Raw genomic sequence first — 144,179 nt, 5'->3', positions numbered from 1 at the left:
TTATATTATAAACATAAAATAAATAAAAGTTGAATAGCATGCAATCCACTACTAAAGCCCCACAACAATGCTCTCTTTGTGAAGCTTGTGGTGTTGCATCTGTTTATGTGCAATGGATGAAATGAAACATTATCATGTTTTAAACTAAACCATAGGATGCTGGCAGGCTTGTCACATTGATAATCCAGTCCAGTGAACTTTTCCTCCAATATTACAAGACAGGTCAGTGATCTGTTCGCAAGTGACTGGCAGACACATGGTTTTACCTGTAAGGACTTGAGGTCTTGGAAAGCTCTGTCTTCAACACTGTGGATAATGTTGCTATGTAACATCAACATCTCTAAGTTCTCAAGTCCTGGAAGATCATTCTCCCTCAGGACAGTTATACTGTTGTACCTAAAAGCAGAGAAATGAAAATGATACTTGAGCAAGAGTTTGGAAGACTTCAATTTGGCAAGGTCTGTGCATACCCTTACTGTCATGAGTCTTATCAGACTTATTGAAAACACCTGTGCGGGGGGATGGTAGATGTGTATTGCCTTTAATATTGACATATTGGGTATCAGTGCTGGGCTTAATACTTAATATTCATTCCAGTTAAGGAGTTTGATACTTTAATCACTGCTCCACTTGACAGGAAACTCTAAAATATGAACTGTTTTTAATACTCAATACTACCAGTAACCAATCAGAAATTATAATAGTATGCCCTATAATTATGATTTTTATCACTGTCAATGGTTGGATAATCTCCTACTACTTAGACAATGCACTAGTGGCAGCTATGTGTTGGGGAGTGTAGAACATATATCTTTTCTTGAAAGACACAGTAAACATGACAGATTTTTTTCCATCATCCAAGAGGATTTGGTTTGAAGTATACTGCAATTAAAGGTCCTGCACAACCACACAGGTGTTTTGAGTTGAACTGGCCGATTAGACCTCAGTTTTAACATGGGTGGGGTTATGTTGGGAATTGGCAATGATAGCCTACTGCAGTTAATATACAAAGAAAAAATGGTAAAGGTCAATGTCTTCCCTTCAGAACAGGTAACGAGACAGGAATCAGGCACAGACTTGATTAATAGCAGCTTCTTGGAAGTGTCACTCCTAAATGGAAAGCTGCCATTATGAACCTTATTAATCACACCTGTGGTAATCCTGCCATGACAGGTCAAAATCCTGCAGTGAAAATCTTAATCAGGCACGAAAACTGAAAACAGGTGTGGACGTGTGGCAGCAACAGAGCAAGCTTAAGGGCACATCTCCTTTATCACCATCAGGCACGGTACAGTAAGGTAATTTGTCAAAATGTTAACCTCAGAGTATTTATGTTTGTGTGTATGTATGTAAAGTTACATTCACACATTCGAGGAAGAGACACAAAGCTGGACACCCAACTCCTCCACCATGTTCGTATATTTCTGAGAGGCTAATAGCACAACAGTTAGCTAGCTAACTAGCTAGCAGCTAGCAGCTAACACCGGGTGGGAGTTTAGCTCCTCCTTTTGGCCACTGGGGGCCATTTTACTTTTACTACTTAGTTTTCAGAAGCTGAGAAGCTGCAACTGATGAGTTAGCTGGTAGTTATTGTAAAAAATGCATGGAAGCTAAAACATATCAAGGTTAGTATGTCAAGTTAAACTAGTACCTAGCTAAACATTAGAGTTGACTTTGGCTAATGCTCCAAAATGCCTTGTTAACCACATGCTACCCTCCAAAACTGCAAATTTAAGGTTTGCTAGCTACTAACAAAAACGGCCTCTATTTATACAGAGTTTTTGTTGGTGTAAGAAGTACGCTGCTATATCTTGGTTTAAACTCTGAAAAAAGCAGCTAACATTAGTTTCTTTGTACTGCTACTCTGCTCCAACAGTCTGTGGTTTAAATCAATCAATAATTACCCCCCCTTTCTTGGAAAGAAAGTGAAAGCTCACCCGAGGTTAATTCTTTCCACAGCTGGCTGGATGTGGTCAGGTACTGCGGTCAGGTATCTGAAGGTGCAGTGCACTTCAGTGGGAACATAGCAGGCGCATGATCCGGGGCAGCCACCGCTCGTCTGCAGCACTGCAGCCAAGAACAACAGAGCCTCCAGAAGCCACCTCCGCAGGTATGAAGCGCTGCGGACACACGCACTCATTGTGCAGGGAGTGGAGCTACACTTTGCCCTATAGCATTAATGAAACCCACCTGGAGAGAGAGAGAGGCAAAAAGTTGCGATATCGCATGATGATTAGGGCAACATTTTTCTCTCAATCTTTAACATATCGTTTACATTATTATAGTAGGAGATCAAACTATTTTTGGTAAGAGCAGACATAATTAGAGTGATAATAATGTTGCGTGCAAACTCATGCATGCGCATATGATGCATATTCTCCCTATGTAAAACTGTGATGATTAGCTGGTAAAATCAAAGATTTCTCTCACCGCACTGCAACAGATGTAGAAAACGCAACTTCTGCACACGTGGGAATGTAAAACTTTTGACCAAAGGGTAAAAAAAAAAAGTCCACATTCAGTTTGAGTGGTTGCCCAGTCTGATTCCTCACATGAGTCCACTGCGTCTGAGGCGCAGAGGGATGGGAGTCATTTCTGTGTGAGCGCACACTTTGGTCCCCTCCGCCCCCCTGTAATCTGCTGCCATGTACTCACAGAGTAACTGTGAAGTACTCTGGGAAGCGGTCTGCTGGAAATACCACGCATCTGACTGACTGTTAAACGCCATCAAAAATAAAATTAAGTCCTACCTCAACTGGATCTACTGGGGACAAGAATGGAATTGCTCATTGCTGCCAAGACAATCATAGTTGATTTATGTGATTAAGAAGTAGGTCAGTAAATTGTTTTGCACAGAAGCACATCATAGAAGCATCTAAATGCTTCCCTGATGTGATTCATTTGATAAAGCTCCCCAGTAATTTTCTGAATTCTGCTTGATCTTGGATGATGATGATAATAATAAATAGTGCATGATTACATTTGGACATCCCATGACAAGATTACCAAGCTTTTCTCAACCATACATTCTTTGGTAAACTCCTTGCATTGGCTGAAAGTGTCATTCAGTCTCAATGGTCAAGGACAAATTTGTCACACTTAAGTTAAATTTTTGTCTTTTGCTCATGATGACCACAAACCAACCATCATTCCAGGCATGCAGGGGTCAGCTTATTTTCGTCTTTTCTTCAATGCAACTATTTTACTGGTTTCTTGAAATTCAGGAGTCCCTCTGAGCCCACGAATCAGCATATTTGGGGGCTCAGACTTTTCAGTCACCCTCTGCTGTCTGTAGTATGTAGCGTAACTGCATCAGATGTGTTAAAGTCTCTTTGTACAAAACGTAAGTTGAATTGTATACACAATGGGGCGTTCAAAGCTGAAACTCAAACTTTAAAGGTACATTTTCTTGATGTGGTGTCGTATAGCACCCCAACTCCCTAAATGTTTGTCCCTTGGCACAATCAGTGTGTGAATTAGATCTATCTTTCTGAGCTCTTTCACATAAAATGCCTTTTCTGACTACATGGTAAACTAACATCCCGCTTAAAGTAGTGTGTTGTGTATTTGTAAGTGACTCACTGTGATTGTTGCCATCAACATTTCTGAGACATTTACTTGTTGTTGTAAACAGTATTCAAGAAACGGTACCTGTCAAACCACAGCTGCTACAGACTGTCTTTAAATCATATAATGTGTGTTTTGGGCTCTCAAATGTATGTTCCATCTCTCAAAGCTGCTGGTTTACTACATCCCGCTTCCACACTGTTAAATCAACAAACATACACATGCTTTGAACACTAATGCATGAACACACAGAAACTCACAGACACAGTTGCACATGAGGGCATATTTGCAGAGGGGTATTCTTAGTGTGCACTGTCTTTAATAACACAGAAGACTGTCAATGACTACAGTATAACCTCTCAGTCATATTCTGACCACAAAGGAATAAGCAAAGATCAGATAGCTATGTTTTAACTAGTAATTTGCATGGAATGAAGTTTTATGAGGATCAATTTCTTCAGGTCACAGGCGAGGTTGGCATGTTCCATTGCTTGTCATCAATGTTGTTTACTTGAACATCTGGACAACACACCAACACATGTGAACAACACCTTCTCTTCACTGACTGAAATCAGATTTTTTTGTAATGGTATGTTGTATTTCTAACAGAGAAAACAAGAAGTGTAACTGGTTTGCTCCAGCTGTCATGTTTTAGATTAAGAGTAATGCAACAGTTTCTATGCGAGTAAGATTCTTGTAAGTGTGTGTGTGTTTCGCTTGATTTACCAGCAATGATGAGGGAGGACTAGTGGTCCTATTGTGAGAGGCTTCTCCCAGTCTTGTCTCCCTGCCACACACCTGGTTCACGTACCAACTTTCATAATTGGTGTTAGTGATCATCTGTTCTCCTCTCACCAATCTTATCGTGATACGAACAAGAATTAATTGACTTATGCAGGATTTCATGCCTATTTCTTAACTCCAGAGTAGATTTAGTCTCCTAACAGAGCAGACTTTTTCTTCTAGGAAGGCATATAGTAGAGTTAATCATGTCTTGATCCAAGTCATTTTAACTGAAGAGTTAAACCTCTTCTTAAAGGTGTGCGTGTTTGCCTGTGCATAGCTCTATGGCCAGTACAATATGCTTTGTTTATTTGTGATTCTGCTGATCACAAAGTTGAGTGTGTTCCATTCTTTTTCCTTTTTCTTGCCAAGGGAACTGTTTCCCTTTGGCGTTAATTTAGTCCAGATTGAGTACTACAAGGGCAGCTCCATTATTCTTCAAGCGACAATATTACTGCTACTTTTTTAGCTTGTATGTTGCTTGGGGTAAAATTGGGATTCGTGATGGGTTTTGAATCACTTTGATTCTGTAGCATGTTGTTTGACTTAAGGAAATTCCTCATGTTTGCATACACAGTATATCCCCTCACTGACAGCAGGAAGTGATAGACTGATAGTTCCCTCTTCCTTCTACTGTCAGTGTGGGCTAAAGGGAGTGTGTGGAGGAGCGGGTCGGCTGTTAAAAGTCACAGCTTGCTGGTAGGCTCTGAGGAATCTGTAGACACATACAACATTGGCCTCAGCTCCTCACACTCACTGCTCGGTTATGACTGGGGGCCCACCTCTGTGGGAAGTGAATGATAGGAATAGTGTGGTTTGGAAAAAATATCGCCTTACATGAGACGCTCTTTCAACATACTTAACATGTTTTTCCTCGTGTGCAATTCTCTCTTAATAATTTTGCACATTTCATGTTCTAATGTTTTTTGTGTTGCAGTAATAGCTTTCACATTTCTTAATGTTTTAGTTTAGACAAATGCCTGTATTTTTAATTTACACTAAAAACAAATGTTCCTGTTTGTTAGGAACATGGTTAAAGTTTAATTCAAAGTGGTGCTGTGACTGTCCTGGCATAAAAACATGATCAGCTCTGGCTGTTGCAATTTGGTTTCTCAACTCTTCAGTCGACAATGCCAGACGTGGATGGACTGGGAGTTTTTCTCTGTTTGTTTGCTTTTTCTTCACAAATTGCAGCAAAAATTAGCAAGGTAAACAGTTTTCAATGGATGTCATACTGTTTCAAGCTATTCCATGTTTGTGATTCTCCAAGTTGCCCAGCAAAGTGACTCATCCCTGTCTACCTGTCATCCAATGTGTTGTCGTCTTTGTTTGAGTTATTCAATGGGTGGTCCCCTCTAGCTGTCAAAATTTAAATAAAATGGGTGTCTGTTGATGGAAATGGTCTTTAAATGTGGGATGTCTGGTCTTTTCAATGATCTCAAACTGTTTACATCGGATTCCTCTGATCTTTTGACTTATTTGACATCTCAGTAACCTGAGCTGTAGTTATAGACTAGGATAACACTAGTTTTGTGTTTGTAGCCATGTGCGACAAATGTGGTTGCAGAGCCTCATTGTTCTGAGAAATGGCATGAAGTCTTAAGTTGATTCAGTGACTCTTGATGATAAAATACTGTGTTTATGTTTGTAAGGAAATTGAATATGGTCTGTCTGTGTTTATATAAGTTGTGTGAGTGGGGGGGGGGGTTAGGGCAATCTAATTCCTGGAATCACAGTTTGGCTGCTTCACTCCTGCACACGCACTGACTGTCAGACTCTCAACAATACTCAGGAAAAGGAGCGCTGTCAAAGTAACATTGGTCATGAATGTCAACAGCCGTCTGTCATGAATCTGATGTGACCTCTGGCCTTTTAGGGTCGTGACATGGCAACTAGTATGTGAGACAGGGAGGCCACAGCAGCACAGAGTATATCTGGCTCAGTCAAACGTGTGTGTTTTTTTTTTTTTCTCTCAACCTATAATTTTGGTTTTGTAAAATGTTAACGCTTTTAATGCAGTTTATCCTGATAGACCACGTGCCAATATTGATGATGATGATGATGATAAGTCTTGCCACATTAACTATGTTAACTGGACTTTTGTTCAGTAGCTTGATTAAAGGTACCTCAGCAGTTGAAGTGCACTCATTGCAATGAAAGGATAATTCTTTTCGTATTACTCCTTCTATAAACACATGCCCCATATTATTTCTTGACAAAATCTTAATATTGTTTCATTACAGATCCCAAACATTTGATTTCATCCTTGTATCAGACAATGATTAAGAACTTATTATACAACAAATGACTGAGTTTTGTGAAAAGTTAAATTATTTTAAACTACCCACACACAATTGCATTTTAAAACAATAGTCCAGTTATTTGCAAGCTTCTCTAACTCTTGGACGGCCTGCCCCCCACCAGACCTTCATCTGTAGGACACTGACCTTAGAGAGCTTAAGCCTCTGCTCTTAGTCGGCTTCAGATGCTATGATTAGAACCATGTGTGATGTTCTTGGACAGGGCCTCCTGTTGGTGTGCGAGTGGGTCTATTTAATGCCTCACTTGTTTTGTTTGAATTGGTTCCACCTCTACATCAAACTGAGATATTCACCAGTTGCTCCCGACAGACCAACAGAATAACGGCTTCTCATTGAATCTTGTAAGGTTTATTAAAGCTTCACTTATTGTTACCAACTGGGTTGCTTTGGATCCTTTGCAGGAATTAAGTAGCCTCACTCATAGTTGATGTACTGTATAATAGCCTCAATACTATTAGTAAGCGGGTACATCTACATACAGCGCAATTACAGTAAGAATCTAGATATATTATCTAGTGCTGTGTCAAAACCCTTGTCAATCAATGTAGAAGTTATTGTAGTTTTCCAACTGTTTAACATTCAGGGCTACAGTTTTGTTTACCGTTTGAATCAAATGTTATGCATTTAGTAAACTGTATTACAATTTCACCTTCAATTTATCAAGACATCAGAGGTGTTTGTGCATGGACGTGCTTTGACACCACCTCCCATAGTGTTGACACACATGACCTCTACTGACATTCATAGTCTGGAACAGTTAACAGAATCTTATTCCTCTTGTGAATTTGTGTGTGTGTGAGAGATCATGTGTTAAGTGGACATACATGTGAGGATATACAATAGTGATGTATGTGTTGCATATGTAGCATGTTGTGTGTGTCTTTTGAGCCTCTGACTGTACTGTAGGCCAGAGATGTTCAAGTGAAGTTGTCTCAAATGCATTCCAGCACTTTAGGAAGCTGTTCGCTCTATTTATTTTTTTGGGGTATGTGAGAACAAGCTATGCATCTTTTTGCCAAAAGAACTTTCTCATATGAATTTCACTCATCTATTGTAGTAATTCTTTGATTCAATGATCTGTTAATCAACTAGTATCCTGTGTGTGTGTGGTGTGTTTTTTTTTTTTTTTTTTTTGTATCATGTACTGACATATTGGGGTTTTATGGAACTGGGCCATGGCAACACCGATTGTTATGCAGTGTATGGATACAGCTTTATAGAGTTTGTCAAACTGATGGCTGTCTGCTGAGTCATAGGTAGAGTTTGGAGTTTGTTTATTTGTACGCAGAAATGCTATTGAAGCCCTTAAAATCCACATGGTTGTTTAGCATTGAGCTAGTCATGGCTGACACATGAATATGTCACCGGCTGTCATCTGTGTCAATGAGCATTTGAATCTCAGTGATGGTGAAAGAGTTTTGGCTACATGGAGCTCGTGATGGCAAACATCCTGGAGATTCTGAGCAAGCTGCTTGTTGAGGTTATGATGGATTTTTGTTTTCCAGCTCTGAGATCAGCTGCATGTTCTCTTTATAATGACAGTGAATGTGATGTGATTAAGGACCACAGAGTGTTTTAGTCTTTAAAACAAAACCAGATGGTTGATTTGGTCTTATGAATGCACACAAGAACAGAGATTAGAAAAACCTAGAGTGAGACCGACAAAATTAATAGATTTCCACTCTTTTCCCTCATGTTCTATATGGCCTTGGCCATAGTTCGCCACAGTTCAACAAGCTTTTGCTACACACGTGTGGGGTTGAATTAAGTGATTTGCTCTTTGAGGCGAGTACTCTACTGAAGTCTGCTGAACTTTGTCATGTTTCTGATACCCCTCACCCAACCCCTCCTGCAGTGCTGACTGGAAACAGCAGTCAGTGGACTAATTAGAGTTTGCATGTGTGTGTACTTGTGTCTATGAATTTGTACAGGCATGTGTTATGCCTGCTGTGTCTGCACACGTACATGGAGGAAATGAACAGTACTGTTAAAGCAACAGGGAATATAACTGGAAAATACAGTTTAAATTGGGCAGAAATGTATTGTATTGAGAGATGTGTTGATTCATTATCACTGTTTACTACTTGTATTGACTGGTGAATCTTCATAACTGAAAATGCACTAATTTGAGGTGTCTTGTGTGAAGCTATGATGATCATTTATATCAGTAACTTGCATGGCTGGTTGTTATTATTCTGGCTTTACAATACCACAGCCTGTCAACTGTTTGCACCCAAGATGATGTTTACCTCTATTGAAGTCAAACTAGAGGCCTTCTCACAAATTCACTACTCTAAACAGACGTAAACAATGTCTTTTTCCTGGTATGCATTTGAAATTATCTATTTACCTTTCAAAGGTGTCTGTTGTTGTTGTTTCCTGCCGTAAACCTGAGAAATATAGTGTTTTACATTGGACTGTAACTGCTGTTTTTGTGAACTTTATACTCTTGTTGGAATAATGGGGGAAAAAAACTGCTTGCTATTTCTTTAATGGGTCCATATGTTTTGGTTCAGTGCAGATCAATTGGAGATGGTTGTCAAATTAAATTGTAGTCAAATTACCTCCAGCCTTTTAATGGTTGGGCAACATCACACAACCCCTCAGAATGCATAAATGTATTCAGTTCACTTTCCAAACCAGATCTATTCCAAGAACAGCAGCTCTCTGAAGAGGCTCTGAATTTGAACTGTGACCTTGCTATGAGAAATCATTCATGGTTACTGACCATGATTAAAAACTTCTGTAACTCTGATATATTAGTTATAGGTATTGAATGCTTCTCTGACTTCACACTTACTACCATTTTCTCTGAGCCAGGTTCATCCTTAAGTCTGCATCAGGTTTTCTAAAATAGACAAGATAATTCTGCAGGAAAATAGAGACTTTCAGAGGGTGAAGGTTTAGATTATTAATGATTTTGTGAGACGTGCATCATTTCTCATGTGTAGCGGGATAATGAGGAAAAAACACGTATCTCTAAGATTTATCTGTGTTTATGTGCACAAATAACTTGTAAGAGTGTACAACATGGTTTAACATATGCCACCACTTAAGCTGTCAGCTGTGATGCACCCACTGTTCTGTATGTATTATCGGTTCATTCATGCAGATGTGTGCATGTCGTCTTTAGATTCAGCACCTAACAAATGCTCCAGCTTTCTCTCTCTTCTAACACAGTGGGTGAAAAAGTGAAAGGATGAAACTCCTTGAGCTGCTCACTTAGTAAATCATTTGATTCCCCCTCTTTTCTCTTTTCACCCTGCCTTTTTTTTCATGCACCCCCCACCACCTCCCCACCCCCCCTGCTGCCTGGAACTTCTGAGTCAGTCCCTGATCAACTCGAAGTTATTTTTACTGCAGGGGGAAGAAAACAGATCAGCAACTGCTCAACTTTCATATTTTCCATTCACATTTTTCACTTTATCTCTGTTGTGACAATTGTTTTTGCCCTTTGGTCAAAATGTCCCCCTCTGTAACACCATCACTTTTGAATCTTTATGATGTTGTTGTTTGAGACTTGTGAAAAAGGCCTGTTAAATTTGTGTATGAGGCCATTAGTTGACGTGTAGTTGTATGTACTAGCGTGTCAGCACATGTGAATGTGTCTGATCTCATTCTGGTATTTATAAACATGCCAGGAATACATGGTGTCATTCTAGAGAGTTGTAAACTCGTGTTTACTGCTTTGTTTATACCTCTGGTTGCAGTGATCAGGTTACAGTGGTAACCCTATTCAACAGTGTCATGAACATTATCTTTGGAGTAACAGACTTGTTGAAACCATGGTGCAGTGTGCCAGTTTTTAGCTTGGGTGTAAGTGTGCATGGTGACACTCTGAAAAGACATGCAGTGAAACAACTTGCAATTGTACTGACAAAAATATAATTGTCAAATCTAAAGTTTTGTCCATAAAAGTAGATTGTCTTACACCTTTTGTCATTTATCAGTATTATCTAGTATTTTGAGGCAAGAATTGATCAATTAATTGCACTGGTATCAAAAACTGCATAAAAAACCTAATTTATGTGAATACATGGAACAAATTTTAGTCACATGTTTAGGTTTTTATTTTTCAGTGCAAAGATTCTCAGCTTACCTTTCTGCAGTCAGTGTAAGGTAAGAAAATGGGTCACATATTTGGGAAGTAGAGCACGTAATACACAGGGACTGAGGATGTCACAAGCTTGTGATCTGGCTGGTGTAGCAGGACCCAGCGGTGCACATTACTCTTTGTTAGGGCTGAGTGATTCTGACATACAGAAGCACCAAGCCCACCGCTGTGCTCTTGCTATGCTTCCTGTCATGTTTAGCTGCTGTGATTCCAGAGGCTGCAGCTAAAGGCCTCATTGACTGAGCATGAAGAAAACATGACGACATACGTTTCTGGTCTAATGCTCCAGAACATGAGCTCGGTAACCCAGGACCGGGAAAACGAAAGTGTCTCCTACCTTCTTTTTTTTTTTTTTTGTATCAACCTATCTCCATGCCTAGTGGTCCTTTCAGCCCTAATGGTCCCTATAAAAAATGGTTGCTGCATTCCATTAGAGGATATCAGGGCCCTGGTGGTATTCCTGCATCTGCACATAAACACCACATTGAACACATATGTGAGTTAATTCATTGAGGGGGATTACTATTTATGAAAAACAGCTCTCACTCTGTTACATAAACTTAAGACCATGACTAAAATGTTTTTTACAAACATGTAATAAGTTTAGAGTGAAACGGGGTGCATATCAAGTTGAAAAAATGCTTTGGAACAATTATATGGCCATAATCATTTAATTGCTAACAGAATAACAAAAGATGTGCACTTCCTGACCAGCATAAATTGTAGACTTTAATGACAGAAGTTCTCTCTTAGCACTAAACCTAGAATGCAATCCACTCCATTTTTGCAGTGCATATGCAAACATGATTTGCGTGTAAAATGCTGCAGCAGGTGAAGGTGACACAGGGCAATGAGTGGTATTGTGGGGACATATGTATATAGATATATACTGTATATAAAAAAAGCATGCTTGGAAAGCAATAGACATGAACTAGTTGTAACCTCAAATTCAAGAGAACAATTTAGATCAGTTCTTCCTGTTAGCTGCAAAATTTTTGCATAATATGCCCGTTCATCAACTCATTAACTAGTCGACAACTCATTTTGCATCCCGTGTGTGTGTGTATATATTATATATACGGGGGTGTGTATATATGTATATATATATATATATATTGTCAGGTCATCTAACCTCGCATCCTTGCTGCTATTGTTACTTGTTTGCTTTCCTGTTTCTGCAGATTACACTGGTTATTCCTTGTCTGAATACTGTACACATTCTCCCTCAACGATCACAATTTCTTGGGTCCCCGCTTTAAAAAGTCAAACCTGGAAGTATGTGGACATTCAGGCTTTCATTGGTTGGACAGTAATAACCAATTCCATGATTGTACTGTAAGACAATACACTAAACTCATCAGAAATTGTAATTGAAACATTGGGCAAGTCTCTCAGGCAGCTGAAATATTGTCATGTCATTTAACATTTATATTTTTTCATTGACTTCTTGAATTACTTAAATCCCATCCTTTTAAACACTTACTGAAATAATTTAAAGTACATTTTAACAGCAACATGACATTTAGTTCATATCACACAATATTGTGATTAATAGATTTAATCGATCAATAGCTCAATGACAGAGTTCCCATCAGCGTGATTAGAGCTTTTTTACAGTTCATTGCTCCTACCAAATAAAGCTGTAATCTTAAGAGCTCAAGTGCAACATTCCCAACTGCTAAAATATCGTCTGTATGAGGGAACTGTAAACTAAATAATTCTTCTGCAGTCAATGTAACGAGCTCGCAGTGTCTCAGATGATGCTAAAAGGCCATAAGAATCAAACATGTGGCTCCGTGATCTCAGGCAGTCCCAGCAGTTCCTCCAGTTTCTGTGTCCTTGGCACTCCAAGTTTTCTGTTACAGCAACAAATCTGAATGCTTTACAAGTCTTACTATCGCTCATCCAGAAACTCTTAAATTCACAAGGTACAAGTCTAAAGCAGGAAGAGTTGAGTCAGCCCGTTGTCCTCTGTGACCTTATTTCTGAACATTAAAAACAGTATCTGTCTGTCCAGGTTTTCAGTTGATGTGTTGATGAGTGAAGTCACAGTGCTACATTATTCAACTTGGAGCATGATACAAAAGACAGCAATAAACACACCTCAATGTTTCTACCCTCATGTTAAAAAAAAAAAAAAAAAAAAAAAACAACAAAAAAAAAGATTCCACTTTGTTAACTTATCAGTTTGGGGACCATTTCAGATAATAGAAACTGTCATGTAATACTGCACTCAACCGTCTACAAGACAAGTAGATCAAAGAAAACAGTCTGTGTTTGAGAGCAGCAACGTGTTGTCCCATCCGAGCAGCCTCACTGATCAGTAAAACCTGCATGGAGGTTGTATCATGCTTTGGCTTGAAATACTGGACATCTTAACTCCTGGGTATTAAACTGCAAGGAACCTGCGTGTTGCAAAAGCAGCCAGATGGTCTAAAAAGCACTGTAAGGAACATTTTTAATATAACATGACTGAGTGGGTTTTGGTTTACTTGCTCAACAGCTCAAACCTTGTCTGTTGGGGACTGGAAATTCAGTGGTGAAGTGGAGAGCCGTAGCAACGCTGAACTAAACATTCTTCATTTTGTGTGCATGTAATTCATTATTAAAACCTGGTGAGTAAAGAACCGAGATTAGGACAGGATGGAAAAAGTTATGGGGTTAAATCTTTCAATGCACAATTCGGAGCAGAATGGTAGCTTGTCTCAAAGTAGTGATCACCCTGATTCACCTCCACTGCTACTGCTTGGATGAGCTGGAAAGCTCTTGGTGGCCCTGGGGCATTGCTGTAGCACACTTTAAGTGTACTCACTTGGGCTGGAAATCCTGGGTCTATCAAATAACATTAGTTTTGTTTTTGTACAGTATATAAATTATATAGCACTCTGCTCATACTCTACCATGTTATCAATCCTGTCAAATGTTTTATTAAAATAAATAGATAAAATGACATCAAAATGAACTAGCTAAGGAGTGACTACACCATTGATGGCTGCAGCTGTGTTACAGAGGCAGGTCTGATCTGATTAGTCTCAGCTCTCCGGTATCATGACTGGTTTTTCCATCTGCTCAACTCAGAAGCAGACTGTGGAAGTCCCACCTCTGAGTAGGAAGAAACTTTCAAGTTTTGTTCATAGTACATTTCTGAGAGCTTTGTTTGCGTTTTGTTGTGTGCTGACTGATTCAAATGTGAGCCACAGTGTTTGAGGGTGATCTATACATCTTTGAACTTTCACCTCTAGATGTCAGCATTGCAACATGCCATGCAACTCTACAGACCGTGAAAGGTTGTTGTAACAGAGGGAAGCCACCGATCAGGCAGTCTGAATGAACAGAGGTTATAAGGGAGTACATGTTCAGCTGTAGAGTTGGTTTACACATTCAGTTTACATGGGCTTAAAACAGATACTGAGATTTTAACACACCCCAAGAATATTCCTTTTTATATTTTATTAATCTTGTTGTACTGGAAAGAAATTAAATTCTCACGGATGCATTTTACAGTTTTGGTTGCCTTAGACTCCAGTTGAATGCAGCAGTATTGTGAACATAACTGGAACCTTGGTGTGTAGTTTCTGGACATGTTTCATGCCAATGTAAGAGGTTAAATAATGCACTCTGTGGGCAAGAACAGTAAACATGCCCCATGCAGTAGACATGGCTTAAGTACCAATGAGTTGTCTATCTTCAGACAGGTTGACCTTTACAAAGAAACAGAGAAAAGCTTTAACAATCTACAAGCATATTGTCAGCAATGTTAATGTGTTGAGGCTTATATTCCAGCTGTGGACAGTTGTGAAAAAATCATCCAGCTAAAACATGGTTACTGTTGCTGGTTCCTAAATAGTTAACATTATAGAAATCACCTCCATGCTTTTGACCTAACAGTATTCTATTGTGGAGTAGATGCATTGAGGTCTTGTAGCAGTTGTTCTAGGTTACAGCACCATCTGCTGGAAAGTAGAGTTGAACAACTACAGATGGACTGATTCACATGTATCATAAATCATGTTTTGTACTTTAACATGCTTTATACTTCAAAGTTGGCAGGAATGCCACATAACTGTTAGTAATTTTCATTTTACATAACAAATGGTGTGTTAAACTTCAACATCTGGCCAACTTGTCCTGACCAGGAATATAAACATTCATCCATTGTGCTAGCCTGTAGCAATCAGTGGACTCCTCTTAAAGACTAACTTTACAATTTTTATTATGTAAAAATGTAATGTTTTTTGCCCAACGTGTTCTTAGGAGAGAATTGATAAATGATAGAGGACTGATTAGTTTTAAAATCATTAAAACAATAATGTAACATGACACCAAATAGATGTACATAAAGAATACATTAACAGAGTCGCCAAACCAGCAATATCGCAATCAATTCATGCTACATGCTGAAGATTAAAGGGAGTAATGAAAGTGTCTCATGGTTAAGTAACAGAAGGCTTTTATTTAGAATTCTTGTAAAAATGGGTTTTAAGGCAAGATCAAAAAACAGACAATTGCTGGCAGAATAAAAACAAAGGAAAGCAGAGGCGCCAGTAAAAAAAAAAAGGAGCCTGAGGACTCCTGATGTGCTGTGTTAAAACACTTCTCTTGGTTATCAGGATCTACTTTTTACACAATTGAAAGCTAACTTTTTAGGCAGGTTTTAAAGGGTTTTCAGGGATTGATAACAAGCAATTACTAAATGTGTGAATTGCTCACCGCCATCAAATTTCTGGGGCATTTTAGCTACATTAACTATTAGCAGTGTGTCCACCACTGTGGTCCTGGCCTGCTGACTTCCTTCAGTGCCACAGTTTGATTTTAAGCTAAATATCTTTGCAACTGTTGGCTAAATTTCCCTGAAAGCACTGGTGCACATAATAGGGCTGGAACAACACATGGACATAATCGATTACATTAATTACGTGAGTGTTGATTTGCATGAAATGTATTGATGCGTTGCACTGATTATTGTTCATGTGCAATTATGGCTCCCACTCCCGGGCATGCTGAAAATGAGACTTTAAGCCTGTACCCAATTACCAAAAGTTTAGGAATTCTTTAAAGGGAGAACTAATTAAAATGGAGCAGTGCGGTCTTTGTAAAACTGAAATGGCCTACCACAATAGCACAACTGTTATGCTGAAGCTTCTAAAAAGAAAAAACCTCTTGAGAGTGGAAGTGTCTCTCAGAGGTTAAGAGGTAAAAACAAAAATCACTCTCTCCACAGACTCACGGACATGTGGTGTTACTGAGGTATACTGAATGATATTCAGCTGAAAATATTGCATCTTGGGTGGAAAAAACAGCTGAGAAATTTGGTATATCCATGACTAAAGTAATGACTTGTACATAATGCTGCTAATGCTGTTGCTGCTCTAAGGAAGTGAAGGCATGGGTTGACTTCTCCCAGGTCTGCTGGCTTACACTACTCAATCAGCAAGGCTCTCAGAGCTGCAAGATGCCTTAAAGAACATGTTAAGAAGAGTGAGCTGGCCAGCACCAAGCTGAAAACAAAGTAGAAAGGAATGGGTACTCCTGTACTTAAACTTATGCAAGATATAATGCTAAGATGGAATAGTTCGTTCTACATGATCAGCCACCTGCTGGAACACAGGTGGCCCATGACAGCAAGTCTTTCAGACCCTGAAGTTGCACAGCGAGGGACTAACTTCCTGCATCTGAACAATGATTAGTGAAGCCTACTTTAAGAACTGGAAGAAGTCCTAAAACACGTCTTCCTGAATGGAAAGGCTTATGTCACTTGTTTTGCTCTACCTTCGCTTTTGAAGGGTCTCCAAAAGTCCTCACAGAGCACATAATTTGAGACCATGCCTGCCAAGACTTTCCACACTGCTTCAGCACAGGAGATCATTTTAAGATTGGAGCTGGAGACATCTTTCAGCGATTGTGCCCAAAACGTATGCATTATTGCAGCTGCCCTTGACCCAAGATTCCACAAATAAGAGTTCCTGCCAGCATAGTGGAGCCTAAAAGTGCAAGTCAAACTTCCAGCTCTTGCACTGCAAGCAAAAAGAAGGGGGAGAGAGGAAACTCAGCAACATCAGTGTGGAACAGGATGACTCAGCAAGTGCCCCAAACCACCAGCTTCTGAGAGGAGGCCAGGGTCTCTGCAGGACCCTTTGCTCGGTTCAGATTCAGATGAGCACAGTAACAGTGAGGCAATGGACATGTTCAGGATGATCAGTAACATGGTGAGGAATGTGCTACTGTTAGACCTTGGACAAACCCCCTCAAAATGTGACAGGAAAATGAAACAATGTTTCACTCCTTCAAGTCACACTTGTCTGTCTGTTGCAACCCCATCCGCTCTATTTAAGTTGACTGACTTTATGTTGGACTCTTGGGCATTCTTTAAAGTGAATAATGCTCCAAAAGGTTTAGCAATGTTTGTGTTGGGCTGAATTGTGACATTTGACATATGCAGTGCAAATCGTATATTTGTAAAATTATTTTAATGCGCAAATCCTTGAGTAAAAGGTTGAAAGATTAATGTTAAAGTTAGGGTTATCATTTACTGGGAAGTTAACAAAGGGAATCTACTAATCGGAAGATAACCAATAAAAGAAAATATTATTTGATAAAACAATGTTTAGTTGCAGCCTTAAAGGTGCAACATGTAGGATTGGCCATCTTTGACTGATTGTTTGTTTGACTGAGGGCAGACTAAGTACTTCAGTGTTGCCCCTCAATTACAAAGTGGTATTTTGTGAAGGCATGGGCTGGGGCTAGCTTATTAGCAGGCTAACATAAGTAGATATCTCTGCTACACAGTACTTGGTTGGACATAATGTGGATACTGATATTTTTACACATTCTGGCGAAGTTTTGAATGTTAAGCTAAACTCTGACTTTATCTTACACATCGTCCCTTTTTTATCAGTCTTACAGAGCTGCTAGTGTGGACTGATGTAAAAAAGTCTTAGTTTAAGCCATGCCAAAATATAGCACCATAAATTCTTAGACACTGCGAGATAAGTTTACTTTACTAACACTTTTAATGTGAATGAGTTGTCTTGTTGATGTGTTACTGAATGCAAATACCCTCTGGTATCCTTGTGTCTGGTGATAACAGAAGAAATTCACGTGGAATGGGGTGAGAGGCCAACATTCCTTATGACAGAAGTGTTACATAGGCGACTACTGATAAAGAGCTTATCCACTGGTGTTTCTTACATCCAGTCTCATGATCATGAGGCACAGTGTGGAAATAATAAACCTTAAAATCCTTACTGCGGCTTTGGTTACTAGATATGTACAGTAAGTAGGATCTGATGAAAACTGAAGTTAAACACACTAATGAAGAGCATACTTTTACAGTACATGCACAGTAAAATTTCCAAACTACATTGCTCAAAAAAATAAAGGAAACACTAAAATAACACATCCTAGATCTCAATGAATGAAATATTCCAGTTGAAAATCTTTATTCATTACATAGTGGAATGCGTTGAGAACAAAATAACATAAAAATGATGAATGTAAATCAAAATTATCCCATGGAGGTCTGGATTTGGAGTCATACTCAAAATAAAAGTGGAAAATCACATTACAGGCTGATCCAACTTCTGTGGAAATTCCTCAAGACAAGTCAAAATGAGGCTCAGTAGTGTGTGTGTGTATGACCTCCCTACAACGCCTGGGCATGCTCCTGATGAGGTGGAGGATGTTCTCCTGAGGGATCTCCTCCCAGACCTGGATTAAAGCATCAGTCAACTCCTGGACAGTCTGTGGTGCAACGTGGCGTTGGTGGATGGAACGAGACATGTCCATAGCATTAATGCCTTCATCATGCAAGAACTGCTGACACACTTCAGCCACATGAGGCCGATCATTGTCATGCATCAGAAGGAACCCAGGGCCCACTGCACCAGCATATGGTCTCACAATGGGTCTGAGGATCTCATCCCGATACCTAATGGCAGTCAAGGTACCTCTGGCTAGCACATGGAGGGCTGTGCGGCCCTCCAAAGAAATGCCTCCCCACACCATTACTGACCCACCCAAGAACGTTCTCCACGGTGTCTCCAGACTCTGTCACGTCTGTCACATGCGCTCGGTGTGAACCTGCTCGCATCTGTGAAGAGCACAGGGCGCCAATGGCGAATCTGCCAATCTTGGTGTTCTCTGGCAAATGCCAATCGCCCTGCACGGTGTTGGGCTGTAAGCACAAACTCCACTTGTGGACGTCGGGCCCTCATCCCACCCTCATGGAGTCTGTTTCTGACAATTTGAGCAGAAACATGCATATTAGTGGCCTGCTGGAGGTCATTTTGCAGGGCTCTGGCAGTGCTCCTCCTGTTCCTCCTTGCACAAAGGAGGAGGTAGCGGTCCTGCTGCTGGGTTGTTGCCCTCCTACGGCCCCCTCCACGTCTCCTGGTGTACTGGTCTGTCTCCTGGTATCTCCTCCATGCTCTGGACACTGTGCTGAGAGACACAGCAAACCTTCTTGCCACAGCTCGCATTGATGTGCCATCCTGGATGAGCTGCACTACCTGAGCAACTTCTGTGGGTTGTAGACACTGCCTCATGCTACCTCTAAGGGTGAGAGCACTGACAAAATGCAAAAGTGACCAAAACATCAGCCAGAAAGGATTAGAACAGAGAAATGGTCTGTGGTCACCACCTGCAGAACCACTCCTTTATAGGGGTTGTCTTGCTAATTGCCTCTCATTTCCACCTGTTGTCTGTTCCATTTGCACAACAGCAGGTGAAAGTGATTCACAATCAGTGTTGCTTCCTAACTGGACAGTTGAGCAGTGTATATGAAAGTACAAGGCAGGTCTATAATATTCCAGACAAATTTTCCTTAATGGTTCAGCAGTTAAGAATGCTGCAAGTCATAGGGAGATAAAAAAAAAAACAATCATGCACATCTTTATTGTTTCGGTTCTCTTTTCTGTTCCAAGTATTGAAACAAGATATTTAATCCTCTTCTGGCAAAGTCTGTAAACATTTCCACTAGGTGATGCAATGTGTTGAGTACTTTTTACATGCGTTAAGTTATGTACATAATTGCCTTATATATCAAATACAGTACTTTACATATTTTTTGATATATAATTTATATAAGTATGTCAAATGGTGGTTGCGGTGGTTTGGTGATCTATTGGCACCTTTTAAGAATAAGGCTTGCATTATTCTATGTTTTTGTTATCGTCAACAAATCCCATGAAAAGACAAATGTTTGTCCATCTCTACTTCATTGCATTAATTCCTTTCTCAATCCTAAACCTTTAACAACCATACATAGAAAAAGGGTTTAACATCTTCCTAAAAACAACTGGGACTTGTAGTTTTCACTTACTCAAAGCAAACAAAAGCAAAATTTGTTGAGCACTATTTTCAGCAGTAAAATAATACATGTGTAGTTTACTAGTGAGTATTTGCAGCATATGTGGGATTGACTTCAAAAAAGGAATGTTACATGTAATGTAACATGTCACGCATTGCAACATTATGACACACTCATGTATGAGGCCCACCTGTAGGATAAAAGCATTGTTGGTTTGTGATTGGTTGTGGTTTTTTTTTATTCATTTATTTTTTTTTAATTTCTTTACAATGACAAAATATAGAATATTGCCATGCTTTTTGGGATGACTGTGGCTCAGAGGTAGAACGGGTCATCCATCCATTGGAAGATCAGAGGTTTGAAAGAATAACTAACTTAAATTCCTCGAGTATGAAGAGTGGCGCTTTGGGTGGTTGAAATGACTAGACAGACGCTGTACAAGTACAGACCATTTACGTTTTGATGTGAGGACTTGCAAGTAAATAAATGTGAGGCTAGTTCGTGTGCTGCTTCAAAAGAAGGCTAGTTCAACTATCAAACTATATAATCTGCTCCCTTTGGTATTGAAGCTGAAACCTTTTACTCTCTCTGAATCTGAAGCAGAATAGCTTGGCTTTTCACTATCTTTGGCAGAATATGCTGTTCATGTCACTAACACTGCCTCATTCACTTAGCTCCAGCACTGAAAAGGTTGATTGCTGATTAAATATCTTATTGCATTCCTTTGCCAAATAAATCTGTCCTAAATTCTATTAGGTAAGATATACAAACACTCCTTTTCTCAGGCTAATCTTTGTTGGAATACCAGCTCAAAGAATAGATCACTCATCTTTCAGTCATGGACATGATTAAAGAATTTATCCTCAAGGGAAACTATGTAACCAGATAACTAGGTAAGATAAATCAAATGCAGTGGTTAACACTACCCAGATACAATATAATACAATGCAACATAACTTTGTTTGCTGTGTGATGGAGCTTTGTCTTGAAGAAAGAAACCTATACAAAATCAATAAATACTATTACAGAATGACCATTGTCGCATATTTAACCTTCAAATTTTCAGCTTTATTACCGAAAACATGTATTATGTACATCAGAAACACACTCAGGAATTGGAATTGATACATTGGACTTGGTTTAGGGCAGTGGACCTGACAATCACTGGCCATGGGCATCTCACAACCAGTGATTGGTGCGACAACCCAAGAGGAGAGGGAGGCTTAGGCTTGGACTTAAGGCTGCTCCTGGTTTAAGTCCGGTCACAGGAAGGTGGAGTGGCAAAATGGTACTCAGGCTAGCCAAGTAACAGAAATCAGACTGCTGGGCCCATCTTTAGAGACCTGGCTTCATGTTAATCCCGAATCAAGTTACTACACTCAAAGGACCAGGACACTGCAATGATGCTCCGTGCTCAAACACGGTCCAAGTCAACAGAAGAAGTTTGTATAGGTCTGAGTATAGAGTAAGAGTATAGTTTTGCTGGGCAATTTTGCAGTGCTGTTTTGAATCGTGTTCATAAGAAGATGCTCTTGAACATTTCGGCCAGTGATCTGTGCTGGCAGGTAGTCGGCTTGGTAGTGGGGTTTTAACAATGCAACCGTTACACACAGCTTTTTAGATGAAAAGATATGTAGTGTTTGCTTGTGTCATAGCTATGCTAGCAAGGCACATTCTGCACAAAATCTGAGTCTGTCGAGCATCTCCTTGGGTCCAGACATCTGATTCAGTGTTCCTCTTTAACACTAAGGTCATCTCTCGCTCTTTGAAGCAGTCAGAAATCAGGCAAACAATCCAGTGAAGGTAAGGCAGAGATGAAGTCAGACAACAAGCAGGGATCAAACTAACTAGCAACACCATACACAAGGGAAAAACTTATCACTAGGAATGAAGATAAACTGGCTGTATTAGGAATGGCATACTAACAACCTATTAAGTATGATGTCAGATTTACTATGTAGTGCATTTCAGCTGGATTTTGTTTAGGGGAGAAATAGAAATTCTTGCTAATCTAGTATATGAGTATATGCCGTGAACTCACTCAACATTCTCAACCACCCCAAAATGCGTTGCAGACTGTCAGACTTCTAGGCCTGCCATTGGACAGTTTAGATATAAACTTGACAGGAAAGAGGAAACTGCAGGCACAGAATTAAACTTATTTTTTGAAATAAAAAGCTTTTGACAGCTATGTACTTCATTGTATGAACCTGGACTGTGTGTGTAAACTTTTGGATGTGCATAAGAACACAGAACATTGATTAACATTAGATCCTGACTGATCCTGTCTGCATGTCTGGAAATTTGAATAATTGATCATGGTGAGGTGCTTCCTGCATAAGTGTGCACAGTGGCTCTCTTAATGGGAGATGTGTTTATTGCTTCTAATGTAGGGGAGATCACTGCATGTAATTGATACTTTTCCTTATTAATGATGTACCATTTTACCCACCTACAACCCATCCGCTGTTAATTTTTGACTCAACCCACTAGATGGATGCTGGGTGCCTGCAAATATAAGCCTGCAGGACATTAAGGTACAGTTAAGAGGAAAAACTCACACATATAATGCACTGTCGAGAACATGGGCAGAGTCAGCAAGCACCATTGCACAGTATTTTGGCTGGAGGAGTGACGGGGGATGGACTAATGGCACGAGGCAACCTGCCAGGCTTCTAATTGTAAATGGACCGGTTGTGGCTCTGTTTCTGGCTTGCAGCTTGAAATTAAAGCCAGTTGTTTACCCTGTTTAGCTACACATGATTACTGTAAATAATACGATCCATGAAAAGGTAATTGTGATCTGTTCAGCCGAATAGACCACATGGAACATTTTCTATTCCATCTCTCCAATGTAGCTTGCATAATCTGGCAAAGACATTGTAAAGGATATTCAAGGAAATGGCTCAAACTTGAGGTATTTGACTCCACTGCATTTCTTGTTCAGCACGGATTCTGTTTTTTGACATGAAAATATGTTGTATATTTATGCATAATTTGCCCTTTTACTGAGACTGACTTGTCATGCACCTGGACTTGTGAGATGTTCAAATGAAAGTTTCACAGGAAAATACTAGTTCATTTAAAACTGCTGGACATGAACTTCTAAATTTTGAGATTATAGTTGGTGCCATATGCTGCAATATTGTTGCAGTCAAAATGTGTCTTATCATAAAGAAGTCCTAGTATTACTACTATCAAATAATTGCCTTCAATTGTCTAACTGCCTCCAAATTTGAATTTACGTAGGCTTTTGCTGTGTGCAGGGTTTGGTTGTTTGCAATACAGAATTAATATTAAACTACTTAAGGATTGCTTTGGAAATGGTGGTTCTTTTTTTAATGCCGTTATCTTGAGATCATTCTATCTTGAGATTATTTTATCTCGAGAAAACGAGCGCTGTTATCTCGAGATAATGAGATAATCAATAATAATATAACATTATCACAAAACAAAATATTCTTATTACTTATAATGTTGTTAAGAAATCAGGAGTTCCTTGCCAGCATGCATAGTGTCCTTTTTAACAGAAGAAAGGATAAGAGGGAAGCATTTGTTACTGTTCAGTTTGCTGTAGGCAGAATGACGAAAAGCTTGCGTCGGAAAAGGCACACTCTACTGCTGCCCTGCACAGGAACACTGATCCATTAACAATGGACAAACAGAATATTACTCCCCAAAACAGCTGATTTTCATACGCAAATGAAAGTGTGACTTCATTCTGTGAGTCACAGATAGAAAGCTATGCATGCTGGCATGGCACTCCTGATCTCTGATAAGTTATAATTAATGAAAAGATGATTATCTTAATTTGAACTCACAAAGCTTGCGTTCTTGAGATGAAAAATAACTAACTTGAAATCTCAATAATATGGCATTAAAAAAAGAATTGTAAGCATGGGTTTTCCTCAGCTTCTGTGCTGCCATATATGGAAGAAAGCCTGTGAAGTGGTTTAGACAGACAATATGGTGTGCTATTGCTTTGCCTGCTGCTGCTGCTGCACTGCTCACCATAAAACCTCAGCATCCACCTGTAGGCTCTAAACACACTATCAACACTCCAGTCTCTGTGTGGCGAGGTCAAAGCTTAGATGCCAAATATTGATACTCAAATAATAATCCATTGACTGCCTGACAGAAAATAAGTTGTATTTGATTCTTCATGGGATTTATATGACAGATAATCATTTAATGATATTGAAAGTGTCATGTTTCAAATGCATTTTAATATGGTATCAATCACATGCGGCAAGTTTCAAACTGACACATTCACATTTTTCAGAATTTGAAAACACAGTAGAGAATACTGTTTTTTTTCTTATCGATGTTGCTGCCTTTATGTAATTTGTAGAAATTACATAGTAAAAGATTTATAAACTAATCTCCAACTATTGCATGCAATGATCCTGAACTAGCATACTGCATCCATCCTTGAATCAGGGCTGCTATACTGCTTTCCTTCATCAGTTTCTTTTTTTTTTTTTTTTTTTTTTTAGGAGAATCAAGGTAAAGTTTAAAAGAAACTCTGATAAGGAAGACAGTTTTCTCTGAAAAACAACTCTTGAAGATCACAAGAATTGTTGAAGTATTTATGCATATGTATTTCTATGTTGAGCTTTTTTTCTGCTGAAGAGAAGAAAATTTCATAAATCTAATTAAATTAAAACAAGCTGTGCACAAATGCACATGCATCCACATGAGTTCAATAGTTATCATAGACTTTTCTCATTATACAGGAATGAACCCACTGGTAACAGCTTGCATAAGGGTTACAGGAAAAACAGTGGGATTCAAACACATGTAGCGGAAACAATTTTTCTTGAATAGTTTGGCATGCAAATGTGGATCCAGCCAGTGTATATTCCAAATATATTTGCAAATGTCAAGTTCATGAGATAGTTTGCCCATTTACTGAAATTCTTGGTTTATTGAGAAATAAATTAAAAATATGGCTCATCGTCTTTGCCCCAGCAGGAGCTGTGTATCAAAAAGTTTTGTTAGTCACTCACACTAGCAGTGGGTGTCTTCATAGAGTTCCTTCATTATGAGAATTTGATGTGCCTCTGTTGATGAGTCACGAATGTGCATGCACAAAGGAATGAAACATGGCCCATCTATATGCACACACGCATTCACGTGCATATACGCGAACGCACACAGGCAAGCACATACACTTTAACCCATGAGCACACTTTATAAATGTATTCATAGACATTCAAACTTCAGTACTCAAACTCCTTGAGTCTTCAGACTCTTTCACATCTGCTTAAGCTACCCCCACATGCAGCAGGCTTGGGCAGCCACGTGGCAGAGCACTGCACAGCTTGGCTCTAGGTAGATGAAGACAACATCCCCACCCACGCACCCTCTGACACCCATCCTCCCCACTGATAAGATGCAGAAAGTGAAGAGAGCTCCATGAAAGATTTACTAACCAACTTAGGTGGTCTCCCTTAGAAGCTGAGTGGAGGGTGGTGGTTGGAGGCGAAAAGGAGGGAGGGAATTCCAGGGAGAATCCCGGAATGTCTGAAGTGCGATTTTGTATTCAGAGAAGAGATTTAGTATTCTACTGCTCAGCAGTGATCAGTCTCACAGAGGCTCTCACCAAGCCGCCGTCACACCCTGGATCCTGCAGATTGCATCTCAATAGAGTTTGATGTGTGATGGAGGGAGACACTTGCCAGCCCTAAACACCAGCCAATTACTAATTCCAACTTGACTGAGAGAAAGTTTGAAAAGATCACAACACCGAGGTCAACACAAAGTCACATGGAGGCATGTGGTTCAGGTTTGTGAAATGAAGCCTGCAAGTAAATCTAACTACTGTATAACACATGCTGTTACACTAACTCACTTTCAAAGCAGAGAATGTGGAATGGCACTAAAAGATCCTTCACCTTGACCAAGCCTTTTTGTTATATCTGCTTTGTTTCTCCATCTAAAACCGCGAGTGCCTGAAGTTTGCTGTGGAGATTGTTGGCGCCTCCTTTCTTTAAGAGCACCATGTATAGGTGCAGCTTAATGCATGCCCTTTATGCTGTTAGACATTGTGAATTGGCTCTGAGGGAAAGTTTAGAATAAAATAGTCTGCATCAAACAGAATGTCTGTGAATACATTGACCTGTCATATGAGAATACTGCACATATTTGTACTAAAAAGCTTTTCCTCTTTAAAACTCTGACATGGATATTGTTCGTCACTGATTACTGACCTACCCCTGTGAGACTATGTTCTCATGGGTGTTGTATCTCTTGCATGAGGATGTGGATATGAAACTGGCATTAAACTAAACAAAATCAACATAACAGCTTGTACTGGCAGGAAAAACTCAGCTGGACTCACATCGTCTTTGTTAAATCATGGGGAATGAAATTAGTTCCTTATGCACAGTCTTTACAAAACTTCAGTGTATGAGAGTCATATTGGAGGATAGTGCTGGTGAGACAACATGCATCTTATGATGTGGAAACAATTACCATGAACTCACTGTTTTCCCACTTCTTGTAGATCCAACACTGCCTAGTGTGAACCTCCAGCATCATGATCAGAACAACGGGAGTGAGCTGTGTGGAAGGAGGAAACACTGAGAGAAGGGGCCGGAGCACGAAACACTCGTCCACCTCTGCCCAGCATTCTGCTTGCCGCTGCTCATGCTGCACCTACTATCTTTCTAGAGAGTTGTCCGCTGTTATGATCTGTTATCTGTATTCCATCACAGGTGAATGCGGAAATCACTATTAAAACCCACGGACACAGCCCTCATCGTGGTTGGGAACTGTAAGAAAAAGAGGGTCATGCCAAACCCTCATTAGCATATTTCATTTCCCACCAGGAAGAAGAACACACTGGCCTATTGTGACATTAAATTTGATCAGGGCTTCTAACTCTCATCTCTCCCAGCTCTTGGCAAGCTGGACCATGCTGCCACCTTCCTCACATCGCTGTAAAAACAGAAACCAAAGCAGAAAGCTCAAAATCTGGTCTATTAAAACAGAAGCCACACTGAAAGAGGCACTCGCTGACGTCAACTGGGACATGTTACGAGTGAGTTCAGATGATGTTAACAAATTTATGGAAGTGGTAATTGGCTATATTGGCATGCTAACAGACTGTAATCCCCGTGGTCATCATCAGATCCTGCCCAAATCAGAAACCATGGGTCGACCAATCCAGCAGGTCACCCCTGAATGCCTTCACAGTTGCATATGAGGCAGAGTTCATATCGGGGGATATGATTGAGTATAAGGAGGGGTTTTATGACATAAGAGGTGTTGTTAAGGATGCTGAAAGTCATTACAAAGATAGAAGAGTCCCATTTCCAACTGGGGGACTTCAGACTCCTGTGGACTACAGAGGCAGAGCACACTCTACAGGGAGTGCTGCCCTCTCACTAGCAGATGAACGGACCACTTTTTATGCACGCTTTGAGGTCAGCAAAGCTAACATTAGCCAGCTGATGATTGGAGAGGAGGAGGGCAACCCAAGGGGAGAGGAGTAGCTGGTGCTCTCACTATCAGGGCATGACGTGAGAAAAGCTCTAAAGCAGGTAAACAGCAGGAGGTTTTTAACCTGTTCCTCACATGTTGTTCCTACATGCTTAAAAAAAATCCATCATAAAAACACCCATTGGCATGGGAACTATGCAAGATTGTTGTTCACTGACTAAGTCTGGTGTTGAACATAATAATGGCCAGCAAGTTCAGGGACGTGGGGATAGCTTTCTCTGTAACTGAGTCCTATGATGAGAGATGGTGGGTGCACCTCTAGCAGCATCATAGTCAGCCCTGGAGATCCCCAAGACTCTGTCCTGAGCCAACTGATCTACTCCACAGCCACACGCACCACCAATTACATCATAAAGTTTGCAAATGACACAGCAGTGGTGGTCCTGATCACTGACAACAACCTACCTTTTATGCAGGTGTTGGGGCAACCATCTCTCCCTCAATGTCTGCAAAAAAAGACAGCCCTACAGAGATCATCCAACTGAATGCACCACTAGGATGACATATGCACCAAATGCTGCAGAAACAAAGCAAAAGAAATAATGAAGAACCTCACACCCTGACAATGACATGTTCACGCTGCTGCGGTCGGGAGGATGCCTCTGTAGCCTAAAGACAGTGACAGAGATGCTGAGAAGAAGCTTTCTTCCCCATGCTGTCAGACTACTGATCAGCAGTAACTGAATCAATCACTGCACCTTGAACTTGAAAAATACTGACAATCATGCTGCTGATCCCTTGTGTGTTTTTACACGATCCATTCATCTATTCACTTCCACTTACATCTATTTACATTATCTGTTTGCATTTAAATATTACTGTTGTCATTTTTTACTTTTTCTGATATGATCAGTATTAATATTTATGTATTTGTTCATTGTGTGAGTGAGAGAGAGAGAGAGAGAGAGAGAGATACTGTGTATGTATCTCTGTCTTTGTCTTGATTTCCTTCTCAATTCTTAGTCTTTAACTATTTTTAACTCTCATTCTTGAATCCAACCAGCCATGAGCTAATCTGGGAAAGTGCGTAAAGTGCGTTTCACTGCTCGGTGCATTGTGCGCTTCGTAAATGAGACCAATAAAGAATCTTGAACCTTGAGTCTTGACAGCCAGCCCTGCCAAGACAGAAGACATCTCATCTGGCTCTGTCACCAATAATATAATTAGCTTAGGCTGCCTCGCAACCATAGCTGTTTGGCTGAGTAACAGAGTCATTTCTATCTGCTGCAAGCTACGAGGTTATGTCTCACACCGATACCGAGGGTCTGTCTCGCCTTAAAGCGACCAAGACATACTGAACTTAAACCCGAGAATGGCATCAGCACAAGACGAGTATCTCAAAACCTTATATCAGTCAATGCAAACCTTTGTGCATCAGCTGCAGGAACCTCGCATTGCAAGAGAAAATCACTCTAGGCCAAGTATTTCTAATCTCTTAAATGCATTTTACGTTGAATCTCTGGAGGAAAAAAAAACTCTACGGAATGCATGCACCAGCCACTGTGTTTATTTATTTATTTACTAGCGATGATATTTGTGCTTCAATTGCATCTTGGCACAAAGTTTTGTCGCGCGTCCTGTCTAAGCTGTGCACGCTTAGGAGGCACCTGAGGAATTTGCGGTGCTGGCCAAGGTGGGACGGTTCTGCCTCGTGAGTACACGGGGTGCGCGCTCCTGTCTCCATATCACTGACCCTTAAATAAATTCAGCGGCTCCACGAGACAGACATGCACTATGGAACGCGCGCGAGCGGCGAAGAAAAGCTCCGAACATGCACGCCGATAACCATCAAATGACACCAAACACGTGCGGTCATATTTAGCTGGTCCGGATCCAAAATTAATTCCGAGCGTACGCTTTGTCGCGCACCGGAGTGACTTGTTAACAAGCGCAGTTAACAGCCTGTTCGTGTTTGTACCCCACAGCCAGCTGCTGGGAACGCACGCTGTAAAATGAGGTTTGGAAGCATCATTTTATTCGTCGCTCTCTGCTCTTTTACCGCTTATTATATTTATGAGCCCATTCCCGAGGAGATAGAGGAGAGATGGAAACTCATGCTGACCAACTCTTTCTTCAGAAGTCTCAGCCACCTGGTAAGGACAACATTTGTATTCTTGCAGGCTCTCTTGACACTGGGTCTAGTTGTACTGGTAATTACTTTAAGAATAAATCCCTATAGAATAGGCTCTCCAGCACTGCGGCTGAATACACTCGTATTTTTTATAATACAGGTGAATTATCCATATATTAGATACGAATATACGCAAAATTGCCTCCCTTTTGTTTATTCTCTCAGAGTAAAGTGGAAGGTTAAACGTTTACTGTATTTTGCTGATGTGGATATACATGGTTGTTACACCAGATTATGTCAGATGCTAATCCATGTGTTGTATAGTCCTGCTCACCTATTCTAATAATAGACCCTATTAAGGATACACGACTCTGTTAATGGGAGTTAGACGCTTGTGGTTTACTGTAGCCCATAGTGGTGAGGCTAATATGACTCCTCAGAGGTTTATGAAGACACAATCAGGCAATACATAGCCTACATGGTTGTAAAATTAGTATAAGAGTGAGCAGTGGCTATATTTTGCCACACCTTTGTCCCTATCAAAAGCTCAACATTCTTAGTCCATTCAACAATTAGAGGTGGTGCAGTAGTTTGAGTCTTACATGTACTGCATGTAGCATGAAAGTGCAGGCTACTGCTACAACACTACAGGACATTGTTATTTGGGCAGTAGGGAGAATAGTGTTCAGTCAGTGTCAAGACTCCTTTTCTTTGTGAGGGCATCATTATATTTTCAGCATTATTTTTTATTTTTTTTATTTTTTAAGTATTTTATTAAGACGTTCTGTTTCTCCTACTATATAACATCACAGGAAGCAAACATTTTATTTGAGCCATGGTTATTGATTTATATAGCCAAATTTATGTCCCCCGATCAGACACACACGTCATTCCTTTAAATGACTTATCATGGTGTAATTACAGTAAGTGTTTTGGATTTTAATCAGTTTCTCTGGGAGGATGACACTGAGAGGAAGTAAATAGTCAATATTTTTAACAGCCAATTTCTAAATGGCATGTATTATTAGTGTAATCTGTTCTATTAGTCTTTTTCTAGTTTCACTTCAGCAAATGAAACAGGAACAGAATGCTCCAATGTTTTTCTTTGTTTGTTTGTTTTTTCCCACTGATATGAATGCTTGATGGTACGTAGAGTTTGGAGTGGATGACTCTTTATTGAGTTTGTTGTGGTCACTGTAAAAGTGTGTCAGCTGATTAGCCTCATGCCAGCTACTGACTGCCTACTTCATCAAACATAATGGAGTATGCGTCATGCTTTTATAACTTATCATTTTGTCATGGCCTCTCAAAACAAATAACTGTAGGGGTTATCAGACCACTTTCACATGACTATAGTCTGTCTGTCTCTCTCTCTCTCTCTCTCTCTCCCTCTCTCTCTCTAATTCTGTAATATGGTCACATAGTTTAGCATCTTAGCCCTTTTTGTTTAGAATATTGTTACCTTTGGTGTTGATTGTTTACATATGATGAAGAGACTCGCTGTATGTAAAAGATTAATGGCTCAGGTTGGATGAACAATGATGATGAATCTGTCTCTTGCTCTATGACTTATGCCGTCTCCGTCTCCTTTTCCAGGCAGACCTCAGTGAGTTACTGGGGCTGAAGGACTACATGGGGGTAATGTACTTCATTACTCTGGCTGAAAAGATAGTGCCTGTCTCTGACGAGCATGTCACGGTGACAGAGGAGAAGTTTGATGGAGTGGAGGTGGTGCTGTACCAGCCAAAACAACGGGGCGGTGACATTGAGCTCAGGAGAGCTGTCATATACCTGCACGGTGGAGGATGGTGTCTTGGGAGTTCCCGTAAGTTGATGGGTCGACCTGTTTTCTCCTTTATCACACAGATTTATGACTGTCTGACCTTTATGTATAGACAAATGGGTGGATGAATGAATGGGTAATACATATTGCATGATATGTTCATCACACAGTAATTCTACCATTACTCTGAGAAAGATTTGATTGATGTGACAAATAACGTAACAATATAGACTCCCTATGACAGCTGTTATGACAGGACCATAAAAAATGAACACACTGTCAAAAAAACATGCCATAAAGCTTTCACAGTTTCGTGAGGAAATAACACACCGTCTGCTGAACCGGTTGGAACCTCAGAGGGTGGTTACCCTTGCTAATCCAAAATGTGAAGACATGACATGCAGTTTGACACATCCCATGCTGGTCTTGCAATCTGTTGAATGGCTTCAACAATTACAGCAACGCAAATCTTTCCAGGACGTATGTGAAATGGCAGGCTCATCTCTGTTCCTTCAGTTACCTTCATGTAAGGTGACGTGATGTCAGAAATGGGTGGATGTCAAATGGGTGGATGTCAATGTCTGTGGTGGCTTGTGTTACTTCTGAATATCTGTTCTGATCTGCATTTGTCCTTTCCATCTTTGTAGGGATGAGTCCATATGATCTCCTGGCCAGAAAAATTGTCACTGAGCTCGATTCAGTGGTTCTGTCTGTAGAGTAAGTATTTCATGTTTTAAAGCCAGTTATATGCAGCTACTGTAATAAACTGCACAAACTGCTGTTAATGAGAAGTTTCCCATAAAGGTTTATAAGGCCAGACACATTTGATATATAACAGTCTTTATTTAGCTCCAAATTCCCTGTATTATTTCCCTTATTGATAATTAAGTTTCACTGTTTGCCCCACTCTTTCTCTCCGTCTCTCACGCACAATATCCTGTTGTTAAATGTGCCTGTCCTCCTTCATTAGTCACAGGCCTTATATAAGCAAAGATGCAGTAGAGTGAAGCTAACAGGTTTTCATTTGGGTCTCGCCAGGCCTTTCCCTGTCACAGCTACACTCACTGTTGTTCTTTGGCACGTCCGGCTTCAACTCTGCCTTTCAGTACTGTAACTTTCTTTTGCAATACTCTCCCTACCCTCCAATTCACCACTCACAGTTTCAGCTTTATCAATCAACAGTTAGGTTCAAGCCTAGTATTTCTAGTATTGTGTGAAAAAAACTTGGTTCTGCATGTTGATATGCAGCATTTGACAGTGGGAGGAAGAGTGGATCAGTGCATGTCTGTGGTGTGTGGGGATATTGCCTTATCTGCTTAGTCTGAATTCCTGTCTGCAATTTGTTAAAGGTTCAATGAGTAACTCCAGAATTTCACAATCCCAGAGTTAGCCATGTGTAACATCTGGCTGATAGATTGATAGGTCAGTGCAAAAGACTTACAGCTTTAAGTGATTGGATCTTATTCGAATAATGTAGGTGCAACTTGTAACAGTTGGTGCAACACTCTGTCAGCAAGATTTTGAGGGATTTGTTTGGATTGTGAATTCAAATGACAATTATTATTTTAAAATGGCTTTGAAAGACGCCCCGAAAAAAAAGGTTTTCATCGGTTGTTTTTCTTTATTGAATATAACAAACGACGTGTGTGTGTGTGTGTGTGTATATATATATATGTTTTTTTTTTTTATGAATAGTAATATTACATTTTGGGCCCTGTTTGGGGGAAATATATATATATATATATATTTCCCCCAAACAGGGCCCAAAATGTATTCCCTAATGTATTGAGAAAACTGTTTGTAGTTGTGTTAACAAACTCATTTAAGTAAGTAAGTAAGCTAGTAAGAAAACATCATGCAAAATTTTCCATAAATCTGAATAAGATTTTGTAAAAACAATCTTCCCAATGTTTTTATGCTTTTGTCAACCACCTGTTATCCCCTTGAAAATGTCATCATGCTTATTTTCTATGGCTCAAAGTGTTGTCTGTACACATGGCCTTCAAAGCTCATGTTTATTTATGCCGTAGCTTTAATCTGCACCTCTCTGCTATTTCAGGTACCGTCTTGCCCCTGCTCATCACTTCCCTGTGCCATATGAGGATGTATACCGTGTGGTCAAACACTTCCTCCAGAAGGGGGTGCTGGCCCAGTACTCTGTGAACCCAGGGCGCATTGCTGTGTCTGGGGATAGTGCTGGGGGGAACCTGGCAGCTGCTGTCTCACAGCAGGTACTCTATGTTTTCTTTTTTAGTGTCAGCTCCATTTTTCTGGTTCACATATGGTGAACTAACTGTATAAAGCTGTGGCATGAGATGAGTTAATGATGCAGTTTATGATAAATGGTATTATGCAGTTTTACAATGAACCACAAGAATATTCTGTGCTGTGTCTGAGGTGACTTATAGTGATGTAATATTTCATCATGTATATCTTATGTGACAGCAAGTAACTATGATCATTTTAAGCAAATTTGTCTGATACAAATTCATTTACAATAAGTAGAACAGGCAAGTGACCTTCCTTGAGGAATTGACAGTACTTGAGTTTGAAATAAAAACTTGATTAGGATTATAGAATTAGTAGGGAGTGCTGTCTAGACATTTGAGGACGAATGAATTCATTGTTTTTCAAAGTATTCATGATGTGGGAATCTGAGGTCAAATCTGTTCTTGTCATTAAGGTGAATGCCAAGTTTGTTGTAATATGATAAAGCAGATGTGAATATAGTAACTCTTCACATTAAACTGTTAGAGGAGCAACAGAGCCTTCACATTTGTAGCAACATGGTGGAAAAACATTAGAAAAATTTAAAAAGATAAAGCTGCTAAAACTGCATTAATAGAGTGAATCTCTGCGTGTATTAAATCATCCTGGTGCTGATACATGACTGTCTACACCCATAGTAAAAAACCCATAGTAAATAAACAAAACGATCATGCCAAACTATAAAGCTGAATTGCGCTTTTATGATTTTTTTATACTGTATGAGACAAAACATGTAGACGACCACTTAGCATTACTGGAAGGGTAATTGGCCATTCAAAATTACACTAGAGGATGTGTACTACCTTTATGGCCCATATAATACCATGGAGAACTTCTAATGTTGAGTAGCTTATTCCTCAAAGCGCTTCACCTTCCAGGTTTACAAGATTTGGAGCAGATATCATGTCCCTGGGCACTCTATTAGTAGATGTTTGGTGACAGCACTAACATCATGAATCACACACCAGGCTGGCAGATAGGGATGTGTTTATTGAAAAGACCCATCATGTCATCACAGTAGCCCCATGACAATCCACAGTGATGGGACATGGGACATCAGACAATATGCTTAATGCGAGGTTCAGACTACACAATATCGGCCCGATTGTAGCCCATCACGACAGACGTGAGGACTCAGTTTGGGACTGGCAATGGTCATGCGATGACCAGTGTCACTCTATGTCTTATCCCATGTAGTGTGGCATGGTGGATGACAACCAATGCCACACTTACAGAAGGACGAGCATGTCAGAATTGTTTTGCATTCAAGGACAAATTCCACAATGTGTTCCCAATGTTGACCAGTGAGAGCACAGAGCGTTCTTCTGTGCACAACTGTAAAGTATGCAAACCGAAGAATAATTCAATAATAATAAGAAGAAGTAATTTTTCCCCCTTTTTTAGGCCTTTCCCAACTCGAGACAACGATATACACAAAGTTTCAGATGTCATCACTTGTTTGCATTCTTCTTCCTGGAAGTGGGTTCTTGGCACCTTATTCACAATGACATCAGGCACATCATTAAAAACAGCAGTGATTTGTCATGTAATGTGTAATCTCTTCTTTCAGTAAAGTCACGGCAAAAATTTGTGATCTTATAATGACCTAACCTGTCACAGTGACCATTGTGTTGTAATATATATATATATATTTTTTTGGCAAATGTTTCGGTGGACAGCTGTACTAGCCAAGTTCTCTTGTGCTAAGTCTATTTTGGGTCTTATGGGTTGATAGAAACACATGATTTCTGGCTTTGATTTTACAGACTTATTCTCAGTGGCTCAGTGAAGAGAAACAAATACAGAACAGGGTGACGTAATTCTTCCTGTAAACAACTATGACTAGTACATATCAGGTGATGCTGGTGTTTTGACTGAAAACTTGCAGCACATTTTTCAACTGATTGAGAAATACTCTGTTCCTTTAATGCTATTTTTTTCAATGTTCTTTTAATACATGACAGTCTCTTTCTCTCTTTTCACAGTTACTAAAAGAGCCTGGACAGCAGGTTCAGTTGAAGGCCCAAGCACTCATCTACCCTGTGCTGCAGGCTCTGGACCTTAACACGCCTTCTTATCAGCAGAATCAGGACATGCCCATTTTACCCCGCACCCTCATGGTGCGTTTCTGGAGTGAGTACTTCACCAGCGACAAGGCCCTTTTCAGAGCCATGATGGCCAACACCCACAACAACCCTGAGTCTTCCAGTCTGCTAAAGTTTGTCAACTGGAGTGCTTTTCTGCCAGAAACATATCATAGAAAATACAACTACAGTGCTCCTGCTGTGGTGCAGGGAGTCAGAGGGGAGGCAGTTAGGATGGATGGACCATCTCAATCTTTTGCTGATCCGAGGGCATCACCCCTGCTGGTTCCAGATAAGGCCTTACGCTCCCTGCCCAAGGCCTATATTCTGACATGTGAGTATGATGTTCTCCGAGATGATGGGATCATGTATGTTACACGGCTCCGGGCTGCTGGAGTTGAGGTGACACATGAACACTATGATACAGGATTTCATGGAGGGCTGATGTTCACTGTGTGGCCAACCGACTTCCTGATTGCACGTCGCATGACAGACAACTATATCAAATGGCTTAAGGAAAACTTGTAAAGACTCTTGACTATCAATATTCATTCCAGCTTTTCCACACAATGCACCAGTGTTTGTTTGGGTGCATTTTTCCCATCTGGTGTTCAACTATTTGTTGTTCATTTCTTTTTCTTTGGTTATGCTATTTTGCTGTTAATATATTAAGAAAAAATATTAACTTCTTCCTTTTCCACTCACACATTTTACAACACTAGGTACCAGTAGGAAGTAGAATAGATTCACATGAGTTGGTTTGAGTACAACACAATACACGTGACACTGTCACTCAAGTACAATAACAGTACTGTGGTCATTGTCCAACAAACGCAATCCTGCTGAGAGATCTGTGGGGAAAAAATCAAACTGTGGAATATCACAAAAGTTGTGATGTGGATGGTGATAAGTAGCCCTGTGTGGTGCATTCTTGTTTTCCACCAAAGGTCCATCTCCCAGATCTTATGTCCATTGCGTCAGTATCAGTACTATAAGTGAATAATAATCCACACCACAAAAAAAAACTCTGAACTATCCCACTTGGGGTTTTAAGAGTTTCGGAAAAGTTGTAATGGATTTTCACAACTGCAAAAAGTCTATTGAGTTTGGCCAAAGTTAACATTTTTCACACAGTGCAGCTTACTGAAACCCAAGATTGTTTTGATGTATTTGCAAAACCACAACTCCTGGGTTGCTGACATTGCATCAAAGATTGGCAAATGGTATTCTGTTGAATACAGCAACAGCTACACTGTTTTTCCACTTGGAAAGAACTAACCCTTAGTGGCACTCAGTGAATGGTATCTTCATCAGCACAACATCTTTGTGAATCTGGTCTAATTTCCTTATACTTTCAGAGGTATAACACAAAAAGTCTTTCTTGCTACAGTAATGAGTGCACATCAGAGCTGCACACGTTGACAACTAACAAGCCACATTCCACACAGAATACTGGTATTTATAGGTGAAGACCATCCTGTAACAATGTGCATACCATGCAAACAGTTTTTGTGATCAAGCATTGCTGAGTGTGATGTAGTAAGGGAGGGAATTTGGGCGACATTTTATTTTAGCCTTAATTTTTCCAACACACCAAGTCTCAGCATCGTAACAGTTCCCTATAATAAGATTTATAGGGCTGCGTATGTCTGCTACTTCCTTCTTTGCTAAAGCATGATTTTACTGTAGTGTGAGTAAACGGCTTTACATGTTACCCATTACGTGGAGTCATTTGGAAAAAAGAGTGTCCATTGAATGATTAATATGACCTTCTGTGTTACCAATAAACAAGCTAGTATACCTCCTCATATAGACCTGCTTTTGTGCAAAGAATATAGACAATAACACAAAGGCTGCTTTACTGCTGTTTACTGATAAAGTTGCCAGTGCAAGTAAAGTGCCAGTTTCATGATGAAACTTGTAAAATGTGAACAGTGTGAAGACAGGAGCGTATATGGCCATATACTGTATGCATATCTTTAAGCTTTAACGGCATCCAGAAGAAATAAGGTTGCATTTAATGTTCCCTAAAACCCAACAATCTCATGAGGTGAGGCCATTCACTTGTCTTTCCATATTATCTCCGGGGTCACCAAAAAAAAAAGTTTTTAATTTTTACAAAGAAAATACACGATTATATGAAATATGTAACTTTGTCCACAAGTGACAGCTGTATAGCTTTTTTGGTCAGAGAAATCTGGCTAATTTGTTTAAACACTGCTATGTTCTGAACTGTAAATATGACTACTTTTATTTTGGTTTTGGACTCACTCTTGGAGAACTTATGATTTGCATCATTTCTAATTTTAATGTTATGTGTTAATAAATTCACTTGACCTTTAACTACTGATCAATTGTACTTGTGAGTGTGCAATCATATACCATGTAAAGAGAAAAAGACATAGAGTAGATTAACTTATCAAAAATATTTAACATGAAACATAATGTTGACAAGTACATTACATAGTGAAAGAGAAAAGGGCCACTTGGCAGCACTTTGATGAAGCATTCCCCTTTGGATCTGCTGAGGGTTCATGTGAGAGTACAGTTGATCTGCTAACATACTGCAGACTGTGTTGACAAATCTACCACTAAACACCTACACATGTGTAAAAAACAAGCTGTTTTTTCCTCTGGATAGCAAAGAGAATGATGCATGAGTGCTAACAAACAATCTATACAAAAGGATGATTCAAATAGGTCAACCTTGTTCATCGGGACACATTAAACAAAACAATCCACACCTCCTGGGTGTAGAGTGGACTATTTATGTGCTACACTGCTGGTCATATTCTTCTGTATGCTGCTTTGTGTGCAGGTGGGTATCCAGCTATTTTATGTGTATATGCACATATTTATTCCTTTGTAGAAGAAATGGTGGAACTGTTCCCAAATTCCTTCTCTGCTATGGAGGAATAATAACAGTAACGTGAAATGGATTATGGCAGATGATGCCTTGAAACTGTAATGTATAGTGGCAGGGATTATACTTACATACTGTATAGAAAGTGCACAAATACTTACTGTGTTCACACACAGGAATGTTAGTAAGCATGAGTAAGCATGCACACAATGCTCCTACAAATACGCACTTTGTGTGAACACGATTTTCAGGTTTGGCGCAAATCTGTTCATAAGGCTCGAACATAACTAACGCCGTTTTCAAAGGTCAAATACTGAAAGATTTAAAGCCAAAGCCAGTCATGGTAGATTTTTTTTTCCTTAATTAATTTTGAGTTCCAGAATAATATATGAATAATATGTTGATAACCAACTCCATTGTTCACATATTCATTTTATATCCACATTATAATTGCTTAAAATATGTGTGTTTCTTAAAAAATTTTTTTTTAAAGAAACCATCCAGCAACCTTTCTTAACCTGTAAAAAACATATATCCCACAATACCCTTCTTACCTCAAGTGGCCACAGTTGTTTGAATTACAATACTGAAGTATTATTATAGTGGGGTATGATATTAAATGTAATATAGAGTTTCACGTTTTGTGTTTGTCCTCACATGTACTTTTCTGCAGCTTTTTCCTCAGGCACTGTCTTAATACCACCCCTCTGACTCTTGTTTTGAAAACTGAAACACACAGACACAAAACAAGGTCCATTATCTCATTCTTGCTGCTTTTCTTTGCACATTCCTGGAAGATGCCAATGAAAATGAATGACGAATGTGATTAATCATGACTGAAACAAAGCAGCTGTTGTATTAAAGCAGATGAAGTTTTTTTTCAAGATGGGCTTTGAATGGGTTTGTAATTACAGGTCTTGAGTTATGGATGTGATCCAGGAAAGAGAAAGAAATGGAAAAAAGTAGCTTTTTATTCAGAGAATCTTTAATGAGATTTTCTTTTAGTGTTAGTTAGACCTGTAAATGTTAATTATTTGCTTTCTTTTGTAAAGGTGACAGGGTTTGTGTTTGTGTGAGAACTCAAAGTAAACATCTCCAGGCTGTAATTAAAACGCATGTATGTGAAAATACTGACATTCACTCAAATAAGACACACTGCTTTAGCGACAGGATAAGTGTGTATTTTAAGTGTCTGTCACTAGTACAATTTTTGTTGAAATCCTTGACACTACTCAAGAAATAGAATAATAAACCCTTGGAAGACAATGCGGAGGTTCTCAAAATGAAAAAGTGCTGATTATGGAGTTGAAAAGGTCACAATGTAAGGTGCTACAGAACTCAGCAAGCTGGAATCGGTTAAATCCATGAAAAACAAAGACTACAGAAATCGAATCATGACACTGTTTTTTTTGAGAGATTTTCAGGACAGTCAGAATCCTCTTTATTATGTGTGAAGGATAACAAATACGCTTTTTTCAGTGTTTGGGTAGTAGACTATCCCATCTCAAAAAATGCAAATAGGAAAGAAAGAGTGCTGAGAAAAAACAAAGCAGCAAAAGTTCTCAGAAGTACTCGGCTACACACGTTTCACACTACACAGGAGAAAATCAAAAAAGATCAACCAAAGCCAAAGCATCACCCAGCCGAGTTGAGTGTAAGGGTTTTATCAACGCGGGTATTGATACTGATGCTTGTACTGATTAAGTAAATGAAGCCAGTCAACTACAAATAGTGGATTATTATGTGGAATAATGTGCTAAATGTGTTCGGTCAAATTCAGACTGGACATATCAGTGTTATATCATCATAGGCCAGTAGGATGGTCACGATACAAGAAACTGTCCTTACCATTAATATTCATGACAACTATGTTTAACTGAGACTAAAGACGTCATGCAATACTATTAATTAGTGTGACAATATTTTAATGCATGTATTAAGTAAAATATAAAACAAAATAAAGCAAAAGTAAAGGAAAATATAACTTTAGCAAAACTTTTAATGAAATTCATTATGTAAAGATGGAGCTGATGAACATGTGGGTGTACTGTATTGTGCAGATTTTGTACATATGCAGGGATCTTCTTCAGGGATATTTTGTCAGGCTGGTTCTCTTAGAAGACGGGGTTGATGACACTGTGCAAGAAGGCAAGAACGATCCGGTCAAAATATACAGGCCCTCTATGTACCTTCTCGTACAAATCTGCAGCCCTGCCCACACCTGCCGAGATGCTATTCTGACATTTCTCAGCACATGATAGGGAGTGTAGAGGACCAGAAACATAGCTGCAGCTGATGCAACAACCCTGAGAGGCTGCTTGTATGATGTTGTCCTGCACTGTAGAGCCCTTGTATGGACACGGAGCAGATGTGCAGTTTGGCAGGAAAAAACACAAAGTCCAAGTAGAAGGAGGACGTAGCCAGTCATGGTTAGCCCTAGTCTAATGCACTGTCTGCATTTACGCTGGCATTTAGGCTTGCAGTTTCCAGTTTCTGTTTTGCAGGTCCTGAAGCATCAGTGCTGTCATTGGAGCAACATTCACATTGACGGCTAACCAGCTCAGCCCTGTCGTGATCAGGACTTTTCGTGGCCTCAGCGTGGAGTGGTTACAGGTTGGATATTTTATGATTGATTACACAGGCGTGGGGACTGGTCTCTGATTGGTGATTTGCATAAAGGTACGAGAGGCGTGGCAGTGCACAGAGGAAAATAAGGTCAGAGATTGCCAGGCTGAATATGTAAATATTGCAGCTCTGCCACTCTTGCAAACAAAATATGTAATCTAGAACAACCAAAAGGTTGCCAGGGAAACCAGTGCAGAACTCTATGCCATAAAACGGTGATAGGTAGTACATCTCCAACAAATCATCTATCTCTGTACAACTGAGCACCTAGAGAGAAGAGTGGAGGAGTGGAGAAGAGAGGAGTCAAGAAAATAGAAGATAAAGAAGAGAAGGAAGGGGAAGGGAGGGAAGTAGGGGGAAGGAGAAGACAAACGGATGAGTAATGATAGAAATAAAATCTTATGACTTGGAGCTGAACATTAAGGACAATCTTCAGCAGATTCAGTAGAGACAAATTGTAGGTTCAGAGCTAAATACTATATACATGAATATTATATATTATATGTGTTAGGATAAGACTTACCATGCTGTAGTGGTTCTAGTACAGTAGTTGGTAGCCTGAATGGGGTGTGCAAGCGTGACCAGCTTCAGCCACTATCTATCTGTACACTAGAAACAGTAAACACTAAGAATACCTGTGCCTCTAATATGAAATCGGTGGACCACAATAGTCATTCTGTCATTTGCATATTCAGCATAGAAAAATGATACAAACCAAACACAATCTCATAGGGTACTTACTTTATAGTAGCTGTGTTTCGTAACAGTTTCCAGCAGAGTTATCAAGTCCACATGACTGTAGTAAAATATTGCTTGATTTATAGTATCAACTGCTTTACTTAAGTCAACAAATTCAACAGCACATTATTCTTTAGCATGCGTGATCTCATCCATATGTAGAGAGTAGTATTGAAATGTCCAACAAAAATTGAGACCAGGTCTAAATACAAAAATATTTCAAATGAAACTATATCATAAAATGTTTGCTATTCATACAATAGATGTTCCAACATTATTTAGACTATGTGTAATAGATCCCCATCTCAGTGCAAGTTGCATTTTCCGTGCATGTACGACTTTTTCTTTCTGAAGGAATTAGGGCTAGATTAAACTGTTTACCACACAATTCCTGGCTTATTAGACGAATCTGTTAATATGTTAATGGCAGTCGAGGATGTGGCTTTCTCAGCTTATCTCATGCAATTGTTACAAACCTGTTTGGGAGTCATGTAACACAAACCTGATCCTCATCTTGAATGCTTGTAGACAGAAGGCGTCTTTAATTCTGGTCCTTTGAAACCGCACATGCCGGTTTGACATGCTCATTAAAAACATCTGAGAAACGTTCAAATCCTCTCTCCACATCAGAAAAGAGTAAACGGCTTAACTCACTTATAATGATAATCATTAGCAAAAAATGCATGAAAATATCCCCGCTTATATTTGAGAGGCTTTAGTAATGTGAACACGATGCGAAGTACAACTATAAATCGTTCCCTTTGCTTCAGAACATATGCAGATAACAAAACAATACCACAGTGTTGAATTTTCAATCTATGGTGTCAAGTGCTTTTCCTGTGGTTGCATAACACACCCTGATCTTGGTGATGTTGATTCTGATAGGGAGCCTACAGTATATTTTGGCAACAAAGCTTACAATGTTGGTAAGCCTTTAGAAAGCACATGATCTACTGCTGAGAGACATGTGAGACATAGTCAGGGCAGATTTTTTTTACCTTTACCCTGCAGAGAAAGTAAGCTAGGTATAATAGAATGGGCATGCCCTTAAGAAACCCAGCCCGGGACTGACAGTGGTTTGTTTGGTTATATTACTATGGGATCAAGAGTAATCTTTCAGCATTCCTGTGCTTCAGTACTATAGTGTTAAGATTTCCTCTAGTGAAGGCCAACAGTGGGACAGTGACATGAGCTTTATTTTTATTACGGACTTGGGGTAACTTGTGCTAAAGTAGCCTTTGGTTCATATAATTTATCAATCATAATCGTAACACAGAATCCTATTTTATATCTGATGATTCCTCAATATCTTTTAATATTGTATCATGAAAGTGTTTTTATTGCCATTTCATATGATGAGAGTTCCCTCTGGTGGCAGATCAGGCAAACAGAGTATTGCAGTCTTCAGAGGAGCAAATACTGCTAAAAGGTTGTTGTCATTTCTGAAGTCCTTCCTTACTAACTGTTGTCTTTGTGTGGCACACCCTCTGGAGGTTTCTCAGGTTTGAACATGTCAAAGTGACTGTCTGCCCTTGAAAATGGAAGAACTCATCACTGTAGGTCAAATCTAACTGCATGCTGTGTGCATGTTTACAGCATTTGGCAGTTGAAAATGATCGAAAGTGACTTGCAGTAAAGCTCAATTCAGTATTAATGTTAGAGGTAGAAGAGAAAAAACATAAAGAGCCTGAGCCAGTGCTAGACTCCCAGTCACCACACCATGTTATTCTCTTGTATTTTTTATGAACTTTCTATGACCTCTGATAATTTCGAGCCCTGCAGAGGGAATCTGGATACTGGCCAATATATCACCCCTACTGGTGCCATATTTCTTCATATCTCTGTTTCAGACAAATAGGACATGACTTCAGCAGGTGGATTAACGGAAAATGAAAGGACCATAAGACGTGTATAGTTGTGCGGGTTAGAGCCATTCTCAAGAATTACAAGCACAACTACAATACAAGCAGTGTGACCCCCTGTGAGCCCCGAGGAGTGAAATTAGCTTGTAATTTGCAAGACAAAAAGCCAGAATATATAAACATGACTTTTTGCGTAGCAGAAATGTGTTTTTTCTCTCTTTTATTCATCTCACAACCACTCAGATCTGTCTTGGGACCCCGTGTGCCAGCCCCACTTCCAGATTGGCAACCACTGCACTAAACTACCTTCCAAGTGTACCAGCTTATTTAAATTTGAATGCAGCTACTGAAAAAAACAACAGTCTCCTGCCCATCTGTATCTGTAAGTGTTTGTGGAGTTGTGAGAGGGATACAAAAGGAGCCTATAAATCTATTACTGTGAGAAGTCATTGTGGTTTATCTGTGTTTGCTACAAGAAACCAACAGACCAAAACTATCCAAATTCCAGTCCTCCAAGACCCACCAGAAAAGGAAAATGTATTCAAATTGGTGGGAATAGTGTATAAATCATAAGTAGGGCATTTATGTACATTCATGACAGACATCCTGTGACACAAATTGAATCCAGCAGAGGGCAGTATTAGTTTAATGCTCTGCTAGTGAGCCAGAAATCCACAAGTGTCTTGGCTTATGTTTGTGGAAAATTACACTGATGGAATTATGTAGCAACAACACAAAAACAAAAAAAAAGGACACAAATGAAAAACCTTAGTTGGGTAAGAACAGAATAATATATGGAAGTTATGAATCAGTCAGATGATTTTGAATACGTCCAAGTTGTTGTCTGTTAAATGGAAAAAAAGCTGAAAGACTGAGACAGAATAAGGAACAGTGAGGCAGAAGAGAAATAGTTAATGGAACTTGTGATGGATCTGTTAGTAGAGGGTAGAGCTGTGCCAATCTTCATGTCACAGTGTCCTCTTAACTTGTGATCATGCGTGTGTGTGTGCAATAAAGAAATGAAGAGGTGATGAGCTGTATCTGCTAGTTTCACTTCTGCTTATTCCTCCCTTGTACCTTTAGATGGATGATTTATCCCCCCCCCCCCACACACACATACAAACAGAAAGAGAGCGAGAGAGAAACGACAGAGTGACCTTAGAGAAACAACAAAAAACGAATCCTGCTTGTAAAATATGAATAAATTAGGTGGCCTGACAACAGTGTGTGGGTGTTATTTTAAGTAAATTGTCATGTGAATGATGAGTGTGTGAGTGTGTGCCTCATGCTGGCCCATTGTGAGTGAGTGTTCCCATTAGCCCCTGTAGCTTAAACTGTCCCAGTTCTGGAAGGTGACACACTTAGAGCTTTATCACCACAACTCCACACTAATTATCAACATGGTTCACATTTGACAGTGAGTTAATTGGATTAAAACCAGATGTAGCGTGTGGGCTTATGAGTGTTTTAGTGTGTATCACATGAGTGCAGCATAAAGTCCTCTACCTGTCTGCTCTCTCTTTGCACTCCACATGACCCGCCTCATCTGCTCTTTTTGAGCTCGTGGTTTTGTCTTTTTAGAATTTCCTCTCCCCCATAATCTTCCTTTATCATTATTTTAATCTCCTCTCTGAGTCTTTTTCAATCCTGTCTCCTTTATTTTCTTCCAAACTTAAAATTCAAATATGTTCTCAGACTTGAGTCAGAGGGTGTTTCAATAATTCATCCAGTGTTTGTTTGAGCAGCAGTCAAACTGGCATGCTCAGACAGGGGTGAGATCGAGGGCTTCACCTGCTCTCGTCCCTTTGTTGGGGGTCACAGTTGTGGCCAATTATGCAAACTGCATTTGAAATGCCCTCAAAAGCATCCAAACTGGCCTTGTTTTCCTGTTTTATATGTGCATGTTCATTGAGTCCATGTCACCCATTTTTTGGCCAATTGAGAGAGAACCAGTTAAGCTTGAGCACTGTCACATTTAGTTCCCCAGCCACTTCCTCATTGTCAGCCTGTAACATAAAGTAACATTTTAAGGATATTGCTTTATTCAAAATCGCAGGCCACCCGTTGGACTGTTTAAAACCTTTTCGAGGAAAAAATGTACTTTGAAACCCTGATGAAAACTGACAAAGTGAGAACTCAGCTGAGGGCACCTATTTTGAAAAAGAAAGTGTAATGAAATAGTCAGGACCCCCCATATTCTACTAATTTAAGTCTTACAGGTGGTCTGTGGGACCTGCAGCCCCCCTCAGCTTGAACCCTGTGCCTCCCACACATCTTTTTGTATTCTTTGCTCTCGTGTGGATCTATTTCATTTTCAGTCACGGCAGCTCCAGAGGCTTGTTTTACACACGCTGATGGTGTATGCTGTGTCAGGCTTTCTCGGTGTTACTGATATGACTGCCTCTGCCGTCTACTGGGACGTATAAATTCAAAACCACCGTCGGGTCAGCTAACCGTCAGCTAATCGCTACGCTAGTCACTGGACACGTTGCAGAGCTAAGACTTCCTGGCCTCAGCACGGGCTAATATCTAACCCTGCCATGTTTTCACTTCAGCCTCTGATAGTCAGCTCTCTGGGTCAGTCAAGCACAGCTAATTTCAAGCCGTAGCTGTGTCCAGATGCTTTACATCTGTGTGTGCAGCTCGTGCTCTATTTCTGCTTTAACACAGCCCCGACGTGTTTGTTCCCCAAAGCATATTGTAAGATAATGCATGATTAGTGTATGCATATGTTGTCATATAATGAGCAGTCAGTCAGCCTGCTTTTAGTCTTCCTAAACGGTAGCTTGAGTGAGCCTTTGTGGATCATTCACAAGCTACGAGACTTGTTTCCTGCATTAAACTGGCAGCTGTGTGACACACAGGGGTGCGCTCCGAGCAGCAACATCTGCATGTGATTTGCCTGTTGTCGTCATGCGAAGTTCACGTGAATAGTTATCATTCATTTCGGCAGGTGGCAGTGGTACGTTTTCTTTACAGGAGTTGTTTTCCAAGCTCATACACACATACACACACACACACACACACACACACACCTCAAGGCCTTTTCAGTCCTCCACTGTTTCATTAACAGCATCACCAGGTTTTACAGATGTGAACATTACGGCACTGAACAGAAAATAATGGCGCTCCTGTTCTGTGTCTTGACTTGATGACATCATACCGCTACTGTGGGGGAACCTGGGAGCTGTGAAACACGTTATATTTTGTAAAACACATTGTAATGGTTTAGCAAGATTAGTAGCAACAATGAGCGTGTTCTAAGCCTCTGAGCCTCTGTGGTTTTTGTAAAATATTGTACATCACTCTAAACAGCAAGGGGGAAAGTACACTTTATAGCTCCAAGTACTTCAACGGCACATCAGCTCACTTGTCACTCCATTTCTCTGAGGCCTGAATCGGCAGCTCTGTCAGCTGACAGTCAAGTGTGGGCTGATGACAGAAAACTTCCCTTTGCATCATCAGCCGTTCTTTACTCCCTTTCAGCTTCAACTCAGTTCCCCCTCTTCCTCTTTTTTTTTTCTCCCTTTTCCGCTCCTCTGAGGATCCCCCCCCCTCATCATTGTAATTCTCTTGACTTGCCTCCGTTTTGCTTCCTCACTTCTCACTATAATATCAGACACAAAGAAACACCGCTAGAGAGGGTTTTTTTTGTCAGTTACAGCGTTTGGACCAATAGCTTGTCATATCCGCAGCTGCCTAATTGGTGTCACACAGTGTCAGGGGACTGGGAAATCTCAGCACCACAGAGGACGTCGCTGAAATTTGGCCCCACACTCAAGAAAAGAGTTTGCAATAGGCGCCTGGAGGAAAGCAATACATTGAGCACTGACATAATTTGGATGTATTTCACTGTAAATTTGGTGAGATCAATTTCAAGATGGTGAACTAAGTGTAGTTGACAAAAATAACCCCTGACAGCTTAGATATGAAATACCTCCCCATATCAGGTGTCAGTGTCGGAGGTGGAGAATGATGAATTTTCCTTATGGGGTCTTTATTTGACTCCCTGGCTTGTATGTGTTGGCACCAAAGGACAGGACTCACTTGGCCAGCTGCTGCCGAATCGGTCAACAGTTCTCCTAAATAACACACCCACAGGAATTCGCCTCAGTCTGGTTGGTTTTAAGAAAATAAAGAGAGGAAATAAGGAGAGATCATGTTTTGAGGTGTTCATAGAACAATAGTTTAGATGTTTGTTCTGTGGTCAAGAGGGTTTATCGTGTTTGTTTTTTCATATGGAGAGATCTGTAACAAAAATACAGTGAGAAGTCAGATACAGTAAATAATGCATTCATGCATGTCTGTGTGTGTTTGTTTGTGGTTGCGCATATGATTGCGGCCTTCACTGGCAAAGCATCTGATCCAGTGTGTCCTCATCCTCTTTTCTCCATCTCTGTTTTCTAACCTCGTCCTCCGTGGTCAGTTGCTCTGCCTTCTTCAGCCCTCACTCCTCCCCAGGTGGTGATTATGAGTGGCATGATACTAATATCTCAACGTTGTGCTCTGCTGCGCACAGACAAGAAAAAAAAAACAAAAAAACCTGTCACTGTTACAAGGAAGGAAGCAGTCTTTCCCTTCTCCCACCTCTCATTGCCTCCCCTCCTCTCCCTCTCATTGCCTCTCTCAGCAGGTAGACGGGTTGGAGGTCTCGCCCTGTGACATCACAGCTCTCTGCTTGTTTCATGGCAGCTCAGGTTTCAGCACCATGGATTAGATTAGCCTCATATTGACTGGCTGACTCACTGTCCTTGAGTTATGTTGCACCATGAAGGGGAGCCTGCATGGGTATGTGGTCAAGGAGGGGTGGATCTAAATTGGATTTTTGCTCAGTTGGAGATAAATCTAAAATGAACCTGCATAGATTGTCTACTCTTTCTGTGCTGCAGTTCCTCATTTGCTTTGTTATCCAAACCACTGCTATGTCTTGTCTTTTCATACGAGTCAGACCAATTTAATGTCTCTCCTCTTAATTCTCATATTTCCACATTTTGCTAGTGGCATGGCTTTAGGCATGGTAATATCGGTTAGTCCACTGCTCTGGTCTGAACTGACATATCTCAACAACATGCACAGACTCTCATGGTGCTCAGAGGACAAATCCTATGGATGATGGTGATGTGATTTATGACAAAATACCTGAAAAGCTAATGACATTCCCATCAACCTCAGCTGTATTATGTATTTAGTGCTGATCGCCAAATGTTAACATGCTAACATGTTAAATCAAGATGATGAACATAGTAAACATTATGCCTGTGCAACCTCGTCAAGTTAGCATTGTAGCAACATTAGTGTTTGGCTCAAAGCCGTGCCTACACACAGCCTCACATAGCCACTAGCTCAGCGCTAGACTTATTCTTGTTTACTAGAGATCGTCTGTATTGCCTCCGCTAGAACACAATAGTTCTTGCACCACTTACACTGCATTCTCTAGCAACTACATGCTGTCACATTACCTATATTTCTATTAACACCACATCATGATTATATTACGCCTCCTTTCTGACTCCTGAGTTAACCTCCATGACATCTATTCCATATATATCTGGTGTCCTTAAACCTGTAAATATCAACTGAGTTGCCATGATTTGATATTAATTTGCCAATAATTCAAAGGTTAAACTAAAAAAAAAAACAATCAGACCCTTTTGTTTTATTGGTATGTATGATGTAGTATTTAATTGGACTGTGTTTGGATACCGTCTTATTTTCACAGCGTTATTTGTTTCACTCCCTCTGCATTTGTTTAATGTATAACTTTGGTTCTATAGAGGGACACCTGGCTGGTAGATGGCTCTAGAAATGTGCTCAGGAACTGCTGATATACAGCATGAAACAAAAAGGATGAATGCATTCTGCAGAGGAGATGGAAATGGTAGAAATGGCGCAGTAGGGCAGGAAGGGCTTTGATTCAATTCTATTGAGAGCTTTCCAGATTTCATTAACCTGAGACTGCATTCTTATGGTGAGCGTAAAACTCCCCTCAATGGACAAACACGCCTGAGACTTCTCTTTATGGATCCTATTCTTTTCTTTTATTCCTGTTCTTTCTTTCTTTTCTTCATTTTTCCCATCACTGCCTTGGCAAATCTCCAATACCTAAGCTTTTTCATTGGCCTGCTGACTCTACAAACAGCTTTACAGCATTCCTGGGCAAGAATCATGCCTCCTCCTCACCTCTGTGTACACATTACACCTTGCGCCTCAAAATCTCTGATACCCTTTACAAAGACCTCCCTGGAACATCGTCTCCTCTGTGTTGCTTCATTCTTGTTCTGTATTTAACCACAACCCCGCAGACTGCAACCCTACCTCCTGCTCTGGTTATATTTCTTTATCTGCTCTCTGTAAACACTGTGCACACATACAAGTGTGCACATGGTCAGCCACATTCTGTGTTTATATGAGCGAGGATAGAGGCATGCCGGTGGTTTAAGCACTCTAAACATGTCTTAAACGGATGTCTGCTGCACAGTGTGGGTGATGTCAGCTCCTGTGCGACCTGAGCCAAGTTCAACATTCTACACATGCAAGCGACGAAGAGGGTCACAGGAAAGCGTATGACCAAAAAAAGGCAACCCAGCACTGGCTGTGGCATCAGTAGTCTGGAGCAAACATCATTAAGCTAAGAACTGTGACTAGCAGAGCAAAGAATTGAGTTAGCTCAGACAGTCAGCTTTCATCTAGACTCATTAGGTTACAGCTCATTCTTAGGCCTGACACACAACTGCTTCGCTTTTTTTTTCCTTCTTCCTTTTCCCTTCATTCCTTTGAAGCTTCCGTCTTTCCTCTCTGTGTCTACACAGTTGTCCCTGTCTCTCCCTCTCTCACACACACAGAAAAAAAAAAACAGAACAATATTGACTCTGCATAGTAGAATGATTACTTTTAAGCTGATGCTGTGGCAGACTGCAGCCTGTTTTCAAGTCAATGACTCACTGTGAGCAGTGGGTAACGCCTAAGAGATGGGGATGGAGCCATGAAGCAGTGTGGTTGGCAGGCTGGCTAACAAGGGACTGGGAGGAAGGAGGACAAGTCATCTGCTGGTTGGCTTGGTGGTTGCTCTGCCTTAGAAGGCTGTGTTTGAGAACAAGGTTTGTTTGCACTGTGGGGCTAATGGACCATTGGGAGATGGACCACCGTCCATCTGTCTGTCTATCTATGTTTTCTCTTCTCTCTTTTCCTTTCTTTCGCATGCATGTACATACGACACGCATGTAGACACAGACAAACACATTTACATACAAATGCTTGTCTGCTCTGTGTGTGAATGAATAATTCAGAAACAATGCGCTGAGTTCCAAACGCACCACGACGCTGTTATGCTGAACCCCAATGCAAAATGTCATGTTAACATCGTTCCATGTTGTTTACTAATCCAAAACACATGAACATGCATGCATGAATTCATTTTTTCATAATTTGTACAGTTATGAATACATATGTACACACGAGCTAGCCCACAGTAAATGGCATTTTGCTTCATTGGACTATTTCTGCGCATTGCATTTCTCCACTATACTATTCACACTGAATGAGGCATTGTGCAGAACTAATTAGCTTAGGTAGATTGCTGTAGGCCTATCAATAAAATATCAATACAGTGATCACGTTGTTGTTGCCCACAGTGGGGGGTAATTATCTGCTGTGCTTTGTACATGAAGTGACAGTCTTTCTGATGACACTGTATATTTAAATCCCTCTGCCTCCACAGAGACAGCGTTTGCTCATGTTTTCCATGGCATGTTTTCGCGATCTTTCAAACTCCCTACAAATCTCTCCCTGTCACTTTGCGCTTACCTTGTTCTCTAGATAACCCTCTTCATCCTGTCTGTTGCTGTCTTTTCTCACAGTACTCCACACCACCCACCCTCCAGAAAAGCACTTTGCTGAACTGCGTCCCAGTGTCTACTGCACGCCTTTCTACTCTTCATTTAATCTTTGTTTTAGTTTACTTTAATCAATAATGAGCTGAGTAATGTGCATGGATTTCCTAAGGCAGTATGGGTAGTGTAGTCCCCCAGAGTGTCTGTCTCAGTGTAGGAGCTCTGTGCTCCCTGTCAGGGTACTAAGGGGATTGGATATGCTCTGCTAATGCTATTAGTGCTGCAGCTGGGGATTACTGTCTCAAAAGGAAAGGGGAAAAGGGCGTGAAAAGTGAAAAATCATTGCGTTGGGGAGTCTGTGTGGGACAGAGATTTGCATGTTTGTACATGTATTATAGAGAAAAAGAGAGATTAGAAAAGGGATATTCATGCAGACTATTGGGCACCACCAGAAATACTAAGTCACTGGCTCTAATGCAAAGTGTTGTGTGAGCTGTTTTTTAATTTCATTTGGCTGTTACAGTACCCCTGGGATTTGAGTTAATTAGTCTATTAAGCTGGCCAGAACCTCTTAGAAACAGAATTATTTTTAGCTAAAGGAGAGATAGATGTCATGATTATTATTTTTTCAAGAAGGCCAAAGTTGAAATCAGATACAGAAGCAGTCTGATCTGTTTGGCCTGTTTTGTGTCATAAAAGCCTGCTAAAGCAGCGTGTGACATGTTGACAAAGCAAACTTTAAGTAAAGACAAAATAAATTATGAAGTTACATGAAAGTCTTATTTTGAATACCCAGAACTGCTGAGAGCATTGCTGTTGGAACACTGTATCTCCATTTTGTCCATTTCCACCTGTGTGACACCTTCCAGTGGTCAGTGTGAGATAACTGAGCTCCGAGATCATTGTGTTGGGTAGCAGGCACACTGTACAGTGTGTACATTGCTTGTGATCATTACAGAAGGAAAGAGGAGAATCGCCTTTACTTAAAATAAGGTACACTGTCACTCGATCATCCAACCCAACCGAGGCAGCGGGGCTCAGTTTCAGAGGGTCAGCATCTTGTTTTCTCACAGAAACAATTAAATAGGGTCTTTCTCAAAAAGCTGAGATGAGGTAGCTTTATGTATCACCCCTGTAAAAGAACACATGGAAGACAAGAGAGGATTACAGATTCTTTGGTGCAAATAGTGGACACGATCTGCTGTGCCCACGGGGATTTCCCTTGCCTTCTGGGTTGATCTGCTTTGTGAACTGTGCATCTAAAACTAGCTCCCAAGGAGGAGTGTGCACGGGGAAATCCTCGGGGAAATTCTGACTTCGAATTCCGAAATGAAAAGTGTACCATAGTATACCATAAACAACATCATCTGGAGAAATGCATGGCCTTATGATTATGTAGTATGTGTGTTGAGGACTCACAATGACCACATGAGGCATTTGTTTGTCCAGTCAAACAGAAATTCTTGATGTCATATTGCCTGAGGGCTGCTGTAGGTGATTTATTTTTTTTTGGTTGTCCCACTGCAACAAAAGTAGCAGTTTGATATTCCCAGTCAAATCCAGTCCAAACTGTAGACATTGGGAATGCACACTGAGAATCTCTTCCAACACGTTATTATCATCTGGGCTCAAAATTCAACCCTATTAGCTCAGAAAGTCAGTGATTCAGTTATGTTGCATAATGTTCTCTGATACTTTTGTTCATGCATCTCTAATCAGCTATTAATCTCCACATAAACAAACTGAAGTTTACTTTTATTTATGCATTACTAAGCTACCATAATTGCCAATTAATTTCAAAATGCATGTGCATCTCCTAGACCAAAGCATTTCACTACTTCCTAACTGCGTCTAAACTACTAAAACTAATAATAAAGCCAGTGTTTCTGTTTTTCCACTGTTATTCTTCGCCCCTCTGTCTCTGTGCCTTAGCATCTGTTCTCTTTCTCCAACACGCTCTCCAATAATCATTATCTCCCCGTATCTTTCCCCCTCCGTCTCACACATTTTTACATCTTTTTGCTGGTTGCGATGAGTCTAGAGATTGTCCTTATGAATATTTACCAACAGTTAGTTACCAAGGGCAATCTGGTGAGAATGGTTCACTCTCACCCTGTTTCATGTGTATGCATGCGTATGTCTGTGGGCTTTAGACTACATGCGTACAGCATTGTTTTTCAGTACTCTGACTCTCCTCCAGGCAGGGTCAGGTGTTTGGATCAAACCCCAGAGTGATCTATATTATCAGAAAAGTCAACACCTCCGGACCTACTGTAGATTCAGATGGAAAATGTTTTAGCATACACATTATTCATTTTCATCGGTTTTTGAACGAGACATGAAGATGAGATGGTATTCCTCATGTCCATATTCTTTGCACAGTACAAGTTGTTTTCTCTGCATTGTTAGGTAACTGACTGCAGTTACAACACATTGTCTGTACATTGTACTCTGGTTTAGCTGTAAGCACTTAGGCTTTTTTCTTTATTGATCTTAATTGATCCCCCATAGGGGGAAATTCACGTTACAAATATTTACACTATGAACACAAAATGTACAAGTATGGACAGGAGTATGAAATGAATTGAATGATATGAATGAAAAACAGTGCCAATTTGCAACTATGTAGTAACTATGGACTGTTCCTCAGTGTGTTAACATCAGCCAGTGATGCTGATGTTTAAGAGTCTGATGGCTGATGGGAGGAATCACCTGCAGTAGCGTTCCTTCTTGCAGCACACACTGTATGTTGCATTCTGCACCACAGCAAGACACTGCTACAAACAGACAAGGTTGCAGCTACATTGCACCATTCTGCCTGGGTGTCATTAACAAGGAGTTTTGTTCTATCCAACACTTTTCCACAGTTCACATCACTGTTCCAAAGATGGAGTCAGGGGCGGCAGTGCTGAACTGGTTGTCAAGCTGACAGCAAGAGGATGGTAAGCATATTTGATTGAGTGTTTTTTAATTGAAACAAATAGGGGTTATGTGATGTGAGCTGAATGTGTAGCTAAACAATTAGTATACTTATAGCCTTTTAGTTACGGTTTTGTTTGGTGGTCTTGTTCAACGGTATTCATTCCTGCCCTCATAGTTGTGGAATGACCACTGAAGAAAGAACAACACAGTCACTGTTCATCGAGGCTGGAAAACCTCCTTTTTAGATTACATATATTTTAGTGTTATAGTTTATCTGGTCTCACATTGAGAGCTGTCTTGTATGTGTTGTTTATTAAGAAGGGCTTTCTGGTTTATGGCTTGTTCATCACTCTATTCTGACTATTGCCAAACTCTTGAGAGTTGTTGCTGTTTGCTTCCATGACTTACAGAAGCTGAACTTGGCATTTATTGGTGTAGTGCGGTGAAAGTGTCTAAGCCTCAAACGCCTTTAACTTTTGATTTACGGGTGATGACAACATTTAGGCATTCTGTTTAGTTTCAAGCCTTAGCAGGAAACAGATTACTGGATGCTGTTTATGCAGGCCTCTCTTTAAAATGATATGGCAGTTGTTTTTTGTATGCTGCACAGATTGGGTATCTTGTTAATGTTTTTTCCACTTGCCATGAGCAAAGAGGTGATGTAACCTTGTTCAGGGGAAAGCACGATGTATAACTAATATTACTCTACAGCAGCCTATTGGGATGATATTGAGGGGACTGTTGATAATGTTGATCTATGTGAAGGAATACTAAAAATAATCAAACACTTTGAAGCCCATTCTGTTTGGTGTGAGTTTCTCTCAGCAGGAACAGACTGATTATAACAGAGACAGACATCGAACCCCTCACCCATCCCCACCCTGTCTCTCAGATAGATATGAGGGAAGATGTGTTTAAAAATAAATGGGTAAATATTATCTTAATGCACAATTTTAAAAGCCTGTTCAACCTCACACCAGCAGCTGGAACTCAAGCCTTTAATACAGTAGTTCTGCTGTTTATGGATTACACGCACAGTCATGCTCTTTTAAAAGACGTTTGAAATGCGATGCTGTTTAGATAATGATGATAATAAACTTTAGTTGTATAACACCTTTCATACACAAAAGGCAGGACAAAGTGCTTTACAACAACGAAATTCGATGCATCAAGGCCTTTACATGAAACAGACATAAAATGAACATAACAAATTAGAATCATTGAATAAAATATAATACACAGAGTGCATTATATAGAACGGAAGATAAACTTATCAACAATAAATATAATGAAATAAATAAAAACAAGTCAAAATAAATAGCATAGAAGCAGTACTTTGCTCTGTGCTATGCAGAGTGAAGTGCCAATGGTATTTCAGGCCTGTACATTGCAGACCTAGTTAAAGGCTAAAATGAAAAAATTAATTTTTAGCTTTGTTATGAAAATAATTTGTTAGCTGGCCTCCCTGATGTGTGTAAGTAGTGTGCTCCATAGTTTGAAGGCATGTTGTTGACAAAAGCTGCATCCCTGATTTTCTTTTGGCTGTTGCTGGCAACCTCCAGTAAACCAGCAGCAGACGATTGCATGTTATTGATGGCTCTTAATGTTGCAAGAAGCCAGTGCAGTGCAGCTAGAACTGGACACATGAGCTGTCTCCTCTTAGTTCCGATTAACAGCCAAGCTACAGAGTTTTGAGTGAGTTGAAACCTCTCAATAGCTTTTTTTTTTTTGGCAGGCCAGAAAAAGTGCTTTACAGTTATCAAGTGAATCCTTTTGATTTATAAATGGCCGTATTTTCGTCACCTTCTTATTGTTGGACTTGAATCTTACGTCAAGACAACATCTGGGGACATCAAGACGTGTAACCTCAGATTTAATCCAGGGAGTTAAGAGTGTTCCCAGATTATTAAACATCTTTTCTCTTTTTATTTTTATATTTTTAACTTTAAGAAATTATTACTCATCTATTTATTTATTGCCAGGAGCCAGCTAGTTAGTTAATAAATGAAGCATAATTTGGTTCAGTAGAAATGTACAGTTGCGTGTCATCTGCATAACTATGGAAACTCTGATTGTGCTCTCTGGTGACGTCACCAAATAGCAGCCACACCAACCAGCTAATCAAATTCAAATAATTCAACTGCTATTGCCACTACACTGTAGTGTAGTGACTACAGCCTCTGATAGCTGAGAAAGGATAAACAAATATTCTAAAGACATATTCAAATTATTCCGAAAAACAACTTTTGTGTGGGCTATCTCTATAACTGTGAATGTAGTGTATTTTTTCTTTCTGGAGATAGTCATCTGGTAGTTTATTCAGACACACACTGTGCCCAAAGTTCAAATGTATTGAACTTTGACCCCCATGCTGCTTTGACCTTTCCAAGCATGGCTTAAGGCTACTCGTTGTGCTAGGAATAAAAATGGAGGATAAAATATTAAAGAATGGCTCTGAAAGTATCTATGCAGTATATACAATAACAAAAATATGGGCAAAACCAACAGTCTTAAGGTCTCTATAGTGATGAAACTACTATTATCACTACTAATTGTGTGACATATAACCATAAGAGATTGTGATATGAACAGAACAGCACATGCAGCTAAAGAGCCTTGTTTTTCCTGCTATAATGTGAATGGCTCAATGTAATCCACTAATACTGTATGTAGGACTACTACTAATATACAGCATAAGAAGGAGACACAGTGCCTACAGTACACAGGTGCTATGAAAAATTAAAACCCAGGTGAACAAAAGTCTGAGGTTAATAATAATTACGCCAGCAGTTCCACCACCATCATTATGCATAAGTCTAATCAATGGTCATTGCGCTTAAGGGGAGCTGCGATGTTGTTAATGAATAGTTCCAATGAGCAGTGAGCTCTGAGTGTGCGTGTGTGTGTGTGTTTGTGTGTGTGTACGTGGTTAGTGTTAATGTCTCTAATGAATAGATGTGGCACACGGAGCCTGTGGACACCTGCTGTTGCCATCAGTCCTAAAGAGCAGACTAATCACCCCGGCTTTCAAATTTGAGCAGGTTATTCAGTGTCCCTCAAACTCAAGGACCCTTCATTACAAGAAGCACATGAGTGTTCAAGTGATAATGCCAGCATATTCAGATATATGCTTCTTCCAGAGGCAAAACACACCATGGAAAAGCAGAGCGCTGAAAGACTGGCAGAGAAACTGTACCTTAGTGGCACATTCCTAAAAGACCTAAAGAATAAAGTAGAGCAGCGAGTATGAATTGGCAGCCTGCATGGACAAGCATGTATCCTCGCACATTCACACTTACAACCATCTGTTGCCTCCCACCTTGTCTATACCTTAATATGCTCCCTTTCCCTTCCTTTGCCAAGCCCGCTGATTAAATCGTCCTCACAAGGATTTCAACAATCTATGCTCAGTGAATCCCAGTTCCTACCTGTTCCCATGACTACTAGAAAGACAGAGAACAGAACTGTGGGAAATGTAGTTTTATCTTAACTGGTCTGACTACTCAGAATCTTCCCAGCTCTGATGGCATTATAGCATCACTTATCGTGATCTAAATATGAACATCTAATGTGTATGTTTTGGTGGCAGACCGGATTCTCGTAGGGTCGTGTGGGGTTGAGAGCACAATGGGCAGGTGGTGGGGGTGGAAGGGGTGCAAGAGTGAGAAGACAGAAGGGAAGAGCGATGACAGCTGTGGGAGAGAAAACAGGAAGGCTAGATGTTGAAAGATTGAGCACAAGGGGTTACCAGTGCGACGGCTGCGCCGCAGGACTCAGCTGTGAACTGCTGATTTACAGGGCCTGAAGGACAGCCACGGCCTTCCACCCACTCTGTCGCCATGGGAGACCATGGAGAGGAGTTCTCGCCTCCTTCTCTTCCTCACCCTCATTCTCTCTCCTTTACAGCACTTATCCCTCTATCTCTTCCTCCCTCCCTCTGTCTCTCTGCTCCTCTGTCTGTCTGTCAACCCTCCCTTTCCTGATAACCCATTGAGCTCCTATTATCATTCTGAATCAATCCACTAAATGACAGTTAAACCCAACCCCCAGGAAGGTGAATAATGATGAAAATTGAAATAATAACGCCAGTGGGCACGCTCAGTCTTTCTGTGCGTCTGTCTGTCTGCGTGCATGTGTGCACACAGCCCGTTCATTTCACCGGTCAGTCCGGTACTTCCCTTGTTGGTAATGTGACTGAAATGTGTGTTATCAAGCGGCTGCAGGCCTCAGTGCACTGGCAGTAGCAATAGAGAAAAGGAAAGAAACCACAAACAGGAACTGTAGCCTCCTTCCAGGAACCACCACATCAACCCACACACTCAAACACACTCAGAGACACACACGCACGGCATGAGCAAACACATAAACACTCAGTATCTGTGTCTGTCTCTATTCCCTTTCACTACACACTACCCTCTCTTTATCTCAGAAGGCAGAAGCAACAGTTAGTGATCACATGACCAGAGGAGTCTCTCCTCATTTCTGTGTTACCTGGTTAGCTCAGGCTCAGAGCAGAGGAAGTAGAGCCAAGCAGAATGTGTCCAGTTTGTGAAACCTCCTTTTTCCCCCCACTCTATTTTACTATTTAAACAAAATAGCAGACACTGAGAGAGAGCCCGAAAAGCTACAAGAGCGAGAAAAGAGGGAGGTGGTGATGGGAGGGGGGGTGATGCTGTTGCCACGGCAACCAGAGCCGCGGCAGTTGTCATCATGAGGTTTCTTCTGCATTGTGTACGTGTGTGTGTGTGTGTGTGTGTGTGTGTGTGTGTGCGCGGACACAGCGCGTGTGAGTTCACCCTCCTCTCTCCAGACAGCAGGCGAGGACATCCCCCTCTAACACCGTGCCAACAGAGAGAGGAAGAGAGAGAGAGAGACACACACAGCAGAGAGAGGGAGGGAGAGAGAGAGAGAGAGAGACTGAAGCCCCATAATGCACTGCACGCTGCAGGGCTGAAGTCGTGCAGATTCATCAGTTCCTGTTCGGAGGGATTGTGTGTGAGTGCACACACGCTCATACACCCAGACCAAGTGGAGAGAGAAACACACAGACAGCCAGCCAGGTAAGACAGCTTTTCTGTGACCGTGCGGATGGCTACTGGGCTTACAAGATGATCTGTTTATCTGTCTGTTACTGCCTCTTGAGAGGAGGAGAGGGGAGAATTGCTCTATAGACACGACAGGGTGTCATTAATATTTGACATGTTATGATTCCGACAACTTCCCTGCCTGTTGCTGGTGATTACTGCTGTATTTTTTTCTTACTTGTAGTTTGGGGATTATTTCAGAAGCGAGGATATATCTGAGAGAGATTTGAAATAGCTGATAAGCGTGTGGAATATCAGTGTTGATTTTTGCCTGTCTCTGGGTTTTTTTTTTTTTTTGCATATATGTTTTTTTCCTTCTTCCAGCTTGCAGATACTGCTTAACTGTAGCTGATTTGAATATGCTGGGAAGGTTTTGCATGCACTTGTGTGTTGCTGGTGAACATAGTGTAACTTTTTAGGAAAGGATAACTTCTGTCATGGAATTGCACAGTATTCACTTTGCCATAAACACAGAGTACAGTCCAGCAAATGTATGATTATGTTATAGTTAAAATCAATGAAAGTTTTTATTCAACAAAAGCAATAGGAGTTCTGCAATAGTGTAAAAAGTTTGGTCTTAAAGGTTTAATGGCAAAACATCCAGATCATGTTGCACAAATTTGTCTGATATGCTTCATGTCACACTAAAGGAAGAGAAATGTTATTTGAAATATAAGTCTTATATAAAGCAACTTGACCCAATGGTACACTTCCATGACTGTGATCACTAATGAGGCATTTTCGTTTCAAAAGCACTAAAATTACATATACAGTAGTTTGTCCATTAACACTACAAATTCTTAATAAACTTGAGAAATGTACATTTTGCACCAAGTGGCACTGTTGTAAGCTGACTGGTGGGTAAAACCGTGGCTTCCTGATTACGGGTCATTTTGTGGTTTAACAGTCACTGAGGCTTGCGACTGTATTTGTTGCGACAGAGACACAGACAGGCGACAGAAAGCATGATTGCAGCAGTGTGAGGCCGTGACCCTGGGACTCAAATAGGAAATTTCAGTCCTCCACCCTGGGACCCCATTATGAAATCATGTTTTAACACTGTCATGTGAAGACACAACAAAAGGTCAAAATGAGGGCTTAGGGTTAGAAATAGGTTGGAAATACAACAATATGATCTGTAAATTAAAACATTAATTCCAAATGTACATAATTAACATTTCAGTCATACATAGAGATCCATGCAGAAAATAGGAAAAAAAAAAAGCTGAATTATCTCAAAATCCAGACACATCTCAAGGTAGTTTTATTTATATTACCCTTTATCACTCAAAAGTTTCAAAGGTGCTGTGAGACTTGTGTTACTTGTGTATCTTGCACCGTTTGACAGTGTGTATAATGTGACGTGGGAAGCTGTTTGTGCTGAACGCTGTAACGGACTATGCAAAGAGCTTTTGCAGCCTGGGATATGAAATGCAAAAAAACAAAGATCATAATGCAGATCAGACAAAAAAATCTTTTGAATATTCAGTTTGTCTCCATTTAGCTTTGAAAGAGCACTGCTTCTGTACGCTCTTCCCCTGCAGAAATCCACCTGTCAAACTCAAAATGGAGAGGCTCCTCTTTTTCATTATGGCTCCTTTCATTAAGAGCCCCCTTCACTATCTCTGTTGTTGCCTGATAAAACTGTCCACCAGACACCTACGTGACAGTAGCATCTACAGTATATCTCTGCCTCTGCTCTCTAATAATTCAGCACTGATGTGCAGGAGACTCAAAGCTGCCTAATAAAAGTATAAACTATACATGTACTGTATGTGTTTGCATGCTGTAGTCCTCTGGGTATATAAGGTATTCTTGAAAGTGTGTGTGTTAGTGAGCTCAATATAAAGCCCAGATACATTATAAGTAAAAAAAAAAAAAAGAAAAGCAGAAGAATGTCTGTCTTTAGTTACAAGTTGAAAAATAATGGTGGTTCTACCAAAGCTATTTTCAGTGGTGAGTTTCAGAGTTTATGAGGTTTTTGAACAATGGTCATTCACATATCCCACTACTGGTATGTCATAGCGCTCTGTGTTGACAGATTCACACATTTTCCACTGTGGTCACATCTTGGGCCACAGATTATGTTGGTACGAGAACACAGAGCTGTTCAGACTAAGGGGAAAGATGCAGACACTCTGCAAGGTCACGAACATAGTGAAATAGCTTCAGTTCTAAGATCATCTGTTTAATGATTTGACCTTAGATGCTCAACAATAGAGCAGAGGTCTGTTACGAATGTTGAAAACCTCTCTGAATCACACCGGGTCACCCTGCTGGATTTTCCATTCGGTAAGATCCTTAAGGTTCTCCAGTAGATATTCCTTTGCTCTCAGTCCAGCTCTGGATTTGCTTAGCAGCTTGGATCAAAGATGATATATGGATCCAAATCTCCTTGTCCAACTCCTTCTATCTTTGTTCTCTTTTCTCAATTCCTTTCCTCATTGCTGTTTTTAATGATCTGGAACACAAGGGACACATGTTTATGGATCCATGGCCTTGCTGTGATGATCAGAATGAGCGAGGATGTGAGGGACACTGGCTTGCACAAGACAGCAGTGCCTCAAAAATTCCTTTTCGGTCTCTCCTCGGTACACAGACATCAGCAGAGCAGTGAGCAGGAACCTTAGTGTGCATTAAATTATCTGCAATTGCAGCAATCATCTGTGCGTCCAAAACCTTTTACTGTGCCTTGTTTCTTCATCACTGCATGTCTCTCTTTAGACTAGAAGCCTACTGGTTGAAGGGACATAATGGTCAAACACTGTGCTTCGGTATAATTCTGAAATACTTGTGTGTTGTTATTTCCATTTTATACTTTGCATTTGTGCTTCACTATGTCTCAAAGGGAACAAGTCCTTTATATCTAAAACCTTGTATTTTAAATATAATACATTGTTATACACTGAATCAAAACAGTAGTAGTCAGTTAATTCAATTTTGATCAGATAACATTGAAAAGTTGTTTGCATGTTAACACACAAATAATACTCCAATAATTTAACATGGAATAATACACACTAACAGAAGCTATTCTACCTCCACAGTGAATACTTTTACTTTTGATAGTAAGTGCGTTAAACTTTTTTGACAATTTTTAAAGTTGCTCTAATCAGTGTCTTTATATCAATGAATCAAATGACTATACATTATATTAGTTTGTGTCATGTAATGTAATGTGTCATTCTTAGTAATGAACCCACAAAAAAATGATCACCTGACTTTACATTTCCCCTCATCTCTACGGGGCGTTTTAGCAACTTTAAGCTAATTGTTTTGACATTCTGGCCTGCAATTTTTTAGTTCGCTCTCACTGCTCTCATCAGAGTTTTTGAGCTTCAGATGGCGGCATTTTTTGTGAAAAAACTTGAAAAATTGACTGCACACTACCTGCTTTGCAAGTGCAAACAGACAGAATTGGCAACTAGCTGGTGAATATAGCAGAGCAATTAGTAGGTAAAGAGCTAAATCCAAGAGGAGTTGGTGGAGACCAAAACAGAGCCTTAAAGAGAGTTAATATTGTACTTACATTTGCCAGATCCTCTGGAACATGGCTCCTAATGAATGAGTAATGCTGCTCTGCATCTGCTGGATATGTAAATTGACAACAGTTTTCTGACAAATTCAAAATATCAACTTTATACAGTGACATTGTGGCACTGTTGCGTTTGTTTGCAGCTTGTTTCCGAGTATCCAAAAATCTGTAAATGCAGGTTTAAGTACATTTTGCTTAAAGTGCTTTTATTTTTCGCAAAATTAAATTGTAATTTTTTTTAAATATTTTGACTTGTAAAAGAGTATTACCTTGAACTTACTGCTACTGCTACTTTTTGTAGTGTGAGACGATATTGTGTGGAGAACGTTTGAAAACAGTTGACCTACTCAAGTGTGCATGAGCAAGACACTAAATATGTAGCTGACATCTGTGCTCTGAGTGAAAATAAATATTGCCTTACAGAGCATAACTCAAACACTTCACAGACAAAGCTTTTCCAGGGAAAAATGCTATCACATCCTGTAGTTTTTGAGTCAGTTTGTAGTGTAGACAATCACAATACAACATGCACTCACATGGAGACACTGCATCCCATTTCCAATTCAGTGTCATCCTGGAAGACAACCACAGGGCCTTTTTTGGGCACAAGTCAGTGACTTGCCAGCTCTAAAATTGAAATTCCATATTACCGGCGTCTGTAGCGCATTGGTTTGACTCTATGAATGAATTGATAAATATTTATAGAAGCTGAAGCTAAACATTAACACTCAGACTAGCGCAGATCCATCATAGGTGCTTTTGAGGGCCGGCTGCAGGCTGCTGTTCAATCAACACCTTTCCCCTTCGCTCTCTCACACACACAAACACAAACACACACACACACACACACATGGACACATGGACACATGGACACACAAGCCAATACAGTGATGAATTCCAAACAACCTAATATATTGCAGCCACAAGTCAGTGATGTGGCTCTGAGTCACTTGGTAACACCCACCTGACACATACACACACACCTCCGCAAACACACACAACACCACGCACTCACACATGCTCCCATAGACACACACGCACCTGACGTAGTGTTTGATGGAGTTAGACACCATGGCAACAGAGCTGTGACTCTTGCTGTCCTGTGAGTGGACTGAAGCTGTGGAGGAGGGAGGAGAAAGCTACCAGCTAGCACTGCTACTCAAGTGCAGCTATTATTATTCCCAATCTCTCAATCTCTCTATACTCTGCTTTTCCTTTTTCTCGGTCTTCACCACAACTCCTATCTGTGTGCCATATTTTTTTTTCAAGTGCAATCGAAGGACTGTAACTTGGAAAAAAAACAACTCAACCAGAGGAGGGAGAGGAGGCAGAAGAGAGGTCAGCAGGAATGTATCTTTAAAGCCATCGATTGTGAAAAACCTGACACACCATCAGAGTGAATCGTGCTGATTCTCATGGCTGATACTAGACAGCACTCCGTGCCATGGCGTCTTCTTTGTTGACATATTATTTTTTATCTCACTCCCCTTGCACTCTCACTCACTGCATCACCCTGTTTCAATCACAAAACAAAATGATTTAACTCCTCCTCTCTTTTTCTGCCTCTGTTTAACCTTTTATTATTTTTATTTTTTTTTCTTTGCAGTTTGATTTGTCCCTCTTCTGTTCCCGTCAGTCATGTTTTATAAAGGTAGTAGCATAGATAAGGAGTGCAGAGGGAGATAGAGAAGGGGGGGGGGGCGTGCAGGTGGACAGGTCTCACAAACATCATCTGTATGAGATTTACTGCCTGCAGATACAGATGGTGGAGAGACTGCGAGGAGGAAAAGAGGAAGAGGGAGGTGTTGGATAGTGCAGGTGAATTGTATTTTGGTCTCCAGTAGCATTTTCACGGTCTGATTGCCAGCATTTGTTAACATACACACATGCATGCAGACGCACACACACTCTCACGCAGTGTGAAATTGTGGGAACGTGGCTGTTGACAGTAGAAGTTTGTCTGAGTTAAGTTCCGCTGCGTTGCCCTCCCTCCTCTCCTCTCCTCTCCTCCCTCTTTTGCATATGATCCAAGCGCGAGCTGTGAAAGGTGAACTCGCAGCCTGCTGTGGATAAATTATGTGTGACATGTTTAGCTGTGCCGCCTTATATGGAGACTGGTGTATCTGAATACAGTAGGGCTCTGCCAAGAGGAAAGGAGGGAGAGAGAAGGAGCGAGAGAGTGAAGGACAGGGAGGGAAGGAGGAAGAGAAGGAGGAGGAGGAGGAGGAGGAGGAAGGAAAAGAGGCAGGGGAGGGAGAGAGCGAAGGAAAAAGGAAGGAGGAGGGGGCAGTGACGGAGGGAGTGAAAGAGAGGAGTGCCGCGAAGCAAGCATGAGGTTTTCACTTTCCATTCTCCCCTCAGCAGCAGTCAGATGAGTCCTTGCAGAGATACAGTAAGTCTTTGCTGTTTACTCTGTGTATATGTGTGTGTGTGGGGTGTGTGTTAATTTGTTTGTTTGGACACAAGACTAAGTTGTCCCTGCTTGCATTTTCTGCTCTGCTCCGCTTTTGGAATTTTAATTCACCATCTGGATGTTAAGTGGGATGTGTTGATGTGTGTTTAAGCGAGTTATATGTACTTATACATTTGTAAGTACGTGTGTGCGTGTGTGTACATATGCAGATGGCCACCGTGCTTCACTGCTAATGCGTGGGCGTATGAGGTGGGACAGTTTTAATGTGGAAAAGAGCTGAGCGGACAAAAGAATGGGTAACGTTAGTGTTTAATGTTCCGCAGAGTAGTTAGCACACACACACACGCACACACAGACACAGACACATACACTGACACACATTCCCCTTTCTGGCAGACTACACTCGGTCTCTCTCTTCCTCTCTTGGATTACACTGAAATCCCTGTTGTGTGACTCCCACTGTTAATAAAGCTAGATACAAGCTCACGTTTATGGATGAATGAATGAAAACACACACACCGACTCTCCCTCAGAAATACACTGACACATATGAACCGCCCTACACTCCTCCTGTATAATGACTGGACTACTGGTGTTTACACTACGGCTGCCCTCAGGAAATTATTAAACTCCTGCTTTGCCCGGGCAGCCTGTACCAGTCTAATACACACACGTATTAACACACATGTGTACGCACACAGTCATCAGAAATCTGCATGTTGTTGAAATGCCAAAAGCAGTCAACATAATAAAGATATAATGATTTACTTTTTTTTTCTCACTTTTTATTTTGTAGTAAAGTTTGCATCCATTGATAAAGTAAACGGATGAAAGCCGTTTCTATAGATACTGCTGATATTTCTGTCAGAGCTTCTTTATAAATATCTGAATATAAGTGATATTTGCTGTTGACGGGGAGCAACTATATAATGGATTTATGAATAGCTATGCTTAAACATGTGTGCCATTTTTGGAGAGAAAATGAAAGAATAAACAGAGTATATATATGTATATATATATATATATAACCTGTATTTACAAAATTCAGTCTATGGAATACAATTTTATCTAGAACATGTGCTTGTTTTTGCATTAAAAGCTCACTTACTGAAATATGCTGAAAGTGTCTGAAATGCATTTGCTTTGGGGTCCAAACACTTTCAATCAATCTTCCCAACATGCACAACTCTCCTTTCCTTGCGGTTTAGAAACCTGCACTATGCCGTGCTTTGAGCAGAGCTTATGATGGTAATTCTCCATACTTCACGCAGGAAGTAAAATAGGAAAAGGTGCCACTTCTCTGATGACATGTTGGACGTTCATCTAATAAAATGCATGTAGCTTCATCTTCTCTTGCCCTTTCACATTTGTGACATTCAAAAACCACTGACAAAGAGAAAAATCAATTTCTTAATATAGACCTTGATTTTTAAACACATGACTAACCTTCATGACTGAGGCTTCTCTTTCTGTAGCTACATTCTTCACTTAAAAAAAACATTGTGTGGTTTGCTGGTAATACTTTAATTTTGAAGCTGTGACAGGGAGTGTTGCATTAATAGTACCTTAAGTTGCAAACTTAAATGCAGCTCCAACATCATGGCAAACCTTAGAAGCTCAGAAAACTGAAAGTAATAAAATTAAAGTAAGAAACTACATTTTAGAGTAGGGGATGTCTGTGTCCATCTATATTTTCCCCGTTTTTGCCCTCTTCTCACCCACTAATCTCAGCACCTCCATCTCTCTTTCACAGTTTCACTTCCTCACCCTCTCTCGTTCTCTGCAGTTGTTTGTCTTTCTGCTTTTTTATGGCTCACTTTGTATTTCTCTTTCGGTGTCTGACTCTCAGTGGGTTGAAAAAGCTTCTCTGCAGATCAGAGCAGGCAGTTCTACAAGGTCATTAGAGTATAGAACAGTGAGAGCACAGAGGCACTCAGATACATACTGAATTACGCAGCACACACGGTCCTGACTAAACAACTGCGTGTGAGAAGAAAGAGCGAGAGGGAAAGGATGCAAGCTCACCTGCTTTTGACTGTTCTGGTTTTTTTTTTTAAAAAACAAGGGGAGATGAGATTTCTCCATGAATTTGTCCCCTTTTCCTCCCCCCCACCTTCCTGTTTCATCCCTCAACTAATCTGTCCTTTAGAAGTGATGTCATCTCCCTGCTGTCCTCAGCAGGCACGGGGCAGTCTGTTGAATGCAGATGAGCAGTGTGTTTGTGTGTGTCAGAGAAAATCTGTGTGTATGTGTATAGCGACATGAGCGCCCTGATCCCCTAATTTACATTATTCAATTATCAAGGTAGAAGAAAGTAGGGCGGATGCTCTGATCAAGGTGACAGCGGAGAATGTGTCCGGAGATGCCTTTGAGTCTCAAGCTTCAGACATTCAACACAGAGCATCTAACTGACAGATAGACAGTCAGTCACTCAGGCAAATGGTTGGGAGAGTCCTGCAAGGCCATTTGGCAAGTGGCAAAATCACAGTGAGTCAGTCAATGGTGTATGATTGCTGTTTTCCCTGCAGTCTGCAAAGCTGTCACTAGACTAATGCACACTAGTGGGAGATGTAATCTATAGTAAATACAGCTGGCTCCACGGAGGAGCCCTCTGTGATTTCCACAGATTAAGGTGTCAAACTGAATCACTGGTCATAGACAGCTGAGGAGTACAGATTATCCCCTGTTTGGCCAAATGCTGCTTTGATGACAAGTCAGGGATTCTGCACTTCATGTGTGTGTGGCTGCGACTTGAAGAGCTGATTGTAGATATTTCCTTTTGGGGAGCATCCACTCCTTTGGTATTTCCTGATTTGATGAAAAATACCAGACTGTGGAATGTGAAAAATTCACAGAGGGCCAAATCATTAGTGTTAATCATCTTCATCTATTGAGCTTCATAATCTTTACAACAATTCTGAGCTTTTCAACCATTCAGCTTCTAATCAGTGATCATCTCGTTGTTACTGAACCGTCTCCTGTCAAGGATTTTCCACTGTCATAAATTATTCTTATCTTGCTGTACGTATTGTATCTCTCTCTGTCTGAATTCTCTCTCTCATTCTGCTCCTATACCTCTCCTCTTTCTACCTGTCTGTCCATCTGTATGTGTTTCTCATTTTTTTTTTTTTTTGCTTTTATCATTCGCTAAGTCACCTCTCTCGGCGTCTGTCCAGGTTGGAATGTATCTGAGTGTGAGACCAAGAGAGACACAGTGAAAATATTAAGGAAAGACTGTATGTGTGAGTGTGTGCGTGTGTGTGTTTACCTGTTTACATGACTGACAAAGGCCCCCGTGCTCAAAATGCCACATGTGGAGGTGGTAAATTTACACAAGAGAGTATTTTTCTTTGGAATATGTCTCCCTCATTTCTACCTACAACATCTATATATCTTGGAAACCTCCTCTCTGCTTCTTACCCTGTCTGTCTGTCTGTCTGTCTCTCTGACTGTTCCTCTAATTCTCACTTTTTTCCAATCTGTCTCGATCAACGCTTCCACCCACACACACACACACACACACACACACACACAGATACCCATACACACACCTCCTCTATTGCTATTCCTGAGAGGAGCAGACTGGTCTGGCAGTGGGTTGGTTTATGTCCATGAACTCAATGACACCCTTGCTACCGCTGCATTACACCATACTGGCGCTACCAAAGCCAGGTAGCCAGACTGCAGTGAAGCTCGGGGTAAAAAGCAGATGTGTGCGTGAACAAAATGAGTGCATTCATGCACAATACATGTAACTGCCCCCACCCCCTAACACACAGAGACGAATGCATAACCATGGATCTAGAAGTGTATTATCTCACATCCCTATTCATGTGGGTGTCGACTATAACTGCCTCACCCCCTGTCTCTATGTGCACGTCAGGCTGTTTAAACACTTGCGCTGATATCACAGTGCAGACGACAGCTTGCACACGTGCCACTTGACTGCCCTCGTCGTCTCCCCTCCCCTCTGTTTGTCTTACAGCTGAAGGAGGGAGTCATAGATTGTGTGTCTTTATGTGTGTGTATGTGTGAGAGAGAGATAGTGAGCTCACACAAGAGAGATGGTTGATGTTGTGCATATGCATACATATTACTCATGTAGCTGTGTCCTGAATATCAATGCACTGACTGACCTTCCATTCATCTGTGTAGTTGTGTATCCTCCGTTGATGATGCAGATCTGCTGTCTCATGGTTTGTGGTCAATACTAATGTGTGTGTGAGTGTGTGTGTGTTACAGCTAGGGAATGGAATAAAGTCTAAGATTACCCTGATGGTACAATCTGTGGAAACATCATCATAATGGAGTACCATTTCAGAATGGCCAGCACTCAGCCAAAAACTGTTGGGTCAAATCCCAAGCTTGCATGAGGTGGGACTGAGCATTTGCTTGACAGGGACCACGTGTGAGCATTATTAATACTGTTGTCCCCTCAGCAAGGTATTTGAGCTCATTAATCTTGTCAAGATGTCCATCACTCAGCGTCCCTCAAGCAATTTAAACAGGAAGAAAAATAAGCAACATTTCAATTGTGACTGAGTTATACCGTAAATGTATCCAGACCAAATGCAATATCTTAATCTAAAGTAAAAGATGAGGCTCATCCAGCATCCATTATTCACTGTCATATAACTTAATGCGTTCTTAATGAGCCATGCCTCCATCATGAATGAAAAATTATATAAATCTTGAATATTACTTGTATTTAAAGAAAAAATCCAGAGATGTCGCCATTCTATGATTCCTGCCAGCTATGTACCGCAAGGTAGCACAACAACCATGCGTGTAGGAGCCAAGGTTTTTAGCGTGCTAACTCAACATTTATGCTGAGTTAGAAATATGACTACAGCAAGTATTTCTGTGTAAAATGAATAAATGTGGTATAGGAATGTGGTACTCTGCTGCAAAACACGTCAACTTTTGTGAACACTTGGGTCTGTCGATGAACATCACATTAGCTCGGCTAAATATCTGCAGTTGGCAGATGTTACACTAGTTTAACATACAGTAAAGTTCAGTGGCTTGCTTTAAAGCACTCAGTAGTTACCTGTTGTCAGGTTAAGAATTTAAAATCCTCAACAGTGAGCTAACACTGTGTTTTCATACAAGCAGCAAATACTGTCATCTTCTGTCTTCATAGAGGTTGAAAGTCCTGCTCTCTCTGCTAGTAGGTCGCCACTGTTCCCTTCGCTGTTATAAATCAATCCATACTCCCATGCACAGCAAATGGCTATCTACCAATATACCAGATAGCACAATTTCAGCATCATATCATTTGAAGAGTGACAAATGTAAGACTCCCAGAGCAATTTGGGACGTTTATCTGATTGCAGACTTCTGGGTCAGAGTAAGCTGCGGTAAAAAGAGAATTGGGCTTTTTGCCAGTCAGTTTCTTGCCTACTGTGACATTTCTTTGCATTACTCTGTACTGCCGGCCTTTTTTCCTTTCAGGAAGGAAATGGTGACTGAAATTATTGGCAGTCAAAACATTACTGAAATGAAATGCTGCTTACGAGCAGTGCAACAGGTCAACCAGCTAATAACTTCTGAGATCAGTCTGGGCAGCTCAGGATACACTTCACCAATCAGGAGCACACAATGTGTGACTCTGCAGGTCATGGCATAAGACTGCATTTCAATAGTAGCTCATTTACGCTTTTGTCCTTTTGTCATTTTTGGTTTGGTTGCAAAAGCTGTATTGCATTTTGACCTAGTTTTCGTTTTCAAAGGTATCTTGTGTTTCACAAATGTATTAACTCTGGATTTCATCGTCGTCAAGAAAGTTGCTGATCTTTCCATTGCTGTCGCACCTTATCAGTGTTCAGACCTTGGTTTGACTGTTGTACTAGGCAGAGCTGATTAGATTTTGTGATAATAAAGTGTTGTTTTATACGTCATTGTGAGAAAAATTGTTACATTGGTTAGATTAAAGTATTACAAACCATCAGTTTTGGAGTAAGTGGCTGCTCTCGCCTCATTCATGCACAGTCAAGAGGTCTAGTACTGTTCAGAGGTCATACGTTTCATTTGAAAACTTGTTGTCTTTCATATGAGTTCCCCCATACTGCCATGAAATCAGGCTGGAGATGACACCATTAACCACTTTGCCCTTGCCTTAAACATGGTCTCTCCAGTTGCCGTGGCGATGATGACCTTGCAGCACGCCACAGTCGTACTGCAGACTAAGGTGTTGTGCGAACAAGGAATGAGGGGGAGAGACAGTGGGCGCACAAAACGAGGACAGCAACTATTAAAAGACGAGCCATGTTGACAAAGTTGTTTTGTGTCACATGATACACGGAGTGCAACTTAGCAGGAGGCGAGCAGGTTTCTAAGAAGAAGAAGAAGAAGAGATTCGGGGAGAGGAAAAGAGGAAAACGCTGAAGCATAAGGGTGAAGAGAAATAGAAAAGGCGAACAGGTGGGGATCAGAGAAAGATAAATGAAGAGAGATGAGAAATGTCAAGATGATATCACAGCGGAGATCCAGCAGTGCTTTGAAATGGAACAAAATTCAGCTTTTTGCCCTCCCTACTTCTCCCTCTGATTCCTCCTCTTTTATGCCAGCCAGTACTCACCTTGCTCCCCCCCCCGCCCCCCTCACTACAAGACACCGACCTCTGTCTCTCACCAACTTGTACTAATTGCTCCTGTTTGCTTCCCGTCACTCTTCCTCTAGCCTCTATCCTTCCCCTGTCACCACCTCTGGTCTCCCTTACTCTATTTGTCTCTCATTGCCCCTCCCCCTCCCTTACTCCTGATGCTCCTATCAGTATAAAGGGCAGCTCGGGTCACATATAGATGATATCCTGGTCAGCCAGTGATGCGGTGTAATACGAAGCGTCCAGCATCTGCTTTTCGCTGCTGCAGTCAGCACCCTTTAACCTCTTGCATTTCTGAATTATCCCTCCCTCCCTCCGTCTTTCCCTCTGTTTCTCTCTTTTGCTTTCGAGAAGGTGCCATAATTACACTACCAATCAACCAACATCATCGGGGACAAAGCGTAAAAATCTGAATCTGAGCCCTTTGCCGAAGTTGTAACACTTACAGGATGTCTCAACCGTCAACTTGCTGTCCAAACAAACAAGACCTTTTGACTGCCAGACAGCCACTCAAAGGGCACTTTAACAGATCAGAGTTTACACTGTGACTCTCTTGGGGAACTTGTTTTGAAGCAAATAGTTTCCTCTTGCTTTGCAGCAAGATTTGACCACTGCTCTTTTTGTTTCCCTGTCTATTGTGTTTCAAAGGTCAGCCACAGGAAATCAAACATGGAGGAACCTGCTCTCTGGCTTTCTTCTCTTCACCTCCCCTCATTTTTTTCTATTCTGGAAGTCATTCAAGGTGGATAAATGACTCCCATCTCTGGCCCCTGTTCACTCCATTTTTCCTCATTCTTTCTCTCTCGGCATTGCTCTCAAATGCTGGGCTGAATGTGGCTTGTATTAACAGTGCGAGAGGCCTCACTATATAACAAAATTCAATTCCATGTGGCTTACACTGAGCAATGAACATTAATATCACTGTTCAGTGTCAATCTTTACCACAGAAATAAAACTTATGTGTTGACATCCTTTCCAACAAAAACATTACTAAAACAAAATAGAATATGCATTATTTTTGTTAATTCATAAAAGCTAAATAATAATGTGAAACAAAGGGACAACTACTGTCTTATCCAATGACCTACACACATCTGTAGAGTAAAATGTCCAGTAGCAGTAGTTCTGATTAGTTAAACATTATCTCTAAGCTGCCCAAAACTATCTCTGCTTCACATGTTCATTGTACTACTTGACATTAACATTAATAAGCAAAATAATGCTTTTACTAGCGTCTCTGTCGGTAATGTTTAATTTTGTTGATTAAGACTGAACTAAAAAACATATTGATTTTTGTCAAAACACTTAAGACTAAGATTCTAAATTGATGAAGGCAAAAAAAACGTGGTGTTGGCTTTGGATTTTACACAAACTCGTGCACAATGATTGCTTTTTTGTAGTCAATGATGAAAAGAGTCCAATTTTTTTGCTGTGAACACCACAGTTAAGCATTCCCTTTCATGTAGCCTAAAACATAATAATATATAATAAAACACATTAACTGTGTATGTAATTGGGTCCTAACAGTCAGTAATTCAGCAGCAGTGGTGTCACTGCAGGCTAAATCACTGTTTTTATTGGAGAGTTGTCATAGCCATGAAATAATCCAGAGTTCGGCCAAATGGATTAGCACAGGATCAGGCGGCTCTCCTTAAACGAGGAGTTACATGAGCACCTGTGACACACACGGTATGACACCCTGCGTTGTGCGGACCACATGTCAGCAGCTGATGTCTTGGGTGAGACAAAATGTTTAGCTAAGATTTTACTCTCTATACTTTAATGAAGTGTGTGTATATGTTTGTGTGTGTGTGTGTGTGTCTTTTGGGAGAGTTCGGGCATGGGTGGGGTGGGGTGGGGTGGGGAGTGCGTAATATCCCCAGCCGTCTCTACCTCTTTCTCCTTTCCAATTTATTACCTTGGCTAGTTGATCTGATGGTGTAATAATATCTCCTGCCTCTGGCTACGGGAAATGGCCACATGCATTATTCACACATGCTAAGATGCTTATTGATGACTCCTTTATTTATATATTTCCTCAATGCCAGAGTAATTTCTCATATTTTTAACCCCTTAGTTTTAATCTTCTATTTTGACGTGTGCCTCGTCTTATGAGCCTCACTCACTCTCAGTTTTCAAATGGGTTGTGCTTGTTTAATGGGAATTTAGTTCAAGCTTTTGGCACAAAACGAGAGCTGATAATACATGTAGGTGGAGCCCCATATGTTAAATCTACTTTATTAGGCGTTAAGGCTCATGGCTGCTCATTTTGTCATAGCTGTTTCCACCTGGGTATCACACAAGTGCTGTATGAAAATCCACAGAAAACATAACTCCTTTGAGAAAACTAGCGAGACATTGCCTTAGGACTGCAGGGTAAGTTTGTCTAATCTAATATGTGTACATTCTCCAGCTATTTGTTCCCTTTTCATTCATGCAGTCATTGTAAATGGGGCATATTCTCTTTTATGTCAGGGCATGCCAGAGTTCAGCGCTACTGTGTATTCAGTGGCTTTTCTCTCTGAATTCACATTTCCTCTCTGCTCAGACCTGTTACCCCTGAAACAGCAGTGGGAAAACTATGGTGAGCAAATGTTTCTAGCCAAAAACTGGTGCTTTAAATGTGCAAGTATGCGTGTGTTGTTTTTTTCCAAGGAGAAGCAGCTTGATTTTTAAAACTCAAAAAACAGACCTTACTATTGATACTGTCCACTGCTGGGTTTTGTGTTCAGTTATAAAATGCGTTCATGATCTGTCTTTTTTAGAATGAGCAGTACAGTAGAAAGCTACAGCTTTGTTAGCAATAAAGATGATTTAATGATTTCCGTAAAATTGAGTTGTTTATTTTGGAGCCTTTGGGAGGCTCATGCTGCTTTCCCCAAAATATGCTCTTATGAGTAGCGTTTCCTCGTTGTCTACAATGCAGGTGGTGAGAGCACAGTTGCACCATAGTGAACGCTACTCTGTACCCTGCAAAGTGAAAGTAGCATTTTATTGAAAAAAATGTAAGAGGTAGTGCATATAATTCATTTTATAATGACGGCAACAAAACAAAAACTGTACTTAATGGTGTATAGGTTAGGACTGGCCAATACCCAATCTGCTTAATAATATCAACCTTTGCCTAGATACCAATTAGACAGATTTGATTGATGGGTCCCTAATTAAAATAGAAGTACATCTGTTCCCTCAGACACAAATGAGACAGAAAGGCAGCTGAAACACCTTCTGTGTAGACGAGCCTTTAGCTCGGCCCACAGTCAGGCCAGAAATGTGAACATAAAAACCACCTTGAAAAATGACCAAGATTTCCCCATAAATAAATAAACCCAAAATTCTTGTGGTTATTTGCGTTTCATTCGTAGGCCTTCCTGATCTCATTTGCATGCAAGAAATGCCACCTACCCTCCTAACATCTGGGATTTAGTGGTGCAATAGAGAGAAAGGTACAGGAGAGGTCAGGAAGTGAGTAAGAATAGGCGATGCAGAAGACTAACTTTGTCACTCCATATTTAATGCACTGGTAATGGTAGCCCTGTCCGTGTTCTCTCTCCTTACCACAGTCTTCCTTCCAGATACAGTGGGCTGTCCTGGCCTCTTGCTCTTGTCCGCACACACACACACTCGCACTGCTCGAAATATCAGCTTTGGCCTGAAAAAGTAGTTCACCACAGATGTGAACGGCCCAAATAAGAGAAGAGAGCATGACACATAAGCAGTCAATGTTTGACCAAGGGAGTATTTTTACCTTGGTCTTTTTTTATTTACACTTTTTTAACTTTTCCTCCTTTTTTGTGCTAATTTTTCTTCAAACCACCATTTCTATGTCCGTATTAATGATTGAAGGTGTTAACTATCTGGGATTTTCAGTGTGCTTAGGGTTAGGCTATTTTGTGATAAATAGCTGCAAATCATTTTCACCCTGACTCATCGTCTGCTTCAGTTTATGATCTCTTTCAGTTCCCAGAATGTGCTGTAACTGTCCTGAGCGAAAAATGCCTGACTTTGTTGCATGTAGTTAGAAAACCTTAGCTAATAGCCTAATAATAGTAGGGAATGCAAGAAAGGGAAAGTTTTCCCAGTCAAGTACAGGACTTTATTTCTATCCCTTGTCAGATGTTGATGAGTTCACTTACTGGTAGGAAACTTTGGCAACCAATGATACTAAACAGTAACCATTTAAGATGCTATCACATGCAACTTTTTCACATCATTCACTATTGTTGCTGTTCGTCTTTGTGGCTGACAAAAGTGTGTGGAAGCTAATTTTACGGTCTTAGATGTTAGTGTTTCCCACATGAGTGCAAAAAACTAAGGCAGCACCGGCCTAGCTGACACAAAGAAGGGTGTTGTGTTTTTGTCTCAGACCAAAATCATGACCACTAGTAGACTTCTTAAGTCAGATCTGACCCTAACAATGACGCACAGTAGTCAGCTCAGTAAAGAAGAGTTACATATTCCTAAGCCTGCATATCTAGGGACAGGGCTACATCATGAATAACAGGGCTACCTGAGTAACACAGGGGTTATTCTTAGTAAAGTCCTTCTAAAGTTGCCCACAAACTTCTGGGCATCATATCAGTGCAGCATGTGAGCATATTCATTAGAATATTACGTAATGACTGTGGCGAAGTGATATATCAACATGTGGGATGTAGGTTTAAGGGCACTTACTGTGAGTGTATCTGCTGTAGGAGTTTGGGGGTGAAGTCTGTTCTTCAGGGGCATGCAGGAATGTGTGTGACAAAAGAAAAGTAGAAAAATCCCTCCCTCTCTCTCTCTCTCTCTCTCTCATCTAGTCCTTATCTCTCTTGTCTTACCCAGCTACCTGCCAGCTGATGCATCTATCCAGTCTCACCAGGGATGAGCAGATTGATGACTCACTAATCAATACTCTCAAACACAAGCTTATTTGTCATTGATGCCTACAAATTAGGTACAGTGTTCTTTTTTTTTTTTTTTTACAATGCAGGCTTTTCTGGTTCTTTTTCAATCAATCACAGTTGTTCTGTGAAATGAATCACAGAGATTAAGACTTATAAAAGTGTACATGTCAGTAATAGTTTTATTTTATTATTTTTCAGTCACATTATTTGTAATTTTCTTTTTTGTTTAGATTCATTTCATATTAACGTAAAGCCTGATTTGTGCAAATTGCAATGATTATTTTGAAGGCATTACAGTATTAGTAGATGTTAAAAATCATATTCTAACATAAACTACAGTCAGAGTCAACACTATTAGTATTGTTGAATAACATACTACTTATATATTGGTGTTAAAACTTCTTGTAGAACACATGCCTTTGGACACAAACACAGATGCATACACAGAACTTTTCTCACTATCTTTCTTTTTTATTTTTTCTTTCCTGTCTCTTGATCTCTCTCTCTTCTTCACTGTCTTCCTTTGAAATAAATTGTCTGCGCCTGAATGCGTGAGCCTTACTGTTAGCGATATGCTGTTTGATTTGATTTTCCAGCTGAGAGCCCGGCAGTCTCTGTGAGGGCTACCGTGAGAGAGGATGTGCAAGAGAATGGCTGGGAAACGTGTTCGAATGAAGCTGTGTGTGTGTGTGTGTGTGTGTGTGTGTGTGTGTGTGTGTGTGTGTGTGTGTGTGTGTGTGTGTGTGTGTGTGTGTGTGTGTGTGTGTGTGAATGCAAATGTGTGCCGAAGTGTATAAGCCTCAGTGTATGTGTACGCATGTGTGTGTGAGTGCGTTAAGCCCTGCTCCGCTGACACTCTTCCCTCCTTCTCCGCAGAGAGAAGTGCCTTCTTTCGCTGACCCCTGTGGCTGTTTGGCTCCACTGAAGCCGCCTCTGCCTCTGTGCCTGTCCATGTCTGCCGGAGTTGCCAGCCACACAAGGAGCCCCAGGACTGCCAGGACTGCCAAACCCATCCACTGAGCCAGTCCCCACACCACTGACACCTCCCTCCATCTCCTGCTCTGTCTGCCAGCCAGACCTTTCTCCATCCACGCCACTCAGCCCTCCTCTGTGGAAGTCAACCACTCCTCCCTGCTCTGCAGACAGAGCCTGACACTGAAGACAGACAACTTTTATCAGCTCCTGTGAGCGGAAGGATATTGTTCTTTGCTTTCCCCTCCACCACAGCCTTATCCTCCTCATCCTCCTCCTTCCATTCCTCTTTCTTCTCCTTCCTCCTCTCCTCCAGCCCTGCGTCTTTTCATCATGGGCCAGCTCGATCGATAATGTGTTTTGCCGTTCGCCTCATCTGACAGTTCAGTTGAGGAGCGAGGCGATAGAGAGAACTGGTTTGTGTGTGTGTTTGAGAGAGAGCACGAAAGAGAGAGATTACAAAGCAAACCTCTGTGCCTGTCACCAGCCAAAGGCCTGGGTGACAGGCAGTGAAGGATCCCTATTACAGCCACAAACAGACTCTTAGGATGGGCCGCAGGTGGTAGGCGAGTCCCAGGCCTCACAGGCGGCTTTTCCTCAGAATCAGACCCTGGGGACAAAACCTCTTAAAAACGGACTTTTTCCCATGCCCTTTAACTATCCCTTTGACCATTTGTCCCAGTGTCATTACAAACATACAGACTCACACATAATTGCATTTGCCGGATATCTATTCCTCTTAATCGACCCCTCCTACCTGGTTCAAAATGGCGGTGAATGTGACACCGATCCGGGACACAAAGTGGCTGACGTTGGAGGTTTGTCGGGAATTCCAGAGAGGAACTTGTTCACGGCCGGACAGTGAGTGCAAGTTTGCCCACCCTGCCAAGAGCTGTCAAGTGGAAAACGGCAGAGTCATTGCCTGTTTTGACTCACTCAAGGTGAGTATGACAAACACCTGGGATGATCATTCATCACAGCCCTGTCTTCTCTTTTTTCAACCTGCAGTGTTGACAAGTGTCATCTTTAGGATGTTTGAAGTTTTATTTTGGGGTTACAGGGATGCCAGAAGTTGTGAGACCTAAAAAGAAGGTATAGTTGTCAATTCAGGCCTTGATGCAGTGATGCGGGGGCTGCTTTTTGGAGAACAATGTGTAGTAAGTTGCAAGGAAACAGCAGTGATTTTGCTGCAAAGATATTGTTTTTTGAGGTTTAGCCAGTGCAAGGAGATAAATACATATCCGTATAAATACTTCAGTGTGTGTGTGTGTGCGTGTCCTTGTAAGCTGAGATGAGGCCGTAATCACATTAACATCTGTGAATCAGACTCAGAGTTTCCTTCACTGGCACATAACTTTAGCACAGGACTGTCGGTTGGCACATTGTGAAAGTTTCTGTGTGATCGTCACTTCAACAGGCTAAATGGGAAATATAGAAGTAGGGCAGCACACTTTATTTCATGTTTGTATGTGAGTCTGTGAGTGTGTTATTTTGAGGTCATACAGCACAGTGGGGTGTTCTCAGAAGGCTCTGTAATTTACTGTCTATTTTTGCCCTGGCACTGGGACAGCACACTCCCACTATGCAGCTCCTCTCTCTCTCTCTCTCAGAGACGAGGGGAAGAAAATTCAAGCAGGAGAGAAGATGGAAAGAGGTGGGAAAATAGAATGGACTGGGTCGAGAAGTTGTGAAAGGAAAGTATATGTCATGGCTCTCAGTCATGAAGTGAGGCCTAATGAATGGCAACAGGCACTTGATTTCAACACGCTTCTGTAACATCCCCAATATATACATCAATTACTTGTTGAGAGTGGAATTAATTAGAGCAGGATGAATGCGTGAGTGAATGAGCAGGAGTGCCAACGAGCGTCCAGAGCTCTACCCTAGAAACAAAAAAACTATACATATATGAAAAAAGTTTGATACACAATCAAACATTATGAGGATTCAAAGTATCCCAAAGTAGAATAGTGCACACAGTAGAGTGCAGATATCCACCAGGTGATCTCTGCTACACCTATCCATAAACCTAACTTAAACTTGACTCTAAGTGCGGAGGGCACCGCTACAGGAAACAATATCTGATGGGTGGAGTAATGGCATCCTAAACAGAGAATGGAGTCACACTCCCTCTGCATGTGTTGCAATCTGAGCTTAACTGTTCTTTATTTTGGTAGCCAGTCTGCCCACGTGTGCATGTGACTCCATAAGTTGTTAAGTGAACTAACCCAGCAACAGGACTAGGCTATACAACCACTTAGTTGAAGAATGAATGAGAGCCGCTGCTCAGCGACAGACTGTTGTTCAGAGAGCTAACTGTTGCTCTAGTGTGTCATCTAGTGGTCCTGAAACTCAATGCTTTGTAGTTCTTTAACAAAAACTAAAAAGGCTCCTGCAGCACATGTGCATTACATGTTCACTGAGTTTAGTTCAGGTATAAACTTCAGTAACAACCTACAGTGAGTTAGATTCTAGTGTCTCCAGTCATTTTGTCATGGTATGTGGCAACAAACCAAATTCTTAGAAATTCAGTTTATTTACTCCTATAAAGAATGTAGGCACTTCCTGGACAAAACATTGCCAGTGATTATAATCTTATAATGAGTGCCAAAAGAGAAAGACTTTGAATCAGTGCCCCGAGTCACATGTGTGATACGTTTTAGGGAACAGTAAAAAAAGAAAAAAAAACGAGATTTTGAACAAGACAAAGATTCTGCAGCCACACGAGCAGCTTGTCCTGTTTGTTATGTCAGTTATTATGTTCATCTTTGTTTCAAATGGACTCAAAGTAAAGCTGATGTAAATGTCAATAGTTTTGCAGATACTTAGTCATAAACCAAAGTATGGAAAAATTCAAATTTTGACCAATGATGGTGATTAATGTAAAGATAATGGATCACCAAAGTTATTACAATTCACCCTGAGGTGTACTTGAATGTGAGTGCCAAATTTTGTGGCCGTCAGTCCAATAGTTGCCGAGATATTTGATGTTGAGCCAAGCAAAAACAACGACCTTCTGTGATACATTGTATGGTATATGAAGACAAGTGCATGTGCGTGTACATATGCACAAATCTCACACTGTTGCATTTCAGCATGCTGTCTCATTATTCCAGATGCTGGAAATGCATTGGATTCAGCGATATCAGTCAAGTCAATCTGGGTATTTTGGCTCAAGTGAGCACAGTGATTCTGTTCAGTCTACCATGTTGTGCACATGTCCTGTAATTTGTCTCCTATCTGATTGGCAAGCAGGGTGTTATTCTGTGTAACTGGAGACCAGAGCTGGGAGTCAGTCAAGCTGGTCCAGGCCACAGCTTACTTTGGTTTATAACAGGGAGTAGGGGTTCATGTTAAGCCACACACTTTTTTTTTTTATCACAGTTCTGGGCTGTTTGGTTGGAGCTCCAATGGCTAGCATGGGTTTTGTAGGTACAGGTAAGACAGGAATGGGTAAGGTGGGCTGCTGGGGCATTGCATGGATCATGAAAACAGACAGGGAGACTGAGGCTGAGAGGGCGAGAGCGGGCGCAGCAGGGAATGTGCGGGGAAGCGTAGCACTATGCTCAGAGCCCTTCCCTGCTCTCAGTGCCAGGGCATTCCACAGTCTACCTCCCTTCCCTGCCTCAATGACAGAATGATAGATCTGCTTTATCTGCAGATGAATTCATAACACACAGCTAGGCATGGAGGGAAAGCCAAGGGGATAGGGAAGGACAGGCAGGAGGATGTGCAGAGAAAGAGGGGAGAAAAGTGATGGGTGGTGGTACACATGGCTTCGCACTCCTGGTCAATTTGGCATAGTACGCTCCTTTCATTCCTTTCGAAATGCAGGCTGGCAAAGGAAAGGAGGACCTGGAGCTGGAGAGGTAGAAAGGCATGAGGGTAGCTCTCCTAAGCTTTTTCCATCTCACTCTTTGTATTCAAATAGAATTTTTTCTTCTCAGATTCAATAAATGCACTTTGCTCTATATCTTTATAATTCTTAAAATATTGTCATGCCAGTTGCCAGGCTGTATATGCAGATGTCTTTATTTGTCACTATCTCTCCTAAACTTCATTCAGTCATTCAGTGCTATCTCAAAAAATGTGTTTGTCAGCTGTGAATGTAGTGGAAAAACTATTTGATGGGTGGCATAAGAGAGGATAGACTGATAGAGGCGAACAGGAAATGAGTCAGGGCCAGAGAGACTGACCCTCTCACTCTGGAATTACTGGGGACAAGGAAAAGTAATCTGACAAAGATGTGTGGAAACTGTCGGGGTGCAAAGTGTATAGTGTATATATACACATTTACTATTTGAAGAACTACCTGTATAAAATGTATATTCACATACTTGGTGTGGTCCGACAAAATTCAAAGTAGATTTTCCCCTCCTTTTATTTTGTGTGAAAACCTTAACAAGAGACGTGCCAGATCAGAAAACACTCCTGTGACGAAACTGTCATATTTTTTGAAGGCACAGACAAACAGTCAGTTTTGGACCTGTTAGACAACTGTCTATAATTAGAGATAAAAAGGGGGGTATTTGCTTGTCCTTTTGGCTCCCGCTACAGGAATTCAGAGGCTTGTTGCTATTAGCAGCTGGAGACAAAGCTGGTTTCATTGTAAGAGAATAAAAAGCAAATCTGGGGGTATTTAGGCTGACTAAATACAATAAACTCACCATTGGGCTGTGATGGGAAACAGGTGAGAATGAGCCAAAGGACCACAGGAGCTCCGCTACAGTATGATGGACTAGCTACCGAAGACCATGCAGAAATTGTGTCAGTGAATTTCCAAGTAATTTCTTCTCATTAAGATTTTCGTCCTTTCCACTGACATTCAGATGTGTTTTCTCTATCGTAACATTTCATTATTATAGGAATCCCCAGTAAACGTCCAAAACAACCCTTTATTCCATGAAAAGTATGAATAAGAGTGTTTAATACTAGTGAGATTTCAGCTGGACTATTGGGTGGGTAAAAAATACTACACAAACCTCTAAACTACCAAAATGGTACATTGTTAAAGTTTACACATAGTTATTCATCTGTTCATTGATTTTTGCTATTTGGAATAACAAATATCAGAAGTACATAGGAAGAGATTTCATTTTAATTTCAGAGAGGTTGTTGTAAGTTAAGTTTTCTCATCTACGAAGACTTTTTTATTTTTGTGCTGACTATATTTTATCCGTAAATAGAGATTGTTACTCAGCGTTAACATGTAGTCCAACAAGCCCAATCAGAATTTACCAATCTACTAAATTGCTTGTTTCAAAGAAAACAGTAAACACTATGAAATTATAAGTGGTCATGGATATAGATTAGCAGTGATTACTTTATGCTCTTAAGGGAACTGCTCTGTGATCAGTCAGACATTAAAAGCTCACTTTCCTCTTTTTGGAGACTTGAGAGGAAATGTGTTGCATGGACTCAGTTTGACTATTTATTTGGATTTTACACATGCAAGGATAGGAAGGGCAATTTGTTAACTTTACGAGTATTCAATGTCTGTAACCTCAAGCACATAATCATGACCACGCTCTGCCAAAAAAAATTGATTAAACCAGAGCAATGTTTTAAATTGCAAATATAAAGTTATAAAAAAGTTATTAAGAGGAAACATTGCCTAAACGAATAACAATAGATCTTCAAAATGTTGTTGAAAGGATTTGCATTCTGGGTGGGGTGCCTTTTCTTATTTACTATCTAACAAAGCCTCACCACTAACTTTAACCTCCACCTAATTCTTTTTCGGAGCCGCGTTGCCTAGATCTGTAACGTTGACATAACTTATCCTGTAGTTCATCATACTGTCATTTCATTTGTGGTGTCGATTGCAGTCGAGGAATGTAATATTCCCACAGTCTCTCAGTTTATTGTGTATCTTTCATTGAATTTATGAGTTTGTCCGGGCCTATACTCCACCTGATCATCTGATGTGTGATAATACAAAATCCCATGTTTCTTTTACATTAGAACTCACAGAGAATGTTCACACACATTCATCTTACGGAAGAGAAAGAAATGAGGAAGAGACAAAAAGCTGAAAATGCATATAAATTGCTCCAACTTTTATTGAACTAACTGCAATAAATATGAACTATACCTTTTTGGTTTTGCAACTTCCCAATGTAATGTGGTTCTAAGTGTATAAAACATGTGAGAAGGTGTATCCCTTCGCTTAACCATTGAACGTTTGGTGACCCCTAAACATGTGACTTCAAGAAGTGAACCAGACTGTGGGTTTCGGTGGCTACGGTTGTGAGGTCAATGTCAATTCATGATGCATTACATTATCCTAAGTGTGAAGATCATGCTAGAGATGCCTTATCCTTGAGAACTGGTGAACTTATCATTGCAATAACACAGGGCGTGCGCTGCCGTCATTATGGTGATGCTGCTGTGTGTAATGTACCCATAATCACTTTAAACGATCTGTTCATTTGTGTAATGGCTGTTTAAACTGGAGCTTGTGCCTGTAGATTTTTGAAATATTTTCCTAAAGTATAGGAAGCATGATCTAGCTAGATAGCAAAAAAACATAGAAACCAATTTAAATTTATTTACAAAAGTTATCATTAAGGCTGAAGAGTGGTCTACACTAAGGTCTGGTCTCCATAGAGTACCTTTTCTGTAATGACTCATCAAACACACACGCAAACACAGGCATGTATACACAAATTATGAAAATACTTTGACACAGCTACCAGCTGGGACATTATTACAGAAGCAAACTCCGATAAAAAAGGTCTTTTCTATTTGTTCAAAATTCCCCTAAGTGCCTAAATAATTCATGTAAGATTCAAATGATTCCACGAAAAAAAAAAACTACAGCTTTTGTAAACTCCATAATTTATCATCTGAAGCAATAACATCGAACCACATTAATGTACAGTAAGTGCTGTAAAACCACGCCGTTTGAATCAATGCAGTATATTCAGAATTATGTTTGTATATGCATTAATGTTTACCACTGGTCACTGAATGTGAGTTATGAGTAGCACTCTTTTGTTGCTGTCGGAGTGATCAATGAACATAGGCTGATTTTCAGAGTACAACTCACATGCATACACCCAGAACCAGAAATACATTTTCATATTGCACAAAAAAAGCCACTCAAACACAAGCTAGGCATCACTTGGAACGTATGGTGACCTACATATATGGAATACTCCAGAGTCCTTGAAAAGACACAAAAAATGTAAAGGGTGAGTGCAAGAGAGAGAGGGGAAAGGAAAGAGGAAAGATAACAAGAGAATAGGCAAGGCAATATGTATTGAGATGAGAGCCCAGTGGAAAACAGAGGTAGAGGTTTGTGTGTGTGTGTGTGTGCAGTGCACAGAGGGATGCAGTATATTGGATAAGAACTCTTTGAAAGGGAGACGTACTCCACCAGTGTTAATCTGGCCTGTATCTGTATTCTACTGTCATGCTCTCCGCTCTCATCCTCTCCTCTCATTACCTCTGTTAATCTGTCTCTACTCAACCCATCCTACACCCCCCCTCCTCTCTCCTGTTCTTTTTTCTCTCCCAGGCATCCCAGACACTTTCATTTCCATTTCACACTCAGTGATTTTTATCTTTTTGTCTTTATCTGTTTTTCATCATATTTTGGGGAGACATTTGTCTGTCTCTGGCTTTGTTTTTTCTTTTTTTTATGTGGCCAACCAATCAGGGAAAGATGAATCATTCAATGGTTGATGGGGCTTGCTTGTCTTTGTTGTGCGTCATCATTCGTTGGGGTCACAAAGAGCGTCAGTGTTTTTGATTATTTCTACATCAAGCTGGTTAAATCTGAAAAATGTGTCTGCGTGTGAGAGAGGTATGTGGCTGCCCTCTGGGTTTAGGTTGTTGTGCCTGAGCACTCTTAACTTCTCCAAAACCTCAGTCTTTCCTGGTCCACACAACAATGTGAGACCAGTGTTTCTGAATGTTTCCACTTTGGGGACCGCTTACTACAGGTTTGGTTTTTGCGTGTAAACAGTGCTGGCTCAGGGTTGACAGAAGTCCCAAAGCCAAGTGTGATTGAGATCTTAAATGTGCAGTGTGTAGGATTTAGGGGGATCCTTTGGCAGAAATGGAATATAGTATTCAGAATTACATTTTCAGAAGTGTATAATCACCGGAAATTAAGAATCATTGTGTTTTCATTGGTTTAGAATGAGCCCTTTATACCTACATAGGAAGCACACCATTTTCCATGTTACTACAGTAACCCAGACTGGACAAACTTAGCCTTTTACATTTTTACGTTGAAATGGCAGCTTGAATTTGACGCCATGAATGCACCGGTTGGAAGACAATGAAATTAGAAGAAGACCTGTTGTGAGAGAGGTTTGAGAACCCAAGCTTAGACAAATGGAGGATCATACTTATTATTTAGTACAAGGAAAAGCACAAGAGCGTGAATGCTCATTAGCCATCGTAGTGTGTCCCACGCACATGGAAAGGGAGGGGTGAGCTGAGGCTGAAAATGCAAACTCATCCATTTGATGCCACTAGATCCCACAAACTGCACCTTTAAGGGCATCTCCCACAAATACTGATTGTACTGTCCAGTACTTTAATTTTCTTTTCCCCAAATTTCAAAATCTGTAAATGAATGGTGGCGAAAACAGTTTTAAAGTTAACTGCTCACATCAATTAGCGTTAGCACGGATTCGCCTTATCTTTGCTGAGTCTCAATGCAGTAAACACTTACTTGAAGGCTACAGTCACTGCAAAATCAATAAATGAAAATTAAAAATCAATGCAAAAATCAATGCAAACCTCATGGATATTTACTGATGTTCTTGCAAAACTATTGTATGTTGAATTGTACCCTTGAAGTGCATGTGTGTTCACATGTATTAGAGTATCCTCTTAGTTGTTTTTGCCAAGTGGCGTTATTGGTGTAAGAGATGCTCAAAAACATTAGTGTTAGCAAGTGGGTGTACTCCTTCTAACTGTTATGATCTAGCGCTCTGCAGATCCATTTATAGAATATATTTTGGGCCTAACTAAACAAGATATACCATATCTGATTTCTCACATAGCCCAGCCTACACAGGACATTATGAAAGGAGGCTTTTATTAGCACATTGCCATGAAGAAGTAAGCAGGGAACACACAGCCAGCAGCTATTAACTTTGTCGGGCTCTATTCATGAGCAAGTCCTCCCTTGAAACGTCTCCTCTAAATGTCTCTCTGTCCTCAGAGAGGCCACCATTTCTACATCCATCTGTGGATACGCTGCCTCAGCATAGACACACTCACACAAACACACACACATCCATCTTTAAACACGCTGCATCAGCACGGAGACATGACACAACAACATCAGAGCCAAAATACATACAAGGGCATTCAGGAATAGCCTCCGACCACATGCAATCATCTCTGTTTCACCGTTTGGCACCCTTCATTCTTTCACTTCTAATCCTCCACTTAACAAACCATTGACGTTGCCTCAAACTAGAACTCTTTACATGCAAATCTTATCTCCATATATGACTGAGACAGTCATTGCATGTATATGTGCCTTTGCATGTGTTTTCGCACGTGGCTGGAGGGCCCTGGACGTTTAGGCAGACTGAAGGTAATATCAGCATGTTTGCGTGCTGAGTCGTGATGTCCCATTGCTATTGCTGCTCCTGCTGCTCCTGCTGTTGTGAACAGAATATCTAATCAGTTATGGCCTGATCCTTTCCTGTTGGTCTGTTTCGCCCCCCTCCCCACCAATATAACTCCTCGTCTTTCTCCAAGTATTCTGATCACCTTCCCTCCTCCTCCCCTCTTTTTTTTTAACCTCACAGTCTTAGGACTGCTTCTAAAGCACAGCGTTTGTAATTCTTTGAGAGTGATGCGGTAAAACAAACATTTAAATTAGACTGCAGACAAGTAAGGTGTAGAGGGGTGGAGGGAGAAGTAAATGGAGAGTGGGAGCAACGGACCATTAATTCACTCCTGGACAGCGAGTCGTCTGCCAACTTGTTCTCCCGCTTTTGTCATTTGGCAGCGCCATAAGTCTGTCTACCACTGTCTACCCTTTCCTCCATCTCCCCTTCCTTCTATCTGTCACTGACCCAGTGCTCTTCATCTGATCTCAGGAGTTCAGGCGCTATGCAGTTGCACTTCTGAAGCATAATCCTTCAATTTCAACCCTGAACGCATAAACACACACATTGACACAAACACCAAACAAGCACTTACTCTCTACTGCATTCACCCACACACACAGTGACACACACAAACTGATGCCAGTAAAACACAGAGAGTCCTTTGAAATCATAAGCATTCACCTCAGGTAGGTAATCACGTTAGAGTGGCTTCGGTGGCGGGTTAATGGTATTGCAGGCAGCAACAGGCAGAAAGTTAGAGGCTGGGCAAGTTTCTCGCTGCGATGTTATTGGTCATTGTGAACTGATCATGTATGCGAGTGCCGTTATGGAAGCCATTACACGGTAGCTCTCAAATCATGATGTAATGGAATGAAGAAATTAAAATGGAACAAGAGAGAGTTTGAATGATCAAAGCGGATACAAAGGGCGGAGGGCTGTTATTTTGGACTGAACATACTATATGGGCCGGCGTGATGGTTTTAGCGCTGTCTCTGGTTTGAACCCACAGTGTGGAGTTTAGATTATGTAAGTATTCATACATGAGTTTTCTCCAACAATCCAGAGACTTGCAGGTTAGGTTAATTAGCAATTGTAAATTGCCTGTAGGTGTGATTTTGAGTGTGAACAGTATGTTTATTTATACTAACAATGTGAGAGACTGATGACCACTTCAGTGTGTAACCTCGTTCTCACCCACTGAGTGTTGTGATTGGCTCCACCCACCACCATGCAAAGCATATGCAGGTACAGATCATTGACATACGTATATGTCTATATGTAACTCTGTCTTCTAGTGTTTATACTTTAAGAGATAAGACTTTATGTTCACAACAGCAAATACATTTTCAGAGAAATGTAACGCTACTGTGACTAAATTTTCAGCCATGCTAGCAGCAAGGCTGCAGGTTGTTCACACACTCATTGTCCCCAGAGGATGAATCCTACCAACTTTGGTTCGGATTTTGAATCCTGGTAATGTCACCATTAGGTTGACATTTGTTGTTTTGAATGAAATGTGTGAAATTCAACCAGATAGACTTCCATGCAATTCTTGTCCCCAAAGGATGAATGTACTAACTTTGGTGATGGTTTAACTTTTCATGTGGCACCATGTCAATTGTACTTTGTTCAATACCTGCAAAACTAACCAACCTCAGCTGTAGTTTGTGTTGCAACAAACTAAACTAAGATGGTGAACATGGTAAACATTATACATGCTAAACATCCAAATTCAGTCATTGTATGCACATGAGCATGGTGGCGTTAGCATGTAGCTCAAAGCAAGTATAGCCTAGTAGAGCCTCTAGCAGGACCCTGGACTCTTGTTTATGGTATGCTGAGAAAGTTAAAAGTGATTTGCTGTCTCACCAAGCAAAGAAAAATATGCTTGTTGATATACAATTTGTTAGCAAGCAAGTCCAGCTTGATTAATGCAACTAATGCAACTGAAGAAAATTATAAGCATATGATTGTAGACTGTTGCTAACATTTGTTTTTGCCAAGCAACCTCCGTTCCCAAGGGAGTGCATTAAACAGGGCTCAACTGAGTATGATTTCTGTCTCGGCATCTGTCATTAGCAAGTTTGTTGTTTTATTTCCCCCCCACAGTTATAAACATGCATTCATAAATTTACTCATTGCCCCCATCACTCACTCCTTTAATTAGAAAATAATCAGAGCTGGATGAGAGGTTCATTAAATCTCATCCTTGAGAGCCATCAGCCACAAACACAGGAGTGGGGTATTTATCACGGTTATGAAAAGAACTCGGATACCTCCTCTCACTTTGTTTTCACTGCTGAGAGACAGAACATTGGTAAGGAGGACAGAATCAACAGACTTAGACAGTGAAATGACATGTGATGAAGCCAAAGAAAGAGAGGATTTAATGGGAAGGCGCAATAAAGTGCGAGGGTGGGAGGGAAGTACAGAAAGTGAGGGAGTGGGGGAAGGACGGGGAGAAAAAGAGAGAGAGATCATTAGAGGAGCGCTAATTAACAGAAACCACACTGTTTAGCAGCACTTTGTCTCCATGCAATATTGATCCATCATGACCATTATGCAGTGGATGTTTTTTGCTGCTTTCTGCGTGGGTTTTCTCTTTCCCCCTTTCTGCAAAAGTTAATACATCAACTCTGAATCACCGTCTTACAGCAACCTGTAAAATCCTCTTGTTTTTTTTTCCACCCTGAAACTGCAAGTCATGCAAGTATGCAGCAAAAGCAAAAATAGCTGTTGAATGACCCAAGAAGCCAATTTGGTTGCAGAAATGCCTGCATCTGTGATTGCATCATCATGACATTAAATATAAGGTAAACAATGTTATCCCTGCAGAGACAGGCAGACAGACAGACAGACAGACAGACAGGAGGGTGGTGTTAACAAGCAGATTAAAGCCAGAGAGGAAAAGAGACTGTGCAGAGCTGAAATGGAGTGATAGAGAGACGGACGGGTGCATGATATGGTGTGACATGGACAGTGATGGACAGATGGACAGGAAAGAAGAAGCAGAGAGGTGGTGCATGAATGGAGAGAAAGTAATAACAGGGGGAGAGCGTGGAACACGAGTCGTGTCAGGCGTCTGCTCAGTGCGCTCGAGATTGAAGAATGTCTGTAATATCCCTTTATTGTTATAGTGCATGTCGCACGGCTTGCTGTTGGACATTGTGATTCTTCAATAGGGCTTTAACTGGATTACAGCGGTATCAGGCTCAGCCATCAGAGAGAGATACAGCAGCTGTGTTGTGTTGAGTCTGCCGACAGCACGCTGTCTGTCACCGTGATGTCCCTCGCTGCAGCTCTCCTCATATTTGAAGTCTAGACCGTGCTACATATCACAAAATATGTGATCTAAGTGACACAGGGAGTACAGTCAGATCCTTAGTGTTCATGCAAAGAAATCATTGAAGCTTCAGCGTAACTTCAATTCAATTTTTCTCACATTTTCTATTTGAACTTTGTGTGTTCTTTTTTTCGATTTTGGCTCCTTTGATATACAACGCTACTTTTGTGACTACATACATTACGGCACGTGGCAGCGGCATCTCTGACAACGGACGAGTCCATTGTAAGAGGTTCAGGGAAGGTGATCACCCTGCCCAGTGTCACCCCGCTTTTTGCTGAAGTGGTACAGGCCGACTTTGATCAATGTGGATCGATGTGGATGAGTGTGCAGCCGGAAGGCGCGCCGTGGAGAGGGACGGGGTGATGGCCCTCTGCTCTGCCGCTTAGTCTGTGTGTGTGGGAGGGAATTAAGACATACTGTGTCATGCTTTTCTACATGATCTATCGCACTAACAAAATATATCCTTAACCTACAAATGACACGTCTCAGTCTCTGTATCTATTCTCTGTCTGTCTCTCTGTCTCTCACTTTAGCACTCTTGTGTGTCTGTAACGGGAACCGGGAATGTGTCTGCTGAGTGGTCCTTTGTAGTGGTGAAGCCAAGCTCCTGAGGGAAAAAAACAGTTATTTAAATGTGCTGAGTTAATTATTTGTGCTGAGTATTCTTGGATGGAAAATGTGTTACTTCAGCATGAAGACATCAATAAGTCAAAACATCGCACATCAAACATAAACATTTTCCATCTTTTCTATTGTTGTCCTTGTTTTCTTTTTTCCCCAACGTTGTCAGAACTCATCACGAATACCCAAGGCTTCAGTTTGAGGATTTTCCAGCTCTGCAGTTGTTGGCGATACAAAGGATTACTTGCTGCTGCTCTGTATTACCGTTATTTCCCTTTGTATTTAGCTTTGATGGTTAGTGTTCAAAAAGAGGAGCCGTGGCTATGGAGGAAAATTGTGGCCATTCCCCTTCTGTGTGTCTGAGTGTGAGTGTGTGTGTGTGTGTGCCTTGAGAGTGTGCATGCATCGGTGTGTGTGTGTGTGTGTGTGTGTGTGTGTGTGCGTCTGTGCTTGTGGGGGGTATCATCACTTTATGGAGTAATGAATGCTAATCCTCTCTTATCTGCTTTAACCTCAAGGCAATGACGCTAGCTGCTGATGCCAGTACAGTGACACCCTTCATTGGAGGAGAATGGGATTGTGCGTGTGTGTGTGTGTTTGTGTGTGTGTGAGTGCAGAGATGTACCACATTTACATGTAAGGAAAGATGTCTTTACTCGCGTCTGACAACTTTCTCTCAGTTTTCTCACTCCTTTACTTGGCTTCAGGGCGTGGTCTCGTGATTATCTGCCACGTCCCCATGACTCATCAGAAGTAGAATAGGATACAACATTCCAGCCCTCTGACTCTACTGCATCTGATCCCGACTCGTTTCATCAGGAGTGCAGGAAGAAAAAAAATTGTCATTTGAGACTAAATCCCTCCTCAGATCATTTCACAAAGAGTGCACATTAAGAATGTGCAGTCATGTGGCTGTGTCTATGTTTGTTGAGTGTTGAGTGTCCACTCACAAACTGAGGGCAGCACCCTGCATGTTGCCAGCGGCGTCTTTTGTTTTCACGTTGTTGCCACTCAGTGTAGCTGCTAAAGATCACAGCGCAAACCAAAGGCAGCTGCTGGTCTTTGTCAGCAAGCATCTTTTGTTCATTCACAAGGACAACTCTATCCTCCCCTTGTCTTCCTCTCCTCACATCCTCAAATAGAGATTCAGGCAAACAATTAAAAAAAATCTTTTTGCGTCTTGATGAAGACTTACTGACAATAGTTGTGGAGCAATGTAAGGAGATCGTGGAAATAGGGGAACATCGAGTTATAAAAAAAAGGGGGAGGTTTAGGTGTAAAAAAAAAGAGTAAGAGGTCTATTCCCAGCAGCCAGTGAGGGCCATACATCAGCAGAATGAGTGTTACAAAGATGGGCAGAAAATAATTAGGCCTAAAAGCTGTTGAATCCTGTGTGCCTGTTCACCAGTCTTCCATTAAGGCTGTTTTAATGGGTCTGCTCTCTGCCTGCCTCCTTGGCACAGTGAATGGGAGATAAAACTGAATTAGACTAAACTTTAGAGATTGTGAATAGAGAATGCTTAGACTGAGAGTGAAGGAGAGATGTAGGCAGAAAGAAAAAGATGAACACATAGAGGATGGAGGAAGAGGGTTAATTGAAAGAGAAATAGAGAAGAAGGGCCAGATCTCTGGGGCTGTGGGGTGGCCTCCCTCTCTTTACATCACTATCTGTGTGTGTGTGTGTGTGTGTGTGTGTGTGTGTGTGTGTGTGTGTGAGTTCGTGCATGCGTGCTGGTGAGTGTGTGTGTTTGTCTGAGGGGAGATAGTGTTGTAGACCTAATGAGAACAAAGCTAATTAGAGACTTTGCCTTGCACAATTCTACAATGACGTTCCCACAGGAGCCAGGACAACACTTGCCACCTATACCGAACCCTCCAGAGAGAGAGGGGGAGACTGTTCATTTTAACTATTTTAATCCTCCTTTTCAAGCAGATTTTACAAGCAACCGAAAACTGAAGCCCTGGCTATGTGACTGCAGCAGGGTCAGTGAAAAAGGCAGAGTGAGCAAGCAGAGTGAGCTCTGCTGCTGACTTGGTGATTTTGACATTACATTTAATCCCTTTACTCACCACCAACTTTATTTCTCCAATGCTAATGCCGACTTTTCTGACTAAGAGGATGTTCACTTTCAAAGTCGTTGGCAGCGGATACTTTAGGTATGACTGATCCTGATTTGTCAAACCCCAAAAGGTTCTGATGATCACATGATATACAGGCCTACATTCTGTGGCCCAGTCTTCAAGAGCAAATATATATAAATAGCCAAGTGCTTGAGACTGACTGTTGAGGCTTTTATGCACAGTTTTTGTAAATCAGAAATTCTGCAGACTGCTCAAGGCAGTAACCCATAATTCATACATTGTGATATTAAAACAGCAATGACAAAGCCTAAGCGTAAAATAAAAGACCCATAAACAGAACACATGAGGAGTTGCCTAAAAGAATTTCCCTGGAAGTATAAACGAACATGTCACCAGCAAAGTGACTTTCAAATATGTTGATCTGGTACAACAGTGCTGTTTTGCTTACAGTCAGGGAGTGAAGAGCAAACACTCCACCTCATTAAACTATGTCTGGAATTTGATCCTCAATTTACTGGCCACAGAAACATCTCCGTCCAGGTAATTTTACTTCACAAAGACCGTTCCCGTTCCTCGGATGGTGTTTGGAGACTGTAAGCTGCATCCTTGCATTGTTGGCACCTCCCATTAGTGTTGATATTGTGGGTCATTTAGAGGTAACTGTGATGGTGGGTGTGTAGCCATTCTGCCACAGCTTTGTTGACACTTCGGTTCTTTTTTGGGAAACGTGGGAGACGTCGCCACTGTGAGGACATTATCACGGAGAATAAGAATAACACTTACAACTAGGCAGTCAACCGTCATGAGCGTTTTATGAATGTATCATTTATCCCTTGCACAGTGGTGGGGGGAGGTTGGAGAGAGAAAGGCTGGACAGTATATCACAGCATCAACATATCACACAAAAACACGTTCTCAACCCCAAGAAATGAAGAAATTGTAGACTTTCAGTTGCATGTCCTTGGATATGGACAAATAATCCATATAGCCTATAGGCAGTCCACATGCAATGTTAGACCACACATGTTGGCTGGCCTGGCATTTGGCATTTTCTGGTTCCTGCTTAATCTTTACCATTTTCATCACTATTTTCTGGCATTTAAATGATTTATCGATTCAATAAAAAATGTCAGTGGAAGGCAGCTATTCAAACCAGCGGGCAACAGTGTCATCCACAAGTATTATATTGCTGTCAAATTTGCACTGACACATTCAGGTAAATTCAGAAATCTTACTGCTGCTGAAAAGTTTGGCAACAGGAGTGGAATATGAAGCCTCTTAACCTAATTTCAACCAGATTTTTAAATCAAAATAATCTGATTAAAAGATTAAAATGTGTGGTTTTCAAATTAATGTGAATAAATGTTTCATGTCATAAATTACACACTAATTTTATTTTCCACCGCTTTACTGACCGTGACTAAAACTGATCACCACCAGTAAACATGCGTCAAACAGGTACCACTTGAGCCAGACATTACTGCCATGTATAACAGTGGATGACAAACAATTTTGCCCCATCATTAACTTCCTGTACTAATGATTTTGTACCCGCACCCATCCAAAACATGCTAACACACTGTCAGACTAAGTACTTAGTAGTGCTTTTGGGGGCTGTAATTGGTGTTTTGGCTAATTGAGCACTACGGTTAAAAGCTTTCTGCCGACTCTGCGTCATTTGTGACGTAGAAGAGCTCCACTGTCTGGTGCAGTATTTTTTCTGTGAACTCATCAGCGGTTTTATTCCGGTTTCTTATGTCTCTTCCGTTTATCATTGTCTATGATTCTTCTGTCCACATATCTATCTTTGTCGATGTCTCAAAGGCTTATCCCTCTGCCCAGTTAAATGAGGTTTTAAGGCCATTAACTGATCTAGGCTGTTATACTAATGCACCAGGGGTGTTCCAGATTTGATAAATGATTGGAAAGAGATAATGAGACTTATATAGACATCTAGTATTAGCAGGGACACATAGAGAGATGGAGAGAGAGCAGATAAAGGACACAGGACTTTTTTCTCTGTTGACTTCAAAGAAAAAGACATGTTCAGGTGTACTTCCTAACAATGTTGCATAATGGGCCAGTGGTTTGCAGCTGGAGTGTATTGGTTAATAAGTGCTGTATTAATGTGTGTGTGTGTGTGTGTGTGTGCGTTTGTGAAAGAGAGAGTGTGTATGCTATTGGCCAGTCTGGCAGCACTCTCAGTCCTCAGACAGGCTGTTCTTTGTGCTGTGTCTGATGTCATAATTTGTCTGACGTATGCTTGCCAACAGGAACCCTCGGTCAAGAAAGCACAAGCCCGTGTGTGTGAGCGCATATATGCTTGTGTACTCTCATCACGGCCCTCATCCAGACGGCACTTTCTTGATTGATGGTCGTCTTTGGGAGCAGGAGGGGGAGGCGGTGCCATTAGGAGAGAATTAATAATGCACGGGGGTTCGGGACGGTGGCTGTCCAGACTTGAGCTCTACAGTTGTCACACTGGTCACGGTGCTCAGTGTGCAGCAGCAGTCACGGTCTGAGGGGAGCTCAGACACAGCGTGAGCGAGAAGAGAGAGAAAGAGGGAATGCGGAAAAGATCAGAGGCTGTTGGATTATGTGTGGTTAACTTGGAATGAGCCATTCTGGATGGGTAGATTAAAAGATCATTCAGAATCAATGGGTGATTACGGGAGTGTACATGCAGAATGGCCTAGTGGAAAGCAACGTGCCATTCAGCCCTCGGAGGATGTAGATGCGTTCTAGCAGAGACACTGCTGAAATCACACAGACAGACTGCTTTGATTAATATTAATAGGAAAAGCACACTCTGCACCTGTCTCTCTCTCTGTTTGTCTCCCTCTTTCTGTTTTCGTACCTCTCTCTGACTGTCTACTTTCCTCTTTTTCTGTTCTTGTTTTTGTCTCTGCTGCTGGTCCGTGAGTGGAATTCTGCCACGGGTTTTATTCGCTGGAATTCCACAGACACATCCTTCAGAGAGCTGCCAAACTACCGCAGGCAACAAATAAGACTGACGGTTTAAGGGTTTGATCATATACTACCACAGAACAAACACACACACACACACACAAATAGTAAGTTAATTAGTTCATAAACATTTAACTCTGAGTGCCATGACCCTTAGTCTGGCATATATGGTTGGAAACATCTTGTAGGGAGAAAAGACGGACAAAGTGCATGATGAAAAAATAGGAAAGAATCAGAATAACTGTGGTCACAAAGAAAACGAGTGACTGAGCAGCAGTATGTGAGGTTATCTTTGTGGTTACTGTAGTGAAATAATGCTGCTGGATTATGTACAAAACCAGAAATAACTGTTTAGAAGTTATTTTATGCTGGATGATAAAGTTTGTGTCCAGGTATCAGGAAGAAACAAAGAAAGAAAGAGAACAGACAGATAAATAAAGGTGATAAATGACAATGATGGCATACTTTCAGCATAAAGATAAAACCTCTATATTTTCTATAATCATCTCTTTGCCAAAACTGTTGTCTGTTTCTTGTAAGGCATTATCTAGTGTACAATCACAGATTCTCCTATCATATTATCCTTTATACCACTATGCACACCACTATCCTGTGCTAGCACTATCTAGAACTTTCACTGATCGCTGAAAGTTAAATGAATGTGAACATGTATTGATGTTTTTGATCATTTGGTCATGTGGAGTATAATGGCTGCCTGATAAAGTGAACATGTTTGCAAGCAGTACACATCTAGCAGATAGGATGCAACCTTAATTTAGAGTCATGTCTCTGGTCACCTGATGAATGAGTGAAAGTCTGATGTTTGGCCTCCTTTTAGCTTTCAAAGTCGAGACAAACTCCTGAGGACAATATCTGGCTCCTTAGCAGCTAATGGCTCGACTCTATTCATCAGCTAGTTGCTAACTTTGTCTGCCTGCTATTTGGTGCCGGCCAGGTAGGGTAATTCTCTGTGGGTTTATTATTATGACATACTCCTTTCACATTACACATAATCTTTCAGTCACTGTTGATACAAAAATATTAGAGCAGCTTTCACACTGTCCAGCCTTACTGTTGTTTTCGTGAACGGCCTTGTTGACGTAACCTTGCCATAGAGGATTAGGTGATACTGATTAAAACCATGTCGTTGCTGAAGTCAGAAGCAGCCACACGTGTGACACCTGAAACTGCAGTGAAAATGCGGCAGTGGTAACTGAGGCACAGTAACTCAAGGTTAGGACATGTATATGTGTGCAGGTGCTTATGTTTAAGCATAGTTGCAAGTAAATGTATCCACATGGGATTTAATTTGCTTTATTTTCCCCGCTATACTGATTAATAAGCATCAATAACATTCTGCCACCACAAACTATTTGTAATCCTAACACTAAATAACAATGACTTGTGTGTGTGTGTGTGTGTGTGTGTGTGTGTGTGTGTGTGTGTGTGTGCACTTTACGTATGTGCATATGCGTGTGTGTCCAGAGGCTGAAATATGGCTGAAAGATATCTGGTGTAATGAGGCCAAGGTGATTCATACATGCAGAATGCTCCATTTCCCCAGCACGTACATGCACACACAGACACTTAAGAGTGGAACTGTGACAGCTGGTTCACTCTATTTTCATTGCTTGCCAATTAAAAGCAAGTCAAACTGCCTGGGAAACAAAATTTGGGTTAAAATTTCATAATCTGTACAGTGATGACAATACTATATTTAGATGCCGTTTACTAAAACCTTACTATGACATGCAGAAAGTGTTTTGCAACTTTGAATGAAAGAAGAATATAATTTGCTTGGTGCAAAGGCTCGCTGTGAGAACATGAGAAGGGGGAAATGGGAGGGAAACAGGCAGAGAAGAGACATAGAGGAACACTCAGTGATGGAGAGCTTGTGTGCAAGACAGATGCAGTCTGTTAGCATATTAGCATCTCAGCGGAGGACAGGCAGACAGGTGAAGGCGGATCAGAGTCAGCTTGAGTGGAGTCTTGTAGTCATACCTTCTAGCCAGAGGGAGAACTGCTTTGGATCAGACAGGATCACCATTAACCTGTACTGACACTGTTTAGACAGCAGGGAAAACAGGAGAGAAACCAGGACATTAGAATTGCAGGCAGTGATCGGTGGGGACTTGAGGCTCACGCAGGATTGGATTGTTCTGACAACAACAACACAGCAACAGATAATAGGGCTATTGGTGAAACACGGGGATGGGGCTATGTCAAGGCGCTGACCTTTCTGAATGAAGCTGATAAAATGCATATTAATCCTCATCACTACAAGCATAATAATTATGATTTCACTTTCAGCCTTATGATAGTACCTAATCCAGATAATGTGTTTGTTCTCCGAGGAACAAAACGATCTTGCAGTACTTCTTTCAAAAACATATCAGCAAGGCCAGACATCAGACAGTTATCCAAATCAGACCACACTGTACGTGATTCTGCTTAATATTTTACACTGTGTTAGTGTGCAGTGACAACCGATTGAGTAGCCAGATAATCACATTAAACTGGTCCTGCCTTTTAGGAAATGAGGGAACCAAAACCATCAAAAGAAAAACATTCCCTGACAAAGCTTTTTTGATCCATCGTGATGTATTCAATTTCCATCTAGCTTTGCTGAAAGTAGATTCTAAAAATCTTGTTTTCAGTTTGCTGATCCAACGGCTGAATATTGATTCATTAAGCATGAAATATTCTTTAGTTTGATGCTAATGGTTTTATACAAGGTTTTGACAGAGAAATGTTGCTGCTCAAGTCAGAAAGGGCATAAAAGGTATTTAATTCCAATAACAGACTTTTGTCCACTGCGGACGGCTTAAACAAGTTGACACATTACCTTTTAAGTTGATAAGACAAATTAAACACTCGCCTATTTACAGACATGGAATAAAATTATCATTCATTTTAAGGTTGTGAAAATTCTCCTTTACGTCTATTTTACATTCCACTCACTCCATACGCCGTTCACCGGCTAGTCGCTAACTTTGTGTGTCTGCTCTTGGGTGCTGGGTTGGCAGCATACAGTGGGGTTTATAGAGCTTCTTTGCGTAAAACAGCTGCCTGCTGTGGCCGAAAACGACATTATGGGGCGCTGAGAATGAACACAAACTGCTACGTTGCAAGCCAGAAAACCAGAAAACAATGAGCTGAAAGATGCTAAAAAAAGCTAGAGTTTAGTGAAAATTCCCTTTTGGGGTCACTATGAGCGATGCCTCTCAAATGCCACATATCGTAGTCGTTTCAGCTTTTGTTGACATTGAAAATGAGTGTTTGGGACTTTATGTAATGATAAACTCTGTATTGTCTCTCTTTCTCACACACACACACACACACACACACACACAGGGCTGGAGTCAACAAACCAAAGTCTAGTTACCCGGAGGGGATGTGCCCTGAAAATCAAAAGACATTAACCAATTAGTGCTGATCAATAGTCACAACCACACAGGGACGAGCCAGACTAGGAGCACGGTTAATGTGTGCCTCTAGGCCAATCGGCATGCTGGGAGTAATATTGCTCTTAGCTTCCAGCCAATGAAAATGCTGGAAGAACTCTTGACATTCTGCTGCTCTCCAATGCAAAGTACCTTTCCTGCTGTAGCCAGGCAGAACAGACTGCACGGGGAAATGAAAGGGAGAGATGGAGAGATACGATGGGACGAAAGGAGAGGAAAGAGGGAAGGTGGGAGGAATAGAGGAAGTGTGCGAGAGTGTATGTGTTAGGTTGTGAAAGCAGGTGTCATAGTGCGCCGCAACGGGCAGCAGGTAATCTCAGTGAGATAAGCAGTAGCATGACAGCCAACCTTTAATTCCCCATGGGAGGCGGTACTGTGGAGTTGCCGCAGGGTTGGTCTCCCCATCCCCTGGAAATAGATTTATATAAAGGAGTAATGGGATGAGATGGATAGAGGATGCGTTTTGATGAGGGAAGATTGAGGCGAGAGAAGAAGAAAGAGTGAAAGCGTCAAAGGCAGAGTGAGGGTTGTACATCTGCTTTGCACATTCTGCACACATACATGAACATGTTCACGTATACAGATCACAGCGGCACCACTGCAACTCCACTGCTCTGTATTCATGATAAGGAGAACAAATATCAGCATGGGGCTTGGGATGTATGGGGGATCGAGGCGGGAGGAAGGGAATGAAGGAGAAAGGGGGAGTAAGAAAGAGGAGGAGATATCTAAAATATTACACCTATCCGGGGGAGTGTTCAGTGGAGCAGGCATTATGAGAGCGTAAATTACATTCCCTCCTTCTCCCCTTGGGCTGCCGGCTGTTGGATGAATATAATCACCAATAGCACCAAGCACCCAGACACACACTGCACTGCCTGTAAACACTAGCAGAATATTAGATGGGGTGCCATGATGTGTGTATGTTTATTGTGACAGAAGTTTCCAATCATGTATCGATCCAGCATTGGTTCTCCAGCCTGTTATTTTCTGGAATGATGTTAAGTATTGACACTTAAATTTGTCTAAATTGGGAGGAGATCAATAGTGATTCACTGGGCCTCATGAAACATCCAGCATCAAGTGGGACAGCTTCTTAGGTGGTTGGACGGAGGAGAGCGTGGGCTTTCGCCACAAAAAACCCCACAAACCTTTGAAGAATCAATTAGAGCTACAGTGCAGAAGCAGTTCTAGCAAGTAAACATATAAGGAAATAATACTGTTATACAAAGACATGTGGTCTTGACCTTTTTGAACCTGAACAGGTCAAACACTGGAGTTAAAATGATTTGTCGACTGATTGATTATTCAATCAGCAAGGAGACTAATCTGCAACTATTTTGATAAAAAAAAATATATCCATATTATTAGCGGACGGTGCATCACTCTCTCTTTCTCTCTTACTCTGTGTATTACAGTCTGTTAGCAGAAGCAGATAGACAGCTAATCCCCCTTTATCTCTTGCTCTTGAAGCTAATTTGTCTCTCAATGGGACCTTGAGAAAATAGGGGAAGGTAGCGAGCGCCAGCTTAGGTCACGAAGTGGGAAAAGAAAGTGGAACTGATCGTTCTTCTTTACGACAAACCCAGTGGCAGGCCCAGATGTCAGGGATGTTAGGTCAGCGCCTGCTAAATGGGAGGGCAGCAACTTGAGTCAAGGCTCATTACTTCTTTACATTAGGCAACAGTTAAGGGAAACACTGTTCTAATTTGCTTCTTTCCATGTGTCTATCCTCCGTATCCCTCCCACTTCTCTCTTTCACCCCCCTACCTCCTCCAGGGCCGCTGTTCCAGGGAGAACTGTAAGTATCTGCATCCTCCTCCCCACCTAAAGACCCAGCTGGAGATCAACGGAAGGAACAACCTCATCCAGCAGAAAAACATGGCCATGCTGGCCCAGCAGATGCAGCTCGCCAACGCCATGATGCCCGGCACGCAGCTACAACCAGTGGTGAGAGGACACATATGATGTTACGCGCACACAAACAAGTACAGATAATGCTCATCTCACACACACACACAGGTTTGTACAAACTCTTCATATTGTAGAGGTCTGCAAAGCCCCATTTTTCATACATGCATAAGTGAATTAGCTGTTTTATCTGACACAAGCCTGGCTTTGCTGAAGTTGGCTTAAAATGCCTTAACTTGCAGACTGCATATTCATAGTCAGTTGTCTAAGAGTTTTTGGTGAAATGATCACAATGTGATCATGCAAAGAGCCCTTGCATTTTCACGTGGTGATCAATAAAGTATTATATTATTATTGTGCAATCATGCATTGACACACCCACATATCCATGCATGCTCACCCACACACACATGCAATAAATTACATCGGAAATCGCTCTCTGACTGTGCCGCATGCCCTGAGGATCTTCAAGGTGATGGCCAGAGCCCCAGTCAGCCATTTCAAATGAATCCTTCCCTGCTCAGTCCATGAGACCTTACACAGTCAATGAGACCTGTCAGTCAGGCTTGAAGTAATTCCTCTGTCTTCTCCTCTGTCCCTTTATGTTTAAGTGAGAGCAGTGGAGTGAATTTGTCTCAGACTATTCAAAAGAGCTTCAGATGCTGCATGCTTGGACAGACACAAGCACATGCACACTTAGCCGATGGCTTATCAACCTTATCTGGGGAAGAGGGCCTGAGTCGAGAGGCCCATTGAGAGGAACAGAGGAAACCATGAAAGGGTTTAAAGAAGCAATAGATCTCCCTGGCACTGCAAAGCCCTCCCTTTCTGTTTATGTCATGGAGAGAGAGAAAGTAAGGAGAGGAGAGGAGGAGGCAGACAGGCTGACAGAGAAGGACACAGCAGAAGAAGAAAGGGAAGACCGAACGAAGCAGGAAGAGATAAATGGACAGAGTAAGGACAGGTAGGTAAAGTGAGTGCGATAGGACAACAGCATTCGGGGGAGATGGCTTTAGACCTGCAGTGGAAAGAAAAGTCAAGAAAACAGAGCCATGTTGTGTGCAAAGGGAAGTGAATACTGAATACGAGCTTTTCTAGGAATCAAGCTTTCTTCCTCCATCCCTCCCCTGTGTCTTTAGCTTAGGTTCCTGCCCCCATCTTCAGTATCTCTACCACATTTTGTCTGCTGCTCTCCCATTTTTTTTTTTGACTATGGCTGTCCCCTCTCTTCCATGTGCGTAGGAGAGCGCTTTCATTTCACGCATGGAACTGTGCAGAGGGTGAAGTAATTAGGGTCCATTACAGCTGGCTGTGAGTGATGGTGCTCATGATGCTTTTTATTACACAGTCCACGTCAACGGAGAGCCCACATTACAATTATATCTATCTACAGTACTGTATCACTCACTCGCTCACTCGCTCGCTCACTCGCTCACTCACTCACTCACTCACTCACTCACTCACTCACTCACTCTTTGGTCTAGACAGTGTACAAAAATAAGGGAAGGGCACTCCAGCGGTGTCTTACTTCTGTAATTGATGTACTTCCACGTTTGGGTGGGAGGTGAACAGGGGACGCTGGTGCTGAGAAGTGGTTGCACCATGACAAACAAAGAGGGTGCACAGTGTAGCTGAGGTAGCAATTCAACAATCTTCAACAAATCTATCTATATAATCTATGGATATAAACCAGACATCTGGTGCACTTGTAGATACAAACATTCAGAATCAATAACTTATTTTAAATCAAATCTTTTTTTTATCATACAATTCCATTATTTATATTTGCATTTAAGCAACACGATGCAACTTTTCCAAGATGAAATAACACCATCAACCTCCGACAAACAATTGATGAATAGTAATAAGCTGATATCACCTGCCTTGTTATGTAGTCTTGCTTTAGATTCATTTTTTATTGTATCATATTGTTGTGTATTTTATATATATATACACACACACTTATGATTCATTCCTTTTCATTATTAAAAGGGAAATCTTTTGGAGACACATTTCAAAAAGTTTTGCATAAAATGATAAAGATACTGTACATACTAAAGGCCGTGCAGTTAAGCACACATTGTTTGAATTTGACTGGTACAATGAGATAAGTGGCAAAATAGGATTATTGTACAATTTTAAAGCAGTTTATTGGCTCCATGGTCACGCATGTCCAAAGTAAACATTTGAAATGCTGATTGTATGTTGGTTTCAAATTACACAGGATCACTTGACATCATTTAAAAAAAAAAAAAAACCTTAGCATTATAGGGCATAAGACAACACTGAAACACAGCTCTAGATAATTACAATTCTTTTGATCTTTCTATTGAATTCTTAGAAAACAAGTTTAGTTGTTCAGTCCACAGAAACACCACATCACTGCTGTTCACAAACTGTGAACAAGAAGCACTCAGATCCTGCAATACACTCAGTTTGGCATAACTATTTTTGATCTGTTGCAATTGTGATTTATAGCAAGAATCTGCTACGTCCCATCATGATTTGAAACGATTCAATGCTCAGTGAGGAGGCATTCCAGAAAATTTCAGTGGCAGGATTACAAACTTGTTGCAAGGTGACATCACGGCAATGACTGTGAGTCTTCTCACTCGCATCATACCCATTTCATCTCAACCTTGAGCTGAGAATATCCCAAACTGATATCTGAGCACCTTGAGACACATCTACTTTTCCAGAGTGCTTTGTGATAAGAAATAATTCCTCCGACATTCCAGAGGGCAGCACTAGAAGAATTAGAAAGTCCATGCCATTATTTCTGATTTTCTGAGTCATCCCAGAGCAGCGAGGAGGTTTTGGGAGGAATGTAGCTGTCCAGCCCTGGCTGCGGCTGCTCTATTACTCACTGTGTCGTGTTGGCAGGGGCTCAAGAGACAATCCTCAGACTGGGGCTGAGGTCAGGAACGTGCAGGGAAAACTTGCAGTGCGCTACGTCAGCTAGCAGACTCCTTAGCCTGTCTCTCACAGAATGTGGATGTCTTCCCTTTCAAATTCCAGTAAAGCACATACAGGCAGTACATTGCTATACGCTATAGCTCCTCTCCTCCCTCCCATGCACACACAGCTTGACGTGCCTCATCCATATTACTCGTATATGTGTGTGATCTCTGGTGTGTGAAGCGTGTGATTCCATCTCTTCCATGGTGGGAGTAGGTGACACCACATACAGAGTGTAGGCCTCCTTCATGCGTTATCTTAAATGAAAGACAAGCAGCCATCAAAGAGGACATATTGTTTTTCCTTAGATATAAGCCCATTAATCGTCTATTTTTGCCATTTTCTTTCCCTCCATGTCCCCAGTTCCTTTCCTCTGCTTGGCTGTTGATAATTGCATACATCTCTTATTTCACCACCTACTGTCATATATCTTCAATGGGTAATTTGAGTAGGAGTGAGGAAGGATGGCATTATAGTTTTTGGTAGCTGTAATTGAATATTCAACATTTTTGTATATAGACTTTGTGAGAAATCTGAGTGAGACAATTTTGACCAACTCTCATTTTGCATGTGCCCACAGCCCATGTTTTCAGTCACACCCAGCCTTGCAACCAATGTCAATGCTGCTGCGGCAGCAGCCACTGCGTTTAATCCCTACCTTGGCCCTGTGTCGCCCGGCCTGATGCCCGCTGACATCTTGCCCAGTGCCCCTGTACTGGTCACCAGCAACCCCAGTGTCCCCGTACCAGCTGCTGCTGCTGCTGCTGCACAGAAACTAATGAGGACAGACAGACTGGAGGTGAGAAACACACATGTTCAAAGACACAGATGCAGGTTAAATATGATAAATATGACTGCAAAAGCACACACACACACACACAACACAGATCACATAGATTAGAGGCATGATTATTTTTTCACTTTCATATGAGTCACAGGTTAAAATATAGATTAACAAAACTCTGGTAAACGCTGCATCTGGTGAGGATCTTTTTCCCAACTATGCAAACAGATTGGGCTTTGAGATGTGGGCTGTGCCAATTTGAATATTAAAGGCATGGGTTGGAAAGTCTTGCCTCAACAGTTTCTGTTTGTAGACTTTAATTATGTATCTGGTACACAGTTTCTGTTACAGTAACTACATCCCATTACCATAATACAGTCATTACCCAGACTTAAGCAAAGAGAAAGAGACGTTAATGAGAGTATCTCTCTACAAACACTAATGTTGTTGATACTGAATCCCATCAACAGGCAGGAAACAGCATTGTTTGGCACAAGCTTAAGTTATACTGTATCAGTGTGTTTGCAGAAAAATCTTTAATTCTTCTGTGAAGCCAATCAGTCATTTGAAACCTGATGTGCACCGCTCCTCTAGCTGTGTTCAGATAATCATTAATTGGACAGTAAGTCAATCTCATCCATTATGCAGCCCCACCCGGGAAACATTTGCAGCGGAATAATGGGTAAATCGTTGGAGGCAGGCAGGAGGCGTGCGAGAACGTTAGGAGGGTTACATTTAAAATGTAACGTTGGGTAGCTGGGTAATTAATGGGGGTGAGGCTGAGGAAGGTCTCTTGGCCCGATGAATGAGTCGGTGACATGCAGAGCGAGGGAATGGGTCAATGGCAGGAAAAAGAGATGGAGGGGAGATAGGAAATCAATCTGTAGACCTGTTGTGGTCATCAGGAGAGGGATTGGGGCAAGCAGTGACAAAGATAACTGAAACAAAGCAGAAAGTGGTGATTGAGTTTCATAGAGGAGTCGTGACCGGTTAGAGGAAGTTATAGAAGTTGAAGAAAATCGGAGGCAAGAAGCTGTTTTTGGTTGAAGAACACACAGGTCTTGATGCAGTCTGGGATTGACTCGATTGTCTGGCAAAAAGTTGATTCCACTCTGCACCAAAGTCCAGTAAACAGACAAACAGATATGAAATATTTATTAGCCAAATGCAATAAGTGGCAGTAGAGAGAAAATCTGCTCGTTTTCACTGTTTTTCCCTTCAAGATATATTGGCTCAATGGTCAGCAGTGCCTGTAGTGCTCAGCATGTGGACTGGTGAAGCTTTTCGATTGGGAGAATTCACATCCTACCCTAATTTGTCAGGAACTGGGTTTGCTAAAAATATCGAAGAGAGAAGGGTCAGCCATATTTTAGTTTCTTGTGTGTGTCGTTCAAAATAAACATAGCTAGAATTCTGTGGACCGACACACATACCAGTCATTAGATATGTTACAGGCTATTTCCTTGAGGCTGAGAGGAATTCCTATTTTAGACAATCCTCCAGACTGTTTTCTCGAGAAATATTTTCCGGCAGTCTCTCCGTCTCTTGTTCTTATGGAGCAATAGACTTTCCTTTCCCTTCAGCGTGCATAAAATCGTATGTTGCTTACCTGAAACCATGGTGATGTAAAAGGCCCAGAGGGACAGTTACCATGGGGACAGAAATATGACTAACAGACCCTTTATTTGTTTGTCCAACTAAGCACTTCCACAGGGTTAGTTCTCTCTAATGCATGATTAACCACTGTTAAGAAAAACACACTGGTCCACACCTGGTGCAGAGAACATCAAATTGCTTCCATTTAGTCTGCCCTTTCTGCTCTTATTTTTTTTTCACTAGCAGCCACACTCACTCGATCCCCAAAGACTCTCACTCTGTCTCCTTGATCCCCATCTCTCTGTCCTTTACACTTTATTCATCAACCACTGTCACAATTTCTTTTCCCTCCTTCGATTCCTCCCTCCCTCCTTCCCTCTCCAACATCTGCCTGACAACAAGGCAGTCTCTTTTTTTAAAAATAAGACCAGTAGCGGCAGTGGTGATGGTGGCAGTGGTGGGAATGAGTGTGCATGTGTAGGTGTACATTCATTTGTGTGAGTGCGTGAGAGAGGCACATAAGAGACGCAGGAGACAGACAGAGAGAGAATCCTACCTCGCCGCTCGCACAGATCGGTGATTGTGGATGATGAGCTGTCATGACAGGAGACAGAGCAGGGTTAGTTTGTAGATAACGGCATTGGTGGCCTTTTGTCTGGCAGCCGTTCCACCACAAATCAAATTCTTTATGCATGCAGACATTGAGACTGGTAAACAGACATTTGGTAAATGCCTTGTTCTATGACAATAACTGATAGATCGATACAATGTACCATGAAATTACATTTCATTTGGGGTAGGATGGGAATCTGAATGCAATTCAGACTCTGCGGTGGCTGACTGAGCTCAAACGGAGATCTTAAGTTATTGCACAGCTCTTTAAGTGTCAAAATTTAATTCTGGGCAAAATGCTGCCTCATAATTTATATGTGCACCTACCTTGTGTGTGTGTGTGTGTGTGTGTCTGTTATTATGCGTGGGCTGGTGATTACGTCAGCTACAGCCTCCCTTGAGGGTTACCAGCCTCATATTTCCCATGGGCCTCATTGAGGCCTCCATTCAGGCTGAGGCAATCAGTTTCCCATGTGTTCACGCAGATACTGCCCCCTTCTGTCTCTATGGGAAATTACAACAACACAGCTCATTTGAATAATGGATAAATGTTTCGTGATTGATGAGTCTGTAAACACTGCTTATGGTCTGTTCTGGGTATCAATCAACAGTAATGGCTGAACCTGTCATTAAGATTGGTTAGTTCTGTCTGGTAAAGTGATTGTCAACTTCTGAAATGACTGAACAGATTAATTACTTCATCAAATGTGAAGTAAAGTGAACAGTAACTCTGTGATGTGTGTGTGGGTCCAGTGTCTGTGCAGATCCCTCTGTGTGTTTTAAGCTTATGATCATGTAAACAAGATAAAAGTAATTAAAAAAAAGTGTGTATTTTTGTGCACCAGGTATGCCGGGAATACCAACGGGGTAACTGCACACGTGGGGAGAACGACTGTCGCTTTGCCCACCCTGCAGATAGCACTATGATCGACACCAATGACAACACAGTCACTGTGTGTATGGACTACATAAAGGGCCGCTGCTCGAGGGAGAAATGCAAGTACTTTCACCCTCCGGCTCACCTGCAGGCCAAGATCAAAGCCGCCCAACACCAAGTCAACCAGGCTGCGGCTGCTGCAGCCATGGTAGGTATCTGTCTGCAGATTACAACACCAACAAGGCCTCAAGCTAAGGAGCATCCTCGTGTGCAGCCAGAATAATTACCAGTTAAATCCAATGAAATGTAACATTGATTTCATATCAAATTATCAAACTTGATTTCTCATGTGATGACCTAAAACAAATCCTTAAGCTCTCCTAATGTACATGTTGAGCACACACAGTATACTACAACACTTTATTATTATTTAGCCTTGATTTTCCAGTCTCTTATGGATTTAGCTGTAGTCAACATCCTCTACCCTGTGCTTTTACGTAATCTCTCAGCACACATTCCAGTATCCTCTGTTCCTGCTCTCTTCAGCTCTGACCTAATGCGCACAAAGAAGATACAGAGTGGATGTGTGCTTTATTATCAGCAGGCTGTAGTGATCATGCTAGTATGTGACTTAGTCAGCTGCTCCTCTCCTCCTGCTCCCCCTTGTTTTGCTGCTTCGTTAGTTGTATATTTTGCTGTTCACAGTCAATATGGTACAGTATTACAGTTATTTTTCGGCTGACAAGACAACTGTGAAGATTACTGTAAATTTCAGCCGTGTTTCTGCATTGCAGTGATAATTCATTATAAAGGGACTGTTTTGCACAGCCGAATACTGTAGATGACATTTTGCAGCGGGTATTCCAGAAAGGAGGGTAAGCTTGGTTTCAGGTAACCTTTCATGTCAAAGTTATTCCATAAAGTCAATTCAGGCATAATATGATCAGACATGCCTCCGCAATTGAACAATATTCTCAGTAACATCTGCCCTTTTCAACCTCTTTTCTATTTAAAATGTTAAATGTCATGAGCAGATTCCTTTGGTCTTATTTAGCTTGTGTAGCATTTGAAATGACAAACAGGGGTGAAAATGCTAATTTTACAGTTTGGCCAGCAGAGTCTTTTTTAACTTACGCTCTATCTTATGAACATACATATAAAAATGTTTATTTCTAGTGTATTTAAAAACCCACACTGAAGTTCTTTGATCCAATTCAGAGCTAACATGATCAGGCTCATGTGTGAATAACCTACCGATCAGTTTTCTCTTTCAACCTCACCACTATTTGACGTGTTTTTAGAAAAAAAAAAAGATTAAAAATAGTATGTAGTATGTCTAATGTGCCTAGACAAAGCATAAAAAGATAGAAATAAATTCAATATTAAAAAAAGTGAGAGAGATAAATTGCAATAAAGTGCTGACGATATATAGTGAAATCATACAGTCATACAATGTAAAAAAAAGTGTTTAAATTGATGAAAAGTAATCATTTATACGAGATTCATATATTTTTTGTATAATTTTTTTAATGTATTTTTGAAGCAATAAATGAGGAAATCATTTCTGGTGTGTTTGAAAGCACAAACTCACATGCACACAAACTCTTGACTTCTGTACAAGCCTGAGCTTTCAGGTAACGTAACAGAAATGACACCGATTGTTTCAGAGTTTTGGTTAAAAACTGTCCTGGAGTGGCCTGAGCCCAGGGGACAGGATCAACCTGCCATTATAACGGTTTAGTTTCAGGGCAACAGCTGCCATAGCTCAGTCAACTCAGGCTGTAAGTAAATCCAATATCTGGAACAGAGACTTTTTTGCGAGCCAAGATTTTATTACATCATATTCATAGTGTATGTCTATACAATAATCCAGGATTGCCTTTAATTTGAATTTAACGAATCAGGGTGATTGGCCTATCCTCCTTTCTGGACCACAACACCATTGCACTCAAAGTTATAGTCCATAAAACAGATTTTTCTTCAGACAATAAACTACGTCAAGGGCCATAATTCTTTTCAGTAACCCTACAGCCATTAATGTGCATGCCCTAGTCTTGTTATTGTTGTATATTGCATTCCAATGATTTGTTTTTTTATTTGTTTGTTTGTTTTTTTGTTTGTTTTTTTCTCACCAACCCACACTGCACTGCTGTCCCCATGATGCACCTCCGCTTGCTGGTTTATTTTAATGCGCTTGAACCCCATTGGCCCATTGCCATCATGTGCTCGCTGCCTGCTAATTAAGACTCAGTCGGCTGTCAAATCACTGAAGCGACCCCTCGACGCAACTTTTGACCTGGTACTATGACCTTTCACCTTTTAGCTTGGCATGTAGCTGTGGTGTAGTAGATAAACCTTTGTAGTTCTAATATAAAGTAGATTTTTAATGATTTGAACTGAGGGAACACTGACGGGTGATGAACTGATCGCAATCCCAATAGTTTTGTTGCATGCTACACATTGATGAGACGCCCATTTGAATCTTGATTTAAAACAACAAACAGCAACAAACAGGGACCAAAAACAAAAAAGACTTAAATAGGAAATCGTGTACATTTCTTTCCCTGTCAGCGATCAGTTCATCACCTTATGTGAATCTCAAAAGCAAATAATTGTTGGCATGAAAATGTAGTATTTCAGTGTCTAATATTGTATGGTAGTCTTTGCATGAGTTTGTCACTTCCCATATTGCATGTGTAATTGTTGAAGAGGTGTCATGACAGTCTTAACATGGCTTATAGTGTACTATTTTCATGGAGCTGGCAGTGCAGCTTTCCCTAACTACATCATTTCGGTTGATGGCCCAACAATCAATACAATATTATAGCTCTCATTATAGTTCTGTATACAAAAAGACATAATTGCCTTAGCCTGCAAAATAATTACCTTGTGTACTGTTGTATTCAAAATCATATCATAAGAATCATTACATTGTGCTGAGGACTGTATTTTGTTGTCACTAGCTTGCTCTGACAGAGGTAGTGTAGTCCACTGCTTGCTTGCCAGTGTTTGTAATAGCTTTTTGGAAAGGCAACTTTATTTTCTAATGAAACTCTTTCTTCTCTCTGTCCTGAATGTCACTGCCACCATCCTTTGATTTCCCTCACTCCCATCCCTTTATTTTTGGTGTTGTCCCCTCATCAGGGGCTCCCTCCCGTCTTGCCTCCTTTACCAAAGAGACCTGCACTTGAAAAAGCCAATGGTGCCACCACTATGTTCAATGCTGGCGTGTTCCAGTACCAACAGGCCCTGGCCAACATGCAGTTTCAGCAGCAGGCTGCCTTCATACCATCAGGTAAGGCCTGAGCCGTCTTTAACACACGTTTGTGGCAGCTGCTCTTGGCTTACAGATCACATGTAATTTCTCACAAAGCTCCCTGACTATGTTTTGGCATCAGCAGTGAATGGCCGAATGACTGTGTAAATTCATTTGTTGTTGACAACATGGAAAAATGTGCATGAACTTAATTACACATGTATGTAAAGCAAATTCACATTGTTTTAAAATGGCTGAAAAGATTAATGGATACAGACCTGACAACCAGTTTTTACTACATCAGCACTGACGGCACTGTCTTTTACTGCATTGTCTCTGATTAATGATCTATTTTGATGATTTTTAGGAGAATATCATGGCATTTTTTATTACCCTTTCTTCTCTGTCATCTGGACTTTGGCAGCTTTACAGTAAAATCACAGTTTACACAGTTTCACAGAGATTATATTGAGTAAATAAAACTTAAAAAATGGCACCCTCAGTGTACAGTATATGAACATATGCAGCACACACACAGGGACACCCGGCTTATTTCAGCCACTCATCTCGGGCCACCGTATAGTCATCTCACACTGTGTCCCATATTCTCATCTGACAGCCTAAGAATAGCCTGTAAGAGACTCGGATACTCAGATCCTCATATGTCCCACACTACTGGACTGTCAGGTCACTGCAACGCACTTTGAGCATTCGGAAAGCAGGTCATTCAAAACTAACAAGCTGCAAACAGCTGTTAGGCTGTTGACAGGAAAATGGGCCCGCTGGTAGTGTTTAATTTACCCTTCCATTTAATGGAGCAGTGAGAGTCAAACAGTAAACTGGGGCTGATAGACAGAGTATGAAGTTCTTCTCTCACAACTCTCCCCACTCAGAGCTTTACGTGCAGTTATGCTTCCAGTGCTGTGCAGTAGGTGTGGTTGCAGCGACTGTGTGAAGGTGTGCAAAGGAATATATATGTTTAGTCATTATCAAAAACCAATATTTGTACACGATCAGCCATAATCATAATCAGCCATTGTACTGGAGCAGAACAATTTGTTCATGTCCATATGAAATCCAATATGTTTGACTTGATAACACTTGTAATGGGTTTTCTTGATTTCTTCTCCTCCCTATTCACTCCACTCCCTGTTGCAATGCATGATGGGCAGGCTCGATATTGTGCATGACACCTGCAACAAGTGTTGGTAGGTGCCAGCTTTCCTTATTGATTGTATCTGAGCCCATGTTAGTCACTCACATGTCATTCAACTCACCACATAATATGAGCATATTCCCCATTTTGTGAATTTAGACTTCGGCTTTAATAGAAAACGGCATATGTAATCTCCTTTTAATGTAATCGGCTGATAAGATTGTGACTTGCAAATTTTGATTTTGAACTTGAATGTGTAATTTCAATTGGAGGTTTTTGTGTTGGATTGAACCCCTTTTTGCTCTGCCACAGGTCTATCTGTCACCTAATGCTTGTTGCAGTTCAAACCCCTTCCCCCCCCCGATCCTTGCTTCATTATTCTTACATCCCGAGCTCTCTAACCTCCAGAGCACCTCATTATACTGTCTGGTTATACATGCCATATAAACATGAGGAGTTATTATTGGTAGTGGAAGTACTTGTTAGTACTAGTATTTGTTCATTTTTATATTATTTGTCGTGGTTTGTAGTGGTGCAGTTTATGGTCTTACTGTAATTTTCATGTTTAGGGAGGTTAAACAAATGCTAATTAAGTATCTTGGTCAGTATGAATGAAGACTGTAAAAAGTTTATATTTTGCTTGTCAAATTTGGCAATTAGCTACCTTGCAAGAATTTTGCTTATGTTTGTTTTTCTTCCTCCACAGCACATATGTTGGTATCTCTTTACACTTATAAATTGGTGGAGTAATTGTTAGAAAGAACAGTAAAGGTCAGCAGAAACTGGATTTAATTTTAAGCTACTTTAAACTATCCACAGTTTTTCTCATGTTTATTAGCATTCTATGGGCAGACATATAAATGAAGTGTTAACATAAACAGCTTCAAATCTGCTCTAGTTCAACTGCCTGTGTGATCTTTCCCTCCAAGTACCCATGATGCACGGTGCTACTCCAGCCACTGTGTCTGCAGCCACCACATCTGCCACAAGTGTTCCCTTTGCAACCGCAACAGCCAATCAGGTTTGCTCCTCTCCTGCCTTCTCTCTCCCTCTCTGTCTCTCTCTTGTCACTTCTGGGATCAGCTTTGACTTTTCAGTATCTGTTAGTTGATATATTTTTTAATGCTATGATTCCCATGCGCCTCTTAATGAAAAATGCATGAATGGTGCACAAGGCTCAGCTTTGAGCTTTGCTAGCTTCTGAGAACATCCGATTCTGTGATTATTTAGATAATTACTATGCTTATCTTGACTATCAGTTTAGGTTTACATGCTCTTTGTCCTCCTTTCAACCAATGCCTCTCTTCTTTGTCCCTCTGTTCATTTCTTTGTCTGCCTTTCTCCCTCTCCCTCTGTTTCTCTCCTTTCCCCCTCAATCAGATTCCAATAATATCTGCAGACCATCTGACTAGTCACAAGTATGTGACCCAGATGTAGGAGTCTCAATCAGAACAGTATGTACTGCACCTCTTTAATCATCTCACACACTGTATTTGAACCAGTACTGTTTGCAACTTTAATTGTGATGTGAGGGATTTGCCACAACTGCATTATTATTATTATTATTATCATTATTATTATTATTGACCAAAGACTAAAAGACTAAGAACTGGCTCTGTCCAAACGTAAAAAAATCTGCCTAGCAACATCTCTGTCGCTCACTAATTATCACAATATATTTACTGGCTTCATCCATACTAAAACTGATACGTAAAAATGATCATTTGATTTTGTAGGGAGTTATGCAATGAAACCACTTTTTCATTGCGACTGATTCCCTGGAGTGGAGGGATACCGAATAAGCGAATTTCCCAAAATGTCAAACGTTCCCTTCAAGCACCCAGAGAGGCCCTTAGGAGCAGGACTGGGAAATACTACTTTAGGCAATAAAGATGATTTAAAAAGAATTCAGTACTTAAGGTTTTGCAGTCGTGCACCATAAAAATTCCTTGCAACCCTGATTCCCCACTGATGTGGTTTTATTTCATGTTCCCTGTAAAACTTGGCAAGTGTAAAATGAATATGAAATCAATTAATTATGTAACATTTTTAAAGGCAGAATGATTTGCTTGTCATCTTTCTGCTATTCCCAAAAGAGTTATTACCCCAAAAATGATTACTGTAATGTAAATCAGGGTCCGATTTCAAGACCACACGAAACATCGAAACTAAGCTTCGTCACAGCCTGTCCTCTTCCTCCACATCTCATTTGCTGTGTTCTGCTAACTTTTCTCCAGATGGAACTGGAGCGAGCTGGTGTCGAGTCCAAGATTAGCGGTCACCCTCCATGCCTGTAACACCAAGATCAAAACGGAGAACCAAATCTAAATTGTTTGGAATAAATCTGCATGTTAACATAGGAGGCACAGTTTGTTAGGATTGTTTTCATATGTACTCCACGCACACTATTACACAAAAACAGAAAAGAAGATCATTTGCATTAAAGACTGCCTTTCGCTCTGCAGAGGCAACTTACCTTTATTCACCGGACACACTTTGAATGTTAACATGAGGTAAATGTGTGGAGCAGTCATCAAAATCGACTGGATTGGTACGTCCATTGACCAAGAATCACGACTTATGTTGTTTGTTTATTGGTTGTTGGTCTTTGACCTAAATGTGTTCATTTGTTTACACAAAGGTGCACCTTGTATTTCAGTTGAGGTAAAAGAAACAGAAAATCTGACTGAATCACGTATGCATGCACAAGGATTTAGTTTATGTTTTTATTTTGTTAAACCAGTGATAAGGGAAATTACACTAGTGCACTCAGAGGCAAAATAGCAACTGAATGTCTGTGAGGTGTCTTTAAAACCTTTGTAGCCTACCTTTGTATCTCTTAAGCACATGTTTTTAACCTTGCAGGCATCCCTGTAAAGTGCCATACATCTCAAAACACATGAATGGTATTTAAGCAGTGTTAAAAAGTGTTAAACTCAACAATTCCCTTTAATATGCCTTTTATTTCTCTCTTGGACAGCATGTAGTGTCCAATGCCGTGACCTGTCATTACCTGTGACTCCCAAAAGCACCACTGCTGATTAGATTATCCTCCCCAGATTATCTGCTTCCCTCAAACCTTCTACTGATTGAATAGCATTTCTTTCTCTTGGTCTTTGTCATTGATATCAGTTGTGTAGACGGTAAACAACTGGATGTGTGCTGACACCGATCCCTCTATGATCATTAAGTCTATTGACTCTAAAAGTCAGGTGAGTTGCATGTGGGGTCTTGGAGGAGACCCGACTCCTAATGATGAAGGTGTCGGGATGAATAGCTTTGAAACAACAGGGCGATCAGTTGGTATCCAAACTGCTGTGAGACAGAAGTCAAAAATCTATGGTGCAACTGGTGATGGACATGTGATTTGTATGACATGATTTGTTTTTAATTTGTATGCTTATGCATATTTTAAGGCAGATTGTCAAAGTAGATTCGGTGTAGTGTATATATAGTCTGACATATTTAAGAATATTTGTTAAATACGTCTACCTGAGAACTGTTTTCAGATAGTCAGCCAAAGTCTTTTTGTGTCACTGTTACTAGATATTGTGGATAGACTAGAGAGAAAATTTTTAAATTTAAAAGTTTGCGGATCGCATTAGCGAGCCCAAAGAAAGGTCGGGTGTAAAAAGTAGATCTCTAGAGCTCTTTGTTTTTTTGTTTTTTTTGTGTGTTCTGGGTGTTCTTCAGGCATATTTAATTGGTGGATAGTACAGGGAAAGTGGCAAGAATATAAACGATTGTATTACTCATCCAAAGCCTTAGAATGTACCATCGGGTCAGCACAATGCAACATGCCATTTTGAACCATCCAGTTGCCTAATCCACGCCATATTAACACACACAGAGCACTATGTAACTGTCACTTTTTTTGTCAGTGTTTTCTTAACCTCCTTGTAGTTTTTCTTTAGATGAGGAGTGTTTTACTTTATTTTGTTTGGATGATATTTTGATATTTAGTTCTGGTTTTCAGTTTTGCTTATTATATTTATCTTTCTTAAAATGAATATAAGGTAAAAGTGTGTGTTTGTGTGTTCCTCATGCACAGTTTCCTGAAATTCCATGTAATGTTAATTTTAGTATGATTATGATTGTAAACTCAATATTTTCTACGTTATGCATATTGTTGAACTGTATGCATATTGTTCATTTATCTAGTCTTTTTGTGTTCTTTGAACAAAGATGTTTTATATGAGTATCTAACAGTGATGAAATAATAGAACAGAGAGGCTAAGTTGTCACTGTGGCAACCACCGCCGATAACCGAGTAATATTTTAATGATTGTAAGGTTTGTAACTAGTCATATAAGAAAAAAAAGACTATAATAAAAATCTAGTTCTTAGATGTTTAGAGTAAAGATGTTATTTTCTACTGTATCCATTTCAAATAGTAACTATTGTTTTAATATTTTTACTCTCCCTGGAAATTGGGCCATGTTGGAAAACAAGCTGCATATTTGATCACTTTTTTGGGGGCGTCGCTGGCGGGGTCAGGTGAACGTGGTGAGTAGGGAACTGAGTCCGCACACTCATCTCTGACTTAGCCAACTGCAAACAACAAGGGTGGGGTGGGGAATCTTGAGGCGATAAAGGTGATAAAGGTTGACTTTTTTGCACTTCTGTACATAGTCAAAAAAGAGAGAATCATGTATATTGAGATCTTATTTTGAATAAAAAAATAATGTCTATAATGACACGGAATTTTGCTAGGATAACAAAAAAAATCTTATGAAAGGCTGAACAAAATTGCTTGCATCAAAAGGGCACTGAGTTCTCACTCTCCGACCCCTTTCAGATAAAGGCCAAGTGTTGCTCTTCTTTTTTGTCAGCAGCTTGTAGTTTGCCAGGTAACCTTCCGGAGGAGGTGTCCACTAACCTCCAGCGTAAGGGCCTGACTGGGTTTGTCTGGTCCCCTAACCTGCCTGTACCGACAGGTCTGTGTGTCATGGCCACGCCCTCCCAGGCCCAACTAATCACAACACGTCCTGTCTCTTTACTTTATTCAGAGAGGAATGCATGTTAAAGGAAATACATATACCATTTAAAAAAATCACGACAGTAATATTGAATAAGAAAACATGTTACACAGAAAGATGTATTTACAGTATACAATATTCTATCAATGTAATGGAATAAAATATATATAAAAAATACAAAAATAGAATAGTGGTTTATTTAAAAAAAAAAAAAAAAAAAGATTCCTGAGGATATACTCACTAAAGTTTTACCACTTGGAGAGTTAAAATACATGCAACACAAACACCATAGCTATAAGTATGTTCTTTACTTTATGTAAGCTGTGCTTCTAGTAGATGAAACTGACCAAACAGGAATGTAGTTCAACATCAGGCAGAATTAAAGAATCATTTCAGATTGAAATACTGTTCTGTGGTTTGGTCATTAAGTCGTTAGTTTGAAATATTGTCCTGATCATCTTTGTCACCTCTCATCTCCTACAAGCACGCATGCTTACGTTTATGATATAATGTAAACTGAACTTTTTTTCATTTGTTGTTTGTTTTCTCTGCTTGTAGTGCTAATATGATGTATTCTGTCCTCTGCCGCAGTTTGTTTCTGCTTGTTTTACTGCTCCAGGCCCCCTGAAAGGATGGGTCATGTTTGCATGCCGGCCACCTCCTCAGAAAAGCACCTGTAGAGAAAAACTGTCGAAGTCTAAAGCCATAAAATATAATCTCATCAGAATGAAATGTGTCAGAAGAAACCGGAAAAGAAATAGAGGTGGAAAAATGTACCTTTTGAGGGTAGGAATGTGCTTGCTGGCCTTGTATTAACTACAGTATCATGTAATAATTGAAGTCATGAATGTAGCTAATATAACCTGTGCTGTGCCAACTTGGATGGATGGTTAAGAGATAAAAGTTCTTGACCCATGTTTTCACAGGGCCTGTATTGCTATATTTGATTCTTGCTGTTATGAATAAAAAAAATAATAAAAATTTACAAACGAACTGAACTAAAGAAGAATTTGCTTAAGACCCGTTATTTCGTATAAATGGGAATTTCAGCTGAGGGTTGTTCTGTCTAATTAAAGTAATAGCTGCACTTTTTGGCGCTGACAATTTGATGAGAAGATACCTGCCTCATATCTAACATATGAAGGTGTAGCCAGCAGACAGCTAACTTAGCTTAGCACAGAGACTGGAAACAGTTAGCCAGGCTCTGCTCTAGCTATAACAAAATCCGCTTAGGTTCACTATTCAATATAGTGTATCTTTGTTTGCTTGATTTGTACAAAAACAGAGGTGTGAAAATGATGAGCTGTGTTTGACTACTGACTATTTTCTTTGCTCGACACGGTGACCTCGACGAGTCTTTTCGTCACCTCGGGTTTTTCCGGGCAACTAGTGGAGAGTCCAAGAAGTCCTGGACGTAACCCCACATTACTTGTCATCTGAATCTTAACAAGAAGCCCCAAATTTTAAACTACTACTTTAAGCAGAGACAAAATTTGATTGACAGCCAGGAAAACAGGAAGTTATAGAGCACTGAGCCAATAAACCATTATGTAATAATAAAAATAATCATCATCATCCTCTGAACAAGCGACCAAGTTAAAAAGGAAATTTTGAATAAACTTGGTACTTATTATATTATTGTATTGATTCTATACTTAAACAGAGTTAAAGAGGCTATTTTTAAAAGATAATGGATACTCAAAAACAAATTAAAACACAGAACTGATCAATACATTCAGCTACCCTTGATTATTTTGTTTGCAAGTCCTATAGTCTTGCCATACATTTTTTAGAACGTGTCTGAAATCAAAGTCACAAGTTCTTCATCATAAAATCTCCACTTTTGTCAAATGTATCAACATCTGTAATTCTGTCATTTCTAATTACTGTACATTTGCAGTAACGATTACACTTGCTCATATTCAGTGAGCATAATCATCTTACAAACACCAGCATTGATCCAACACGTAACACATATATTTTTAATGTTTTCATTACACCCAGTGACTCCAAATCAGTACTGCTATTCATTAAAATCCTATTTGAGCTATCTCTACTCATGATGCATCAATTTGTCCAACCTGCTGAAGCATATAATTAGGAGCAAAGATTTTAATTGAGATAGAGATGTGTGCCTCATTTCTTTGGGGAGCACGTGGTGACGCGCTGATAAAATCTGACTGTGACTTAATTTAGTCAGCGGGGTGAGGAATACCTTGAAACGTTCCGATACTTCATTCAGCTGATGTAGCATGTATGCACATTGTGCAGGAGACATCTCTGCATCTCTGCAACTGAAATGAAATATCCTCATTTGAACCCCTGGTTCACTGACGTAAGTTTTTCACTGAATGTGGCTGACGAGACCTCAGGTGTGGTCTGTATGTGTGCATACAGTCCAGAAAAGCCAAAATACTTGAAAACACCGGTGCAGCTTCGTAGTTTGACATCTTTTCACAGAAACCAGTCACAGGTAAGGTGAACAACATAAAAACCATGCTGCTTGTACAAGGATGTGATGCACAGTCCAGCCACCAGATAGCACCATCTCTTTGTCAATTGGGCCTCACGGTCCAGCCGCAACGGCACAGTGTAGGAATCTGCAGTCACCTGTTAGTCCATTACTGACGCCATTTGTGTATTAAATGGTTGATAAGTATTCTGTTATTATGGAAGCATTTGAAGAGGCAGAAATAATTGTTCCTGATGTTTTATCTAATCAAACGAAATAATAGCAACAACCGTTATCAGGAAAAAAGGGTCTGACAGATGGTTGGATGGATGGATGGAAATCAGCCTCTGAAACTTGGAAGCGGTGAGTTATTGGAGGGGTTGCCAACACGCTGCTTGAGCTGTTCTGGAAATGTTGACTAAGGCAGCGTTAACAGGAAGCTGCAGGCCATTATCCCTAATGCATTGTGCCCTTACTCACGGACTTCCACATCAGATTATCTCCCTGAAGAAAATCATTAAATTACCTTGAATTACACAAAATTGTCAATGGCCACGGTTTTGCTCCATGGTATGCATTTCACTCTTCTCTCTTCTCTTCCTCTGTCTTCTCACACAACTACTTTAGATTTCTCTCTTCCTTCACTCTGTTATCGGCTTCCTTTGCCTGGTCTCTTTTTCCACCCCAACCCTCCCTCTACATCTCTATCCCTCCCAGGCTTTGCCCTTCCTTTCCTCCTCGGTTCCTCACCCTCCTCTCCCTCCATCTCTCTGTCCACAGGCATTAGCAGCAGACTGTGTCGTGTGGAGACTTAATGAAGCAGTGCTGATCCAATAATGGCAGCTTCTGTCGCCCGCCTCACAAACTATGATGTACGACTTCATGTCCGCAACGCGTCATGAGTCTCACTTACCACTGCCCCCTCAACATGCCTAGCTTTTCAATTAGGCCTCTCTCAAAACACCGAAGAAGACTGAGTGTGTGGGCAATCCTGGGTGTGTGTGTGAGTATAAAACGATTGTACCCTCAGCCAACTTGTTACGTGGGGGAATAAAGAGTTGCACTGTGAGCACTCAGCCATAAGTACCCATTAATACACAATAAATGTCATTATATGAATTATCTCTCAGGATGTGAAAACAAAACAGAAAATTAAAGCACTTGTGTTTTTGTTGGGCTGTCTTGTCCCCTGGGTTAGATTAGATGGATAGATAGATAGATAGATAGATAGATGACCCTATGATGGACTAATACTCCGATCTCATCATGGAGGCAATAATGAGAAAGGGAGGGAGGAAGGGAGAGGAAGTGAGCGTGAAACCAAAGGAAAGAAAGAAGAGGGGGAAAAAAACAGGGCGAGAAGCTGAAATAAAGAGAGACAGAGAAGGTGATGGTGGCAGAAGTGAGTATTTTAACCCACTGAGTACTAGATGTGGCAGGAGATGCGATAGTGAGATGTGAGTGCATTAAGTAATAATGACGATGTGTCTCCTTTGAGATCAGAGACAAGCTGCAGATGAGAGACAACAGGCATCAAACAGGGTTTTATGTGCAAACACAAAGAGATGGACAGGTAATTCCAGGCTTGATACACGATGATCAAAATGATAGACAGCGTAGATTATCATCATCTTCACTCTTTGACACCATCGCTTCAAAGTAATCTCATTTTTCTAATTTCATTATTTTTATGCACAATCCTCCCCACCTTCACTAAAACCCTGTTGCCGTCGCTCCCTCACTGTTATCTGTCTGCTGACTCACCACTTGACTTTCACTGAGTGCTGCTTGGAGCACGGCTCAAACATCCAATTTTCTCTGAGGTGTATCTGCGTGTGCGCGTGCGTGTGTGTGCATGCATCTAGGTGTATGAGAATACCGTAGTGTGTGTGTGTGTGTGTGTGTGTGTGTGTGTGTGTGTGTGTTTACAGTAAGTGTCTGTGAGTGTTTTCATGTGCTGATGGAAAAAGAGAGTGGGAGTAGCAGCAGGTTAGTATAATCACTTCTCCTCCTGGAAGAGGAGAGGTATCGATCCATCCGGTTCAGTCCATCACTGAATTTAACACCAACCGTCTGCTGTGGTGCCAATAACAGGCCTGTGATTTGGTTGTGTTTTGATTGTGGAGTCATGTAACTGAATCCCCTTCAAAAACACTGGGCCGGTGTGTGTTCCACTCACTTTTTAGCTTCCTTACACCATATAACAACACCTACCATATGTGAAAGCCTTTGAAAGTTGTAAGCAACTTGATTCCCTTCAGACTTACTAGATATTTACCACTTTGATGGCAATTTCAGGGCAACTCTTAACTTAAAAATTTTAAGAAGACTGCCTGAAATATACAATTGATTTTGGTCTCTTTGAGGATAGACCAGGGAAGGTTACGGTAAATAGCGTATACATTTCAAGTCCTTCACAGGAGGAAGCCTCTCACTTGGGGACATGCTTGCATGTTAGTGACAAAAGGATGTAACATGAGCAGACTTTGCAATGATACATGAATGTCTAAGTTAGTTTTGACTGCTATGTTTGTCAAAAAAATAACCATTTCTGTTACAAAAGATAGACGGCTGGACATCTTTTTTCAGGGTTTTACTGGACTGTTATGTTTGACAGGTCCTGCCTCTGTCCTGACAGTTTTAAGATCATAGATCATAGATCAGTATACTTCTGGTCTCCATTAATTGACATTGAATGAACTTGTTCTTGTGGCATGTAGTCTTGAAATAATACAATACAATATAACATAATTGATTAAATACATTGTCCACATCCTGGACAACTTCTTTCAGGCTCATGAATATTTATTTCTTTTAATTGTTGGACACCACAGCTACAGAATATAACAGAAACAAATGGCCTGATGAAGACTCAGTCAGTGAGTTGGTTCATCCATGATTTAATACAGGATTTTTATTATTCACCAGCAGAGTGTACTACATCATGGATTTCCACCTGCAGTAAGCTGAACAGTCATGGCTTTTTATTTTTAGAACTACAGAAGACTGGACATGTCTGTTCTGGTTTGTAATCTAAATGGGAATTTAATGATGCAGCAAACAATAACCTTGAAACTACAATCAGCACGCCACATGTCATTTTTAGCCATATGGTATGAGGTTGAGCCTCTACCAAACTTCAGTGACAGGATTTGAAGTTTACTGAATACTTCAGCTCTTAGATAGTGGCAGAAGAAGTCAGGGGGTACATAACAACTAGCAGGGAATTTTGCTGACAGAATATGGGTCATACAAAGAGGGTTCTGAGGGCACAGCTGTACCCAGAGATGAACAGCCACTATTCACAGGGTGACAGGATGTCCCTCGGCATTACATGTAGCACACAAAGACGGGAATAAAGGCAAGAGAGGAAGTCAGGGAAGGCACGATACGAGTCCCATTAACATACTGTGTGATATCCTTTATTGTGAGTTAATTAGCCAGACATTTGTCTTTACAGGACTTTGGTGGTATTTGAGCAGCAGCGGGGAACGTGACAGAGAACGAGAGTCGTACAGAGAGAGACAAAGCCTAAAGAAAGATCCCACTGTGACACCAGAGCCCACAGGAAGAAAGAGGGAAAAAATCTGTTCTAACAGCTGTGGTGTAAGCTTAACTTCATCTTTGTGACAGGGCTCCGCGGACAGCTAGGAGGATGAAGTGAAGTCACAAGAGTGAGGAGCCAAAGTGGATTCAAATCAACTGTCACAGCATCATCTTGCAGCTTGTGAGGGTTGGGAGGAGAGGAGAGGGGATGTGGGGATCACCCTTTCATTGCCCTTTAAGATGGACTATTTGAAACTTTAACATAAATCTGCACTCAGGGTAGACTGCATGTACTCGGTGTAATTCACTTAATACAGCCTTCTCATTAATGAGTTTCATGAGTCTCAACAGCTCAGTTTGTGTTTTTCTCCCTAACTTTTCCTCATCTCGTCCATCTCTGCCGCCTTTGTTTAGCTCATAAAGCAGTCTGTTCACCGAGGCTATCGCCCAACCACCGGCACAGTGGCAGTTGGCACCTAACTCTCCAGCGGCGTAATTAATTCACAGTGATTTAGGGAGAGTGAGGGGCCTATTGCTGAGACAGGCAGTTTCATGTAAAGGATGTAGCCCTCCCCTTCTCTCAGTATCTCAGATGTTTTATCTCAACTGCGTTAGCAAGACCTCATCTCTAATGGCTGCATTATGTGCTATATTACAATAGCTAATAGTAATTAATTATTTCAGTAGCAGTTCTGTAGCTGCCACTGTCATGAAAAAGAAAGGAATGGTTCAACATATGCACTCATTAACTTTCTTGCTGATGGTTGGATGAGACGATATAAATTTATGGCCCATTGACTATAAAGCTGGAGCCAAGTTAGCTAACCTTAGCATAAAGACTGGAAACAGGTGAAAACAACTAGCCTGGCAAGGGCGATGGGTTAAAGTATTGTTTTTCTGTGCAGGTTGAACAAAGGAGATCCAACCTTTAGAGCAGGGGTGTCCAAACTCCGGCCCGCGGGCCAACTGCGGCCCGTGGTCCAATTTTCATTGGCCCGCAGGAAATTGTAAAAATGTATTGGAACACGGCCCACACATGAAACTTGCGCTGGACTGTATTGTACTTCTTAGTCTCACCGCTAGGTGGAGTAACTGTCTTGAACGAGGCAGCTTCTCTATAAAATCAGTAATAGAAGAAGAAATTTGCTACAGGTGACCCAAAATGGCAGAATTAAGGAAACGTAAGAGAGCAAGTGAGTGTAGAAAGTTTCAGACGCGGTGTGCGATGAGAGCACAGCTAATAACTAATGAAGATCACTTCTGCATTACGGAGGAGCTGCTTGATGTTAGCAGGCTAAAGAGCACCACGACGGGTGAGGATGTTTTTGAAGCTGTGCCAGGTGCAGTTGGCATGATAGGAGTTAAATGGGACGAGCTGTGTGGAGGAACAACGGATGGGGCTCCAGCTGGGACAGGCAAGCGCAAAGGAATGGCCTCTACGGTGTCCGCCGAGGGGCAAGAAAGTGGGGGTAAGGCTGTTAATATGAGCACCAGGGCTCTAGTGGATTAAAGTTAGCAATATAGGTCACTTCTAGTGAGTGGCCCAGCCCTTTGTATGTTTTTCTGTATGTGGCCCTCAATGAAAAAAGTTTGGACAGCCCTGCTTTAAAGGTTTAGAGGTGCCTGTAGGTGGATTGTTCATCATTGGACAGAGTCCAGCTGTTTCCAGTTATTTGTATATATGTATATGTTATACTTATGTTAAGATAACTTTCAGACCACAGGCTCTACTATATGGGATTATGACAGGATTATGATACTAACAGCAAACGCTCTCTGGCTGAAGGCTCCTTTACATTGAACAGACAGATATAAGTGTGGTATTGACCTTTTCATCTAACGCTTGACAAGAAAGCAAAATAATTCCCAATATGTCTGAAAAGATAATTTAACAGACCATGTCATCTCTCCAGCCCCTCATGCCACATTTTAGTACACATGCTACACGAGCATCACTTCATCCTTACATGTTAACACGCTTGAGCCAAACGGGAAACAGGAAATGTTTGTTCCATTTACACAAAAGATAATAATCACAGTGCAGAAGATGTTTGATAGCCACAGGCTCCTTTGCTTAGATTTCTCTCTTCTTTCCTGGCCTCACATGGTACAGAGCATAGTTGTTTTCCCTGGAATTAGGTCTTATACGGTTCAAGCTATCATTACACACTTGAAATGTGTTTAAAAACCCGCCAAGGGTCAAAGTGAGGTAAAAAGAAATAGCGACATAATGTTTTATATAAGGCCGGTCAGTGTAATTTCTGATCCAGTGCCCAACCCACCACAGTGCTCCCTGATGGGACCTTCAGCTTGACTGTATTCATGAAGGCAGCCACACCTGAGTCCGGCAGTTTATCAAACCCGTATGTGAATAATTCTCAATAGCACCATGACTCAGACACTCAGACACTTTATCGCCCAAAACCCCACTTTACTGCTCGGGAGGTTTTATTATTTTGTGAGCCACTGCTGGATTGAGGTAGCACCAGATCCTGTTTTCAAATCAATCATCTATCAACACGAATCTTTATTTGCCAGCCTAATATTAATATGCCACTAACCAGAGCCCAGTGGGTGAAACCGGTGAAGCACAGTGTTTGAAGTTGCACTCTTGTAATCCCTTTGGTGACCTTATTAGGCTTGGAAAATGGTGCTCACCAGACCATACAGCTATCTAATATGAAGTCAAAAAAGTGACATATCTGTTCTGTGGTTTAATGCGTCTGGGAAAGTAGGAGGGAGTAGAAGCTGAAGAATGTGAGAAGGAGGGGAAAACAAAGATATGAATCTCTTGAAAGTTTAAGGAGAAAGCTGTTAGTGATTGGAATTGTTGATCTTTTTTTAAGAACAGGAAAGTAATTACTACAACTTTGAGGCAAAAATCTGCTCTCACATATGCAGCCAAAATTACGACTTCACTTCCAGGCGAGCTGCTATTCCACAAGCAACTCAGTGCAATATCAACAATAAACAATTCAGCTACTGTCTATATTAGGATGAATTAGCATGTCGGTAGTACAACTGTAAGTTTAAATCTCTTTTAACAAATGGAAATGGCAAATCATCTACAGCATCCATGACAAATGCTGTCTTTCAATTTCATGCTGCTCATCTCCACTGTCTATAAAATTCTACACTGTCCATCCTTTGCTGTCCTACTCTCATTGCAGACGTGGATCAGCCATGACCCCTTGACTCTCCCATGGGCTCACCTCTTATGTTAATTATTGGTTATTATATATTTTTTAAACAAAAGTATACAGCCACTGCTAGCAAGTCTACGAGGCTGCGCTTAGGCCCAGCAGTGCTTTGAGCTAAACACTGATATTAGCATGCTAACGTGTTCACAATGGAGATGCAATGTTTATGTGATACGATGCTAATACGTTCACCATATTAGTTTAGTGTGTAAGTAATCAAAGTATTGACCAAATTAAAGTTTTGACCTGATGATGGCGTTATAGGAAAACTTCAGGGATCATGAACGCTAATGCAATTCATCCTGAGGGGAATGTAAATGTCTGAATTAAATTTTATGGCGACCCATCTAACTGCTGATGAGGTGTTTCAGTCTGGACCAAAATGGCAGACCACCTGACTTTAGTAAGGTTATGTTCCAAGGCTGGATTTCTGCTAATTTGTGTTCTCACTTTCCTTTTGAACAAGTTTTTTTTTCACTTCTGAAACAGAACTTGAAAGTTTCTGTTTCACAATAAAAGTGAGTGTTGGTTGAAGGTTCATCCTCAACATCAAATTATTTTCTTCAGAGCTACTCAGCTTGAACCTGGCTCGCAGCCTGCTTCTCTTCATCTCCAATTAATTGCCTGAGAACTCCCATGGTGCTCAGCTGCCTTCCTGTCCTTTTCTTTGCCTCCAATAACAAGAAAGGATGAATTGTTTGGTTCTTGGCGCTCCCTCCTCTCCCAGATGTAACACACTGTTGCTTCCTTTCTCTTTTCATATCTGTCAGTTTTCCCTCTGTTTTGAGCTCTATATTCAGTCTCCTTCCCTCGTCCTCTCTGCTTCTCTTTTATTCATTCACCCTTTGGTCCCTCTCTCTGTCACTAATGCTTCCCGTTGTCACTTCTCTCTTCTCACTACGTGCTGTCCCTTCATCTGCCTTTTAAGTCTTCTCCCTCTCGCGCTTCATCCATCTTTCTCCCTCTCCTGTCGTGGTGCAGAATATTGATAAGCAGCAGTCTGACACGGAGAGTCCGTAGCTCCAACTCCTGAAAAACCTCCACATAATATCTAATGTTTTCCTTTCATTTCTCAGGCACCGGCTCAAGACTTTGATTGCCTTGTGCCTTGTGGCTTCGTTTAAGCATGTCATCTTATAATTAAAACTTTGTGGGTTTTTTGTGTGTGCAAACACAATCATCAGCTGTTTCTCTTTGTCCGTGTCACGGCTGTGGTGTGCAAAAAAAACACTTATGTTAATTTGAGAAGCATAGTTGAAAGAAAAGAACATGCGACTGACTCAACGCTTTGGAATGTGGTTAATCCGCTCTGTGCATGTCTTGAGAAAATGTTATGGTGTACTAGATTGTTAGTATGCATGAATAATGCAGGGGCGTGTGTGAGTGAGCGAGCGAGAGAGAGAGAGAGAGCAAGCGTGTAAACTTGTTGCATCATGCCATTTCCACCTCTACCTGTCACCCTCTCACATTTCATTTCTTTCTTTCTTTCTCTTTCTGTGTAACATGGGTGCCAAATGTGCATTACAAGTCTTTAGCACGTTTAGGCCTGCTGGTAGTTAGTTGCCAGTTGTTTACACGCCACACAGCACGCCACCTTCAAAATGAATCAAAACTTCAAATGATTTACTGATTTACAGGTTTTGTGCTTTGTCTCAAATACACCAAACATACATTATTTTTCACATTGTCAAATTGCCCATAAAATGAACAACCTCATTCGCTTTGAATTGACTTTGAATGTTCAACAATTTTACGGTGGCTTGGCTGCCTAATGGGAAAAGTTTGACAAAGTCATTTTCTCCTCTCTCTTCTTCCGTCCTTCCATTTGTCATCACTGTCTTTCATCATTGGGCTTTAGTCCATTAAGGATTTAGTGAATCAGAGTCATTCTGATTATGGTTCACAGACAGGACAATAACGTGAATGCTGTAAGGTACTATACATTCAGAAGGCGCCATTCATTCATTCAAGTCATTTATCATCTTCCTTACAAAATAGCATATTTCCGCATGGCACTTACACACTCATACAAATATCCATACAGAAATACTCAACTCAATTACCGCTACTTTCTGCCGAGCACTACCACAGCATGTACAACAGTTATGTAGGGTTAAAATGGAAGTCATCCGGGAAATATTTGATTAAAATGTTATTTAGTTCTGTAGGGATGCTGGCAGAGTGTAGATCGATGTGGGGCTCTCCTGGAAGCATGGTAATGTGCATCCTGTATGTCTCACCCTGCTCCTGAGTCTCTGTGAGTTAGTATTCTCTCCAATGTATGGCCACACAAAAAGCTTTACGCTAATGTGCACCATTAGCCCCCTACTCTTTCACCCCTATTTTACTCAAAGCATCTCAGCGTCTCAGCATCCTTGTTTCCAGCCACAGTGCAACTAATTGCTGCGTAGCACTGAACCGTCTCCATTAGAGAACCTCTCTACCCTGCAATCCTCCCCATCCATCCCTCCACATTCCTCACATTTGACTCTTAAAACTCTCCGCTTTGGCAATGTTTCGACATTTGACCCGATCCCTCTCATAAATCCGTTTAAGTACATAGGCCATCTACAGCTTCACTGTTGCAAATTCAGTTTAGAAATGTGCTTGTTTTGCCATCTAAGTTGATCCAACACTGAGGTTGTCTTGAATATTACTGTCCTTACCTTAACCAATTTTATATATGATTATTTGAGTGGTAACATGCAATATCTTATTTGTCAAGGCTTTATTAGATCCAAATGTTTTAAATTTGCATATGTGTGTAGTCAGTCATTACATACCCTGACAAAGAAAATCCTCAAAATCTTTGGCGTTAGCTGGTCTTTTTATAGGCTACAGGGCAACGGCACACTTATCTGTAAAGCTATTCTTCGGTTACAACCACCTTATCTATTTGTTCAACAGAAATGTGTGAACAGCTATTCTCTTCATGTCCAAGACTCATTTTTACTAAAAGTCTGCACTGAACTGTGTGACAGAGCTGCCCCTCCTGTCTGGGTTCCTCTGCTATTGGATCCAAAATTGCAAAATAGGGTCTCGTGTTGTGAATTCAAATCACTGCTGCAAAGACTGTGAGTTTCGGTGTATTTGAGGCCTTGTCCACACTTTCTGGCCTCTTTTTTTTTTTTTTTTTTAAACTCCTTCTAAAGTTCAGATTAAACTCAAAAACTCAAGTTTCTGTGTGAGTTTGTTTACCTTTGCTTAGTACTGCCAAGTCAAATTACAAGTTTAAACTGAAGTGCTGTACCACTTCAGAGGTCGCAGTTTTAGGTCAGCCAAAAACCATGGTTTTAGTTTAGTTTTTAGTGAACTAACATAAATTCAATATGCTCACAACGATCTTCTTTGGTATTTGATGTGTCGTTGAGATAGACTTTACCCCCACCTAAATGTTTCAGTGTTCAGAATCTTTGTTGTGTTCTTGGATGGATGTGGATATTTTGGAAAACCACGGTTGTGTGGACAAGGCCTTAGAATCCTTAACTATAAGTCTCTCTAAGTTATCGTTTTGGATTGATCTTAAACTACTTTCTTTCTTAATGGCAGATATGGTTGGATACAGCTTGAGACTGTTTTAAGGATCCATCAAATTAACACTGCGCCTGTTATTTTGGTCTTCTCAGTGATGTGTCAAAGTGATATTTCTCCCCAAACCCATTTGTGCCCACTAAATTTACTCCAGCAGTCCGCTCCATTGGAGCATTCACTTGCCTAATTGCCACTAGGCTTACTCTCATCTCCTGCACCCTTACAATGTAGATTAAATACGGTCAGTAACAGAAAATATGAGATTTAGAGGGACAGTATAAACATTAACATTGTTTGAACACCCTTTCTACTGATGAGACCACTTCCTTCTAATCCCTTTTTTCTTTTTCTTTTTAAAGAGTTTGATTTATTTATTCAAAAATGTTGGTACTTTATTTAACATATAACTTTGTGGTTACATTGAACCAATAAAAATGTTAAAAGGAAATGTTGTGTGCACTTGCATGTGTTACTGAGCATTTGTGTTTGCTCTGGACTTGGACTCACTGTAATGAATGTGTGTTGACTTGGTGAGATAAACATGGACCTGGAGCTCTGGTTGTTTGAGATCCAGAAGGATCTCATTTACTTTTATATTTACGGGGTTAAGGAAGAATGATGTGGGAACATAAACAAGTGAAGAAAAAAAAAACATTAAACCTTTGGAGGGGAGAAGTCAAGCAGATTGGGTAAAATCCCATCAAACTGGGGAGACTGTTAGAAATTAAGGTCAGCTGATGTCATTAGCGTTCTTCAAAGCTGGAAAAGCTGGCTCTCTGCATCACTATTTACAAACAAAATTCTTCTTTTGCGTCTAATGATGTGTTTGTGACCTCCTAGGAGCCTGCAAAGATGCTGAGTATGGGAATCATGATGAAAATCACTTAACTGGGAATAATACAGTAGTGGTATTTTGATCAGATTACCTTATATAATCAGTTTAAAGCTCACAAGAGCTGCTGAATGTTACGCAGAAAAAAAAGATCAAATATTTAACAGGTTGAGATTGTTCATCACTACTTCACACGACATTGCCAGCAACTTTGTCCAAAATCTTTGCACCATCAGACATCAGTTTCTTTTCACTTCTTTTCTTCAGGTTGTATTCACATCATGGTTACCTTGCAAAAATGCACAAATATCAGCCGTCCTTTGACTCAACGCTGTAAAAATCCTGGCAGAATGCCAGTTCTGAAGTCCGAGAACTACATTACTGTGGTATTTACACAGAGCAGAGACACTGACCTTCTCTCTGCTTGATAGAAAGGCTATGTGACATTCAGCTGCATTGATCAGATTATAGAAAAGTCAGCTGTTCAATGTGGACCGACCAGCAAAAGTAAATGATACCTTGCCATTTGTTTAAGATGGACAGATAGTGGATATGAGAAATGCTGATAGAGTGATAGGAAGGCAGAAAGGAGGACGATAAAGAAAAAAGAGGCAAAAGTGGAGCATAGGCTACATGTGGGGTTGGCCATAAGGTTTAGCCTGTTGATCACAGTTGCAGTCAGAGGAGCCCTGGGGAGCAGCTGACCTTTGTGTGCTCATATATGTGTGTGTGGGAACACACCCGAGCTGTTTACTAAAAACTAAAGAGTGCACCTGACTTAAGTGACCTTTCTTTTAAGGTCCATCCAGTGTGAATGTGAGTTCTCTGGCAATCATACCAGGAGAGCAGGAGAGCATGGTAATTCAAATGAGTAACAAATGTCATGAAAAACTTCCCAAGGTAACTGTGGTGGCGTGTTTATGAGTAACATTACAGTCTGTGCAGAGATCTTTCCAGCAGCCTATATCGTTAATAAATTAAATGGTATTAGCAGGCAGTGGCATATTTACACATATTAGTATTCATTTGGAATCATGTTTCTGACCACCTGGTAAAAGTACAATATTCATTCTCATTTTTATTCTCTTTTGATGCCCACTAACTCTGCATATACCTTGCAGCTAAATAAAATGAACTATGTCTTTCTGTTGTTTGGTGCCAGGCATACAGCAGTGGGCTTTTAGAGTATTTTTGCTGAAGCAACAGTAAAGAATAAGAAGCACTCAAAAGTATTGCACAACACAACAACAAGTACAACTAATGCAGTTTTACAAATCAATAACCAAATAATGAATAATGTGTTAAGGGCCATGCACTTCAATTACAAATATTACATGCAAACAATGCCACAAAACCAAAAGTACCAAACAATACATGTGTGAGAAAACACAAGCCACCTCTTCGCTGCAGCCTCTGTAAGTGGCATTGCTATTTTTTTTCAATTGTTTGCTCCTTTTAAGGTTAGATCTGAGGCAAGTTCCATCCATGATGACATACACAGCATGCTCTGGACTGTCCTTGTGCATTTTCAGAAAAGTTGTAAAGTCAAGGCTTGTTTTAATCAGCCATCTTCTTTTCATTTTTCATTTTCATTTATTTCATTTATGTATTCTTCATTTAGATAGGAAATTAACAGGAAATTAATGAAGGAAATTAATAAAAAAAAATAAGAAATTAGAAATGTCCTATTAGGATATGAACGTCACCTCTCTCATCCCCTTTTTTTAGGAAAAGTGAAATCCCCTTTAACTCATGGGGACCTCTGCATACAAACTCTGTTGTTACCTTATCTGACAGGGCTGGTCAGTCAGCGGGGTCAACAGGTGCTGCCATAGTGGACTCACTTGTTCCAGGCTGTGCTCGAGCTGCACATGAGGTAGAGGTTAATGTCTCTTCATCAGGAGCTGCTGTAATCGGTAAACATGGGGCAGGTGATTTGTCCACCTGCAGGCAAAGACGGACATGAATGCACATAGTTATATGTTCATTGTGTATGCTGCTCAGTAATATATCACCATTGGTAATACATACAAATAAGTATGAAACTGTCATTTGTAATAATGATAACAATAATAACAACAACACAATTTGGTTTCTCAATAAACAAACCAGCCTGCTGCAGGCAGTGATGGAGTAGATGAAGGGTCTAGACTTTGACTCTCTTCTCCAGAAGCAGAGTTGTAGAGTTGGGTCAAAATAATCAGCTGAAAGAGGATAAAATGTTCCATAGATGAGAAGAACTACAGAGTGAAGTGATAATTCTCTAATGGTTCATCACTATGAAGACTCGTACGCAAGTAGTCTTTAGTAGTCTTGGTAACCAAGTAGTACAATGAAAGCTACTGATGAGAGGGATATCAGATCTCTTATAGAATAAACACACTGCTCACCTCACAGAATAAGAATCCAATTTTTTTTTCAGTAAGTTATACAGTGTACAATATCCTGTTTATAACAGACACAAGTTGAAGAATGAGTTTATATTCTTGTGGATTAAGAAGATCATAACTTTTAGGCCTGCTTGTTTATTCACTCTGCCTAAACAGTCTATTTCCAACCATCTTCCCAATGTCCTATTCCCTGTAGGAGTTTAAATATGTGATATCATGAATCTAAAAAATATTTTTAAAATGTCAGCTCTGAGATCAACAGCTCTGCTGCATGTGGCTCACAACTACAAACATTACCATTACCATTTTTGACAGCTGACGCTGTGTGATCGCACTGTGTTTGCTACCAAGTGAGGCATGCTGTGTCATTAAAGCAAGAGTCCTACAGGGAAAGAGTGAGCCGGGCTATCAGACATGCTATTACTGGAAATGTAGCTAAATGTTTTGCTCTCCGAGGCCTTCAATATGGAATACCAGTCGTAATGGGTGTTTAGGCTGGAAACACAGAACAAGCACAGGGAAATACAGGTGACTAAGAGTTTCCATGTGGGTAAAGCTTTCATATTAAATTCAAGTCATCTCACCTTTTCAGGCGTTCATTTGGGGGAGACAGTAGAGTGTGGATGTTCATCTGAAACGAAAGAGGAAAATAAAACAGGAATTGCAAAAGGAGACAGAATGGTGGAGCGATGAAGAGTGACAGAAAAAGAGAGGCAAACGAAGAATCCATTATTTTCCAGCCTCGTCTGTTGGACTGCTGATAAGACAGATCAATACCGGTGGAGATGCTCATCAGAATCATGCGTGTGTGAGGTGGTCTCCTTATGGGCATATGATGAGCTTGGAATTGGATGAAGCAGAATAAAGAAATGAATGAATGAATTTTATGAGGAAAAAAAAAAACCTATATGTAGACTGGGCTCAAAGGCAGACAAAGAAAACAAAAAGATGAATGAAGAGACAGAAACATAATGGAGTAACAGAAAAGAAGAACACAGAAGATTAAATGGGTTGCACGCGCTGAAGCCCAAGAGATATCCAGGACTGCAGCAGCAGAGAGAAAAATAATATTCTCACATAAACACTAATTTGTAAAATTTGATTTTCCTAATGAGACAAATGCTTGCTGGTTGAAGTATGCTAATGCAGCATAGGGTCTGATTTTGATCACTCAGCGTTGCTGCAGAGACACGACTTCGCCACAGTTAAGGAGAATGATACAAGCAGGAAGCACTATTAGCCGACCAGACGCCGATGGTGATTGGGTTGTCAGTGGAGCCAGTGAAGCGGGATGTAAAGAAATACAGGTCAGAGCCTGAGACAAATACAATTTCCCCTCTGTGCTTTACACTTGTCATCATGATTACATCTGGGACACAATGAGAAGTGTTATTACGTTCAATCGGTTTTGAGACTTTTGGCAATGGGACTAAATCCACTGGTGCAGCTGGAAAATAACAGGACCCGATGGGCTTGTTAAAGTTAAGAATGTGCTCTAAAGTATTTCAGCCATATCTCTCACGTAATGGCCTGCTTTAAAGCGTCTGCAATAATGTCGTGCTTCTCAGTGCATTCTTTTTGCTTTTCACACACTTGAGACCAAATGAGGCGGTGGTTAGGATGTTTTGGACTGGAGGGCAGTGATCCGTAAAAGCCACACTGAGGTGGGGGACGGGAGCTGCAGAAGGTAATTTCAGCTCTGGCCTTATCTAACTCCACACCTGGAAGCGTGTGCAGGGCAGCACGGCTCCCTCAGACATGGATTGGTTCTGACTGGGAACACCTGACTCACCAAAATCTGTGACAGTGTGAGGTGAGAAAGTGAGAGTCAGACTAGGTGTATTATGTTGAACATGCAGCAGTGTTACAGGGTGTTTTTCTGTTTTAATAAAGACAACATTATCTTCGTATTTGCCTTCAGTTGTGAAATACTGAATTTTCTCCATGACTTGTTTTTCTTTAAAGCAAACTGGTGTCACTGTAGCCACAATTGACAATTATTGGATACTGATGAACGTTAAAATGTGCTGTAACAGTAGCACAAATAGAAAAGAGTCATAAAAACTAATTTAGTGCACAATGATGTTTCGCTTAACTATGCTAACATTAGTCAACATGCTGGTCATTACAGACCATGTGAGGCTGTACAGCTTAAAAACCCCAAAGGGCGTTAAATTGAGAAAGGAACCATTTTAATGTTTATAAATTAGATTTTTCATTTCCAAGGCAAAGACTGAGATATTTCTTTTTTGCCAACTCCTGCCTGCCATTCACACTCTTCCTTTGCCTCTCCCCCACCTGATGTTTTGTACACTAAAGAAACCTTTGGGGTGAACTTGTTTCGTCAACTGCTATTTCCAGGGTTAAGAATTAGCCTTAAGAAGCTCAACCTTTAGCGAACAAGGATGAGAAGTCCTTAAAGTGCTCAGAAAAATTCAAACATCTGCTATCTCAGGAGGCAAACTCCATCTGCTGAGGAATGCCATGTCATATGATCCAAAGCTGCAGAGCAGATTACTTCAAGAATCGCAAATCAAGCAATCGCAGATTCCTATTGGTGGTCCAGGACGATACAGTGTTTCCAAGTTTCTATGGAAGGTTATTTACTCCTGGTTTTGAGAAATAATGATCATTTTATATAACTAGCATTTTATTCAAGGTATATATTGTTGTTTTCTATATGCTGACAGTGTTTCTCCAGTCTCCTACACACCTCAGATAATATTCAATATATAAGCACAACGAAAGGTAACAGGAAGAACGGATTTTAATTTAAAAGACTGAACATAAATTTAGTCACGTGTTTTTTGAACTCTATTGTGCCACACAACACTCATGCTAAGATATAATTCTTTCTCATTTTAATTCATTTGAATTGCTTTAATCTTGCAGTTTAGAAAAGTGGTGATCGTGCAGCAGTTCTTCTGACAGGTTGAGGTACACTGACCTTGCCAATGTTGGTGCTTAATACATTCAAATTAATCGTGCAGCACGCATCCAGCCGTGCCCAATATGTATCTGTCCCTGTCAGCCTCCAGGGCAGAAAATGGAGGTCAGAGCCAAATAGAAAAGGGTCCTTGGCAGGAAATGTAATGGTGGGTGCAGTGGACATTTTTAAACTTTACTCACCCTGCCTTGAAAGTCTTCCAATATCAAATCCTAACTTTTCATTTCATTTCTGTGGCATAAAACAAGACACGGGGCAGTTTGAGCGAGACGGAAGTAGGAGAAGCGCTCACATGTCAAATGTGCTCGTCAGCTATGTTTTAGGGATGAGTTTGCTCTGTCAAAATGGCTGCAGAAATCTGTGATGATTGAAGTCTAATCCGCAGTGCCAACAGCTGCACACATAAAGGAAAAACCACAAGGGGCATATTCCATCACTCTGTGTGTTTTGGCAGATGCACACTGTTAGATATGTTGAACTGATTATGTAACTACAGTAGGCTGTTTTGCGGCAAGTTTCCAATACTGCTACTCAAACAAGCCTTCCATGGAGTTTACATGTCCAAAGGGCATAACTGAGGTTAAATGTGCTCAAGTGTTCTTCTATTATCCAATATGTTGCACAGAACCTTCGATGAGCTCACTAAGCATATAACATTTCCTTTAACTGTATAACATATCATGTTCTCTTTAGCTGTGGATGCATTCTAGTGATGTTTGTATATTTTTCTTTGACGCTCCTTTTTGTTGGCTTTGTTAATTTGGTAGTAAAGTGTCTGTTTGGTGACGCTAAATTTAACAAGTCCTGTTGAGGTCATTTCACGATTAATTCATCAGACAGTTCCTGTAAAGACCTATGTAATTTGTTGATAATTGTAGGGAAAATAGAGATGCTGTTCTCAGAGAGCAACCATAGTAAATACCAGCTCTGTTCATTGAGTTAGAAACCAGGACATTTTACAGCACTGTTACACAATGTGCCAATATTCCCTATAATCAGTGCCAAATTACACATTCTTTCCAGCAACCTACCTAAGAAATTATCGCTACCAGTTCCTTTCTCATTAGTACCAACAGTACCTGGAAAATACAATTACAATTTCTTTCTTTTTGTTATGCACATGCTGGGATAGTTGCACGTGCTACAGATTATATGTATATGTTGCTTCCCTGACACGTTTGGTTTTTTAAATTAAAAAAAAAATGAAACTGTTAAGGAAACTGTAACACAACAAAGACGCCCAACCACCACTCACCTTCTATCTCCTGATGGACCATAATGGACATCTACCAAGTTTATGGCAGACATTTATCCCCTGTCTCATTAATAAAATCCATTAGATTATTGCTACAGTCTTGGCTAACTCCTCTTTCTACAATTTTTAAGATGTTTGGCATCACAGCATAATTAACTTAACCTTTGTCTCTCTATCTCTCTCCACCGCTGATCCTTTCACTATTCTCCACCATCCTCCCTCTGCCTGTCTACTGCCTCTGCCAGTGTCTCTTTTGTCCTTGGCTCTGTCACACACATCCTCAGCCTTTTAGGGGACACAAAATGACCATTTTGATGTAGAGAACAGCCATTTATTATATGTATGCTTCCGCCCTGTCTAACCATCTCCCAATTTTGTTTTTAAATCAATGCCTCCTGACTCTTCACGACTGATAATCATTATGGAAGAGCACATCATGAAAAACATGAATTGCAACGACAAACCCATGAAGAGTTATCACTGTAGTCATTATAGCTCTGCTCACACCCCATTTGAATGATAATAGGCCTGTGTGATTTTCCCCTCAGCACTCTGAATCATTCTTACTGTGATTTGGACACTAATATATAACAACAGCAGCAATGTCATTCCCAAAGCCCTTTGGTAAATCCATGCATTATAGACCTAATATTGATGCTGTCTTGCGTAAATCCTCACAGCCTAAATTGTAAATGTTCTCCTGGTCAGGCAGGGATGCCAAATACGCCTATGGCGACTCCTTACTCGCAAAAAAAAAAAAGCTGAACATAAAGTGACTCAACCTGGCTAAAAACAGGTGAGTATCCATATTTCAGCACCCACACTCAGCCAGTAGTGACAGGTCAGTCTGATAAGGGTCCAACGGGAAGAGGGAGGAACAGAAAGAGCGCGTTTGAAGACGGGAAGCGTCTCAGTGGTTTTGTGTGGCGCGCACCTCCCCTCTCCACGGCGCAGAGAGCCTCCTCTCGCTTGTACGGACTCTGCTCGCAATTCCTGCTCTTCATGCCAGAGCCTGCAGCTGTCTCTCTGTTGCGTCCCACCGCCGCTGCTGTGGGAAATCGTCGCCTCGCATGACGAACAGACTGCAGACTCTCTCCCCCCCCCTCCTTGAAGTTTAAGCGCAAATCCGAAGGATATCGCAACTTTTAAACAATTCCCAACACTGTTAGAAGGCTGGATGAAGACACCTGAAACTCGTACCGCCCCATCTGCGTGTGGAGTCGAATCGTTGCAACTGTGAAGGCTATAGGAATGTGGAATATAAGTGTATCTCAGCGGTGAGTGTTGAAATGCGTTTATTGTTCCTCTCTTAGTGCGTGCGTGTGTGTGTGTGTGTGTGTGTGTGTGTGTAGTCAAATGTTTGTTGGACCGCACGTAGGCGTTCCGCAAAATTAAGTTTAGAGCTTGACTGTCGAGTCTGTGCACGACGGGTTTGAATGCAAACGTCCAAACTGCAGCGCAGACCTCTGACATGTTCAACCTGTTATTCTAAGTTAAAGACTGCATGTCAACACCAAACACGAGCTTGAACATCAAATATTTGCTCCTCTGTCAATCCCTCCCATGCAGTAGAAGGACCCGTCTCTGCCCCTGACACCATGACCACAGACCTGAACTTGACCTCCCTGCTGAACGTGACAGATCTCCACAATCACACGAGAGGATGTTCCCTCACCAAGACAGGTTTCCAGTTCTACTACCTGCCCACTGTTTACATCATAGTCTTCATGACAGGGCTGGTGGGCAACAGTCTGGCCATTTGGATGTTTGTGTGCCACATGAGACCCTGGAGCAGCATCTCTGTCTACATGTTCAACCTGGCTCTGGCTGACTTCTGCTACGTGCTCTCGCTGCCCTTTCTCATCTTCTACTACTTCAACAAAACAGACTGGATATTCGGGGATGTTCTGTGCCGACTGCAGCGTTTTATATTCCATGTGAATCTTTATGGGAGTATTCTCTTTCTGACCTGCATCAGTGTTCACAGGTACACCGGGGTTGTGCACCCGCTCAAGTCGCTGGGCCGACTGAAGAAGAAAAATGCAGTTATTACCAGTGCGTTGGTGTGGGTGGTGGTTGTTATAGGTATTTCCCCCATCCTTTATTACTCCAGGACCGGCTTGAAGCGTAATGCAACCACTTGTTATGACACCACCACCGAGGATGAGTTACCGGGTTATTTTATCTACAGCATGACTTTGACTGTATTTGGCTTCTGCATCCCTTTTATTATAATATTTTGTTGCTACGGCATGATAGTCAAAGCGTTAATCTACAATGATATGAACAACGCGCACCTGCGGCAGAAGTCTATCCACCTGGTTATCATCGTGCTTGCGGTCTTCGCGGTCTCCTACCTTCCTTTCCACGTGATGAAGAACCTCAACATGAGGGCCAGGCTGTACTTCCAAAGCCCTGACATGTGTGACTTTAATAACCGCGTGTATGCCACCTACCAGGTGACACGAGGGCTGGCCAGCCTCAATAGCTGCGTGGATCCTATTCTTTACTTCCTGGCTGGAGACACCTTCAGGAGGAAGCTGTCACGGGCCACTAAAAAACCCTCCAGGAAGGGGGACAATGTTCTTCAGTCCAAGAGCGAGGAAACGGCTCTCAACAGTCTGGCTGAGTATGTGGAGAATGGAGATCGGAGGCTGTGACAGGGCACCTCTGTGTGCCTGGTCATGGGTGTGGATCTCTATTGGTTTTAGAAACCACAATGGACTTTGTATCCAACATATAAATGCACTGTGTGGACTGAAGGCTGTGTGTAAAATCGAATAGACGATGGTTTATAGAACTGTAGGATAAATACTCCATTTAACCCTGTGATAACCATCGCACGCTTGCAGCCTGTTGATGTTGATAAGCTATTGTACTGTATTGTCCCGTACATGTATTGTACTCTAAATGTTAGAGCCCTCACTTCTAGTTTTTATCGAAGAGTTAGAGCCGCTTACACTTTGGACGAAATTAACATTATGATCAGGCGAGCTTGGGGAAATAGGTTTCCCTATAAGCTATAATGTCCTGTTCATCAATTTGTTCTGGAAAAATAGGACTGAGAATGGACGGCACCTTCTCTTATCGCCGAGCTGATGCTTAATCAATAGCTATTAAGCAGGTGAGAGCTTGTGGTTGAGGAAGACTACCAGGGGTGGCTTTTGAAAAAAGAAAAAAAAAAAAAGAAAAGTGAATGCACTGAACCTGAGATTGCTGCATGGATGTGCCGTGCAGACATCGTAATGCACTATAACGGGGGACTCTCTGCTCAGAGGGCCACCTATCACTCCTCATTTCTCTCTCCATGTATTACTGACTGGGCGAGGAATGTGGTCGACTAGTTTTTCATTTTGACAGCTCTGAGGTTGAGGTCTGCTACGGCTCTGTTATCACAATCTTTCTCTCCGTGTTAACCTGTTCTGTACAGGGAAAAAAAAAAAAGAGAAGATAATACTTACAGTATTTTTGTGCATATGTTACTATAATAAATGTTTTTTGAGGTGTACTGTACAGGATGTTGTGACGTTCCAGATTAGTTTGTGTTGTTAACTGTTTTTGTTGAAGTCACTATCGCTAATTCAGACCTTGCATGAGTCCAGTATCAAATATCATCAGTGACACACTGACTAATCACAGCAGGTTCTAACTACTCAACTGTTTATTGCAATATAGGGAATTAAGTAATAGCTTTTAAATGAGCAAAACAGACACGCGAACTCAATCACCTGCGTTGTGACTCCATCAACATATTGAAGTTTGTATGAGATACCTCAAAGTAAATACTGCACTGTGTCTGTGTTTTGACAGATAATCATTTCTATTTTGTATCTGTTGTAATCACTCTGGAAAAATGATTGTGGAGCTCTCTCAGTATATATTTTACCTTTGACTACGTAGATGTTTGATGTCTATACTAATACCATTGTAAATCTGTAATGTGGTCACCTACTGTCAAGAAAGGAAGTGAATCACCTGTACAGGATATTTGGGGCCACCTGTATGTTTGTCATTAAATTTTTATATTTAAAACATGCCAGAAAATGTAACAAGACTCATGTAATTCTTTTCGCAATGCCGCACGATTCAAAATCCATAATTTACAGTATTTATGTCACCTTGTTCATATCAGCTGCAGGTGTTGCGTAGGATGTTATGAGAGAACAAACACTGTTGATTTCGGTGATGTGTGAGCGGAGTTCTGTCCCCTCGCTGCTCCTCCTCTTTCTCCGCGCTGCTGTTGGCTTTATTTTTCAACACAGCCAGTGGGAAGCGAGGAGACGAGGGAGGAATAAAGAGTGGCACCTTTTTCTCTTGGCTTATCCTAAGACAGCTTTTATGTCAGTCACAATGGCGTGGGGTTATTAATGCAGACAGAGGGTGTGAAGCTGTCGCCAGGACCCCAGGGCTGCATGCTGTTGTGGGCACAGGAAACCGACCAACCCTCTTCCTCCAAACAGCGCCCATGAATACAAACGGCTTTTGATTTCCTGGCTTTGAGGTGCAAACTGCATAGCTGGCCTTGGCAACTGTGCGTGTGTGTGTATCTGTGTATCTCTGTGTTAGGGAGCCCGAAGGCAGGGGAGACCTTTTTTGAGTAGGTGGCTGTTTTAGCCATTATTTCCATCCGGTTATTGGTTGTTTCACTGTCAAAAGGAGCCACTGTGATATGCACATATACCACAGGAATATTAATATTTATGTATATCCGTTTATTTGTGGAATATATATCCTCTGTGACCTGTGTACACGTGATTAGATGAAAGCAAGGTTAGATTCAGCAAGCACCAAACCTCAAGCCAACATCAGTGCTTTTGAGCCTGAGCGTCAAATCTTGACTTGCAGAAAGTCGGGATGCTTGCCAGTATCTCCTCCCTCCCTTCTCAGCCACCTTTCACCTCTTTTCTCTCACATCCTCCTCTCTTTATTCTGAATCTAGGATTGAAAAAAAAACCCTTTTTTTCACTGCACTTCACCACCTTCAGTGATTATCCTGTTTGAATAAGTGTTGGAAAGGGACAGTTCAGTAACAGCGGAGAACAGAGGGAAGAGTCGAGTGTGAAGAGTAATAGTGGTTGTGGAGAACAAAGTCAGTGTGTGTGTTTTTCCCAAGGACACTGTTAGTGGTGGTAAGGGGGCCCCCCACCACAGGGTAAGGTCAGGACAGCTAACCAAAAGTACTGAGCTTTCTTCTTGGAGATTTACAGTGGGAGCTGGCACAACCCCATCCATCAAAGGGGCACCGTCTTTTTAAGACAAAAACCAAACGTAATCGGAATGCCAGTGTGTGGTCTTTGGTGAGTAAACAATCATGGGACAGTGTGATCACAGGGATGCGGTTATGTTGCAAAATTCAATCATTCACTGACACCACGTGACAATGCTGTAAAAACCACATGAGGACACATAAACTCCCATATGTATCAATTCACACAAAGCTGCAGTACAGTGAATCATGCAATAACTTACAACCTTACGAGTCTTTATTTTCAGGATTTTACATGTAACATTACAATTGTGCATATTTCTATTTGCAATACACAGCATTTGGAGGTAAACTATGCACTATTGAGGCTATGCAGAGCATTGAGGGCCTTGCATAAGGGAGGTACAGTGTTTGTTCACAACACATTTTTCAAAAGAAGTCACACAACCACGCATATGTTTTCCAACTGTTGCAGTTAAGTAAAAAC

The 144,179-nt window shown here is 40.9% G+C and overlaps 4 protein-coding genes and 1 pseudogene across 8 annotated transcripts in view; 3 read left to right on the top strand and 2 right to left on the bottom strand.

Annotated features, from left to right (window-relative positions):
• igsf10 (immunoglobulin superfamily, member 10) overlaps positions 1–2,140 on the bottom strand; it is a 12,626-nt gene extending 10,486 nt beyond the window's left edge. Inside the window, exons 1-2 of the mRNA XM_070829693.1 lie at positions 1,938–2,140; positions 267–396 (exon numbers count right to left, since the gene is read on the bottom strand). Coding sequence (XP_070685794.1) covers positions 267–396; positions 1,938–2,140 — 333 coding nt within the window. The remainder of the gene's footprint in view (positions 1–266; positions 397–1,937) is intronic.
• A 27,207-nt stretch (positions 2,141–29,347) lies between these two features.
• On the top strand, positions 29,348–37,920 carry aadac (arylacetamide deacetylase). Its single transcript, XM_070829099.1, has 5 exons — positions 29,348–29,691; positions 31,266–31,494; positions 32,100–32,169; positions 33,512–33,683; positions 35,706–37,920. Exons 1-5 carry the CDS (start codon positions 29,551–29,553, stop codon positions 36,330–36,332), a joined length of 1,239 nt encoding a protein of 412 aa, XP_070685200.1. The 5' UTR covers positions 29,348–29,550; the 3' UTR covers positions 36,333–37,920.
• A 2,861-nt stretch (positions 37,921–40,781) lies between these two features.
• Positions 40,782–58,533, bottom strand: LOC139199651 (succinate receptor 1-like; annotated as a pseudogene).
• A 7,039-nt stretch (positions 58,534–65,572) lies between these two features.
• On the top strand, positions 65,573–119,326 carry LOC139199558 (muscleblind-like protein 1). Of its 5 annotated transcripts, XM_070828599.1 has the most exons (11): positions 65,573–65,654; positions 78,042–79,078; positions 101,984–102,154; positions 105,654–105,872; positions 108,911–109,150; positions 111,188–111,241; positions 112,087–112,237; positions 113,371–113,406; positions 114,284–114,375; positions 114,735–114,808; positions 115,592–119,326. In XM_070828599.1, exons 2-10 carry the CDS (start codon positions 78,905–78,907, stop codon positions 114,789–114,791), a joined length of 1,194 nt encoding a protein of 397 aa, XP_070684700.1. In that variant the 5' UTR covers positions 65,573–65,654; positions 78,042–78,904; the 3' UTR covers positions 114,792–114,808; positions 115,592–119,326. The 5 variants fall into 5 exon arrangements, with proteins under 5 accessions (XP_070684700.1, XP_070684702.1, XP_070684701.1 ...); XM_070828601.1 differs by lacking the exon at positions 111,188–111,241 and having other exon boundaries at positions 112,120–112,237; XM_070828600.1 differs by lacking the exon at positions 111,188–111,241.
• Positions 119,327–139,674: 20,348 nt separating this feature from the next.
• On the top strand, positions 139,675–141,678 carry p2ry1 (purinergic receptor P2Y1). Its single transcript, XM_070829130.1, has 2 exons — positions 139,675–139,763; positions 140,056–141,678. The coding sequence occupies exon 2, from the start codon at positions 140,085–140,087 to the stop codon at positions 141,144–141,146; it is 1,062 nt and encodes a 353-aa protein (XP_070685231.1). The 5' UTR covers positions 139,675–139,763; positions 140,056–140,084; the 3' UTR covers positions 141,147–141,678.
• Positions 141,679–144,179: the final 2,501 nt, after the last annotated feature.

Source organism: Pempheris klunzingeri, chromosome 4 (genome assembly GCF_042242105.1).
Source record: "Pempheris klunzingeri isolate RE-2024b chromosome 4, fPemKlu1.hap1, whole genome shotgun sequence".
Classification (NCBI taxonomy): domain Eukaryota; kingdom Metazoa; phylum Chordata; class Actinopteri; order Acropomatiformes; family Pempheridae; genus Pempheris; species Pempheris klunzingeri.
The sequence above is the reverse complement of the archived record's forward strand: the minus strand, read 5'-3'. Positions and strand labels throughout refer to the sequence as shown.

What these genes read in the sequence shown, in the direction of transcription:
- aadac (XM_070829099.1), top strand. Translation starts at nt 29,551, where the DNA reads ATGAGGTTTGGAAGCATCATTTTATTCGTCGCTCTCTGCTCTTTTACC. An exon ending in ATGGTGTCTTGGGAGTTCCC is followed by an intron (nt 31,495 to 32,099) that starts GTAAGTTGATGG and finishes CCATCTTTGTAG; the next exon opens with GGATGAGTCCATATGATCTC. An exon ending in TCAGTGGTTCTGTCTGTAGA is followed by an intron (nt 32,170 to 33,511) that starts GTAAGTATTTCA and finishes CTGCTATTTCAG; the next exon opens with GTACCGTCTTGCCCCTGCTC.
- LOC139199558 (XM_070828599.1), top strand. Translation starts at nt 78,905, where the DNA reads ATGGCGGTGAATGTGACACCGATCCGGGACACAAAGTGGCTGACGTTG. An exon ending in TGAGGACAGACAGACTGGAG is followed by an intron (nt 105,873 to 108,910) that starts GTGAGAAACACA and finishes TTTGTGCACCAG; the next exon opens with GTATGCCGGGAATACCAACG. An exon ending in GGCTGCCTTCATACCATCAG is followed by an intron (nt 112,238 to 113,370) that starts GTAAGGCCTGAG and finishes CATGATGGGCAG; the next exon opens with GCTCGATATTGTGCATGACA.
- p2ry1 (XM_070829130.1), top strand. Translation starts at nt 140,085, where the DNA reads ATGACCACAGACCTGAACTTGACCTCCCTGCTGAACGTGACAGATCTC.